The following is a 144,179-nucleotide window of genomic DNA, read 5'->3' on the forward strand; positions in this document are numbered from 1 at the left end:
AATACTTATAAAAACATTTGAATAGTTAAAAAAAAAACCAACTATTTTTATTAAATAAACATCTATTGAAATATTTTTGTTGGCATTCAAGGAATAGGTATCATATAAAATGTTGGCATTCGAGGAAGACACCTTTCATAGACAGTTGTATGAGTCAAAGTGTAATAAAAGGAATGAAAATCATAAATGGAATGTTTATGCTATATCTAAGCTATTTAAATGACTAAGGATTCATTAAAATTTTTCTCATACAACTGTCAAGGTTTAAATTCTAGAGAGAAACGGAGAGATGTGTTCGAATACTTAAAATCAAAGCTCTGTCATATTTACTGTCTGCAAGACACACACTTTACTGAAAAAGATGAATCATTTATTAGAAACCAATGGGGAGGAGAATGCATTTTTAATTCTTTTGCTTCAAATCAAAGAGGAGTTGCCATTTTATTTGCAAATAATCTTGAATATAAAATAAATAAGATAAAGAAAGATGATAGTGGAAATTTCCTTGGTGTAGATATTACAATTGCAGGTAAAAATATAACACTTGTTAATTTATATGGACCAAATAATGACTCACCATCTTTTTATAATAAAGTTAATGAAATAATAGAAAACTTTAATTACCAACAAGTTATTCTGACTGGAGATTTTAACTTAGTTCAAAATCAGGCATTAGATACATACAACTATCTAAATATAAATAATCCACGAGCAAGAGAAAAAATCTTAATCTATAAACCACAGAAGCTCTTGAAGATCTCAACCAAAAGAAATCTGAATTACAAATTTTAAGACAGGAAAAAATGCGTGGTACGTCATTATGTTCGCTCAAAAATGAAATGGGTAGAAGAAGGAGAAAGATCCTCAAAATATTTTCTCAACTTAGAAACTAAGAACTTTGTCAATAAAACAATTCCAAGACTAGTCAATAATGAAGGCTGTTTAATAAACAAACAAGAACATATTCTATTGGAAGCTAAAAACTTCTATAAGAATTTATATTCAAACATTCTATAAGAATTTATATTCAAACAAATAGGGTTGATCTCAATAAGGAAATTCCATTTTTAGACGTTCCCAAGTTAACAAATGAAATAAGGGATACCTTTGAGGGAAAAATCTCCTATTCAGAATTAACAGCTGCTATTAAAAGAATGAAAAGTAACAAAAGCCCAGGATCTGATGGGTACACCAGTGAGTTTTTTAAATTCTTTTGGATAGATTTAGGTAAATTTGTTCTTAGATCAATCAACTATGGGTATAATATGGGTGAAATGTCAGTATCCCAAAAAAGAGGGATAATTATTTGTATACCAAAGGGAGATAAACCAAGACAATATATGAAAATCTGGCGACCAATAAGTCTTTTAAACACAATATATAAACTTGGGTCTAGCTGTATCGCAGAGCGTTTGAAGTCTATTTTATCACTTTTAATAAATAATGATCAAACAGGGTTCATTCCTGGAAGATATATTGGTGAAAATACTAGACTAATTTATGATATTTTATTGTATACAGAAGAACATGATATACCTGGTATTCTCCTCCTTATTGATTTTGAAAAGGCGTTTGATTCAATTTCTTGGAGTTTTATTGAAAGTGTATTAGACTTTTTTAATTTTGGACCTTCTATTAAACATTGAATCACTACTTTTTATACCAAAATTTATTCTGCAGTAACTCAAAATTGCCATCTCTCAGATTTTTTTGAGATTCAGAGGGGCTGCCGACAAGGTGATCCCCTATCACCTTATGTATTTTTACTATGTGCAGAAATACTTGGTATACTTATACGAAATAATGACAAAGTTAAGGGAATCACTATAGATGACTCAGAGTATCTCATCTCACAATATGCAGATGGTACCTCTCTTATACTTGATGGATCACCTGAATCTTTGGATGCATCTCTCCGTACTCTAGATAAATATGCAGATTTATCAGGTCTTAATATAAACTTAGACAAGACCAAGGTTGTTTGGATTGGGAAGAAAAAGTTTAACCAAGAAACTATGTGTGTTAAGTGGGGATTGGAATGGGGTTCCAGCAGATTTACACTTCTTGGGATAAATTTCTCAGTGGATATTAGTGAAATTGAAAATTTAAACTATAACCCCAAGTTGAAAGAAATTGAAAACATTATAAAAACTTGGACTAATCAAATACTCTCACCAATTGGAAAAATAATAGTAATAAAAACACTTATAATATCAAAATTAAACCATCTATTCCTATCCATACCTAGTCCAAATAGCACAAAGCTTAAACATTTTACTGAAAAAATATTTTCCTTTATCTGGGATAACAAACCAGATGAAGTCAATAGAGACACATTATCCAAACTGCACTGTTTAGGAGGACTAAAAATGATAAATATTGAAAACTACATAAAAGGTCTTAAATTAACCTGGATAAGAAGAATTAATAGAAATAATTCAAAACTAGTGAAACTATTCCTCTTTTCGGAAAATTTGAATTTTTTGGAAATGCAATTTTTTGGTCCTTATAAAAAGTTGAATAATCCATTTTGGAAAGAAGTATTTGATGCTTGGCAAGATCTTCAAAATGTACAAAATAACTCTCAAATTAAAACATGCCCTTTATGGAAGAATGATGGAATAAAGATTGGTAACCAGTCAGTATTATATAAAGATTGGACAAAAAAAGGGGTTTGGCTGATCAATGACTTGTTACTGGAAGGTGGACATTTTATGACTTTTGATCACTTTAATAATGTATACAATATTAAAACTAATTTTCTCACATATCAAGGCCTAATTTCGGCAATAAAAAAGTATTTAAAAGAATATCAAATATGTCCAAAGATTTAAAGAGAGAAAACGGTCCAGTTTTGCCCTCAGTGTTAAAGGTTTTTTTTTAAATCCCAGAAAGGTTCAAAAGATATGTATAATATTTTGAATGGTAAAAAGTCAAATCCTAAACAAAAATGTGAACAAAAATGGTCATTAATTCTCAATGCAAACTTCAATTGGAAAAGTATCCATGTATTGCCCTTTTATATTACAAAAAATTCAAAATTGCAGTGGTTTCAATACAGAATAATACATCGAATTTTAGACACGAATGAACTTCTCCTTAAAATAAAAATTAAAGATACAAATATTTGTAGTTTTGGGTGCGGAGGGGTCGAAACAATAGAACATATATTCTGGACGTGTCCATATATATCAAAATTATGGGAAGACCTTAACTCCTGGATATTTGAGAAGACAGAAATAGAGCTAACTTTAAATATTGATTTGGTTTTATTTGGTATTTTAACAAAAACAGATAAAAATGATATAAGAAACTTAATACTTCTGTTAACAAAATTCTACATCTATAGAAGCAAATTATCTATGGAACAAACCAATATAATAGCACTTAAAAAATATTTAAAGGAAAACTTATTAATAGAAAAAAATATATTCTATAAAAATAAATTACTCAGTAGGGCAGAAAACTGCTGGAACCCCTGGACTCCTTTACTATCATAAAAACAAAAAACAAAAAATAAATAGACTCCACATATAATGTATATGTTCCGGACCATATGAGTATTTGGACCATACGCGTATGGTCATGATCATATGGGTATATACTCATATGGTCCAACCATACGCGTATGGTCGGACCATACGCGTATGGTCGGACCATACGCGTATGGTCGGGGTAATTAACACCCTGTTACAGTTTACTTTTAATACTTCTGAACTCTTCATATGGTATGACAGTTCATTCAAAAGACGCTATCATATAGGTAATTTTATCACTATATTATAATACAAAGATAAGATATTAAAATAAAAATAAGAAGTTTCACATAGTTAATTTTACTTAATTGTCAAATTTAAAGTAAACACATTTTATACCGATGGTCATTACCTATGGTCATTACCGATTTGTTATGACGAGTAAATGGCAATGTGTCTACTAAAAAATTAAATTCCAAAAATTTCTAAATGAACTGTTACATAAGAAGTCACTGGAAAGTAGCATACTATTAGTTTATTTAAGTTAGTGTTGTGAAGATGGTGTATTGCAGTCATTTTCCGATATTTGAGATCTAGAGCTTCTTAAAAACACCGTAGACATCAGAATTGCCAAAGACCTCGGTATCACTGTACGCGGCTGCAAAAAAGGCTTGTTTTTCACTCGCAAACAAAATGTGTAAATAAAAGAGATAGTGCACAAATTTCTGGCAAATGCAAAAAATCTATGATACCGTGTGGAAGTGAATGTCATCCAAGCCTACATGCACGAATGTAACTAGCGATGAAAACTAACTATGGCATCAATATTAAATTTTTACGTAGTTTTTTGGATTATGAAATTAAAAAAAATTCATGTTTTAAACCATCACTGTTTTTTTAGATAAAGTTTTTGTATTATTGAAACGTTTATAATGTAATTTGAAAAAATATATATACCTATATGGTCCAAATACTCATATGGTCCGGCCCGTTAATAACCAAACGAGTATTATACTCATATGGTCCGACCATACGCGTACGGTCGGACCATACGCGTATGGTCGGACCATATGAGTATACGCATATGGTCATGACCATACGCGTATGGTCCAAATACTCATATGGTCCGGAACATATATATATTTCATATCCAAACAGCCTCTGTCTTAAAATAATTATCTGCAATGTATCAAACTAAAACAGCTGTGTCTATTAAATATATTATATATCTTCTTTTTAATGTATATAACTATTATGCATACAAATGTGTGTAACTTATTATGTTCATGTGCAAATAAGAAAAAAAGAAATTTAATATAAAAAACAATATATATATATATTTTTTCAAAACCTGTGCATTTGTTATACAGATCATTATGTTTGAAAATCTTAATGGTAAACTTCTTTCTTTTTGAAATTACTGACATGGTATAATTTTTTATTTTTTTTTCAAATATTGAAAATTGAATGTATAATACTAACAAGTACTAACAACTGTATAAATATGTTATTTACTAATGTTAACGAGGCCGGGATAAGGTACCGGTACTTGATGTTTTAAACTAACAAATGTACAGATTTCAATAAAATATGATAAATTAAAAAATAAATAAATATAAGTACTCAAAATTATATCTCTTTTTTATGATATTTTAGTTGCATCTCAAATGTCACCAGAAATGCCAATGGTTGCATCTCAAATGTCACTAGGAATGCCAATGGTTGCATCTCAAATGTCACCAGGAATGCCAATGGTTGCATCTCAAATGTCACAAGGAATGCCAATGGTTGCATCTCAAATGTCACCAGGAATGCCAATGGTTGCATCTCAAATGTCACAAGGAATGCCGATGGGTGCATCTCAAATGTCAACAGTTATGTCATTAATGATGACGCTCATGACGGTGCAGATGATTCTGATGATTGTGATGATGATACAGGAAATAAACTCATCATAGATACCAGGATTTAAATTTTGTACTTACGCTAGACGCGCGTTACGCTAGACGCGCATTTCGTCTAAAAAAGACTCATCAGTGACGCTCGAATCCAAAAAAGTTACAAAGACCAAATAAAGTACGATACTAAACCCATGACTGGAGGGATTGTCCTTGATTTTCATATGCTGTAACATAATCTTTCAATCAGTTTAATTGAGGTCTGGAGCTGACATGTCAGTAACTGATAATAGGCCTTTGTTAATTTATGTATTATTGTCATTTTGCTTAATACTAGTAGTTTCTTTTGTTTCTTATTCTGACATCGGACTCGGACTTCTTTTAAACTGATTTTTACTGTGCGTATTGTTGTGTGTGGTTTTTTCTACATTGGCTAGAGGTAGAGGGGGAGGGTTGAGATCTCACTAAACATGTTTAACCCCGCCGCATTTTTGCGCCTGTCCAAGTCAGGAGCCTCTGCATGGCCTCTGTTAGTCTTGTACGATTTTTAATTTTAAATTAGTTCATTATATGTTTTGTTTAGTATGACGTCTATTTTCACTGAACAAGTACATATTTTTGTTTAGGGGCCACCTGAAGCCAGCCACCGGCTGCGGGATTTTCTCGTTGTGTTGAAGACCCATTAGTGGCCTTCGGTTGTTTTCTGCTCTTTGGTCGGGTTGTTGTCTCTTTGACGAGTTCTCCATTTCAATTCTCTATTCTAAAAATAAGAAGATGTGGTATGATGGTCAAAGAGACAACACTCAACAAGAGACAAAGTGACACAGAATGTAACAACTATAGGTCACCGTCCGTCCTTCAACTATAAGCAAAGCTCATACCGCATAGTCAGCTATAAAAGTCCCCGAAATGACAAATGTAAAACAATTCAAATGAGAAACTAACGGCATAATTTATGTACAAAATAATGAACGAATAACAAATATGTTACACAGCAACAAACGGCAACCTCTGAACTACAGGCTCCTGACTTGGGACAGGCACATACAGAATGTGGCGGGGTTAAACCAGTTTGAAGGTGACAACCCTCCCCAAACCTAGGACAATGGTGTAACAGTACAACATTTTCAGTTCTTACATTACTAATTGATACAAATAACTTGAAAAATAACATACAGCGTTAGGACTCATGTAGAGGTTTAGTTGGTGTTCGAGCTATCAAGATTTATCAATTCAACAGTAGTACGGTTAATAGGCATTTATAGCAGCTGGTATGTTTGAATAGGTTCCAACTCAAAAGTGGCACAGGTTTTTTCCCACTTATTTCAAATTCAGTTGTGAATTCCTTTACGCTTGCAAATGTTTTTAAAACGTGAATCGTGATGATTTCCTGTGCTCGGATATTGTATTTTTTTTTATTAGAGGATGAAAAAGTACTTACCCCCTTTTGGCTTTTGTTTACATATCTTTTGAATATTTCCGGGTCCCTTTCTAGTGTAAATCAACTGTGAAACTGCTTCATAATCTACCAAAACGAAGATCGTTATCTATACTTTTTAGGGATGTCAACGAGTACTTGAGTACTCGAGTATCATTCAGTAGTACCGAGTATCGATTACCAAAATGATACTAAGTCTAGACTAATCGGTTTCCTGTTAGAATGCTGTTGCTTTCTTAAGCTTAAACAAACAAACAAATTTTGAGAGCGCCTCCCGGGAAATTAAATATTAAGGTAATCAAAATCATTAAAATTTAAATACGATTCGAATGTTTGCGTTTAACTGTCATTTGTAAATCCAACGAGTAATCGATAAGTAAATCTTCACCGACATCCGGCTAATATTTTTCGATTTGACCGAAGCTTGGGCTACTGTTATATTGAACTAGTTATGGTAGCCAGGCTGATTAAACCCAAGAATATATTGCGAATTGCAGAAATATAAATTTCTTCTTCAAAGTGTAGACTGTTTACCTTCGGTACATACCCGGATCTAACGTTTATAGGAGGGCGCTTAAGATATTGAATCTTTAAGAGTGGATGTCAAAGTGTAGGCTGTTTACCATCGGTACATACCCGGGTCTAACGTTTATCGGACAGCGATTAAGATATTGCATCCTTTCGGGTTGATGTCAAAGTATAGGCTGTTTACCATCGGTACATACCCGGGTCTAACGTTTATCGGACAGCGATTAAGATATTGCATCCTTTCGGGTGGATGTCAAAGTGTAGGCTGTTTACCATCGGTACATATCCGGGTCTAACGTTTATCGGACAGCGATTAAGATGTTGCATCCTTTCGGGTGGATGTCAAAGTGTAGGCTGTTTACCATCGGTACATACCCGGGTCTAACGTTTATCGGACAGCGATTAAGATATTGCATCCTTTCAGGTGGATGTCAAAGTGTAGGCTGTTTACCATCGGTACATACCTGGGTCTAACGTTTATCGGACAGCGATTAAGATATTGCATCCTTTCGGGTGGATGTCACTAGTTGTACCTGAAAACAATAACAAAAAGAAAAAAAAATAACTTCATTGACTGGTTGGAAAACGTCTCTTTAAGAGTGTCTCGATCTGGATAACAGAATAGCACAGGATTGACCTCAAAATAAAGAAGGAATAAATATTGCATAAAAGTTAAAGGATACAAAAAAGGAAAGCGACACCCCACCCCCACTTAAACTCTCAATCATGAAAAAGATCTCACACAATTCACGGCTTGCCATTGGTTATCGTTCCTGAAAAGTAAACCCAGAAAAGCGCATTTAAATATCAATATTTATTGTGGTAAGTTTGTGTATTAAGAACCAATTATCGCAACCCCAGAGGCGGATTTAGAGGGGGGCCCAGGTTGCTTATATAGGGAATCATTGAAGCGTGACTGGAGCGGGCCCCCTCTTAGGTCAGTCAGTGGGCCCCCACTTATGAAAATTTCTGGATCCGCCACTGAACCCTCGTAGATTACCGTAACCAAAAAGGACGACCAAACATTAAAACAATCAAAAAGTGTTTTTGAGAAGAAAAAACTAATGAAAATATTACAAAACAAAGAAATTCTGCACAATATCGGGCAATCAAGCACATGCCTAAGCACTTTGAAGCCATGAACTTATATCGTTAAACCGGTAAAGATCAGCATGAAATTCTAAACGTCAACAGTCTAAAGGGAAGTGACGATGTTTTGTGATGATATCGAATAAACCCAGGACTTTTTTAACAGAGTTAAGCATGTTAAGCAATAAAACAATATGGGTGTAAATGACAACCGGTGTCTTTTATGAGCGTGTATAAAATGTATGTAAATATATATTTTAATCATATAGACTCTTTTCCGGAGACATTTTTTTCTATTGGGCACGTAATGGGCTCTGTCTAATAATGACATTAAATGACAAAAGTAAGTAGTAACCAAAATTATAAAAGGACATTAGCGATCTTGATAAGAAACAAATTATGGTCGTTAATACGAAAATAATAAGGTTGTCTAGCCTGCAAACAAACCTTACTGGGTGTTTTTTTTTCTAATTGAATGATCATAAGTAAATAGAGGCGTAAGGTACCAGTGGGACATTCAAACTCATACATCGAAAAAAACGGCTTGGCAAAGGCTAAACATGCTCAACAAAAGACAAACAGACAAACCTTAGTACACAAAACACCACATAGAAAAATAAAGACTAAGCAACATGAATCACACCAACAACTCAGATGCTCGGGAAGGGTAAGCAAACCCTGCTCCACATGTGGAACTCGTCGTTTTGGTCATGTAAGCTAGATGACGTTACAATTCTCAGTCGGTTTGATTACACAACACAGTCATTCAGAAGAGAGGCCAAATATACCGTAGATCCTGTTCTACATGTGTCACCCGTCTTGTTTGGTCTTTATCTTAAGAATGAAGAACATCGTATCCTATTTCCGGCTATTTTTATGGCAGATATAGGATATGTGTTCTAGTTTACAGTTCAAATAAATGGTTTTACTGTCATTTACAGCAGGATGTTGTATGTCGTTTCAATTGTCATTATAATAAAATAGACTCTTCAAAAGCTCACATGATTTATCTGTACAACTTTCGGTAACTCCATAATCGGTAGATGGAAATCGAATCAGAACATTACAAAAGAACTTGACGTTCTTATCTAATCCCACATATGTAAGTTTACGTGAGACTCTTCAGTTAGCAATTTAGTTACCACCTATAAACATTATTAAAAACCCAAAGAAAATACGCAATAAAACCAACCAGATGATGATCCGATTCGTACGTCCCATTAAAATTCTAGTCATGACAATTTGAATTAAATAATTATTCACGTCCCTCGTCAACTGAACATATTTTTCTCGTTATTGGCTTAACGTCTTCTTTGTACACAAATGATGATTTTATATATTCATTTTTGACGTAACTATATTGTAAAACATGGAACATGGACGGAGTGTGTATGCTGTTTTATTAACATGAACTTTTCGTCGTTAACTTGTTGATATTTCTTAAGATGACGGATGTGCCATATACATCGTGTTTATATATTCATCCTTCAAAAAGCGAAATTATCGCATAGTCAATGTGGAAGTTGTCCGTTTGTGTCAATGAAAATATCGAAATATGAATTATTATTTCTGTATTATTCTTATTTTTTACTCGTAGTAGTCCTTATTCATGAAAAAAAATAATATAACTGATATTGGGTCGGTGCCAGTCATCGAATTTAACCGATTTCCTCCTCAGAAAACAAGCCAAGCTAAGCACATTTAAAAATATTGTTACTGATAACAAATTAAATCAAGTTTTATCTTTAGTATTTTCACATTTTCTGTTTAGCATGTGTCCCTTATGAAATTCTCTAAGATCAAAGTACTGCTCAGAAGAATATTACATAAGTCCTATATATAAATAAGAAGATGTGGTATGATTGCCAATGAGACAACTCTCCACAAGAGACAAAATGACACAGAAATTTATACAACTATAGGTCACCGTACGGCCTTCAACAATGAGCAAAGCCCATACCGCATAGTCAGCTATAAAAGGCCCCTAAATGACAATGTAAAACAATTTAAACGAGAAAGCAAACGGCCTTATTTATATAATAAAATGAACGAATAACACATATGTAACACATAAACAAACGACAACCACTGAATTACAGGCTCCTGACTTGGGACAGACACATACATTCAAAATGTAGCGGGGTTAAACATGTTAGCAGGATCCCAACCCTCCCCCTAACCTGGGACAGTGGTATAACAGTACAACAGTTTTTTGGTGTATTCGTGTTGATAATTCACACACATTTAACTTCAATTTCGTCATTAAGTAATAAATAACCTTTTGAATCAACGACATCTCTGGCCTTGTCACGTCTGGTCACGTGGCTTAGTTATGCCATTTCATAGATGCCTGACATTGAAATATATGTTGTCCAGAAATTAAAAAAATAAGAAAAGTATCCACGACACTCAGGCAGATCGTGCATTATTTGTTTCTTCTATTTTACTTTCTAAAATGGCAAGATGAATCAAACAAAAATAATGTATTTTTACATAGGGGTTATATTTCAATCCTGTCGTCCTCAATTATACCATCAAAGTACCAGAATCTAAACCTTTTCGTATTGAACTACTGATTTTTGATTTCTTTCTTTGGACCTCAAGTCATTTGTACTGGATTCAAAAAAAGGGAACAAACAGCAACATTGAGCAAAGGACGAAGTTCACTGTAGATCAAATATAATATTGTATTTTAAAACTTTATCCTACAATTTAAAAAAAAAAACAATTTATTCCTTAAATGGTTCTATTTCAAAAGCTTTTCTTCCACCCTTCGTAGATAAATCTATGGAGTTTGAGGTATACTATTACCATACGAGTCTATAACAGTATGGTTTGAGGTATACTATTACCATACAAGTCTATAACAGAAGAGTTTGATGTATACTATTACCATACGAGTCTATAACAGTACAGTTTGAGGTATACTATAATCATACTAGTCTATAACAGTAGAGTTTGAGGTATACTATTACCATACGAGTCTATAACAGTAGAGTTTGAGGTATACTATTACCATACGAGTCTATAACAGTATAGTTTGAGGTATAATATTACCATACAAGTCTATAACAGTTTAGTTTAAACATATTTATTTATAGTGGATTGGGAAACAAGTTTTGCAACTTATATTAATCCCTTTCCACTTTGCGGGTGCGAGTGCTGCCTTGTAGCGGCATTAGCCTGCTCTTTTTCGAAATCTACAAGGGTGTCTTTAACGTGCAAGAGATATGGCTCTCTCTTAACACGGGTCAGCCATTTATCGTCCCCTTCCGACGGACTATCATCGTTTCCTCGAGACCATACTCGTAAATGGTGTCAAGGGAGAGCCGAAAATTCAGTTCCTGAAATTTTCATCCCAGACGGGAATCGAACCAGGAACCTTTATGTTAGTAGTCCGATGCACTAACCACTACACCACGGCTCTCTACACTACAACAGTAGAGTTTGATGTATACTATTACCATACAAGTTTATAACAGTAGAGTTTGATGTATACTATTACCATACGAGTCTATAACAGTAGAGTTTGAGGTATACTATAATCATACTAGTCTATAACAGTAGAGTTTGAGGTATACTATTATCATACGAGTCTATAACTGTAGAGTTTGGGGTATACTATTACCATACAAGTCTATACCAGTAGAGTTTGGGGTATACTATTATCATACAAGTCTATAACAGTAGAGTTTGAGGTATACTATTATCATACGAGTCTATAACAGTAGAGTTTGGGGTATACTATTATCATACGAGTCTATAACAGTAGAGTTTGGGGTATACTATTATCATACGAGTCTATAACAGTAGAGTTTGAGGTATACTATTACCATACCAGTCTATAACAGTAGTTTGAGGTATACTATTACCATACCAGTCTATAACAGTAGAGTTTGAGGTATACTATTACCATACCAGTCTATAACAGTAGAGTTTGAGGTATACTATTACCATACCAGTCTATAACAGTAGAGTTTGAGGTATACTATTACCATACCAGTCTATAACAGTAGAGTTTGAGGTATAATATTACCATACCAGTCTATAACAGTAGAGTTTGAGGTATAATATTACCATACCAGTCTATAACAGTAGAGTTTGAGGTATAATATTACCATACCAGTCTATAACAGTAGAGTTTGAGGTATACTATTATCATACGAGTCTATAACAGTAGAGTTTGGGGTATACTATTACTATACGAGTCTATAACAGTAGAGTTTTAGGTATACTATTACCATACGAGTCTATAACAGTAGAGTTTGAGGTATACTATTACCATACCAGTCTATAACAGTAGAGTTTGAGGTATACTATTACCATACGAGTCTATAACAGTAGAGTTTGGGGTATACTATTACCATACAAGTCTATAAATGTAGAGTTTGAGGTATATTATTACCATACGAGTCTATAACAGTACAGGTTGAGGTATACTATTACCACACGAGTTTATAACAGTAGAGTTTGGGGTATACTATTAGCATTCGAGTCTATAACAGTAGAGTTTGAGGTATAATATTACCATACGAGTCTATAACAGTAGAGTTTGGGGTATACTTTTACCATACGAGTCTATAACAGTAGAGTTTGAGGTATACTATTACCATACGAGTCTATAACAGTAGAGTTTGAGGTATAATATTACCATACCAGTCTATAACAGTAGAGTTTGGGGTATACTTTTACCATACGAGTCTATAACAGTAGAGTTTGAGGTATACTATTACCATACCAGTCTATAACAGTAGAGTTTGAGGTATAATATTACCATACCAGTCTATAACAGTAGAGTTTGAGGTATAATATTACCATACCAGTCTATAACAGTAGAGTTTGAGGTATACTATTACCACACGAGTCTATAACAGTAGAGTTTGAGGTATACTATTACCACTCGAGTCTATAACAGTAGAGTTTGAGGTATACTATTACCACACGAGTCTATAACAGTAGAGTTTGAGGTATACTATTACCATACGAGTCTATAACAGTAGAGTTTGAGGTATACTATTACCATACGAGTTTATAACAGTAGAGTTTGAGGTATAATATTACCATACAAGTCTATAACAGTAGAGTTTGATGTATACTATTACCATACGAGTCTATAACAGTAGAGTTTGAGGTATACTATAATCATACTAGTCTATAACAGTAGAGTTTGAGGTATACTATTATCATACGAGTCTATAACAGTAGAGTTTGGGGTATACTATTACCATACAAGTCTATACCAGTAGAGTTTGGGGTATACTATTATCATACAAGTCTATAACAGTAGAGTTTGGGGTATACTATTATCATACGAGTCATAACAGTAGAGTTTGGGGTATACTATTATCATACGAGTCTATAACAGTAGAGTTTGGGGTATACTATTATCATACGAGTCTATAACAGTAGAGTTTAAGGTATACTATTATCATTCGAGTCTATAACATTATAGTTTGAGGAATACTATTACCAAACGAGTCTATAACAGTAGAGTTTGGGGTATACTATTACCATACCAGTCTATAACAGTAGAGTTTGAGGTATACTATTACCATACGAGTCTATAACAGTATATTTTGGGGTATACTATTACCATACGAGTCTATAAATGTAGAGTTTGAGGTATATTATTACCATACGAGTCTATAACAGTAGAGTTTGAGGTATACTATTACCACACGAGTCTATAACAGTAGAGTTTAAGGTATACTATTACCACTCGAGTCTATAACAGTAGAGTTTGAGGTATACTATTATCATACGAGTCTATAACAGTAGAGTTTGGGGTATACTATTACCATACGAGTCTATAACAGTAGAGTTTGAGGTATACTATTACCATACGAGTCTATAACAGTAGAGTTTAAGGTATACTATTACCATACGAGTCTATAACAGTACAGGTTGAGGTATACTATTACCACACGAGTCTATAACAGTAGAGTTTGAGGTATACTATTACCACACGAGTCTATAACAGTAGAGTTTGGGGTATACTATTAGCATTCGAGTCTATAACAGTAGAGTTTGAGGTATAATATTACCATACGAGTCTATAACAGTAGAGTTTGAGGTATACTTTTACCATACGAGTCTATAACAGTAGAGTTTGAGGTATAATATTACCATACCAGTCTATAACAGTAGAGTTTGAGGTATACTATTACCATACCAGTCTATAACGGTAGAGTTTGGGGTATACTATTATCATACGAGTCTATAACAGTAGAGTTTGGGGTATACTATTATCATACGAGTCTATAACAGTACAGTTTGGGGTATACTATTATCATACGAGTGTATAACAGTAGAGTTTGGGGTATACTATTATCATACGAGTCTATAACAGTAGAGTTTGGGGTATACTATAATCATACTAGTTTATAACAGTAGAGTTTGAGGTATACTATTATCATACGAGTCTATAACAGTAGAGTTTGGGGTATACTATTATCATACGAGTCTATAACAGTAGAGTTTGGGGTATACTATTATCATACGAGTCTATAACAGTAGAGTTTGGGGTATACTATTATCATACGAGTCTATAACAGTCGAGTTTAAGGTATACTATTATCATACGAGTCTATAACAGTTGAGTTTGGGGTATACTATTATCATACGAGTCTATAACAGTAGAGTTTAAGGTATACTATTACCATACAAGTCTATACCAGTAGAGTTTGGGGTATACTATTACCATACGAGTCTATAACAGTAGGGTGTGAGGTATACTATTACCATACGAGTCTATAACAGTAGAGTTTGAGGTATAATATTACCATACCAGTCTATAACAGTAGGGTGTGAGGTATACTATTACCATACGAGTCTATAACAGTAGAGGTTGAGGTATACTATTACCATACGAGTCTATAACAGTAGAGTTTGGGGTATACTATTATCATACGAGTCTATAACAGTAGAGGTTGAGGTATACTATTACCATACGAGTCTATAACAGTAGAGTTTGAGGTATACTATTACCATACGAGTCTATAACAGTAGAGTTTGAGGTATACTATTACCATACCAGTCTATAACAGTAGAGTTTGAGGTATACTATTACCATACCAGTCTATAACAGTAGAGTTTGAGGTATAATATTACCATACCAGTCTATAACAGTAGAGTTTGAGGTATAATATTACCATACCAGTCTATAACAGTAGAGTTTGGGGTATAAAATTATCATACGAGTCTATAACAGTAGAGTTTGGGGTATACTATTATCATACGAGTCTATAACAGTAGAGTTTGGGGTATACTATTATCATACGAGTCTATAACAGTAGAGTTTGGGGTATACTATAATCATACTAGTTTATAACAGTAGAGTTTGAGGTATACTATTATCATACGAGTCTATAACAGTAGAGTTTGGGGTATAAAATTATCATACGAGTCTATAACAGTAGAGTTTGGGGTATACTATTATCATACGAGTCTATAACAGTAGAGTTTGGGGTATACTATTATCATACGAGTCTATAACAGTAGAGTTTAAGGTATACTATTATCATACGAGTCTATAACAGTTGAGTTTGGGGTATACTATTATAATACGAGTCTATAACAGTAGAGTTTAAGGTATACTATTACCATACAAGTCTATACCAGTAGAGTTTGGGGTATACTATTACCATACAAGTCTATAACAGTAGAGTTTAAGGTATACTATTACCATACAAGTTTATACCAGTAGAGTTTGGGGTATACTATTATTATACGAGTCTATAACAGTAGAGTTTGGGGTATACTATTATCATACGAGTCTATAACAGTAGAGTTTAAGGTATACTATTATCATACGAGTCTATAACAGTTGAGTTTGGGGTATACTATTATCATACGAGTCTATAACAGTAGAGTTTGGGGTATACTATTATCATACGAGTCTATAACAGTAGAGTGTAAGGTATACTATTATCATACGAGTCTATAACAGTATAGTGTGAGGAATACAATTACCATACGAGTCTATAACAGTATAGTTTGAGGTATATTATTACCATACGAGTCTATAACAGTAGAGTCTGAGGTATACTATTACCACACGAGTCTATAACAGTAGAGTTTAATGTATGCTATTACCAATCGAGTCTATAACAGTAGAGTTTGAGGTATACTATTATCATACGAGTCTATAACAGTAGAGGTTGGGGTATACTATTACCATACGAGTCTATAACAGTAGAGTTTTAGGTATGCTATTACCATACGAGTCTATAACAGTAGAGTTTGAGGTATACTATTACCATACGAGTCTATAACAGTAGAGGTTGAGTTATACTATTACCACACGAGTTTATAACAGTAGAGTTTGGGGTATACTATTACCATTCGAGTCTATAACAGTAGAGTTTGAGGTATACTATTAACATACGAGTCTATAACAGTAGAATTTAAGTATACTGTTACCATACGAGTCTATAACAGTAGAGTTTGGGGTATACTTTTACCATACGAGTCTATAACAGTAGAGTTTGAGGTATACTATTAACATACGAGTCTATAACAGTATAATTTAAGGTATACTGTTATCATACGAGTCTATAACAGTAGACTTTGGGGTATACTATTACCATACGAGTGTATAACAGTAGAGTTTGGGGTATACTATTATCATACGAGTCTATAACAGTAGAGTTTGGGGTATACTATAATCATACTAGTTGATAACAGTAGAGTTTGAGGTATACTATTATCATACGAGTCTTTAACAGTAGAGTTTGGGGTATACTATTATCATACGAGTCTATAACAGTAGAGTTTGGGGTATACTATTATCATACGACTCTATAACAGTAGAGTTTGGGGTATACTATTATCATACGAGTCTATAACAGTCGAGTTTAAGGTATACTATTATCATACGAGTCTATAACAGTTAAGTTTGGGGTATACTATTATCATACGAGTCTATAACAGTAGAGTTTAAGGTATACTATTACCATACAAGTCTATACCAGTAGAGTTTGGGGTATACTATTACCATACGAGTCTATAACAGTAGGGTGTGAGGTATACTATTACCATACGAGTCTATAACAGTAGAGTTTGAGGTATAATATTACCATCCGAGTCTATAACAGTAGGGTGTGAGGTATACTATTACCATACGAGTCTATAACAGTAGAGTTTGAGGTATAATAGTACAATACCAGTCTATAACAGTAGGGTGTGAGGTATACTATTACCATACGAGTCTATAACAGTAGAGTTTGAGGTATAATATTACCATACGAGTCTATAACAGTAGAGTTTGGGGTATACTTTTACCATACGAGTCTATAACAGTAGAGTTTGAGGTATACTATTACCATACGAGTCTATAACAGTAGAGTTTGAGGTATACTATTACCATACGAGTCTATAACAGTAGAGTTTGGGGTATACTATTATCATACGAGTCTATAACAGTAGAGGTTGAGGTATACTATTACCATACGAGTCTATAACAGTAGAGTTTGAGGTATATTATTACCATACTAGTCTATAACAGTAGAGTATGAGGTATACTATTACCATACCAGTCTATAACAGTAGAGTTTGAGGTATCCTATTACCATACCAGTCTATAACAGTAGAGTTTGAGGTATAATATTAATATACCAGTCTATAACAGTAGAGTTTGAGGTATAATATTACCATACCAGTCTATAACAGTAGAGTTTGGGGTATACAATTATCATACGAGTCTATAACAGTAGAGTTTGGGGTATACTATTATCATACGAGTCTATAACAGTAGAGTTTGGGGTATACTATTATCATACGAGTGTATAACAGTGGAGTTTGGGGTATACTATTATCATACGAGTCTATAACAGTAGAGTTTGGGGTATACTATAATCATACTAGTTTATAACAGTAGAGTTTGAGGTATACTATTATCATACGAGTCTATAACAGTAGAGTTTGGGGTATACTATTATCATACGAGTCTATAACAGTAGAGTTTGGGGTAAACTATTATCATACGAGTCTATAACAGTAGAGTTTGGGGTATACTATTATCATACGAGTCTATAACAGTAGAGTTTAAGGTATACTATTACCATACAAGTCTATACCAGTAGAGTTTGGGGTATACTATTACCATACCAGTCTATACCAGTAGAGTTTGAGGTATACTATTACCATACGAGTCTATACCAGTAGAGTTTGGGGTATACTATTACCATACGAGTCTATAACAGTAGGGTGTGAGGTATACTATTACCATACGAGTCTATAACAGTAGAGTTTGAGGTATACTATTACCATACGAGTCTATAACAGTAGAGTTTGAGGTATAATATTACCATCCGAGTCTATAACAGTAGGGTGTGAGGTATACTATTACCATACGAGTCTATAACAGTAGAGTTTGAGGTATACTATTACCATACGAGTCTATAACAGTAGAGTTTGAGGTATAATATTACCATCCGAGTCTATAACAGTAGGGTGTGAGGTATACTATTACCATACGAGTCTATAACAGTAGAGTTTGAGGTATAATAGTACCATACGAGTCTATAACAGTAGGGTGTGAGGTATACTATTACCATACGAGTCTATAACAGTAGAGTTTGGGGTATACTATTACCATACGAGTCTATAACAGTAGAGTATGAGGTATATTATTACCATACGAGTCTATAACAGTAGAGTATGAGGTATACTATTACCATACCAGTCTATAACAGTAGAGGTTGAGGTATAATATTACCATACCAGTTGATAACAGTAGAGTTTGAGGTATAATATTACCATACCAGTCTATAACAGTAGAGTTTGAGGTATAATATTACCATACCAGTCTATAACAGTAGAGTTTGGGGTATACAATTATCATACGAGTCTATAACAGTAGAGTTTGGGGTATACTATTATCATACGAGTCTATAACAGTAGAGTTTGGGGTATACTATTATCATACGAGTGTATAACAGTAGAGTTTGGGGTATACTATTATCATACGAGTCTATAACAGTAGAGTTTGGGGTATACTATAATCATACTAGTTTATAACAGTAGAGTTTGGGGTATACTATTACCATACGAGTCTATAACAGTAGGGTGTGAGGTATACTATTACCATACGAGTCTATAACAGTAGAGTTTGAGGTATAATATTACCATACGAGTCTATAACAGTAGAGTATGAGGTATAATATTACCATACCAGTCTATAACAGTAGAGTTTGAGGTATACTATTACCATACGAGTCTATAACAGTAGAGTTTGAGGTATACTATTACCATACCAGTCTATAACAGTAGAGTTTGAGGTATAATATTACCATACCAGTCTATAACAGTAGAGTTTGGGGTATACTATTACCATACGAGTCTATAACAGTAGGGTGTGAGGTATACTATTACCATACGAGTCTATAACAGTAGAGTTTGGGGTATACTATTATCATACGAGTCTATAACAGTAGAGGTTGAGGTATACTTTTACCATACGAGTCTATAACAGTAGGATGTGAGGTATACTATTACCATACGAGTCTATAACAGTAGAGTTTGGGGTATACTATTATCATACGAGTCTATAACAGTAGAGGTTGAGGTATACTATTACCATACGAGTCTATAACAGTAGAGTTTGAGGTATACTATTACCATACGAGTCTATAACAGTAGAGTTTGAGGTATACTATTACCATACCAGTCTATAACAGTAGAGTTTGAGGTATAATATTACCATACCAGTCTATAACAGTAGAGTTTGAGGTATAATATTACCATACCAGTCTATAACAGTAGAGTTTGAGGTATACTATTACCATACGAGTCTATAACAGTAGAGTTTGGGGTATAAAATTATCATACGAGTCTATAACAGTAGAGTTTGGGGTATACTATTATCATACGAGTCTATAACAGTAGAGTTTGGGGTATACTATTATCATACGAGTGTATAACAGTAGAGTTTGGGGTATACTATTATCATACGAGTCTATAACAGTAGAGTTTGGGGTATACTATAATCATACTAGTTTATAACAGTAGAGTTTGAGGTATACTATTATCATACGAGTCTATAACAGTAGAGTTTGGGGTATACTATTATCATACGAGTCTATAACAGTAGAGTTTGGGGTATACTATTATCATACGAGTCTATAACAGTAGAGTTTGGGGTATACTATTATCATACGAGTCTATAACAGTAGAGTTTAAGGTATACTATTATCATACAAGTCTATAACAGTTGAGTTTGGGGTATACTATTATCATACGAGTCTATAACAGTAGAGTTTAAGGTATACTGTTACCATACAAGTCTATACCAGTAGAGTTTGGGGTATACTATTACCATACAAGTCTATAACAGTAGAGTTTAAGGTATACTATTACCATACAAGTTTATACCAGTAGAGTTTGGGGAATACTATTATTATACGAGTCTATAACAGTAGAGTTTGGGGTATACTATTATCATACGAGTCTATAACAGTAGAGTTTAAGGTATACTATTATCATACGAGTCTATAACAGTTGAGTTTGGGGTATACTATTATCATACGAGTCTATAACAGTAGAGTTTGGGGTATACTATTATCATACGAGTCTATAACAGTAGAGTGTAAGGTATACTATTATCATACGAGTCTATAACAGTATAGTGTGAGAAATACTATTACCATACGAGTCTATAACAGTATAGTTTGGGGTATACTATTACCATACGAGTCTATAACAGTAGAGTTTGGGGTATACTATTACCATACGAGTCTATAACAGTAGAGGTTGAGGTATACTATTACCATACGAGTCTATAACAGTAGAGTATGAGGTATAATATTACCATACGAGTCTATAACAGTAGAATATGAGGTATAATATTACCATACCAGTCTATAACAGTAGAGTTTGAGGTATACTATTACCATACCAGTCTATAACAGTAGGGTGTGAGGTATACTATTACCATACGAGTCTATAACAGTAGAGGTTGAGGTATACTATTACCATACGAGTCTATAACAGTAGAGTATGAGGTATAATATTACCATACCAGTCTATAACAGTAGAGTTTGAGGTATACTATTACCATACGAGTCTATAACAGTAGAGTTTGAGGTATACTATTACCATACCAGTCTATAACAGTAGAGTTTGAGGTATAATATTACCATACCAGTCTATAACAGTAGAGTTTGGGGTATACTTTTACCATACGAGTCTATAACAGTAGGATGTGAGGTATACTATTACCATACGAGTCTATAACAGTAGAGTTTGGGGTATACTATTATCATACGAGTCTATAACAGTAGAGGTTGAGGTATACTATTACCATACGAGTCTATAACAGTAGAGTTTGAGGTATACTATTACCATACGAGTCTATAACAGTAGAGTTTGAGGTATACTATTACCATACCAGTCTATAACAGTAGAGTTTGAGGTATAATATTACCATACCAGTCTATAACAGTAGAGTTTGAGGTATAATATTACCATACCAGTCTATAACAGTAGAGTTTGAGGTATACTATTACCATACGAGTCTATAACAGTAGAGTTTGGGGTATAAAATTATCATGCGAGTCTATAACAGTAGAGTTTGGGGTATACTATTATCATACGAGTCTATAACAGTAGAGTTTGGGGTATACTATTATCATACGAGTGTATAACAGTAGAGTTTGGGGTATACTATTATCATACGAGTCTATAACAGTAGAGTTTGGGGTATACTATAATCATACTAGTTTATAACAGTAGAGTTTGAGGTATACTATTATCATACGAGTCTATAACAGTAGAGTTTGGGGTATACTATTATCATACGAGTCTATAACAGTAGAGTTTGGGGTATACTATTATCATACGAGTCTATAACAGTAGAGTTTGGGGTATACTATTATCATACGAGTCTATAACAGTAGAGTTTAAGGTATACTATTATCATACAAGTCTATAACAGTTGAGTTTGGGGTATACTATTATCATACGAGTCTATAACAGTAGAGTTTAAGGTATACTGTTACCATACAAGTCTATACCAGTAGAGTTTGGGGTATACTATTACCATACAAGTCTATAACAGTAGAGTTTAAGGTATACTATTACCATACAAGTTTATACCAGTAGAGTTTGGGGAATACTATTATTATACGAGTCTATAACAGTAGAGTTTGGGGTATACTATTATCATACGAGTCTATAACAGTAGAGTTTAAGGTATACTATTATCATACGAGTCTATAACAGTTGAGTTTGGGGTATACTATTATCATACGAGTCTATAACAGTAGAGTTTGGGGTATACTATTATCATACGAGTCTATAACAGTAGAGTGTAAGGTATACTATTATCATACGAGTCTATAACAGTATAGTGTGAGAAATACTATTACCATACGAGTTTATAACAGTATAGTTTGGGGTATACTATTACCATACGAGTCTATAACAGTAGAGTTTGGGGTATACTATTACCATACGAGTCTATAACAGTAGAGTTTGGGGTATACTATTACCATACGAGTCTATAAATGTAGAGTTTGAGGTATATTATTACCATACGAGTCTATAACAGTAGAGTTTTAGGTATACTATTACCACACGAGTCTATAACAGTAGAGTTTAATGTATACTATTACCACTCGAGTCTATAACAGTAGAGTTTGAGGTATACTATTATCATACGAGTCTATAACAGTAGAGTTTGAGGTATACTATTACCATACGAGTCTATAACAGTAGAGTTTTAGGTATGCTATTACCATACGAGTCTATAACAGTAGAGTTTGAGGTATACTATTACCATACGAGTCTATAACAGTAGAGGTTGAGTTATACTATTACCACACGAGTTTATAACAGTAGTGTTTGGGGTATACTATTACCATTCGAGTCTATAACAGTAGAGTTTGAGGTTTACTATTAACATACGAGTCTATAACAGTAGAATTTAAGGTATACTGTTACCATACGAGTCTATAACAGTAGAGTTTGGGGTATACTTTTACCATACGAGTCTATAACAGTAGAGTTTGAGGTATACTATTACCATACGAGTCTATAACAGTATAATTTAAGGTATACTGTTACCATACGAGTCTATAACAGTAGAGTTTGGGGTATACTATTACCATACGAGTCTATAACAGTAGGGTGTGAGGTATACTATTACCATACGAGTCTATAACAGTGGAGTTTGAGGTATAATAGTACCATACGAGTCTATAACAGTAGAGTTTGAGGTATACTTTTACCGTACGAGTCTATAACAGTAGAGTTTGAAGTATACTATTACCATACAATATAAAAAAGAAGATGTGGTATGATTGCCAATGAGACAACTTTCCACAAAAAAACCAAAATGACACAAACATTAACACCTATAGGTCACCGTACGGCCTTCAACTATGAGCAAAGCCCATACCGCATAGTCAAGTCTATAACTGTAGAGTTTGAGGTATACTATTACCATACGAGTCTATAACAGTAGAGTTTGAGGTAGAGTGGGGAGTATACTATTACCATACGAATCTATAACAGTAGAGGTCAGAAATTAGACTGTACAGTACCATTTATTCGACTGAGAGTTGGACTTTAAATTTTCTTGTAGATTACCTTAGCCGTATTGGGCACAATTTTTTGGAATGTTTGGTCCCCAATGCTCTTAAACTTTGTACTTGTTTGGCTTTATAACTATTATGATCTGAGCGTCACTGATGAGTCTTATGTAGACGAAACGCGCGTCTGGCGTATTAAATTATAATCCTGGTACCTTTGATTTCTTTGTCTTTCAAGTCGTTTTATGGTCATTGCACAATTTAACACAAATAACAATGATTTAGGATATGAATGAATATCTGCCTTTACCACATTTGTTCATGCAGATTGAATTGAAGCATTTCTAAGCTTATCTTGAGGAAGAACCGTGGTTAAGTTGTTGGTGCATGGGACCGCTAACACAGAGGTTCCTTGTTTTATTACCGTTCCGGGGCGAAAATTTCATGAACTGAATCTTTGGTTCTCCCTTGACACCATTTGTGATGATGGTCTTGTGAAACGATGATTTTCCGTCGAAAGAGGACGATAAATGCGTGACACGTGTTAAGAGAGAGCCATATCTCTTGCACGTAAAAGACATCCTTGTATATTTCTAAAAAGAACAGTAAATAAAATAACACTCATAAACAAATAAAAGACAGTCAGAAAACATCGTCTAGCAAAGTCTAGCTACATGTACGTAGTCTGCAAAATGAAAAATGTGACAACCATTTTAAGATTACCATGCACTGAAATGGAATATGACAACATCATAATCCTGACTTGAAAAAAATCCCTTAAATGAAGTTTCTGGACTTGGGACACGACAACCACTAATTTACAGGCTTCTGACTTACAAATCTAATTAAATATCGGTTCTGATATGACTCATACTCTAAATTATATCCTTTCTGAATTGGGACACAACACCACTAAATTACAGGCTCACGGCTTGGGACAATCGCTGAATTTTAGGCGCCTGACGTGGAAAAACCACTGAATTATTGGCTCCTAAATTTAGGACAACCATTGAATAACAGGCTCCTTACTTGGGACAATAACTGAATTACCGGCTCCTTATTTGAGACAATGCGTAGATTACAGGTTTCTGAATTGTGACAACCTTTCAAATGCATGCTCCTGACTAGGGACAACCATTGAATTACTGGCTCCTTCCTTGGGACAACTACTCAATAGTTATCAAAGGTACTCTATCCGTTTTAGAACACACCAAATTACTCGTCAGTTATCGTTTTTTCATTCAAGACCAAGACTTTATCACAACATTTCTTAAAATCACGAATTTCTGTAATTTTATAATGTTGGGTAAATTACTATAGTTTCTGGAATTCCTTATCTACTTCGTTATCGGTTTTTGACTGGATATTTTGTCGATTTCCGTGTACTTAATAGTGCTATTATAGTATGATAAATCATATTTAAACGGTTCTATTTCTACCTTTAACTTCAGTGTAGCTTAAATAGATATAAAATCGTCCAAAATTAAGATCAAATCAAACTAAAACATAATTTTGAGTTCTGTCGAATGCACCCTTTTCTAAATAAGGAATCGTATCGGACAATCAGGGTTCTCACTAGGAATCTCATCACTTTTAGAAATGGTGAGTCCCAAAAGATTTTGATGAGTCCAGGATGCATGTATTTTTTTGTGTCATAATATAATAAAATATAACGAAATACAACTTAAACGATGCGTGTTGGGTTGGTAGTTTTTATTAAATCAATAAAAATTATGACCTCTTGATAGTAATTGTTCAAAATATATACACGTAACAGACTTCTTTCTGGGTCTATCATATTCTTGATGTGGGGCCACATTGAAAAAAATTTTGGTTTGCCAAAGTCAGAGTTCCATAAAAAAAGATCAGGGCGATAGGTAGGGTTTTTTTTTTTTTTAATATGAATTGACTTTTTAATAATAAACTCAGTTAAAGAATTTGTCTGGTCATATTTAGTTACCAAAATTTATTGAAATTACAAAAAAAAAATAACTTTACAAATTAACCCCTTCCCCTCTATACCCTTTTCCCAATTAAATTAGTGTAGATTGAATTATATACACCAAGTTTAACTACTTTCATAGCACAACCATATCAGCTGTTTATTTTAAAAGTCTATAAATATCCAGACAGACTTTTCTGTTACTTAAGTGTTTCCCCGAGTATTTTTCCCGCCGAAAATGATCATGTGACATGTTTGTCAACAAAAGAAAACATTTGGTCAAGGAATTCATTTAATTTCTGGATTATTCTGATTTTAATAATTTAGTTTGGATTTATATTCATTTCATTTAAGGTACAGTCAAGCATTTGTATTCAAAAAATAGTTTGCAAACAGTTTTTACTTTTCAATTTGACAAATGTCTCATGATCGCCGTTCATTGGCTTGTTCAACCATGCAGACAATGTAAATGATGTAAATTAAAAATCTATCAGTTGTCAAAAATATTGATCTACGCATCACATCGATGTTTTGACATCGACTTCCGGTTTAGTTTTTTGTCAAAATAACGGCTCAAAACAATGTCATATCATAAATATTCTAGGCAAAACGATGTTTCTGGGACTCAGGGGATACAATCAGGACGCGTCCCAGGGACTCACGGGTTTAAAAAATGACGCAACCAGCTCGATTTCCATGCGTCCAGGACGCGTATACGCGTCTTAACGAGAATCCTGACAATTGTAGAAAATCTTCCGAGTCGTGTCGAGTTTTCACAGTCCAGTTAAAATGAAACACTTCCTATGCTAAAAAGCAAAAATTATCCACAGATGCATAGTCTGTCAGGTATTTACTACATAGAAACTATGTAGTTCAACACTTAAATGAAGATACAGTTGTATTGCCGCAGTGGGAAAACGAAAAGATGAAGTTTACAGAAGACTAGTCGATGAATATGAAAAAATGAAAACATCCTATTTGAAAGTACAAAATAATTATATCATAAGTGTTGCTATAAATATTTCAAAAGTAAGCACAACTTATCGTCATCTGTTTTGTCTGTATAAATACTTTGTACTACAATACCAATTCTACGGAGCCAGTCTCTTTTCATATAACAATTATAAGTCTTATAAAGCATGTAAGCAAGTTACACAACTTCATAAGGTATCCTCTGAGGAGCAAACTCAAAATGTATTGAGTGTTGCTACACATATCTCCTATAATGATATAATTTACAAAATAACTCATGAGAATTGTTATATTAGACCTTTAAACCATCGAGCTTGCATCACTAAATATTTGCTACAAAATTTGAAATCAGAAAGTAAAGAGCTATTTAATTCTGAAGATGAAACAGCTTTTCTTACATTTTGACGATTAAAGTTGACTTGAATGTAGACAAGAAAGTATTCTTGTTAGCAACTTTACTTGATAAGTTAACCGGACTTAATTTCTGCCCGAGGATTGTCGAGAAAGCTAAAGACAGCTTATCAGCTTCAACAAAATCTAAACATATTTTGGTCAATTTATAGTTACGTCTAGACAGTCTCAACAAGGCCAAGGTACGTTCAATTTTGTATACCGAAGTTCTGTAAAATTGTCTGATTTCGTACAGACGGAAAATAACCGTTTAACATGTGATATACAGTCTGTCAAATTTAAAGATCTGAGCAGTGACTGCGAGCAAAACTGGTTGCAAATGCTTCATGCAGCTGCTTGTATTTTACGGAAGCAGATAGGTAAATGTGTAACCCAATCAAATGAATATCAACTATCTAAAGATAAAATGGATCATTCAATTGAAATCATGCCACCTGCTTTCAAAATTTTTCTGTATTGTCTTTTGGATGATGGCGCAGGACAGTTAATAAAGAGTACGATATACCTATTGACAAAGTTCTTAGATGTAGGGCTTTAGCAGAATGTATAGTATATATAAATGTACATTTTTTTACTTCTTTATACATGGATTTAGGTTTATCATTACAACTGCACCGTATATATGGACACACCTTTGATAAGTATTAACAAGTTTGGCTGATCATGAGATTATAAAAATTGAAGATGGGGCATATATTCTACATGGTATTATTTCTATTTCTGCGAGTCAAACTTAATCCATACCATGCCAATGTCGACTTTACTACAAAAACAATAAAAGTTCTTCGTATGACTTTGGTTGGCTAAAAGGCAACAGCAGTCCAATGCAAATTTTATTTACTGGTATGATGTCGTCCGACTTTCTACAAGATTTGATCTGTTCACGCAAAGGTATAGGTATAGGGGGAGGGTTGAGATCTAAAACAAACATGTTTAACCCCGCCGCATTTTTTCCGCCTGTCCCAAGTCAGGAGCCTCTGGCCCTTGTTAGTTATGTATGATTTTTTATTTTAATTTCTTGTGTATATTTCGGAGTTCAGTATGACGTCCATTATCACTACAAACTCGTATACATATTTGTTTAGGGGCCAGCTGAAGAACGCCTCCGGTTGTAGGAGTTTCTCGCTGCATTGATGACACATTTGTGGTTTTCGGTCGTTGTCTGCTTTTTGATCGGGTTGTTGTCTCTTTGACACATTCCTCATGTCCATTCCCAATTTTAAAATCAATCTGTAGTAGATCTTGTTTCCGCTTTGAGCACAATCTCTGCTGTACTGATATATGCCCATGCCAAGGAAGTGGTCTTTGTATGAATATGTTGACCGATAAGAATGATGAGATTACAAGTTAAAATGAAGCTATCATATTCCGATATCGCAATATTCGGACACCTAAATGGTCCGACTTTTCGATCATTTAATTAAAAGATAACGGAATATTAACATAAGAGAGCGAAATAAAAGGTTCACTATTAGGATAATCTTGTCCTTCGTTTGAAGCGGTGAAACAAGTTATGAAAAAAAAGTTTATTAGTGCCAAAAAAAAGTACAAAATACTTTGTCAAGTGTTGTTTGATTAATTAGGTATCTCAAGACACACGGTGGTCGACCAATGTAAAATCAAACACAGTTTGACGTAGAATGAGTGATCATATTTTTCTTGTGATGTTTTATATCAAAAATGTCTATTTGTTGATATAAATATACTAGTAGCACTTTACTCATTTTAGTAATGTTAGTAAGTACTCTTATCATATCTGATTAAGTGATGTAAATGAAATTGCGGTATGATCCAGAATCAACATATTGCACTACTATAATAAAACAAAAATCTGCACTATGGTTGTCTGATCTTGATTCGGTTGGTAGGCTTTCAAACTAACAGGATACCATACGTTTCCTCCATTTTAATTTACAGTTCATCATTGGACTTTTCTATGAAATTAGAAATACGTCATATGTTATATTTTACCATTGCTTCAAATATTTTGTTTCGGATTATTTATATCAAATTTGCAGATATGTGCAATCAGTTGATATGGAGGTATTACAAGATTTGAATAATGCAAGGGCGGCTACAGATACATTTTTGTGACTTCATGGTTAATTTTCAAAGACAACGAGAGAAAGCGTTACGTAACATACGTTACGGTTAAAATCGACCAAAATTAATTAATACTACGATAGAAATATATTTTTCCAACAGTAATACAGTATTCCTATAGTATTGTTTCGTTTTTGCATTTGTTTTAACTCGATTTTTCTAGTGAAAGTATCCGTGAATTGAAATTGCACCCATGACGTTTGACCCAGATTTAAAAACAAATGCATCATAATTTCTGTTGACGACCGGGATATTTAGAAAGTGCACATTCCTAGCTTTCCAGTGATATATAATTTAGCCGTATGTTAGGTTAAAAATGTAAAATTTGCTCTCATAAAACTCGCCTATTAGTCACACAAATAATTCTGTTAAAAAAGTGTTTCAAAAATTCAAATCTGGGCATGGCCAACTATTTTCCTCAGGGTAAGCCAGTACGAGTTATCGCGCATGATTTTGATTTCTTATCCGTCTTATCCGTCTTTTCTGTGTGTGATATCATATAAAGACAACATGCTGAGTTTGTAAAGACAATGTTGACACTCGTATATAATTTGACAACCCAAAGTAAACAATATTATAAATCTACATGACATTGTAGCATACCAGGTTCCGCATGAATACGAGCTGTATAAACTGACTTCATTTCCGAAAGATAAGATTTGGCGAGTTTACTAAAAATCAAACCATACATACCAAATAAAAATTCGAAAAAGGACATATATATATATATATCTTGCGACGTAAACCCAAATATGAGACAACGTAAAATTTGAATACACATGTATACACAAACTCATTGCAACATTCTGATTTTTTAAATTCGGTCTCTGCTTTTACTCTTGTTTTACCAGAATTGTGTGTTTATTAATATTTTCTCTAACTTTTCAGCTTTGATTTCTGAGAGACATTTACAAATCGGTCTTCAATACTATATTAATGCTTATATAGTACTTTTGCCCGCGACGATGCAGTTTGTTCATAAATCACAATGGAAAACACGCTACAGTACATAAATGTATTGTCCTTTAAATAGCTTTAATTTTGCTATGTGAAAAAGGAGAAATGTCGTATTAATAAGGAATAAGTATAAATGTACAGCTTAATTTTCATTTTTTTTTTAAATGTCGTAATTCAGTTAAGACAAAAAGTTAAACGATGTGAAAAGCAGCTTCTTCTATGTAAAATAAATTTGCAGATTTTGGCACTTCTAGCACATTCACTGGCTATCTATAGAACAATAGATATTTTCTCAAATTATATTGGTTTTTTTTAAGTTTGGATGTTCCGAAGAGACAAAGTTTTTCTAAAAAAGATCAGTTTGCAGGTCATCTTATAATGGACACTCTATCAATACATGTTTTTCAATTTCAACAATATCTATACGCGCTTCACATTTTCGTTGATGGAAGGGAACTAGGTCTCTCACTAACAATAATCATATAGTCTTAGATTACTTGTTTGTTTTATAGATATAAGCCAATCGAAGCACATACTAATGAATTTATGGACTAATATTCCCATACTAATCAGCAAATTTTCCCAAAATTTCATTGCTTGCCGACTGAAACCGTAAAGTCCCACAGGAAAAGTGTATACAATAATGTTCCGAGTATAATATAAAAAAGGGGGGATACCCTGCCCGGAAAATAATATTACTGATATGTAAAGAAAAGGTTTTAACCACGGATTTGACTGAACTTGACAGTGTTATCTGAAATTCACAACAGGTGATCAAATACATGATAAAATTTGTGAACTTCACGCGGATATCTTTAGAAAACATGCTAATAGAAACACCTGGGGTCCAATCATCTGTTTTCATACAAATATCATTCTTAATCTTAACGATTCCAATTATCTCATTCATTCGATAAATAGAAAAATATAAAATTCTGCAAATACATGTACAATATAAATGCAAGAAGATTTGGTATGAGTGCCAATGAGACAGCGTTCCGCAAACTTTACATTAACAGAACAATAATTGAAAGAAGTTTCCTTTTTAATACAAATTTTACATTATAAAAAAATAAGATATAGAAAATATGTATCTTTTACTTCTATGTAAATCAGATGAACATCAAGTTAAGTATCAAAATTGTTTAGTTATGGCCGCCAAATATTATATAAAAAAAAAAACTTTTTAAAAGTAAGAAAATTGCAAAAAAAAAAAAATCGTTTTTAGATTGGATTTCAAATTTTTGAATACGCTTCACGAAAAACATCCAAAAGTCTGAGTTAATGTCGTAGTAAAAGATTCTATATTATCAAAAATAAAGAAAACTGACAGCTGAACAAAAAAATAATTTTAAATTAAAAGTTACACTTCTTTTACCTTACTGAATTTTTAAATTCATGATGTAAAACATTTTATTAAATTTATAAATATTTTATGTACAATTAGATTCAACTTTGTTTTGTGACCTGTGAGCGATTTACTTGGTAGGACCATGGTAGTACTATATCAATATAATACTTCCATGGACTTAGAATTTTTCTCGCAATCTTCAAACAATGACAACTCCAGTTTTGGATAAAAAAAAGGCCCCGATTCATTAAATTTTCTAAAATACCAAATATATACTATTGGAAAGATTATAAAGCAAAGAATATATATTTATGCCAATGAATTTATTTCTTAGAATAGTGAAAGATGTATTCATATATGAAAACTCATTTGCACACGTTTTTGGTTTTGAATTGTATGAAGTAATAGGGAATGAACCACTTTAAAAAAAATGAAAATGGGCTTAACTTCTGCAATCCCGATTCAATTATAAAATATGTCATTAGAAAGCTAAGAAAATGTATTTTCTAATGTGATGCCAATGAAAGAAATATGTTATTTTGTTTACTGTCAGCTATCCAAAATTCAATATTTCCTTTAATATTCTATTATAAATTTATCGATATCGACTGCGATCAAATTTAGCGCATGCGCACTGCGGGTGCTGATAATAGTTAATAGCGTATGGTTTTCAAATCTTTCATAATTTCACTTGCTAAATTTTTTCTTTTTTCTTTTTGGCTTTCTTTAGTTGTAGACACAAATTATTTTATAGTAGCAAACATTAATTTTGCATTTGGTAAGCATTTTCAACGGTTTTCTTGGATGTAGTTATCTGCACCTTTCCCTATAAATCTCCAGTGTGGAGGTCTATATATTTAGGAGCGCAAAACACAATCTGCAGAAGACTTGTAAAAATGTATGGTGAACAACTCATCTTTCAAATTTAACCTCATAACCCATTGTGTTATGCCGTATTATCCATGACTGGCTCAATGCATGGACGATGTAAAACTGATTTGTTAGAATGACGACAGCAAACCTAAAAAGATTGTGTGACTTTCAGCAATTTTTGAGTGTGAAAAGAGTAAAGAACGACATATAATTGGATACGGTATTTGATAGTAAGATTACGGAAATTCATTGTTCTTATTCAGGTCCGCTTTCAGACCGTCCGAATGACAATTCAATTGCAACAAGTTTAAACGTGTTGAATGTACAAAACCTTCACCCTTATCTGAAACTTAAGTGTAATAAAATATGTAAAACATAAATTAAAATGACTTAACTCAATCAAAAACATATTAACACAAGTCAACATACACTGAACGAATGCATTTGATCTATGTTACAATGTAAATGCTAGTTCAAAAAAATAATTGACGAATAAATAAACTAACGATATGATACCACTGTGAAATGATATACAGTTTCAGAAGAAAAACAACAATCCGCCATTAAAAAAAAACTGTTATCCTTCTTGTCTCCGTGTAAGCACCCTTTATAATGATCAACACCATGAGTTATGGCGTATAAAGGAAGCATTTGGAGCCTGTATCGGTACAGATTAATGTGAGCATTTGCCTACCCAATTCCCCAGCCAGGCCGTGACGGGTCTTATTACCAGAAAGTTAACCTTCCCTAAACATAATACAATATAACAAAATTAAACATACCAACGCACACACTCACCTGATTCGCTCAGTCCTCAAAGTATAAAAAGTGTATTTTTTTTCTATGTCTCAAGTGTCCTTTTTTTTTTTTTTTAAATATTTGTGTGTTTTAAATGGAAAAGGGTCAACATGGATGCCCCACAAATGCCTTGGCAAACTACGTCTAAGGTAATAACGAGGAATCGGTTAGGACAAAATCTATCAAAACCGACACTACCAAATGCCCTGCTGTATCAATGGTAGAGGAAAGCCGAAAATCCTACTGAAAAGGATCTCGGAAAGAAACTACCGATCCATTAGGAGAACAGCAAGAACTCTCAGACTTCAAATGATAGGTCTGATAGTTTCCAATGGAAACTACTAATGGATCCCATATGGGCAGAGCACATGTCTCAAACATACCTGAAAATATCTGCAGAGGTTTTCCTCAACAAGAAAATAATGTCCGAAATTGAAAGTATATAATCTATGGATGATAAAATGCATCCAAGAAAGCAATTTAGAAGACTAATTTGGATGATGTTGATGGATTCTCTCTGCAAAAATTTCACGTCCGTTCTCATCGACATCCACCGGCGCATTTCCACAGGTAAATGAAATAATTTTGTTGTTAGGTATACAGACTAAATGGAGAAAGGAATTATTCTTTTTAAAATAATTTTGATGTTCATAGTATGAAGGAGTGAAAATTTAAAGATATACCAAACACCAAGGACGTATATTAGATGTTAGTTATACGTCCTTTCAAACACTTAACAAAGCTGATATATAGAACAGATATATCTACAGGTCAAATACGATTCGTGATTACATATATTTATCAAAGGTATAGATCAGATGACGTAGTAACGGGCACGTGGTTGTTTACTATGAAAACGTCTGTGTGTTTACATCAAGCACATGGCGAGTATTTATGTTCAATTTGATTGGATGGCATATATCCGAATTGCCGGTTTGACGGGTATATGTGCTCATGACATTCGTGAACAGTAGGAATAAGTATTACGTAAGGGGTTCGTTTAATAAAATAAATTTATTCGAAGTTTGCCTATAGTTTAAACACCCACCCACCCCTCGTATGAGTTCGGTATGTTTAATAACAATGAATAATGTGGGAATATACAAATGTTAAATTATATTAATATGAAGTTTTCCTTTTTTATAGATAGATTTTGATTGTGTTACTGTATATTCTATCAAATGATTAGATTGGTAATTTGCTTGCCTGAATTTATAGTGACAGATTGAAGTTTGAAGAAGTGTAAATGTAATTAATATTAAATGCTGCTACAGCTGAAGGCACACTTTTCCTTTTTATGTGTTGTTAATGGTTTTTTCTTTAATAAAAAAAATATATTTGTTTGAGCTGGCGAATAAGAATATAATTACAGTTACTGATAACTAGTTAAAAGCCAAAACAATTAACAATAAAAAAGCATGTATCAGAGACTAAATTCCACTAAAACACATCCAAGAGATTTAATATTTTCACTTCATGGACAGTCAAAGCAGACATGAATTGGACAGTGCCAAAAATAAAGACAAAGGATAGTTATTGGTTAACACGTGGGTGTGTCCTCATACATCCAGTTTGAAAAGAATACAAATTTAGTTATGTTTCAATTTGCTAATGACAAAATCAATATTAGTACCAATGTTAACTTTATTCAAAATTCTAATTACAACATTGGTAAAAATAACCTTTTAATAGTAAAAAGTGTGTTTAAAGGTTTTATGAGTTTTATTGTATTATGCTTTTAATACAATTTCTGTAAAATGTAATATGCAAAATACTGTTTTTAATAGGTTTTCCTCAGGTACAGCCAAATTTACTAATCAAATCTTTGTATCTATGAAAGAATTCAGTAAAAGTTGTCAGTCTTACTTTGGTAACCGTTTACATGTATTTGAAGAAAATATAAATATATCACACTTATAACTTTGTGAAACAGACGCGCATTTCGTCTACATAAAAGTCATTAGTGGCCCTAGACTGTATGTAATAGTTTGGCTACTTATCGTGTTAAACGGCATAAAGGGCTTATAATTACACCGGTTGGTAAAATCGCTCTTCGCAATGTACATTCTAACTGTTAAGTTATATTTGTTTGAAACAACTTTTCGTTCAGAAGTTTGTATAGGTTTGCTTCATATCACAACCACGACTTACAACCGTAAGTGTTGTACAAGGAGTTTGAAAGGTTGACAAGATCTATGGACAAGGTACAACACAACTTTTACTTTGTTTATATCTGTCTTTGTTTTTACATCAAGTGAGTCCTTTTGAAGAATTGAAAATAAATCCTACCAATATCAAAACTTAAATCAATAGGAATATATAATATAATCAAATAAACCCATGGTCCGGGATTTATATAATTATTGAACACTTAACAAAATCTGCAGAAACAATACTTAATAGTATAGGAGGAACATCATACAAGTACAGGGTACCTATAAAGTACTTTAAAATGTCATTGAATTATTGAATTTCGTCACGTTGTTTCCTACAACTGGAAATAATTACATGTAATTAGTAAATTTTATTTTCATGTTCTGTAACATATTTGTGAATTATTATGATAATTATTAACTTTCTCTGTCTGCAAAATTTGTTGAAAAAGTACAATGTCTTATGTTTATATGCATTATGAATACGCTGTAGTTTATACTACAGCGTATGAACCTTTACCTTTTATGAATTTTAATATTTGAAGGGTTTTCAATTAGTGTCCTGAAAATGACAACTTATTAATCTTGTCAAGTATCATTGTGAGTGTTGACTTCACTTCAGCTTTAAAATACCTCACACTGACTGTTAATCGTGTCGGTGTCGTTTATTTCCAAACACGCAAAGAACAATATCTACACTTCCAAATGCAAACAATACATGTACATAGCAGCTAAATGCTATTTTATGCATTTTTATTCTTTAGATATAGGTAGAAAATACTCATATGAACTGAAAAATGATAGGACTTGTGATATTAATCACGATCATTGCATAAATACCGGATGGTCAAATCACTTGGAAACTTACAATATAAATAAACGGCACTCGCTGAGGCGAATATCGTTTTTGTTATATGTGTTAGTTATTGAAAATATAGATTAACAGAAAACATTTTGCATTATACCTAATCAGTTATATACATTTATATGTGGTAATCATAAATAATTTGAGAAAAAAAAATGTTCATTATTTATTTTTTGAATTTGAAACGTTTTTTTGTTCTTAAGGTGTTACCTAACACTACAGGGAGATAACTCTGTAAAATCAGCTAAACGTTTTAATTACGTTGTGTTGTTAAGGGGATATTAAGCTTCTCAATGATCAAAATAAGTGTTTGACAAACTGCTATATAACCAGTGTAATTTTTCTGACAAAACGGTTGGTTCAAAATTTTTGAAATTTTTATATTTTCATTAAAGGGTCAAAGTCAATAATTTGACAAAATTTTATGAAAATTAAACGAGCCAAATAAATTTTAGTGAAAGTGTTGTGTACCACCTTAAATTAAAATCTTGTATAGATTTGCTTTATACCACAACCACGACTTACATCCGTACAAGGATTTTCAAAGGTTTAAAAGTTTTATGTACTAGGTATAACATAACTTTTTATTTCGTTTATATCTGTTATTTTTTTTGCATCAAGAGAGTCCATATCAAGAATTTCAAATAAATCCTGTCCATAAAAATACTTTAATAAATAGGAATTTATAATATAATTAAATAAACCAATGGTTCGGCATTTGAATAATTCTTGACCACTTTACAAAATATGCAGAAACAATACTTAATAGTAAAGGAGAAACATCATAAGCGTACATTGTACCTGTAAGGTACTTTTAAATGTCATTGAATTATTGGAATTTTGTCACGTTGTTTTCTACAACTGGTAATAATTACATGTAATTAGTAGAATTTTGTAATGTTCTGTAACATATTTTTGAATAATTATGATAATTATTAACTTTCTTTGTCTGGAAAATTTGTTGAAAAAGTATAATGTCTCATGATTAAATGAATTATGAATAAGATATAGTATACAAATGAACATTTGAGTTTTATAAATTTTGGTATTTGAATGGTGTACTCAGGATGACGACTTATTAACCTTGTCAAGTATAATTGTGAGTGTTCGTCTTTAAGATACATTACACTGACTGGTAATCGTGTCTATGTCTCTGTTTTCCTTACACGCAAAGAACAATATCTACAATTTCAAATGAAAACAATACATGTATATAGCAGCTCAAAGCTAATTTATACATTTTTGTTCTTTAAATTAGGCTAGAAAAAAACCTAATATGTACTAAAAATTAAAGGACTTCTGAGTTTTAGCTCGATCATTGCATGAATACTTGTTGTATACCAAGAGAACCATACAATGGCCGCAACAACAAATGAGTGGTACTGATATAACTGATAATTTTTTATGCAATCCCATGTTCAACACATGTTTTAGGTTATCTACTTCATATTCTAAATGGAAAAATTGATTTAATACTAGACAGAAGATTCCATAACACATTAGAATGTTAATATCCGGTAAATAAATGTTGTATTTCCACCTGCATGAAATGTAACTATCAATTAAAAATCAAATTTAAAACGAATGCACAAAATCTTAAGTTGTGTGTTGGAACTTATTGGTCCATTCCCAATATCTTTATTAATATTCGTCCGATATTTAAACGTATAAGCATGTTGAAGTCCTATTACAACAAATAGTGATGTAATAATAATAAATATTTATCATATATAATCTTCGTTTCATATATAAGCTAGATTTGTTCTACATGATCTCGATGAATTTTAAATGTTTGAAACCGATGATTCTTTTATTGTCCGTTTGTGTTTCTGAAAATAATGTAGAGTGTTTCAATTTGAACTAATTAAGTCTGTTACTTTTACCATCTAGTATAAATTAATTAAATTCACGTTGATTTGCATTTCGTTTACAGTATGACACAGCCTTGCACTATGAAGGATGCACATTAAGATATGAATCTACGCAATATTGTATCAAGCATAAAATAATGAAGTAGATCGTAAAATTTAATAGGATTACTGATTTAAAGTTACTGTTTAAAAAACATGTTGTTTACCAAAATCTTGTCCCGAGCTGATAGAAAAATTGTCTAATCCAAATTAATGTAATGATTTTTGGATTAAAAAGCAATCAACATACTGGACAATTGATCTGTCAAATTAATTACCACGACGATAATTTTTTAATAAAACAAAATTATTTGGTGAATTGAATGAATTCATTACAAATTTATCATAAGTGAAAAAAGTGCGGTATTCGATTAGCTTTTTTGGTATTCGATATTCGGTCTTTCTGACGATTAACGGAATTTATTGAAAGAAAATAGGGACGAAAGAAACCAGAGGAATAGCAGTGGCGTAGCTAGGCAATTTTTAAGTGTACGCCCCAACCTCAGCGAGGGGTTTAACTCTAAGAGCCCCAATCGGATCCAGATGATAACACGGCCGGTTCGAGGAGGGGGCGGCCCATTTCTGTCATTAAAAACGTATCAATACATGTAGCGAGTTGAACATACTTTAGAGACTATTTTTTCAATCTTTTATGTTTAATGTATTCATTGTGTTGTTTTGGAATCTATTGGTCATTGGTGTTAGAGAAAATATTCAAACCAGTTACTAGTACTTTGAAATATGTTTAAAGGGAACCGTGTGGTAACGCAATAACTCGACTGAAACCCCTTTTTATGCAAATTTCGTTAATGGATATGAAATGATAAATTTGCATAGCTGTTTAGGTGCATTATAAAAACTCGAAAAGGGTTCTGTAAATTGCTAAAATATAAGTCCGTATGTCAATTGAAAAATGAATAAAAAATACTCTCAAACCAAAATGTTGCTTTAGACATAAATCACAAAAAAGCTTTTGCCAATGTTTCATAAAATTTGATGGATGTTTGATAAAGTAACAAACTTTAACCACAGACTTTATATCTACTTGTTAACTGCAAACAGAAATTCCTTTTTAGTTAAATACGGGGAAATTAAGAATATGAACTCTTCATTATGCTCTGGGTACTCTTTTGAGAATAAAAAAACTTCTGCCAACTTTCGTAAAATCATAAGTTCATGAAGGTTTGACAAAATTGTTGATATTAAAAACAATTTAACCACACACTGAACCTAAACGTTGACGCCGCCGACAAAATATAGATTTACTATTTCTTTTCTACGCGTCATAAATGCCACAGACTCGGCTTGAATTCAAAGCACATATCGAATCTCAGCTGATTATGAAATGCTTTAAACAAAAGAAAAGTAAGAAGAATTCCCAGTAGATTCAGACTTTGACTGACAGAAAATGAAGAAATATATAATAGGATTCCATTTGATAAAAAGTAAATTTCGTCACTTTTATTCGCAATTGCAAGCTATCGAAGAAAGATTTACAAGACTGATGTGCTTTGAAATCAGATCTTTTTAATTTATTGAGATTAAAATATTTTTTTTACCAAAATTCAAGTGTACGCCCAGGCGTTTTGACGTAAACGAAGCTACGCGCCTGAATAGTCAAACTTATATGACGTCATACTTAACTCCAAAACATATAAATGAGATAAAATTAGAAAATAAACATACAACTCTCACAAAAGCCAGAAACTCCTGACTTAAGAATGTCTTTATAAGATAAAACAAGATGTGGTATGGGTACCAATGAGACATTTTTGCATCAATGTCACAATCTGTGAAAGAAATCCATTATGGTCAATGTGCTGTCTTCAACACGGAGCCTGTGCTCATATCGAACAGAAAGTTATTAAGGTCTCCAAAAATTACTAGTGGGAAACCATTCAAACAGAAAACCCAACGGTCTAATCTATTTAAAAAAAATGAGAAACGAGAAACATGTATGAACCACATTTATAAACTTGTAATAAGCAGACCTTTTCACAGGTTTAGTCATATGCAGCTAAGTCTACTACTCCACAGGTCTATGCACTCGCAGACAAGTCATCAGGTATGTTTGGGGTAGACCTTTCATCAAGAGTGGTCTAAAGCTTATACGTACCTGTACTGGTCCGGAAATTTTAAGAGGTCAAGTTCTATCTGATGAATAGTCTTCGCAATTCCATTATTAAAATAATCATCGACTGAACCAAAACGTCAAGTTGTTTAAAATGTGCCAAAACACCATAAACAAATGTATTTATTGTCTTTTTATTTTTATTTTGTAGAAGGATTTAATGTTTTATATGTGTGCATACATTGAGTACTCATGGAGAGATATTGATAAGTTGTTGGTGACTGAAACGTCCATTGGGAAATATTACATGCATGTTCAGGAGTATGGAGAGGAAGTGCCAACTTGCCAATGTTGTCTGGATATTAATCAATTGTTAATCAATGTCTCTGTTTGGTTTGCGCCTTTTTGTATTATAACTAATTTCCCCCGTCCGGCATCAACAACACATATACACTGATAGATTTTTAAGGGTTAAGAGGTTCTTTTTTTTCAAATGGTATTAAAGGGGTTTACACAGTGATGACTGCTGTGACCATATTTTGAATATTTTACCGATTATGTCTGTTTTGTGTACGCATCGACCTACCAAGTTAGACTATTTACCGGCTTTGTTATAACACGAGCAGCACGACAGGTGCTACATGTGAAGTAGGATTTGCCTACCTTTCCGGGGCACCTGAAATCACCCTAAGGGGTTTGTGTTGTTCTTGTACGCCTATTTGTGACATTTTGTTCACACGTCATTGTCAACATAATTTGATGCGACTGAAAAACTGATATACGAGAACAAAAAAACGAAATTTGTTTTAAAGCATTCGAAAACTCGACCTGACAAACGTTGATAATGACCTAACTAACATTGCCAATGACCGGAATAGATAAAACATCACCAGACAAAAATAGAGTGCCTACTGTGTCTTGGTCGTTGTACGGATACGGGTAAACTGTTAAATGTCATTATGTTATAGTTCTATTATAAATTAGAAAATACCTTGGACGACAAACGACAAAATTAGTTTAATCGAGTAATGGTGTTAACCATTTTGAATTCTTAGAAATTCTACAGAACGTCTGGACAATTTTAAACCTCGATCTATTTCTGAAATTAATTCTAACATACTTTTGATTTTTTAACCCTGTATGCCAAAATTTCCCTTGAGAAATTATAAAATTGTTTTGTGTAAACATTGAAAAACAAAATTTCTTCCTATGTGACATATTAATTCTCTGACGTCAGACACACGAAGCAATGAATGTGTATTTAATTTGATAGATGCTTGTGTGCTTTTTTGTAAAATTGTTTGTTTTAAGCTTGTAACACAGTGATGACTGCTGTACCCATATTTTGACTATTTTATTTGTTATGTCTGTTTTGTTCTCGCCTCGTTTTATATACAACGAAATTTGATGATACTGTTGTAGAAGTGAGAGGTTTAGAACTATAAAATAAGGTTCAATCGACCATTTTCTACGTTTGAAAATGCCTGTAACTAGTCAGGGATATGACAGTTGTTGTCCATTTGTTTGATGTGTTTTATCCTTTGATTAGGGACTTTCCGTTTTGAATTTTCCTCTGAGTTCAGTATTTTTGTGATTTTACTTTTTACCATGAGGTGTATATGATATAATTCAAACATTATATTTGATATGATCAACGTATATACCATTTATTAGATATATACATGATATAACTTGTTCCGAATCTCATCTGATTAGACTAGTCTATCAAACCTTATTATCTGAGCTACACATATCATATACCCTTTTCATAAAACTTTAGATTTGCATGACGTGTGGTGAGCCCGTCAAATGAAATATTTATTGTTGCCAAACTTGTTTGAACCTGTATAACTGTAACTATATATATCGAATGTGTCTTTATACACACGAAATTTTGGACACTGGTAAATGGACGTGGATGGCCGAATAACGTAAAAACATTAATATACGGCATTCGCTGAGGCGAATATCGTTTTATAGCCATAACTGTTATATGTGTGAGTTATTTAAAATTTAGATGAATAGATACATTTTGAATTATACTAAATCATTTATATACATTGCTATACATTTATACGTCGTAGTCATTAAAAATGTGAGAAAAAAAGCTCGTTTATTATTTGTTTTTTTAATTTTGAAACAACTTTTCGTTCACAAGTTAAAATCTTGTATAGATTTGCTTTACACCACAGTAGTTATCAAATGTACCAGGATTGTAATTTAGTACGCCAGACGCGCGTTTCGTCTACATAAGACTCATCAGAGACGCTCATATCAAAATATTTATAAAGCCAAACAAGTACAAAGTTCAAGAGCATTGAGGATCAAAAATGCCAAAAAGTTCTGCCAAATACGGCTAAGATAATCTATGCCTGGGATAAGAAAATCCTTAGTTTTTCGAAAAATTCAACCACGACTTACACCCGTAGGTGTTGTACAAGGATTTTCAAAGCTTTCAAAGATCTATGAACGAGGTATAACGTAACTTTTCATTTCGTGTATATCTGTCATTGTTTTTGCATCAAGAGAGTCCTTTTCAAGAATTTCAAATACATCCTGCCCATAACAATTCTTAAATAAATAGGAATATATGATATTATCACATAAATCAACGGTCCAGGATTTGAATAATTGTTGATCACTTTATAAAATCTGCAAAAACAAAACTTAAAAGTAAAGGTAGTATATCATACAAGTACAGGGTACCTATAAAGTACTTTAAAATGTCGTTGAATTATTGGAAATTTGTCACGTTGTACAACAGAAAAAAAATACGTGTAATTAGTAGTAGTTTAAATGTTCTGAACATATTTGTGAATAATTATGATAATTATTAACTTTCTGTGTCTGCAAAATTTGTTGAAAAAGTACAAAGTATTATGTTTATATAAATTATGAATATGTTGTCGTATACAAATGAACATATAACTTTCATATATTTTGTTATTTGAATACTTTTTTAACCGTGTACTCAAGATGACGATTTAGTAACCTTGTCAAGTATAATTGTTAGTGTTGACTCCACATCAGCTTTCAGATACCTTACACTGACTGGTAATCGTGTCTGTGTATTTGTTCTCCATACACGCAAAGAACAATATCTACAATTCGAAATACATTTTAATTCTTTAGAAATTACTAGAAAATAAAACTCAAATGTACTGAAAAAAAAGGACTTCTAATTTTTAGCTCGATCATTGCATTAACACTTGTTGTATACCAAGCGAACCATGCAATGGCCGCAACAACAAATGAGTGGTACTGATATTACTGATTTTTTTTTATTCAATCCCATGTTCAACACATGCTATAGGTTATCTTCTTCATATTCTAAATGGACAAATCGATTTAATACTAAACAGAAGATTTCAGAACACATAAGCATGTTATTACCAGGTATATGAATGTTGGATTTCCATCCGGATGAAAAGCAAATCTCAATATGTTGAAAAAAATACACACAATCTATAGGTTGTGTGTGTTATTTGAACGCATCGACCCATTCCCAATATCTTGATTAATATTTGTCAGAGATTTAAACGTAAATCTATGTTGAAGTCCTAATACAATGACTTGTGATATGATAATGATAAGTATTCATCGTATATAATCTTTGTTTCATGTATAAGGTAGATTTGTTGTATATGCAAATCAAAAACATTCAATTGAATGCGCTTGTTAACTTATTATTTGTTACAAAGTGTTGAAAATAACAAAATGGTAACCTTAATTATAGAGCATTCACTGCTTCTGGTGTGGCTGGTATCCTAATGCGTTTAAAAGTGTTATAAACATCAAGTGTTGTGTTGATGGACAAGGCCTGACATCATGGTAACAGACACTGAATAAACACCTTTAATACCTTTACCAATAGTAAACATACTCAACCCGCTATTATAATCATGATCTGTTAAAACAAGTATTGTCAAATCGTTCAGATTTGCCTAACCGCTCGGCAGATTATTCGGTTAATCGGTAATTAAAGTTGATGTTTGAATACCGTCTCTATAGTAGTCTACAAATGAACGTATTTATAATACATGAATTGAAGTTTGTCCTGTGGCATTATCAAGCTTGTCTGTGAGGGATCCTGGCGACGATTTATTTTTAATAATCCAATACACTGTATTTACTATGGTGTTTGTAATGACGTCAGATTAAAAAAAGTAAAAAAAAATCTTGATTTCGTTGAATTGTAAATTTCTAAAACCGATGATTCATTCTTTTATTTTCTGTTCGTCTCTAAAAATATGGTAGAGTGTTTCAATTTGAACTGATTAAGCCTTTACTCGTACCATCTACATTAATTACATTCATGTTGATTTGCATTTGGTTTACGTTATGACAAAGCCTTGCACAATGGAGATTGCACATTCAGATGTTGATCTACGCAATATTATATCAAACATAAAATCATCAAGTAAATCGTAAAATTGAATAGGATTACTGATTTAAAGTTACTGTTTAAAAAACTTGTATTCTAATGATGTTAATCAAGATCTTGTCCCGAGCTGAAAGAAAAATTGTCGAAGTCCCAATTAATTTTTGGATTTTTGGATTAAAAAGCAATGAACATACTGGACAATTGATCTGTCAAAATGATTATGGAATTTGATGAATGCTTGAGTCTACTCGAAAAGATTCATTTTTCCAATTACCGCTGTAATGTACTTTGGACTTTAATTGCAACAAACAATTCCTGTCATACTATGGTTATTTATATCTTAAGGATAAGTTAATGCAGAATTTAATTGCTCTTTTTTATGTATTTGTTTTAAACGAAAGAAATCTCTGTATTCCTGATAATTATTATTTCAATGAAAAATAATTAAATTACCTTAAAAACAAGACATTTTAACATTTTGTATCACACGAGGCCTATCATAAGTGTAATAAATATGGATGTGCTATGACAATGTAAATGTTAGTTTTCATTTAATTTATGAAATGAAGAAAGACACCATTAATGTGAATTATATCTTCACACAGTCTAAGATGTATATTAATGTTCTATACTAGAAAAAGAACAAGGCAATAAATTATTTTATTGATAAATGCTCAGATCTAATATAAAAATACATTTGAGAATGGAAATGGGTAATAGGTCAAAGAGACAACAACCCGACCAAAAAGAAAACAGCAGTCGAAGTCCATCAATGAGTCTTCATTGCATCCAAATCCTGCACATGGAGGTGGTTCTCTGCTAGCCCTAAAAAATGTGTACTAGTTTTGTGGAAATTGACGTCATACATAACTCCAAAACATATAAATGAGCTAAAATTTGAAAAAAAACATACAAGACTTACAAAGGCCAGATGCTCCTGACTTTAGACAAATCTTTATTAGATATAACAAGATGTGGTATAGGTACCAATGCAAAATGTCTCTATCAATATTAAAATCTGTAAAAGTAAACTTTTATTGTCAATGTACGGTCATCAACACGGAGCTTGTGTTCACATCGAACAAAAAGGTATAAAGGGCTCCATACAATGACTAGTGTGAAACCATTCAAACAGAAAAACCAACGGTTTTATCTATATTAAAAAATATAGGCCTATACCAGCCATCAGGTCTGGTCTGAGGTAGACCTATATGTCTGACTGGTCTTTAGATTACATCCCTTCGTAAATTTTCAGGACGCCATCACGAGTTGGTCGACCGTTATGGAATAACCGTTTCACAGATGATATCGGATATGTTCCTTATGTCGTAACTACAATCCTCTTCCCTTTTCACGAATGTGACCTACCGAATTAGACTAGTCACCGGATTTCAAGTAACATAAACAACACTTCGGGTACCTGGATCTACTTACTCTTCTTGAGCACATGATCAGGAGTTCGTGTTGCTTAGTCTTTAGTTTTCTATTTTGTGTCTTCTGTACTATTATTGTCTGTTTATCTTTTTCATTTTTAGCCATGGCGTTGTCAGTTTATTTTCTATCTATGAGTTTGACTGTCCCTTTTGGAATCTTTCGCCCCCCCCTTTTTTTAAAAATATATACATGATTTTGTTAGAACAAAAAATGCAATGAGAAAAAGAAAATATTGTAGGTTTGATAAGTTATCTAAAAGAAAATGTATTCATTGATTATGTTTTTAATTTTATACAAGTAAAGCATTGCAAAAATTTCACTCCCACGGGAACCCCTGATTGTACATACAAGTATATTTTTAAGAAATACCCAAATCCTCCCATTATAAACTGCCTGTTTTGGAAAAAAATAAAAATATGAAAATAATTTTTCATGCATACACAAAATCTGAAAAAATCTGAATATTTTTTAAATTAAAATCAGACAATGTGATAAAACTATGAACACAAGAGCTGACAAATTAATAAAATACTAGTGATTTCAATATGTTTACTTTTTAGATATTTTAGGTAAAACAAGCAGTTGAAACTAAAAAAAGGTCAAGTTCTATCTGATGAATAGTCTTCGAAATTCCATCCTAAAAATTGTCATCGACTGAACCTAAACGTTCATTTGTTTTTGAATAAAAGACGAAAATAAAAAATATGTTTTATTATGCATTATTTGCTATTATAATCTAAACTGTATTCAGTAAAACTCACGATATCTTACAGAATGTAAAAGATGCGGTTTTTGAGTATGATATTGACAATACAGGTAGTGAACTAAAAACTATTAAAACCTATCAAAAGTTATCAAAGGTACAAGGATTATAATTTAATACGCCAGACTCGCGCGTATCAACTAAATAAGACTCATCACTGACGCTCAAATCGAAAAAGTTATAAAGCCAAACAAGTACAAAGTTTAAAGAGCATTGAGTACCCACAATTTAAAAAGTTGTGCCAAAGACGGCTAAGGTAATCTGTTCATGGGATGAGAAAATCCTAAGTTATTCGAAAAATTCAATGTTTTGTAACAATTTATAAAAATGATCATATTTTACACTAGTAATGTTCGGGCCCTTTATATCTTGTTATTCGGTGTGAGCCAAGGCTCCGTGTTGAAGGCCGTACATTGACCTATAATGGTTTTCTTTTTAAAACTGTATTTTTGGTGGAGAGTTGTCTCTTTGGCACTCATATCACATATTCCTATATCTATATGATTGATATTTATGTCAACACTGAAGTGCTGACTACGGATCTGGTTATACCCTGGGGGACGAAACGTCATGTAAATAGTTATCAAAGGTACCAGGTTTATAATTTTAAACACCAGACGCGCGTCTATATAAGACTTAAAAGTGACGCTCTGATCAAAAAAGTTATGAAGCAAAACATGTTCACAGCTGAAGAGCATTGAGGACCCAAAATTCCAAAATATGTTTTAAAAAGACAGCTATTTTTATCCGCGATTTTAACCAACTCTATAATCAGTGTTTCGGAAGTGGCTTGATTCATAACAAACTTTTCTGACATTTTCCTCTAATAATTTTAATCGCACATCGCAATGTGCATTTTAGTTGTTATATTTGTTTGATTCTTTTTATCTTTCAATTCAAAATAATATCTCGAGTACAGTTTAACTTACTTATTATACAATCTCGATCGATGTTAAATGGTTCTTAAAATGTTAATCAATTTTGTTTTTTAATTGAAAGTTCATTTTTACATACATGTACATTTTGTGGTCGTTGCAAATGTTGCTTACATATTTCTATTGATTTTATGTTTGATTTTTTTTGTAATAAATTGTGCGTCTACGTGTACTTCTTAACAAGCAATTGGAATCAAAGCGCAATAGCATCAATCTTGTTTAGCCAAATGGAATCAAAGCACTATTACATCATTTTACTCCATTCTCATATAAATCTATGAAGTATCTACATGCGAAAGTGTAGGACATTTATAACATTTGCTAAGTTTGCATCATCCACTTTTTGGACAGTTTTAAATGTAAGTATATATGTTGTTGTCTTAATAAATGCTCAATTATGGAAATTTGTTAATGCAATACTTTTATTGAAATTATGAATTGTACCAATATCCAGCTTTATTTTTACGAATGTTTACATACATTTTATTTGCGTTATAATGTAAATACTATACTGCAAGTGATATTAATAGTATAAATATTATTCATGTTATATGTCATTTTTTTTTATGTTAAATGAATACTTTAAATATTATGCTCAATGTTAAATGAAAATTTTAAATGTTATACTTCATCTTAAATGAATACTTTAAATATTATGCTCAATGTTAAATGAATACTTTAAATGTTAAACTTCATCTAAAATGAATACTTTAAATATTATGCTCAATGTTAAATAAATACTTTAAATGTTAAACTTCATCTTAAATGAATATTTTAAACATGGTAAATGTTATACTCCATAATAAATAAATACTTCAAGGGAGTTCGCTTCTCAGTTTCAAAATAATTAGCTTTTCAAAACACTAGTTTATATTGAGAGGGGATAAATAAGGGAATCAAAAGAGCAAAAAACATGTATATATATGTAGGTAATTGTACTTGTTTTCGAGATATTAACCATTATAATTTTCGCGGGAAAATATTCTCTCTTTACCTTCATAGCTTTATCATTGACAAGTTTTTGTCTAATGCTTAGTTCGTTTCGGTGTGTGTTACATTTTAGTGTTATGTCGTCATTTTCCTGTATTTAATGCGTTTCCCTCGGTTTTGGTTTATGACCCGGGTTTGTTTTTGTTAATCGATTTATGAGTTTTGAACATCGGTATACTACTGTTGCCTTTATTTAAGTTCCCAAAAACTATTGAAAAATAATCAAAATTGTATATGACTATTACAGATTGTTTATCATTATACGTGTAGAAGATGTATAAAAGGGAAAATGGGGGTCAACGGGTAAATTTTTGTCAGGCATTCAAATGGATAAAACCAGAGGATTCCGAAAATCTGACAGAAATCTCAAAATATGAAAAGCGAACTTCCTTACATGTTATACTTCATGTTAAATGAATATTTAAAAATGTTATTCTACATGTTAAATGAATACTTTAAGTGTTATATTTCATCTTAAATGAATACCTTATATGTTATACTTCATCTTAGATACATTCTTTAAATATTATACTGAATGAAATATGAATAATGCAAATATTATAAAAATTTCATGAAATATGAATAATGCAAATATTATATAAATTTTATAAAATATGAAAAATGCAAATATTATACTTGTACATAAATGTTTTAGCAACATGTTTAACTGTTGGTACGTCATTGTTATTGCACTCAGCATATGTCATGAGGTGAATACAGAAGAAAGTAAGTTTTATATAAATGGATAAACTGTAATCAAGGATCAACATTAACATTGATAAATATAAATAACCAACATATATTGATATTGTGCGTTATTGATTGAGGGGAATATATCGCATAAACACAATTCATAAGGTTAAAGTTCATTTACAAAGATGAATGCAAAGAATTTCGTTCAAAAATGTGTCAAACTAAATGTATTGATTTAATGTAATGAGTTATATCATTTTGATCTAATCAATATAGTGCATTAACCATATCGAATTTGCCTGAAATAACAATTATTTTTTTCATTTCTTTTGACTTCAAAAAATCAATTTTAATTTCAGAACCAATTTTTGAAACAATTGTGTTTATCCTCTTTTTTGGATATATCACATGATGTAGAGTCATTTTAAAATATAATATCTTAATTTTTAAGAGTTCACCCGCGCATGTACGGCCTCACAGGGAAGGTGCGCTAAAACAAAAGATTCCAATTGTGAAAGTAGTTTTGGTTCTGGATGGACAGAAAAAGGCAGGTGTTGTCGAAAGAGACCGTGTTGCGTGTGTTAGTATACTATTATACAAGTAGTCGTAAACTAAATTTTTTTGGCAGTACATCACGTATATATTAGCTAGAATATTTATATAGTGACTTAGCTACCTTAGCTTCAATTAGCAGAAGAATGTTTTCCTTCAATGTTTCATCGAGTGCATTGATTTAACTTATTTTATGAAGATGATATATATATATCATATATGGTGGGTTTAATAACCTTTAATTCCTCTGACTATTGATGTGTTCGATTACCTTTAATTCCTCTGACTATTGATGTGTTCGATTACCTTAAATTCCTTTGACTGTTGGTGTGTTTAATACGTGAAGAAACTATATTTATTATTCAGATCGCAGAAAGGGTATATGTTGTGACATTCCCGGCTTAAATTTTATATACCCTGTCAAGGAATTGAATTAAACTTGTAATACGGATTACCATTTTCTAATAAATTGTATAATTGTATGATACTAAACTTCTAACGGGAGGGATTATGCTGGATATTCATATGATGAAGACAAAATCTTTCAATCAGTTGAATTGATGTCTTTAGCCGGCATGCAAGTGACAGGTAGTCCTTTGTTAATATATGTATCGTTGTCATTTTCTAAGTTTCTTTTGCTCATTTTTCTGGACTATCGAACTCGAACTTCTTTTTAACTGAATGTTATTGCGCGTATTGTTGTGTGTTTGCTCTTCTTCATTGGCTAGAGCAATGAGTATGAGGTTGAGATTTCCCAAAACATGTTTAACACCGCTGCATGTTTGCGCCTGTCCAAAGTCAGGATATTCTGGCCTTTGTTAGTCTCGTATGTTTTTAACTTAAGTTATTTATGTAGTGCGGAGTTAAGTATGACATTAATTATCACTGCACTAGTACAAAATTTTGTTGAGGGTCCCGCTGAAGCACGCCTCCGGCTGTATACGAAATACATTGGTAGTCTCCGGCTGTTGTCTGCTCTTTGGTCGGGTTGTTATCTCTTCAACACATTCCAGTCTCAATTTTATTTCATAATCTTGAGAAACATTTTAAGTTCAGTGTAAAAATATTCAATCTCTATCTAATGTTATCGTAGACACATTCCGAATTTTATTTTATAATCTTGAGATCTTTGCTTTTAGTTCAGTATGAAGATATTCGATCTATTCAACGTTAAATGAATGCTGGTATCACTGTTAAAATGAAAGCAATTTCTAACAAGAACCCTACAAAACTATGAAAGAGCATTTTTTTTTATGTTTAACACATCTTTTGGTCAATTGATCGAAAACAAATGTTACGATAAAAAAACTTTCGGGAAATTATCAAATAATATTTTTACGCAAACCAAAAGTTTTTTTGTCCTTATCTTAGTTTTTCATGAAAGTAATGAATTCATTTTCCACTATAACAGATCATTAAGCGATGCAAGTTAAAATATTACAATTATAGTCTTCATTCAGAAAACGTAGCACTGATTGTCTTTCGTGGATTTGTCTCTCAACATTTGTTAAAAAAAGGAACTAATCCGTCTGATGAGTTAAGCATTTCTCAACTGATTTTTATAGTTCGTTCTTATGTTGTACTGTTATACCACTGTCCGAGGTTAGATGGAGGGTTTGGATCCCACTATCATATTTAGCCCCGCCATATTATGAATGTATGTGCCTGTCCCAAGTCAGGAGCGTATAATTCAGTGGTTGTCGTTTGTTTATGTGTTACATATTTAGTTTTCGTTCATTTTTTTGATGTAAATAAGGTCGTTAGTTTTTTCGTTTGAATTGTTTTACACTGTCATTTTGGGGCCTTTTATAGCTGACTATGCGGTATGTGCTTTGCACATTGTTGAAGGCCGTACGCGGTGACCTATAGTTGTTAATTTCTGTGTCATTTTGGTCTCTTGTGGAGAGTTGTCTCATTGGCAATCATACCACATCTTTTTTTTTTATATAAACAGTTAAGTTGTATTATTTGTTCTTTTGTTTGTTGGTAATAACTTGTAAACTGCAGATATTCTTGTAGTTCAGTGTGAAGATATTCCACCCAACAATCTAATAAATGGTGCTGTCACTGTAACGGAAAGAACTATTGGCTCAACGGCAAATTTTACCTGTGATGCAGGACATTCACTTGTTGGAAACGAAACTATAACATGTTCATCCTCAGGATGGAATGGGGATATACCACAATGTCGCTGTAAGTACAAACACTTTTTTGAACTTTGAATGTTAATGCTCTTAAACTTTGTACGTGTTTGGCATTATATCTATTTTGATATGAGCGTCACTGATGAGTCTTATTTAGACGAACATCGCATCTGGCGTAATAAATTATAATCTTGGTACCTTTGATAACTATTTAGTTCAGTGTGAAGATATTCAATCTACCCAACGTTAAATGAATCATGGAATCACTGTCAAAATGAAAGCAATTCCTAACAAGAACCCTACAAAGCTCTGAAAGAGCATTCTTTTATGCTTGACACATCTTTTGTTCAATTGATCGAAAACAAATGTTACGATAAAAAAACTTTCGGGAAATTAACAAATACATTTTTATTCAAATCAAATCAAATATTTGTCCTTATCTTAATGTTTCAGGAAAGTAATGAATTCTTTTTCCACTATAACAGATCATTAAGCGATGCAAGTTAAAATATTACAATTATAGTTTTCAATCAACTAACGTAGCGCTGATTGTCTCTCGTGGATTTGTCTCTAAACATTTGTTAAACAAGGAACTAGTCCATCTGATGAGTTAAGTATTTTTAAACTGATTTTGATAGCTCGTTCTTATGTTGTACTTTTATACCACTTTCCCAGGTTAAATGGAGGGTTGGGATCCAACTAACATATTTAGCCCCGCCATATTATGAATGTATGTGCCTGTCCCAAACCAGGAGCGTATAATTCAGTCGTTTCTGATGAATTTAAATCCAGAAAAGCGTTTCGGACGCAAGAAATTATTAAACGTGCTGTTTTCAATTTTTTTTATGTTATCTAATATTTATTATTGATAATTTCCTGTCAAAACTTTCGGGAAATTGACAAATAATTATTTTTATTCAAATCAAATAAAATACTTGTCCTTTTCTAAGTGTTCAAGGATAGTAATGAATTCCTTTTCCACTATAACATACCTTAGAGCATTGTAAAATCTTACAATACTCGTCTTCAAACAACAGACGTAGCGCACATATGTCTCTCGTAGATTTTTCTTTTAATATTTGTTAAAAATGAACTAAACAGTATCTATATATCATTAGAATTGAGAATGAAAACAGAAATTGGGAATATGTCAAAGAGACAACAACCTCATAAAAACACATCAAAACAGACGACGGCCAACAATGGAGAAATTTCCACACCCACATGTTGTCTAACAAAACGTGTAGTAGTTCAATTAAATTGAACGTCACACTAAATTCCAAAACATATACAATGTATACGAGAATTGTTTGTTCTTTTGTTTGTTGGTTATAACTTGAAAACTGCAGATATTCTTGTAGTTCAGTGTGAAGATATTCCAACCGACAGGTTTGCAAATGGGACTGTCATTGTAGCGGAAAGAAATGTTGGATCAACGGCAAAGTTTACCTGTGACGCAGGACTTTTCCTGGTTGGAAGAGAAAATATAACGTGCACAACATCAGGCTGGGATGGGAATATTCCACAATGTGGTAAGAACACTAACCTCTTTTTCCTTTGATTGTTCGTTATATATGTAACAATAATGTACAATGTTTAACTATCTATACAACACATTTTAATTTAATCTTATAGTTATTATCATAACATATCATATTTTGACTTAAGTGAAGAGATACTCTTTTTCAGTTGAATAGGATAATCACTAAAACAAGAATAGAGACACGTTGCCGATGATGGCATCGAATAAAGGTTAACAAAGCTTACCAATCAGTCACTACTAGATTTTATATACCCTGTCAAAGAATTGAATTAAACTTTTAATACGGATTACCATTTTCTAATAAATTGTATAATTGTATGATACTAAACTTCTAACGGGAGGGATTATGCTGGATATTCATATGATGAAGACAAAATCTTTCAATCAGTTGAATTGATGTCTTTAGCCGGCATGCAAGTGACAGCTAGTAGTCCTTTGTTAATATATATGTAACGTTGTCATTTTCTAAGTTTCTTTTGTTCATTTTTCTGGACTATCGAACTCGAACTTCTTTTTAACTGAATGTTATTGCGCGTATTGTTGTGTGTTTGCTCTTCTTCATTGGCTAGAGCAATGAGTATAAGGTTGAGATTTCACAAAACATGTTTAACACCGCTGCATGTTTGCGCCTGTCCAAAGTCAGGATATTCTGGCCTTTGTTAGTCTCGTATGTTTTTAACTTAAGTTATTTATGTAGTTCGGAGTTAAGTATGACATTAATTATCACTGCACTAGTACACAGTTTAGTTTTTTTCCGGCTGCGGAATTGATTGTCTAGCTGTATACGAAATACATTGGTAGTCTCCGGTTGTTGTCTGCTCTTTGGTCGGGTTGTTATCTCTTCAGCACATTCCAGTCTCAATTTTATTTCATAATCTTGAGAAACATTTTAAGTTCAGTGTAAAAATATTCAATCTCTATCTATTGTTATCGTAGACACATTCCGAATTTTATTTTATAATCTTGAGATCTTTGCTTTTAGTACAGTATGAAGATATTCGATCTATTCAACGTTAAATGAATGCTGGTATCACTGTAAAAATGAAAGCACTTTCTAACAAGAACCCTACACAACTATGAAAGAGCATTTTTTTTATGCTTAACACATCTTTTGGTCAATTGATCGAAAACAAATGTTACGATAAAAAAACTTTCGGGAAATTATCAAATAATATTTTTATTCAAACCAAAAGTATTTTTGTCCTTATCTTAGTTTTTCATAAAAGTAATGAATTCATTTTCCACTATAACAGATCATTAAGCGATGCAAGTTAAACTATTACAATTATAGTCTTCATTCAGAAAACGTAGCACTGATTGTCTCTCGTGGATTTGTCTCTCAACATTTGTTAAAAAAAGGAACTAATCCGTCTGATGAGTTAAGCATTTCTCAACTGATTTTTATAGTTCGTTCTTATGTTGTACTGTTATACCACTGTCCGAGGTTAGATGGAGGGTTGGGATCCCGCTAACATATTTAGCCCCGCCATATTATGAATGTATGTGCCTGTCCCAAATCAGGAGCGTATAATTCTGTCGTTTCTGATGAATTTAAATCCAGAAAAGCGCTTCGGACGAAAGAAACTATTAAACGTGTTGTTTTCAATTTTTTTTTATCTTATCTAATATTTATTATTGATAATTTCCTCTCAAAACTTTCGGGAAATTGACAAATAATTTTTTTATTCAAATGAAATAAAATACTTGTCCTTATCTAAGTGTTCAAGGATAGTAATGAATTCCTTTTCCACTATAACATACCTTAGAGTATGTTAAAATCTTACAATACTCGTCTTCAAACAACAGACGTAGCGCACATATGTCTCTCGTAGATTTTTCTTTTAACATTTGTTAAAAAGGAACTAAACAGTATTTATATATCATTAGAATTGAGAATGAAAACAGAAATGGGGAATGTGTCAAAGAGACAACAACCTCATAAAACCACATAAAAACAGACGACGGCCAACAATGGAGAAATTTCCACGACCACATGTTGTCTAACAAAACGTGTAGTAGTTCAATTAAATTGAACGTCACACTAAATTCCAAAACATATACAATGTATACGAGAATTGTTTGTTCTTTTGTTTGTTGGTTATAACTTGAAAACTGCAGATATTCTTTTAGTTCAGTGTGAAGATATTCCAACCAACAGGTTTGCAAATGGGACTGTCATTGTAGCGGAAAGAAATGTTGGATCAACGGCAAAGTTTACCTGTGACGCAGGACTTTTCCTGGTTGGAAGAGAAAATATAACGTGCACAACATCAGGCTGGGATGGGAATATTCCACAATGTGGTAAGAACACTAACTTCTTTTTCCTTTGATTGTTCGTTATATATGTAACAATAATGTACAATGTTTAACTATCTAAACAACACATTTTAATTTAATCTTATAGTTATTATCATAACATATCATATTTTGACTTAAGTGAAGAGATACTCTTCTTGAGATGAATAGGATGATCACTAAAACAAGAATAGAGACACGTTGCCGATGATGGCATCGAATAAAGGTTAAAAAAGCTAACCAATCAGTCACTACCGTTTGCAAATAATCACGATGAGATGATATATTTGAACGTTGGCAATGATCAATACACATAAAGGTATCAGTACTATTCTGCTGTTCAAAAGTCGATAAATCGGTTCAAAGAAAACAAATTAACAAAAACAAACCACAATGCAACATATATAGAAACGAACTATTATATAACAACTATAATATTCCAAAACACTTTTTTGACTTAATGTTGGCATCGTATCTAAAATAGCCGACACAATATCAAGAGCAGCAAATACTATCTAACTAAAGTTAATGAATCCTGGCATCACTGTCAAAATAAAAGAAATGCTAACACGAAACCTACAAGACGCTGAACAAAGGATAATTCTGATATGCTTCATTTTCAGGGTTTTTTTTTACGAGGAACACACCGAGGGGTCTTAGGATTGATCAAATGAAAAACCAACCGTAGGGATGTCTTTTTTGGGGCAATTCTGACACCCCGAGCTGTGTTCTACGACAATATAAACATTTAAATATGCATTATCTAACTTATATACCGTAAAGAAATAAAAATATAAAGATTTGCAAAGTTAAGCATTCTATTTTACCGACCACATATTCCTTTCTAATGCGTTCAGGTTTCAATACGCCCTTCGGCTCATTTAGAATGTGAAATCAAACTTATTAATTAATCTAGATATAAACCTTAGATATCATTATCTATACCTATTAAAAATGCTACTGTAACTGCACAAAGTAAGACACATTTGAATTGTTACCATCCGTTAACATTTGATAAAAATTTCAAAAAAAGAAAAGGGTGACGGGCTATTTTTATTTCTCTTTGTAATGACATTTCTGTCGTGGAAAAGTGAATATTGTTCAGCAATTTTAATTTTAAATTAATTTTTATCAGATAATCAGGATTAAATTCTATACTATCCCCACTCCCCACCCGACCCCATTGTGAAGTACGTGGATGTTATTCAATAGAATATATGTTGTATTAGTTGACCATTTGATAGAGTAAAAGGTATACATAAATGTTAAAAAGTTAAAAACTGTCACAAAGAACACGAAATCATAACACATCTAACACGAAAACGAATATCAATACATGTAGGTCACAGTATTATTTTCTATTCAGTGTGAATCAATAAGATTTTCAAAATCTTACACACGAATATGTTAAAGTCTGGTTTTTTCCCAAATGTAATGAAAGTTTTACATTAAAATTCTTCTCACGTATTTAATAAATAAATAAATTTGGTGTATTTACTGTCTTCTGATTGGTTAAAATTATTAGTTTTATTTTCAATGTTGTCAATTTTTATGGCGACACGCTCACTCTGACGTTGTGTATTCATACGCCAACATGTGTGTACGTTGTTATTGTTAATATAAATAATATAAAAAGTTCTTTGAGCCTTATTTTTGGTGAAAATTTATTTATAATGAATGGCAATAATTTATTTTGATTTTATTGAACCATAAAACTAATTTTTGACTCTTCACATTTTACATTATCCGCTTCGCGGATTATTCAATGTGAAGAGTCAAAAATTAGTTTTATGGTTCAATAAATTCAAAATAAATAATAGCCATTCATTAAATAAATGTCTCTGTATTATAGCAACAAATTCACAAAACTTCACATTAATTTATTTGTTTCTAAAATTAAAATGCGGGCAGTGAGGATTATTTTACATCTTTAAAATCTGTAAAAAATAAATTTCCCAATTTGCAACAAAAGAGATGAATATGATTTTGAAGTAATTTAAAGTTTTCTTTTTTATCAAGAAAAATAATCAGTTCACATAGGTCATTATTTTATGCATTGGAACATATTTCATTGAAACATGGTATCGTCCGGGTAGCTTCGTCGAAAGAATGTCATATCGTTCGGAGAGAAGATAACTCTATAAAATTATATAAATATCTTTTAGCATATGAATCGAATTTTAATTTTTTTGGAGTAGGGCACTTTCAGGACATTAAAATAAACAAAACTTGTATTCTAATATCTCGAAAATGGTAGATTTAGGTAACAAAAATCCAATAAAACACTTAAAATAGTAATGAATTATTTTCCACTATAAAAACTCACAGAGCAATGCGTATTAAAAATTGTCGTTGATCAACAGATTGAAAAGTATGTAGTAGCTTCAAAACAAAAATACTATTAGCTCCTGTAACACTATATACAGCTATCGAGATGTACAAGTTAAAATATGATAAGTAAAACCAATGGCTATTTTAGATTTGTTAATGACTTGTGTCCATGTTGACATTTGTTTGCTTTACATTTAGTATGGTGTATAATACAAATATTATAAACTGTAATAACCGAAAAAATGTGTCTGCTTGTCCCAATTAAAATCTATCAGTTTTTCTTCGGAAAATACAAATATGACAGAAGAAAATAAACTTTAAACTCGAACAACTTTTAAAACACTGTAATGGATGACAGTTAACAGAAAAAAGTTTATTGAAACATTTAATACTGTTTTGATAATTTTAGCAAAAATATTATGTCCTGAGACGGTAGCCTTCTTTCGTGGTTCAAAGTACATATTCACATGTAACTTGGCAACTTGGTCTAATTCTAAGGTATGGAATATAATATTCTGATTTACAAGTGGATTTTTTTTGCCTCAAAATTATGCTTTTTTCTACATTATAACTGTTTTTTTTTACTCTTTATCAGAGGTGTATGTACAGTACTGTCTTTCTGGCATAAAAGTAATGACAAAAATACTTTAGCTGTAAATGGCAAGACCTAACTGAATTTTTGATTCCGAAATGCACTTCGGTTTCGTACCTAATTTTCGATTCATTAACGAGTCTTTTTGGACATATGCTCGTCCTGTTTAAACAATGATGAACATGGTATGTTTGATGAATCTTTTAACAGATTTTCATTCTTGTAGGCTAACTGCAATGTCCATGGTGGACATTTGACTTCTGTTGAAACTGGTGACGAAAACGCTTTTTTAGTAGATGTTGTTGCATTGATGCATAAACACATACAGCAAATATTGTATGGTAGGAAAATTAGCAATTGTTTCAAGTTTGTCGATTTATTTCCCATCAATTAATAAGGTTCCACAGATAACAGAGAAATTAACCGATTTTTACAATATAACGTTCTATACATATTTAAAAAAAAAACTAAGACTATTATTCTATATGGTTATATGGGCGCCGATCGTGCGCGCATTTGTATATTCGAACAATGTGAAATGGAGTTAATGGCTCACAACAATAGATCATATGTGGGATAAATTCTTTTATCACATCCCCCTTTCCCTTTTTCCAAAACTGATCTCAATTCAAATTTCTAATGGAGTTTGCAACAATAACTACTCATTTAAATACATCATAAAATATTAAAATGTAAAATAAAGTGCTTGTTATCACTGAATGGTAAAGATCGTTTTAATTTATCAGTTGGTAGTAAAAGTGAATATACATTGTATATTGTATAAAACAATGATTTAAGTTGATTCAAATACTATTCTGGACAAAGAAAGATAACTCCAATTGAAAATTTCTTGTTATTGCACAATATTGTGCAATAAGTTATTTCTTGCTATTGCGCAATACTGCAATTGAAAATATTTGCTATTGCACAATACTGTGCAATTGAAGATTTCTTGCTATTGCGCAATACTGTGCAATTGAAAATTTCTTGCTATTGCACAATACTGTGCAATTGAAGATTTTTTGCTATTGCTGAATACTGTGCAATTGAAAATTTCTTGCTATTGCACAATACTTAATATAATAATTTTGGATCCTGATTTGAACCAACTTGAAAACTGGGTCCATGATAAAAAATCTAAGTACATGTTTAGATTCAGAATATCAAAAAAGCCCAAGAATTCAATTTTTGTTAAAATCAAACTTAGTTTAATTTTGGACCCTTTGGACTTTAATGTAGACCAATATCAAAAGGGGACCAACAATTAGGAATCTACATACACAGTTAGATTAGGCATATCAAAGAACCCCAATTATTCAATTTTGGATGATATCAAACAAAGTTTAATTTTTGACCCCGATTTGGACCAACTTGAAAACTGGGCCAATAATCAAAAATCTAAGTACATTTTTAGATTCAGCATATCAAAGAACCCCAATTATTCAATTTTTGATGAAATCAAACAAGTTAAATTTTGGACCCTTTGGGCCCCTTATAGCTAAACTGTTGGGACCAAAACTCCCAAACTCAAACCCAACCTTCCTTTTATGGTCATAAACCTTGTGTTTAAATTTCATAGATGTCTATTTACTTATACTAAAGTTATGGTGCGAAAACCAAGAATAATGCTTTTTGGGCCCCTTTTTGGCCCCTAATTCCTAAACTGTTGGGACCTCAACTCCCAAAATCAATCCCAACCTTCGTTTAGTGGTCATAAACCTTGTGTTTAAATTTCATTGATTTCTATTTACTTATACTTAAGTTATTGTGCGAAAACCAAGAATAATGCTTATTTGGGCCCTTTTTTGGCCCCTAATTCCTAAACTGTTGGAACCAAAACTCACAAAATCAATCCAAACCTTCCTTTTGTGGTCATAAACCTTGTGTTTAAATTTCATAGATTTCTATTCACTTTAACTAAAGTTATAGTGCGAAAATCAAGAATAATGCTTATTTGGGCCTTTTTTGGCCCCTAATTCCTAAAATGTTGGGACCCAAACTCCCAAAATCAATCCCATCCTTCCTTTTGTGGTCATAAACCTTGTGTTAAAATTACATAGATTTCTATTTTCTTTTACTAAAGTTAGAGTGCGAAAACTAAAAGTATTCGGACGACGACGACGACGACGACGACGACGACGACGACGCAGACGACGACGCCAACGTGATACCAATATACGACCAAATATTTTCAATTTTTGCGGTCGTATAAAAATCAAAAGTTCAAACACATCAAACAAATGGATAACAACTGTGGATAAAGGATAAAGGATAAAGGATGGCTTTTATGTTAACTTACTTTCTTAAAGTTATTCATTCTGGGATATCAAATGGTAGAATGCATTTTTTCCCATCTCCATTCCCATGCATTTTCTAGCCAGGATGTTGTCAATAATTCTTATTATTCCTAGTTCTCTTTTTTTCCTTTTGCACTCTGATTTATTTTGTCTTCTGTAGTACTCAAATACCTGACCTATAAATTTATATTAAAATGTAAAATTGTATATTAAAAAGAAAAGCTACTTCAAGTAATTCAGACACTAATTAATAGTCTTTTTCTTTTATAAATATCCGTCTGTGTGGTATAGTTTTTTTACCGCACCTCCCCAAACCCCCGCACGCCCTATTTTTTTTTATTTCAAGCGTTAGCTTCTTGTGACTGATATTTACTCCTACAAACTATTCAAATATCGGTTTTGTTTTGCAAAAGTTTTGCCGAGGACAAAAAAACTAAATTCAGCCGAGTCCGTATAATTATATACAAATAACAACATATTCTGCAATGAATTTAGATAAGATTTTTAAATAAGATTAAGAAATAAATACTCTATTTGATATATAATACACTGTTACACATGCAAGTGTAACATAAGGTACATCTTAAGACATATTTTTTCCATTAACTTCAGTAATGGTCATAAATGTTATCGTTATAGATTTTAGAAAAAACTATTAAAATATTGGTAATTTACAATTTGTTTGAAGATACTAATGTTCATTGGCAAATATTTCATTATGATTCATAGGATTGAAATGATTTAACATCTAGAAAATATTTCTCCCGAAACGTATAAACTTCAAGATCAACATTATAAAATGATAGAAATTAATATATGTTTTAATTTTTAACAACATCCCTCAGATTAAAAATTCATATTGTATTTGTCATTCTTAATCGTATATATATATCAGATTTTTTAAAGTTACAACTTACATGTTACTTTCTTTCTCTTTGAACCTCAGATGATATGTTTTTCTCTTTTGTTTTCTTCGTTTTACTGCTTTCTTACAAATACACAACAGGAAATAATCACAAAAGTGACCATCCCATTACATTCAGATTTCTTATAAACTTAATTACCATAGCAACTATCTTTGAAATTTGTCGAACATATGGTCAACCTTATCAGAATGTGCTTGATTCACAGACTGGCTGTATCAAATATCACTCTGCATATAATTGCTAAATTATTATGTTTCACAAAGTTTAATGAATAAAGTTATTATAAATAATGATTGCAATAAATTTAAACTTTTAACCAGGCAATCTATGTTTACGATATACATGATATACATTTTTTTTTTATTACAGTAATGATATTCCAGTATAAATTTTACCTGGCTTATATAAATATAGAGTATAATATATGATCAACGTTGGTCCAGCATTGGCCTAACATAGAGTTGTAAATGTAATTTCAATTGATAAACACTTTCGGTATAACATTAACTTTTCATAAAACATGCAGCAATCGAAATTATCCGCCTCCCGAGAGAAATAAAGCGTAAAATATTTCATAATCTATTTTTATTAACAAAATTTCATATCGGCCCTATGTTGCTACTAACATAATGCCAACATTTACCCGATTTTTACCAGCATGCATGAGATAATAATATGGATTTACAACAACAGACCAACGTTGGGCCAATGTTGTATAGCCAACAACAACGTGCGACCAACGTACCGACAATTTGCCTATGTACTGTTATAAATTTTGATGAAAAGTGTCAATTTTTTACTGTCTGTTAAAGGGTAGTATTAACATGTCGATTTTTTGTAAGATATTTGAATTTTTCAATTTGTACTTAAGTTGCTTTCATATCGAATATATACCTAACACATTTGCTTCATTATGACATGTATAGCATTTAACAAACCCCGACTTTAATGATAGTATTTGACTCTGTCTTTTAAGGTCTATTTAAAATATAGATATCATCTAAGAAAGTTCGGGTTTGAAACAAATCTTTAAATTTAATTTGATTTAATGCAAACATTTATTGAGTTTATTTACAACCACTGGGTCAATGTTATTACTGGTGGAGTTTTTATTACCGAGAGTATCACCAGCTCAGTAGTCAGCACTTCCGTGTTGATATGGTATATTATTGATATAGTAAACGTGTTTAACTCCGTAATATTCTATACGTGCCTGTCCCAAGTTAGGACCTTATAGTTCAGTGGTAGTCATATGTGATTTTCGTAAATTGTTTTGTTATAAACTAGGCCATTAATTTGTATCATGCAATTGATTTGTCCCCATATTTTTCATGTCGGGTCACTTTCTTACCTACTATACGGTATTGGGGTTTTCTCATTGTTGAAGTTCAATACGGTTGCCTATAATTGCTAACATCAACTTCATTTTAACCTTTGTAGATAGTTGTTTTATTGCAATCATTCTATATCTCCTTATGAAGGGGTACACAGTTATAAAAGGTACCAGGATTATAATTTAATACGTCAGACGCGCGTTTTGTCTGCATCAGATTCATCAGTGGCGCTCAGATTAAAATAGTTTTAGGTGTAATACCACCAAATCATGATACGTCACATCCGGTTGTATACGAAAGTAGGTCTAGAGAAATATTCCCTTGAATTTGACAGTTGTAGGTAATTAATCCTACATTTTATTGCAGTAAAAACATTTCTGTGTTAGAAACTTATGTCGTGGGTATTTCAAAACACCATTATTTTTTATTTAAGATTTCTATAGAAAATTTTGTAATCTTGAGGTTTTATGGTGACTAAACCTTGTACACAGATAAATTAAAGGGAGAAATTTGATTGGTTAACTGCCAATGATGGTTATTTTCTTATATGCAATGAAATGTTATGTGAAATTTTTTCTATAGTACTTGACAGGGTAAAACTTTACTCATGCCAAGGATTTCTTTATTTGAAACAAAAATAAATTCTGCACATTTTTTTTGAAAAGTGCAAATTTAACAAAGACTAATAGGGGAAAATCAATGGTGGTATTACACCTATATAGCCAAACAAGAACTATGTTGACGGGCATTGAGGACGCCAAATTCAAAAAAAATGTGACAAATACAGCTAAGATAATCTATTCCTGGGATTAGAAAATCCTTATTTTTTCGAACAATTCTTTGTAACAGGAAATTTATAAAATTGACCATATAATTTTAAAATATTCATGTCAATACCGAAGTGCTGACTACTGGGCTGGTGATACCCTCGGGAATTAAACGTCTACCAGCAGTGACACCGACCCAGTGGTGTAAATAGTTATCAAAGGTACCAGGATTATAATTTAATACGTCAGACGCTCGTTTTGTCTACATTTGAATCATCAGTGACGTTCAGATCAAAATAGTTATAACGCCAAACAAGTACAAAGTTGAAGAGAAATGAGGATCCAAAATTCGAAAAAGATGTGCCAAATACAGCTAAGGTAATCTATTCCTGGGATAAAAAAATCCTTAGTTTTTCGAAAAATTCAAAGTTTTGTAACAGGAAATTTATAAAAATGACCATATAATTGATATTCATTTCAACACAGAAGAACTGACTACTAGACTGGTGAGAGATGATTATGTGTTTGCATTCATAACACATGCTATATTCTTGATGCAGTTTGAAACTGTAATTTTCAGTCCTTTTTTATTTTGCATTTCAAGAGAACAATCTTACTTATTATGTTTATATCATTATTTTAAGCATTTTTTTGGATTGGCCTAACAGACAATAACGATGAAATGTCATATAAATGGTTGTCTGGGGAACCACTTAACTACAGTGACTGGTACCAAGGATCGCCACAGCAACCAGATAATAAAAATATGCAAAATAAGCAAGGCGCACACTGTGCTATGATACATCCGTTTTATTCTTTAAAATGGGGTGACGAATTTTGTAGTGTACTAGCATATTCCGTTTGTGAAATTCGGTAAGTAGAATTGAACCCTCATTTACTTTGGTTGAAAAAGGAAAATTAAATTATGGAAATCGTAGAATACAACTATTTCCTTTAGACAATAAAAGGGGAAAGGTAAATAAGAAAATTTCAATTGTTTGACCAAATCAGGAATATGACAGTTGCTGTTCATTCGTTTGATATGTTTTATCATTTGATTTTGTCATTTGATAAGGGACTTTCCGTTTTGCATTTTCCTCGGAGCTCAATATATTGTTATTTTACTTTTTTGTGTAAAGTATCGAATGGTGAAATATTTTAACGTTTTGGTGGAATCATATAGATTAAATAAACTCATTATAGATACTAGGATTGAAATTTTGTATTTGCGCTTAGTGTGCTTTGTCTGTATGACATTTGTGTTTTAGTTTGTTTTTATAATGGGATTGTTAGACAATGTTGACTGCTTTACCATTATTTTTGAAAGTTGTTCCTGTTGTGTCTGTTTGTTTATGGTGAAATTTCGAGCGACTGTCATGTGAGTGAGAGGTTTGCTAGCTATAACCAGGTTTAATTACCTTTTTTACATAAGAAAATGCATATACCGAGTCAGGAATACGACAGTTGTTATCTTTTCGTTTTTTTGTGTTAGAGTTTTTGATATTGCCATTTGATGAGGGACTTCCTGATTTGAAATTTCCTCCGAGTCGAGTATTTTTCGGATTTTAATTTTTTTTACCCTGTTGACAGATATATTACCAATCTCTTTGCACCTTAATTTAGCATGTTAACCACAAAATATAAAGAAGATTTGGTTTTATTGCCAATGAGACAACTCTCCACAAGAGAACAACAGATATATATAAACAACTATAGGTCACTGTCTTCAACAATAAGCGAATCCTATACCGCACACTTAGCTATAACAGGCCCAGAAATGTCAAATTTAAAACAATTCAAAAGAGAAACTAAATATCTAATTAATGTACAACAAATAAACGAAAAACAAATATGTGACACATACACAAACGATAACTACTGAATTACAGTCTCCTGACATGGGACATGCAAATACATACAGAGTGAGGCGGGGTTAAACATGTAAGTGGGATCGAAACGACCCTTTATTGATCAATTTATTTATTCATCTCTATCTATATATGTTACAGTGAATAGGTGAAATTAGGAATCACATTTCGTTACTAAAATTTAGGAATTACATGTAATTCCTGATGCACTTAGTAAATACAAGTAATTCCTAAAACGGCCCAGTAATTACCAGTAATTACTAATTTTAAAATGAATTTTTACACCTATTCACTAACTGTTAATTCAATGTTGTAATATGAACAACTGATCAAAAGTTATGACAATACTAACTAAAAAATCAGTGAGTACTCTTAAATAAAGGCAACAGTAGTGTACCGCTGTTCAAAACTCATAAATCCATGGAAAAAAAACAAAATCGGGGTAACAAACTAAAACCGAAGGAAACGCATTAAATATAAGAGGAGAACAACGACACAACACTAAAATGTAACACACACAGAAGCGGACCAAGCATCAGACAAAATCCCACGAGAATAACAAATATAACATTAAAACCAAATACATGAATTTGGGATAGACAAGTACCGTGACACGACTTATCGCAATGTGAAATTACACTCAAAAATAAGAGAAAACAAACGACACCACGTTAAAATGTAACACACACAGAAACGAACAATAATATAACAATGGCCATATTCCTGACTTGGTACAGGACATTTTTAAAGAGTGTTTTAAAAAGTTTTTAAAAAGTGATCAGCCTAAAATATACCTTTTTGCTATAGGTGCATTAGCTACGAGATTTAAAAATAATATATGATTTTGTTGTTGTTCAATCATGAATGAAGTTAATAATTGGACCTAATTGAATACATATTCATTTAACCTTCAATTCAGCTTTTAGATGGAGATGGGTTGCCAATGTATTCAGCTATCAAAATTGTAAGGGTTTCGCAGAATCCAGTGTCTCGCCTTCTTAACAAGCTTCTGTTAAAGTTTGGTAGAAATCTTGGATAATTTAAGAAAGTTATCAAAATAAAAAAAATAAAATAACCAAAGAGTGAATTTTTGTGGACGCCGATGATGATAGAATTAATGTTGGTTCGTTATGTCTGGCTTTTGTAACAAAAGTCGCAGGTTCGACGAAAAAGAAAAGAAGGCCAATATTGAAAGTTAAAGAAAAGAGATGGACCATTTAGTTGACTTATTCAATCACAAAAAGACAGGTAGAAAGAATGATAAAATTTTGTTGCAGGTATATAGGCTTCAGTTTGGAGGTCTTGAAAAACTCATAAAAAACGAGAAACACAAAACACAGAAATATGAAAATGTGACTCTTAACGCTATCAATTTAAATATATTTGTTTTTGACAAATGTCAGCTCCATCGTAAATGTCTGACAAAAGAAGTTGTAGTTAAACATATTTTGTAAAATAAAATGCATTGGCCAAAATTAAAGGTTAAACCCTAAACAGCTGGGGCAAATTTGGCACAATATTGAAGCTTGATACTGTCTGAATTTGGGTTGTGATCAAGTTTTTGACATAGTATAGGTTTCTGACACAAAATAAATGTCAAGATCTTACAAATCTATTGTATAATACTGTGCAATAAAGTATTCTTCTTTAAATTTTTCAAAAATTTGAAATTTGAAAAAAAAAAAAAAAATTTGAACCCCTTAAAACAATAGGAACCCTCCAAACGTTTTGACCCCCCCCCTTTTGAGCAATTACCCCCACACACACTCAAATAAAATTGAGAATGGAAATGGGGAATGTGTCAAAGAGACAACAACCCGACCAAATAAAAAACAACAGCAGAGGGTCACCAACAGGTCTTCAATGTAGCGAGAAATTCCCGCACCCGGAGGCGTCCTTCAGCTGGCCCCTAAACAAATATATACTAGTCCAGTGATAATGAACGCCAAACTAATTTCCAAATTGTACACAAGAAACTAAAATTAAAATAATACAAGACTAACAAAGGCCAGAGGCCCTGACTTGGGACAGGCGCAAAAATGCGGCGGGGTTAAACATGTTTGTGAGATCTCAACCCTCCCCCTATACCTCTAACCAATGTAGAAAATTAAACGCATAACAATACGCACATTAAAATTCAGTTCAAGAGAAGTCCGAGTCTGATGTCAGAAGATGTAACCAAAGAAAATAAACAAAATGACAATAATACATAAATAACAACAGACTACTAGCAGTTAACTGACATGCCAGCTCCAGACTTCAATTAAACTGACTGAAAGATTATGATTTCATCATATGAACATCAGGCACAATCCTTCCCGTTAGGGGTTTAGTATCATACCATCATAACATATATGAGAAGAACATAACCCGTGTCATGCCAACAACTGTTTTTAGAATAAATGTGTTTAGTTCAGATGCAAAGACCTTATCAGTGACTCAATATTAACGCCAAAATATGCAATTTGTAATGACCTGACAACAGTATCGTAATTATATCCCTTCTTAATAAGTCTATTCAAAGGTTTTGTAAGTTTCTGAGGTGAATACTGACACCTTTGTGCTTTATAAAGAATATTTCCATAAAAAATTGCATGTGAAATACCTGAACGTATTAGAAGTCTGCATGTTGAGCTATATTTACGAATGATGTCTTTATACCGATGATAACATTTAGTAAATGTTTTGACTAGTTTGTGATATCGAAAACCCTGGTGTAATAATTTTTCAGTAATACATAAATTTCTCTCGTTAAAATCTCAAACATTGTTACATACACAAGCGAATCGTACAAGTTGAGATATATAAACACCGTAAGATGGTGACTAGGGAACGTCACCATCTAAAAACGGATAATTAACGATAGGAAATGAAAAATCCTCCCTTTTATCATAAATTTTAGTATTCAGCTTTCCATTAGTGATATAGATATCAAGATCGAGAAAAGGGCAGTGGTCATTGCTAGTATTAGCTTTATTTAAAGTAAGTTCAACAGGATAAATTTCATTAATATACATACTGAAGTCGTCATAGCCTTTTCTTTGTAGTATGGGTAGTACAATTTCGGAGAGATCCATACTCTTAAACACAAGTTATTGTCTGAAAAATAGAAACATGCTTGTTTTTGACACTTTATTCTTACATGAATTTGGCAATCACCCCACAATCTTCTTTTTGTGATATGAAACCTTGAAGAACAATGTCAGAGAGATCCATACACCTACACACAAGTTATAGGCCATAAACTACAAAAAATACTTAATTCCTAAACTGGCCACTAAAATGAATTCAAGCCTTCTACTTGTGGTATTAAACATTGTGGTATAATTTCAGAGCTATTGAAATACTCATACACAGTTATTATCCTGAAAGTAGAAAAATGCTTATTTTGGGCCCCTTATTCCTAAAAGGTTGGAACCATAATCCTAAAATTCAATCAAAACCTTTCTTTTGTGGTATTTAACCATCTTATTAAATTTCATAGGGATCCATTCACTTAAACTAGAGTTTTTTTCCGGAAACCAAATGTGTCTTCGGACGACGCAGACGACGACACAAACGACGACGATATCATACCATTATACGATCCAAAAAAAGGTTTGAGGTCGTATAAAAACAGGTTGCTAAGTTGCCTATAAACTTCTTAAATATACATTTCTAAGTTTTGGATTAATATCATTGACTTGCATGCCGAAAATGATTTTTAGGGAGTTTCAAAACTTATTAAACAACCATTTTACAGTTTCAATTCACAAACACTAAAAGTATGCACTTTTAATGTGCCTTATAATCCTTAATCCTTAAGTATAAAGCCCTAAAATTCCCTACCCCTGTACTTTCATATTCAATATCTTGAATTCGGTCTTATATTTTTAAACAAAAATACCAAGTTAGTAAATAACTGTAAAAATGTCAAAAAAAATCAGTGAATAGCAGTAATCACTGAAACAGTCAGTAAATACATGTAATTACAAAATTAAAATTGACTAGTAAATACAGGTATTTACTGAAATGTTGAGTAATTACGTGTAATTCCTAATTTCACTTATTTACTGTAACATATACATGATATAGTATAAATATTATTATTATTAGTATTGTTATAATAATCTTTTTTTTCAACATTTTTAGGATAATCGTATGATAATAGCTATATCTTATTTTTTTTTATTTGATATTAAGACAAATGGTGTATTATATTAAAGAATAAATATCACACGTATTTCACCATTTTAAAAAAGCAAGTAATTGCTTAACAACCATATATTTGTATATTTAAAAAAAAAAGTTGGCTGCCTTAAAACAAATTATTATGTCATATCTGGTTTTTATTATTCTCCCTTTTGTAGATTGACATAATATATATCTATCAGTTTGAGAGAGCCATATGCATTATCTGAGGACAACACGCTATTTGCCAATTTGGAAGCGAGATATGAACTATATGAGGACGATATGTTATTTGCATTTCTAATAAAATATTGAGAGACTAAATACGAAGTGTTCTTTGTTTCATAGTTCCAGATGTCATTTATAAAATACTTTCTATTGAGAATAGAATAGTCAGGGACGAATGACACGAATAGAGAAATATGACAATAGTGACCCTAAAGAGACATAGATAATCTTAATTTCTGATCTGTTTAATCACCTGGCAATAATACAGAAATAAGTAATTGTTCTTATGCTGTGTTGTTTCACCATTGTCCCATGGTACCCGCAAACATGTTTAAAACAACTGCTTATATATATTCAAGAACCAAGTCATGAACCTTTCAAATCAGTTGTTGCCGTTTGTTGCTTTATATTAAATTTGTACTTCTTTCTTTGTTATGAAAATCTGCCGAGTCGTTACTTTCCTTGTTTGAATTGTTGTATATAAGTTATTTCGAGCATATAGTAAACTTCTATTCAATATATTTTTTTTGTGTCATGTGTCATGTGTGTAGTGATGTGTCATTGGCAATTATTCCACATCTTTTCATTTTATATTTCCCATGCCAGTACCAAATTTGGACAACTGATAGGATGATACATACGGGAGCAGCAGGGGTAACTAAAAAAATACTCATCAATTAAAATAATACCTTTATTATAATAATATCCCGTTCCATAGGGCGTTTCTACATTAACCTCCATTAGCAACTTTTAATTCAAATTTTTCAAAAACTAGGGATGTATAAATTCATCTCTATGAAAGAAACTATAAATCCATAAAGAAATACAAAGTTGCCAAATATTGCGAACCACATATGTTTATATTGGATTATGTCGAATCGCGTCGGGCTTTCAAAATGGTAATCCTGGTATCTATGATAACGTAAAAAGCTAACATTGACAATCGTAGTATATGTTTAAGCTAGTGAATTTCTCATTTCATATTTAGCCTTTAAACAACCATTTTGTCGGTAATCATGGTTAACTTCTGATACTTCATTTTAAACTTCAGTCATCAAAACAAGTTCATACTCTTTACACGTCTTTATAATTATTATACATGCCGTATTAAACTAAGTTGGTTAGCAGTATTCAGCCTCAACATGATTAAGTAGCTCAACAATGTCTACAGTTATAGGTGAAATTTTTAATTACTTTTATTGTGTACCAACTAATACTTTATTGGGAAAAAATACAAATATCAAATAGTACAACATGTAGAACGTGTATTTTTTTGTGATTCTCAAAGAGAAATCGTAAAACTGTCAAAGGACATCAGCATGCCTATAAAAATGAAGCTGTGGAATGATTGCCATTGAGACAACTCTTCATAAGAGATCAAAATGACACATGAATCAATAACTACAGGTCACCATAAGACCTTCATCAATGACCTTCATCAATGAGCAAAGCCCATATCGTAAGGTATAAAATGTATCGAAATGACAAATGTAATACAACTCATTGTTACCCTAAAATAAAAACCCTATTCGATGTTCAATTTAGAATTGTGTTCATCGCATAACATTCTCATTTCTTTAACACTAATGTTAACTTTAAACTTCTTGTTCGAATTCCAATTGATAATTTTAGGACTTTAAGTATTCGAAGGCGAATAAGCAAGATTGTCAAATATTGAATCAAAATACGGAGAATTGTTTTGATGCCTTCGTTGATTTAAATCATTTCCTTCATCATTGGATGTCTTCCGCTTAGACATTGGATCGTTTCTTTCTCGTTGTTGTTTTGTTTGATTGTCCTGGAATGAAAAAGAAAAATAGACATGTTGATATGTTATAATGTTATATCGTATTTTAGATTATCTATTCCTTGAAAATGACCTCAATGAATGAAACTCATTACCAAATATTCATTCTTCATATTACCTACAAGTTCGCTAGTTGGTGAGTAAAACATTCCCATGTTTAGGTGAGGTTTGTGTTCACGTTATCTGTTTTTTTAGTCTTGACTTTAATTATTGCCATCAAGGTACAATTTCTAATGTCCTTTTGGTATCTTTTGGCAAGAGAGAGCAAACCGGTTTAGATATGTATATGAAGTTGTTTAAAAAAACAGAATTTAAACTATTTTGGTATTTGTTTTAGTCAAGAAGATGCATATATGATGAATAAAAGTCGAATCAACGATTCTTCTGTTATCTTATACTACCTGACTTTGCTACCAATCATTAACCATAACTTCTGAGCATCAACAATAAAAATAGAAATTGAAGATAACGTTCTAATGTCATAGGAAAAAACAGAGAAGCTATCGACTCGGAGAATCTCGTGATCACAAGAAAATTTTGAGAACATTCTTTTCAAAAGTATCCCATAATTTTCATTACAGAATTTTAATATCGAAATATCCAATTACAATATTTTTGCAGAGCGTGTAATACATCTAAGTGTTAATCAATGTGAATAATAATATTGGTTAGCTTGTGAACAGATAAATGAAAATAAAAAAATACAAATCTGCTAACAAAGGTACTAGATTGTGTGAATGATTTCGAATCCATTCGACTTGCTCTTCGCCGTCTTTGATAATGCTGGTATCCTTGCTTGACCTATAATAGATAATGCAAATACTCATATTGGAGCTAGAGTATTTAAAAAAATATTTGCAATTCAATAATACATTTGCGTGAACACATCTCCTAAAAATTCAGATCGAATAATATCGGAATAACCTATATATACATATCATAATATTTAAATTCGACAGATCACGAAAATAGTTCATGTTGTAATATATCAAAGGGATCTTTAAATTCATGAGTCGTCATGGCACAACAAGAAAAAAAAAACCAGCAGAAAAAAAGCAAAGCATAGACAATCAACACGAACCCCCAAAAATCCATGGTTGATATCATCAGATCCAAAAGTAAAACATATAATCAGCTCCGTAGTCATTGCATGGTAAAAGGTATGACTTATAATCTATAATTGATTTTTTGATAAGTTGGTACCCCTCATTTCGTACCCTGTCAAAAACCATTTTATACCTTGACCGTTTTGTGCCTCGACCATTTCGTACCTCATGGAATATTAACATCTATTCCATTTCTTCGAAGGATTGTACGTATTATAATATTTCGTATGGAAAATTTGTATATATTGTATTGTATATTTTTATCCATGGACTTCTTTTTATGTAAATATATCAGCTTACATAAACAGCTGTTAATAACTATTAAACAGTTGCAGATTATAACGTTTTTGTTGGTTGATTAACCTTATATTTTTAAAGTTGAACAATAGATAACGGAGAAATCCTGCACACAAACAACATGCAGTTTATTTGTATATTTAAAAAAAAACAAAACAACCTCAAAATGTTTTACATATACATGTATCTTAAAAAAATATAACTTCTACAAATAAATAATCCGAAAAATTAAACATCCATGTTGTCCATGAGATACAAAATGGTAGATGAATTTGACCTATAGGTTACGAAATGGTTTGTATAGTGGGAAGGAAATGGCAAAGTTTGGGATACGAAATGCTAATTTTGGGTACGAAATGGCAGAGGTGCAAAATGACAGAGGTACGAAATTGCCAAGTTACAAAATGGCTTAATAGCATAAATTTGACCATTCCTTTTTAAACACTTTTTGGTTATACTTCGTCTTACATTTCTGCGTATTTCTATATTCATGGTTCTCAAATGTTTAAGTTTGAGCGTTTCTAATAAAGATTAATTCAGGAAAAAAACGCGTTGAACAAGAATTTCATGAAATGGGAATTTCTATCACTAAAAGACAGGTGGGGTCATGAAATAAAAGTAACGAAAAGTAGTTACTGCTATATTAGTCATTTATACAGCATGCTCTAAATTGGACCTACATTGCCAAATTGCTCAATAAAACTCAAAAATGTGTCTTTATGACTTCTTTAGATATTTGAAGATACAAGAAAACTAATCAGTATTGTTGACAAGATAAGAAATAGAAATAAAAAATACAGCGAATAGATGTCGATTGGAGAGATTTAACAAAGTTAATTGTAGCGTTTTAGCAGTAATTGTTCATTATTTCAGCAGAAATGCGAAGAAACCATTATTTGGAATAAGTTTTAAAACAGAAATGTTAACATTAAATAAAAAAAATGCAAATTAGATTAATAAAACAGTCTTGAAAAAAGGCAGTGTATGATCCTTCTCATCATATGGGAAAATAGGTAGTTATTACAAAAGAAATTTGCACTTATTTTGACCAGCTATGTGGTTATTAGTCACAAACTGTGACAAAGACCATCATGAACATACACCTACCTGTTTATTCAGAAAGCAATGGAACAAACACACGAAGAAACCCTGAAAATAAAAATGTTCTATAAAACATATGCTGAATTGAAATTATTAAAATCACACAAGGATACTGTCAAAAACCTGAGATCAGTGTGATTTCGACATAGCAACAATCAGTAGAGCTCACACAAAATAGTCGAAATCATTATCAAACTTTAACACTTTGGATATAAAATACATTCGGGTTTCGAGTTTTCTAAACGTTTTTATTAAAGTTAAGTCTACAAACATAATTAAATATAATATCAATGATCCAATATGTTAGAAAAAGCGTACTGACTACTGAAATGGTAACACTCTTGCAAGTCAAATAACAAACTAGTTCATGTAGTAGTAATAGTGACCCAGTAATTATATGAGATGATTTTTCATTTCCTATCGTTAATTATCCATTTTTAGATGGTGAAGTTCCCTTGTCACCATCTTATGGTGTTTATATATTTCAACTTGTACTATTCGCTCGTGTTTGTAATAACGTATTATATTTTAGCGAGAGATATTTATGTATTACTGAAAAATTATTACACCAGGGTTTTCGATATCACAAACTAGTCAAAACATTTTCTAAATTTTATCATCGGTTTAAGGAAATAATTCGTAAATATAACTCAACATGCAGACATCATATACGTTCAAGTATTTCACATCCAATCTTTTATGGTAATATTCTTTACAAAGCACAAAAATGCCAGTATTCACCCCAAAAGCTTACAAAACCTTTAAACAGACTTATCAAGAAGGGATATAGTTACAATACTGATGTCAGGTCATTAAAGATTGCATATTTTTGCTCTAATATTGATTCACTTATAGGGTCTTTGCATCGGAACTAAATACATTTATTTAAAAAAAAAACAGTGGTTGGCATGACACGGGTTATGTTCTTCTCATATATTCTATGATAGTATGATACTCAACCCCTTACGGGAGGGATTCTGCCTGGTATTCATATGATGAAGACATAATCTTTCAATCAGTTTAATTGAGGTTCCGGAGCTGGCATGTCAGCTAACTGCTAGTAGTCTGTTGTTATATATGTATTATTGTCATGTTGTTAGTTTCTTCTGTTACATCTTCTGACATCAGACTCAGACTTCTCTTGAACTGCATTTTAATGTGTGTGTTGTTATGCGTTCACTTTTCTACATTGGCTAGAGGTATAGGGGAGGGTTGAGATCTCATAAACCTGTTTAACCCCACCGAAATTTTGCGCCTGTCCCAAGTCAGGAGCCTCTGGCCTTTGTTATTGTTTGTATGATTTTTAATTTTAGTTTCTTGTGTATAATTCGGAGTTTAGTATGACGTCCATTATCACTGAACTAGTATACATATTTTTTAAGGGGCCAGCTGGAGGACACCTCCGGGTGCGGGAATTTCTCGCTACATTGAAGACCCATTGGTGCATTGGTGGCCTTCGGCTGTTGCCTGCTCTATGGTCGGGTTGTTGTCGCTTTGACACATTCCCCATTTCCTTTCCCAATTTTATATATTAACTGACTTTGAATAAAAGTGCTTTATATTTCCTTAAGTAATCCCAGTAAATCAAACATTAATGGCACTATTCAATTCTGCTTCATTTTATTTATATTTACACAAGGTACGGCTTCAAACTACAATCTATCACAAATCTGATTATTTCAGCTCCCCAAAGATAAATCAATTGCGCAATTCCCATCGTATAACTATATCAACTGATACATCACGATCGTGCATATACTTTAACAATTTCGGACCTATCATTAACAGGGTTGTAGTCCTGAAACAAAAACAGTCCAATAGTAATCAGCGCTACATAATAAATCAGTCGCCATCAAGAATTGTTTGACCGATTTAAAGGAACTGTTTTAAGCTAACTTGCGAAAATTGTTTACCGCTTTAGGTATTTGAAATTATACGTTTTTATTGTGGTACAATTTTCTTGTAGTGAAATTTAAAATGCTGATATTCAAATATCACTATCACTACTGAAAAAAGCTGAAAGATAAAAAGGAAAATGTGCTTGACTTTTAATGTTAATATTCCCATCTTTTTCCGTGAATACATTTATAGTAATAATACATTTTGTTTTGTACTTCATTTATTTTCCCAATGACATACATACCTGTAATGAGTTAAGTATAGCAAAAAGGTATTGGAAAACAACTAAATCTTCGTTCACAGAGAATACACCAAGGACCCATGTTACACCAAACAGTGGTAATATAACGCAGATACTTTTTATTCCTGCCCTGCAAAATATAAAAAAAATATGTAACAATGTAAATGCATGATACAGGTTCTTTGATTTGATTAAAGATCCTAAGATTAAAATTTTTTAGGCTGCATGCGTGATTCGTGATCATTAGACTCGTCAGTAGAGCTCCAATCTAGACTAAGAAGGACATACCAAAAACGAAGTTGGAGGGCAACGACTAACAAAAGTGTTTTAAAATGTTGTATCAAGCACAGATAAAATAATCTGTTTTGGTGATAGAAACATCTAGCTTTGTAAATCGATTTTAAATCTATCAACAAAACATTTATAGAACATAAACATATAATTGATTGTTCATGTCACAAAAAACACATGACTATATAACATCATTGTTGTTTAAAAACAAATTGACATTCTAAAGGTCAAACAATAAAGTATATGGTACTCTATATGCATAACTTATACACTTTTGGTGAAATTTCTTAAGTATTCGTCTTTAATAAAAGGGGACATCGGTGCCTAATTGGTTCTAGTTTTAGAACTACTGTATCACTAGCCAGTCAACAACGAGGAAGTTAGTTTGACTCTCGCATGGAGTAAGTGCACTCGGTTCCAATCTTTATTGATTAGGATTATAAGTTTTCCTGCTAGGTCGGCAGTTCAGTCCGGCACTCCGACTTTCTCCACAAGTACGAGGTATATATCATTTGTCTAAAATGTTTAATTCGAGAAACAGGCATACAAAAATTACAACAAATTAATACCGTTGTATGCCTGTATCATTGCAATGTTACGTTGATTTTTTTCTAAATCGTTTAGTTCCGTATAACGCTTTATATTTCTTGTTTTCTCTCAATCGATTTATGACTTTTGAACAGCAGTATTCTACTGTTGCCTTTATTTTTTTTTATCTTTTTGACACATTCCTCGATTCCGTTCTATTTCGGGTATATCCATAAATAAGAAGATATTTATAAAACTAATTCAAACAAAAGCTAGAAGGTTAAAGCTGTTTTCAATTTGCCTCTTTAAAATCTAAAAGGCTATGGGTAATATAAATATCCGTACACTACCAAAAAGAAAATAACATAACGTCATTAATTAAATTTCAATTGTTTAGTACATTAATAACAAATCCCAATATTTAGGTGTATGCTTTTGAATATATCACCAATAATGCTTTAAATTCTGAAACGGCGAATTGTCATAATTTTATGATTGAAATAAGATACAAAGCAGAAGACTTACTTCGATTTTTCTTTCAATGTTTTGGCCGGCAGACCCCTTACTGTCAATATTCTATGTAGCATGATGACTAGTATAACAAAGTTAGCCTACATATTAGAAAATTATTTCAAATTATACATATAAATGTAAAAGAGAGACGAAAGATAAAAGAAGGACATTCAAACTCGTAATTCGAAAATAAATTGACAATTAAATTCAGAAATTTAACAAAATAATACTAAAACCATGTCAGTACTGACGCTCTGACTACTCAGGTGATGATCAAAAACTTGTTTTCAGGCAACAGTATAGAAACATTGCTTGTAAACAGGAATAAACACTCAATAGAATTGGTGCGTCCCAAATGATTGACTGAATTATCGGAATCGCTGAAACCACAAAATTTGGAATTCGGTTAAATACATAAACATACAAAATGACCAAACCAGAATACATACGCAGAGTAAACGTATCATATGATAAGTGTTTGTTTAATAAAGTGTTTTCTCTAATTCTGTAGCAATTAAACCCTTTTCCGGACCTATTGTAAAATAAAATTCAATCAACATGTGGTTACGGATTATTTGATAAGATGATTGGATGAGTTTACGGGTGGTCAAAACCTAATTGGCTCACTAAATGATTCTAAATGTTCTGTATTAATGACATTGACTAGCTCAAAAAGGGATTTTTATTTCATAATCATTAGAACAGATCATCTTGATTGGCTAAATCTGATAATTCAATGGTATCAATGTAAGAATCAATATGTAAACAAAGATGGTATACGCATTTTGTCCAATCACATAGAAGTAAGTATGCTCAAGGTGAAATAATATACAGCAGCGAGAATGACCAGATATATCGCTTTACCGAGGAGCGCATCGGTGGCCGAGTGGTCTATGTATTTTATTATTTCTTAATAAAAGTTGTTGGAAAATCACCTATATCAGAATCTGATTGGATTGAAAAGTATCCGAAAGTAGAACTTTCAAAGTGTTATATTTTTTTCAAATTAACATATCTTATTTGGTGAATGCAGGGAACTTAATTTGCAAGTACTTCACAGAACTTTGTTTACTAAGGTTATTTTTTAAAAATGTACCATGTCTGATAACACTTGTCAAGTGTGTGCACAATCTAGAAAAGATTTAAAACATATTTTTTCAATTGTGCCAATCATTCAAAATTAACTGAATTTTTTGATAAATGTTATGTGCACTGTTGATAATACCTTTGTAAATACGATTGATTTTGACCAAACGATGCTTATGGGTTTTATGAAGATAAGTTACGATTTTAGTTTTTAATTCGCTAATTTAATTAAGAGTATAGCCAGATTTAGTATCAATAAAAGTAAAAATAAAATCGTGTTGTTGAATCCTCAAGCTGAACTCAATTTAGTAGACTAATTTAAAACATTGTAAGAAAAGTACATAATATCATGTCACTATTTTTATCGTTTAAATCAGAGAAAATGACATTTCTTATTAGAAAAATATTTTATATCGGACAATCTCGTTATTTAAGTAACAGATAACCATTCAGAAATATCGTATTAATTTTTAACTAAACTAGTTGATATGTAACATAATATATAAACCATACTATTGCATTTCTGTTATTTTAACCGAATACACGTAACCGTCTGTTTGTGACACCAGGAATGTATATACTGTCTGGTGAATTTTTATTTTAAGTATTTGAATAAATTTTCATCAAGAAGAAAAAAGTAGTTACTACTGTATTCAAGAGCCAGTCAACACTGAGGTTGTGAGTTGGAACCCCGTTCATGCGGGTGCACTCGACTCGGATTGTCAGTTTTCCTTTCGAAGGGCGGTGGTTTTCTACGGGCACTCCGGCTTCCTCCGCCAATTAAAAACTGGACACTACGAAATAGTCCAAAAGCGGTGCTAAAAAGTGACGTTAAAACACGACATAAAATCGATTTGCCGAACAGTATATCGGAATTTTGGCAATAACATGTAAAAACGGACATTTTTTTAGTTCATTTTGAATGCATGCGTAGATATGATGTCTATTCTGACATTGAGTACACTTGTGTTTCGTTTAAGGTTTTCAAATATTTTGTAAAAGACCGTCAATGAAGAGTCAAAAGTTATCGAAGGTACCAGAATTATAATATAGTACGCCAGACGCGCGTTTCGTCTACAATAAGACTCATCAGTGACGCTCATATCAAAATATTCATAAAGCCAAACATTTGATAAGATGATTGGATGAGTTTACGGGTGGTCAAAACCTAATTGGCTCACTAAATGATTCTAAATGTTCTGTATTAATGACATTGACTAGCTCAAAAAGGGATTTTTATTTCATAATCATTAGAACAGATCATCTTGATTGGCTAAATCTGATAATTCAATGGTATCAATGTAAGAATCAATATGTAAACAAAGATGGTATACGCATTTTGTCCAATCACATAGAAGTAAGTATGCTCAAGGTGAAATAATATACAGCAGCGAGAATGACCAGATATATCGCTTTACCGAGGAGCGCATCGGTGGCCGAGTGGTCTATGTATTTTATTATTTCTTAATAAAAGTTGTTGGAAAATCACCTGTATCAGAATCTGATTGGATTGAAAAGTATCCGAAAGTAGAACTTTCAAAGTGTTATATTTTTTTTCAAATTAACATATCTTGTTTGGTGAATGCAGGGAACTTAATTTGCAAGTACTTCACAGAACTTTGTTTACTAAGGTTATTTTTTAAAAATGTACCATGTCTGATAACACTTGTCAAGTGTGTGCACAATCTAGAAAAGATTTAAAACATATTTTTTCAATTGTGCCAATCATTCAAAATTAACTGAATTTTTTGATAAATGTTATGTGCACTGTTGATAATACCTTTGTAAATACGATTGATTTTGACCAAACGATGCTTATGGGTTTTATGAAGATAAGTTACGATTTTAGTTTTTAATTCGCTAATTTAATTAAGAGTATAGCCAGATTTAGTATCAATAAAAGTAAAAATAAAATCGTGTTGTTGAATCCTCAAGCTGAACTCAATTTAGTAGACTAATTTAAAACATTGTAAGAAAAGTACATAATATCATGTCACTATTTTTATCGTTTAAATCAGAGAAAATAACATTTCTTATTAGAAAAATATTTTATATCGGACAATCTCGTTATTTAAGTAACAGATAACCATTCAGAAATATCGTATTAATTTTTAACTAAACTAGTTGATATGTAACATAATATATAAACTATACTATTGCATTTCTGTTATTTTAACCGAATACACGTAACCGTCTGTTTGTGACACCAGGAATGTATATACTGTCTGGTGAATTTTTATTTTAAGTATTTGAATAAATTTTCATCAAGAAGAAAAAAGTAGTTACTACTGTATTCAAGAGCCAGTCAACACTGAGGTTGTGAGTTGGAACCCCGTTCATGCGGGTGCACTCGACTCGGATTGTCAGTTTTCCTTTCGAAGGGCGGTGGTTTTCTACGGGCACTCCGGCTTCCTCCGCCAATAAAAAACTGGCCACTACGAAATAGTCCAAAAGCGGTGCTAAAAAGTGACGTTAAAACACGACATAAAATCGATTTGCCGAACAGTATATCGGAATTTTGGCAATAACATGTAAAAACGGACATTTTTTTAGTTCATTTTGAATGCATGCGTAGATATGATGTCTATTCTGACATTGAGTACACTTGTGTTTCGTTTAAGGTTTTCAAATATTTTGTAAAAGACCGTCAATGAAGAGTCAAAAGTTATCGAAGGTACCAGAATTATAATATAGTACGCCAGACGCGCGTTTCGTCTACAATAAGACTCATCAGTGACGCTCATATCAAAATATTCATAAAGCCAAACAAGTGCAAAGTTGTAGAGCATTGAGGATTCAAAATTCCAAAAAAGTTGAGCCAAATACGGCTAAGATAATCTATGCCTTGGATATGAAAATCCTTAGTTTTTCGAAAAATTCAAAGTTTTGTAAACAGGAAATTTATAAAAATGACCAAACTATTGCTATTCATGTCAACACCGAAGTGTTGACTACTAGGCTGGTGATACCCCCGGGGACTAAACGTCCACCAGCAGTGGCATCGACCAAAAACTGACGAAATACTCCTCCGATAAAGCAAGCGGTACACTACCTATGTGACAAAAGAAAAGAAAAAATGATTCTTTTTCCCCCCATTTTTTAGAATTATCACGAATTATTTTGTATTGTAAAGAAACTCATCTTTAGATTTATGTTGAATGTAGACCTCTTCACATCGGTTTGTTAATTGTAATTTGATTGTTTGGTTACTTTCGCCTTTACTTTTATTCGAAGTGTTTCTGAAATCACTATTCGAAAGCAACGCTGTTTTGTGTTACCTCCGATTTTTGCAATCGGAAATCACTAACATACACATAGTATAAAATAAAAGCCATATATTGATACAAACTGAAAGGATATACACTTGTAAGAAGATAACAAATGTATAGGACCTTTAAGGATGTTTTACTGTCACACAAGTGAGAGGTTTAGCGCTATGAAACGATTTTCTTCAATTAAAAATGCCTGTACGAAGTCAGGAATATGACCGTTGTTGTCCATTCCTTTGATGTGTTTTATTATTTGATGTTGCCATTTGATTAGGGACTTTCCGTCTTGGATTATCCTCGGAGTTCAGTATTATTGAGATTTTAATTTAAAATATCTATTGTATATGAGATGTCTGTGGAAAAATCGTATTAATCTTTTATCACAATAATAATCAATTTCACAGAACTTACCACAACTACCGATATAGCAGGTCCTATAAAAGCCCAGATGAGTTTGGATTCTAGGGAAAGCCAACAGCTAAAAACAGACTTACTTAATATATTAAACAGTTAACTTATCCTAATATTTGAAAATTTATTGGAATTGTGTTTCAATGATATTTTTCAAGTCACTAAAATTTCCATATGATAAGGAAAATACAGTTACCTTACCATCTAGAACGCCTGACTTTATCCGTGTGATGATATAGCTTAAGGCTTATTTTCGAATTTATGTTGTCCTTTCTATATGTTTTACATTTTTGTATTTCTAGTGTTTATGTAACGTTTGTTTTATATATTCTGATATGATTTGTTAAAATCTTTTTCACGTACATCTTTTACATTATCTTCAAAATCCCTGTGCCATTTCAGATATATGATAGTTGTGTGTACCATTCGATAGTTCGGTATTTTTTTCTTGTCTTATTAGATAAGAACATTGTGGTATGATCTTGTTTACAATTTGCCATAGATTCACTAGATAAAGAATTTTATGAAAAATAAATTTTTGGAATTGATTTATATGGAATATATTCAGAATACTAAGAGTACCTAATAAAATCATAAAGTTAATCAAAGTTCATGTTTGTTTGCCTACTACAAAATTACAAAAACTGATTAGTCTTTTTTTATTTTATTTAGAAAAAATATTTTTTCTGTAGTAAATTGATATTTTCTTTGGCTTTTAGAAATTTGATTTTAGTTTCGGATTAATTACAAATCTGTACGCATACTTACTATCTGTCATTGCCATATCCTTCTAACTTGGTTACCCCTGCAGAAATGCTTACGATCACAGCGGGAATAACTGAAATTGACGATTTTATAAATAGTACATGAGTTATCAAATTAAGATACTTTAAGAAATGTAGGTTGTAAGTGAAATGATCTATTATTTCATGAATGTAATTCAGCAGATAAAATACTAGCATGTGTTATGTTTATGTATCGTTTATAAATTATAATTTAACAAAAAATGATTTCAGACGATAAAACAAAAGCGTCTATTTATTATTTCCATATAAAAAGTTAATATGTTTTCAAATATCATGTCATGACAATAAAGTAAAATCGTATGTATTACAAAAACTTAACAAATTGTATGCAGTAATTTTGTTTACTGTCCTCGGCCTTGAACACAGTTCGTTTCAAATCGACAATGTTTGTCACATTAAATTCAAGGTTAAAAAATCTGTGTTGCAAATTTGAACAACGACTATAAAAGATTTTCAATCAAAGAAAGGACAATGTTTTGTACAAATATAATAGATAATGCTTACTCCAACATGAAGGAATCAACCACTGAATTATTGATTTTGTACGAAAAATAATAACAACCATTATTGCTACTTGAATTCCTTCCCCTAACATCAAGGCAAAATCTACCAAAAATATGTAGTGTAGTCCAACCGCGATTCCTGTACAAACATCCTGCAAAATATATAAATAATAATGCGTCTGTCTATTGTTTGCAGCTTTTGGTTTATAAAATATCAAATATTAAATAGTTCGTTTCTATGTATGTTGGCGTTTGTTTTTGTCACACTTTAGTTTGAAACCCGGATTTGTATTCTCTCAATCGATTTATGACTTTTGAACAGTGGTATTTTAACTTCATGATATCTCAAATTTCTGCAATATTTTACAAAGACAATGCCAAATTATTTATGGGCTTTATTTCCGTATTTCAAATTATTTGCGCTATTTTGTTTACTCTCTATTTGGATACCACGTTAATCAATCAATCGAGTTATTCTTCATATTCTATCTACTCTTCATTTGGACGCCATTTTGACCAATCGATCGATTTATTCTTCATATTCTGTCCCAGTGACGTGATATTTTATATTTAAGCATAAATACATATTTGCTATTCAAATTTTTACCCATTTTTCTCTATTCCGTAAACCCTACCTAGCCACTCATTTATTGGAATGTTTGACTTACAGTATACTGCATTCTCTATAAACAATTTAAAATTGTGCATTCATAGTGTTTTACTTACTTCAATGTGAATCTTTGAGAATGTAACCCTAGCATTAATTAGAACAATACGCCAGATTTATTTAAATAAGAAATTTTCCATTAACGATCTGTTTTTTTTTTGTGACATAGTATTGTACTATTTTTCTCAGGCTAAAACAGACGTGAATTGTCTTGGCTATTATGTGTACCACCATTTTTGTCTAGCTTTTTTATTTTTTATATTTTGTTTTAAATCGAGTTACAAGGAGTACTAAATTAGTCATTATTCCTCTATGTCGATATATATGCCATTCGTTAAGATTTCATTTAGAAGTCTTGTTAGATACAGACAATCATTGATATTATAACCGTCGGACACACATGACCAATGTAATGACAAGGATATATGCGTCAACCGTGCAAATAAAATTCCATATCATATTTGTCAAACAAAACAACATACAGGTTAGAATTCCTTGTATCATCATAGATATTGTACAGTAAGACACCTTAATTCTCATCTATAGGATTCCAATCTCAATGTATATGATAATTTAGACCATGAAAGTTATAAAATAATGTTACTGTGTAAAGTAATTTGGATTTTGACATAATTAACAGACACTTGTATGATGTTAAAGAAGAGGTGTTGAAATCTTTATGTCTTTTTGTTATTTGTGTTATTGTATTGACTGACATATACTAGTACTTATTGTATAATACAATTTGTTACTAGTACTTATATTTCCCTTTATCCATACATATATATTAAATATATGCATTACATTTATATTATCATTACCTTATTCCCAGTTCTTGTAACACCAGCTAAGAACAGGCCATACGACAAAATCAAAGCCACACACAAGTTCATTAGTATTTTTGCTCTATCACTTCTTACGTGTCTACAAAAATAACAAATAGTACTGCCTTTTTAAAACAAAGTCATCTAAATAAGTACCATCATTTTAGTGCATACTATGAGTACAGTATTACAAAAGACATCGAGCAAAAAATTAAAGTTTACATCATAATGGATACTACTTTTATTTCCCAAATAAAAGACCTGATCAAGATTTCTTGTATACTTTTTTTCTGCCTTTTCATAAATGTAAGAGTAAACATATTTTAATTGACAAAGTTTGTCAAATCTTTTATAAGAGTATAAACAATGCCTCTGGGGACTGAAATACAATGGCTTTCGTTTTTTGTTGTTTATCATATAAGTTTTTCGTTTGAAATATTTTCACTTGTCATCATCGGGCCTTTAATAGCTTGCGACATATATATATATCAATATAATGTCATACGCTGATATTTAGCTGCTTATAACTCTATTTTGATTGTATTTCTAGTTCCACATTAGGTAGGTAATCGAAGTTTTCATATAACGTAGACTCTGTTACTAATGAAGGAAAATGTAGATGTGACAAAATCTAATTCTAACAGTATTTGTGGCAAAATTAGGCATTGGGTTATGCAAATTTGAAATGAAAGTTTTACATTACCTGTCAAGTCGCCCCACTGGCCAATCGGCCCAAACTAGATCGTCACTTTATACAAAAAAATCGACCCACTCTTGTTTACAGACTCGCCCCACTTTTTAAAAAGTGTAAAAATCAAATTGAACAATCAGTCTGACAACTTACTTATAAACGAAAAGAGTTTTAACCCCATTGCATAAAGGCCTACCAACTCGCCCCACTTATAAAAATATGCTGTGTCCTTTAAGTATGTTTAATTACTGATAGTTTGTATCCAGTCGTCCTGGTGTAGTGGTATGTGTCGTTGTCAGAAAGATAAAAAAAAAATGTGTCGTGATCTGATATGCTAAAGGTCTAGAGTTCGAATCCCAGCATACGCACTAGATTTTTTCTACGTCAATTTTGATAGATAGTCTTGTCTGTATAATTAATTATAAGTTTTATAGTGGATTAGAAATTCCCACAAAAATGTTGCAGAACAAAGGAAAGCATGCAAAACAAAGAAACTCAAGCTGGGGTGGTCTGGTAGGGATGATTCGACTCAGATCACCCCTGTTAGAAAAAAGGAGCTGGGATGTAAGTTTTGTGAATGTTTTGAAATCATTTACATTTTTACCGTTTTCACTGGGCTCATCAAAATAGCAAAGTTTGTAGTATGGTTATATTGGCAGATTGTATAACTATTGGTTGATTCAATAACTGTAGATCCTTCTGTAGACCATGCTCCATTCGGAGTGTCTCTGTAGTATGAAATTATAATGATAATGATATTAACGTCATAATTACATAAATCATAAATACATGATACTAAGAATATTTAACTAATTATGATAAATATAAACATTGTAATACCTGTCCATGTCTACTCTGTGTGTTTAGATTGATGTATTTCTATCTGTATTTATCTGATGAGTTACGTGTTGTTTATTCTTTACTTTTCTATGTTATGTCATGCATACTATTGTTTGTCTTTTTTCCTTTTGATTTTTAGCCATGGCGTTGTCAATTTATTATCGATTTATGAGTTTGTCTGTCCCTCTGGTATCTTTCGTCCATCTTTTAAGCCTTTTCGACTGCTTTTTATAGTTTGTTTGTAAGTTATATTGTTACACATCTGTCAGTGGGAGGTTTAGGGGCCTGCTAAAATGTAGATGGGTTTGTTGCTTCGCATCACGGTACGGAGCTATTAGTTTCAGTCGACATCTTGAATTAATTACTTCTCACGTATCTGATTTTTTGGCATTGTGATGCGGCTGAGATATAGCAACAGCTATTGGCTTAAATTATAAAAACAAATACAGAGTTTTCTCGACCAGGATAAGACATCAAATGCCGGAAAATTAACTATGTGTATTTCAGTTCCGATCAACTGTAATACATTCATGTTCGTTTTATTATGCAAATATTTCGCAAATAATTTCAATATGTAAAAGTCAGTTATTAATACATTTTTATTTTGTTTTGTTACTCTGCAATTTGCACGATTTACTTTGCTTAACAATGTTCCTATGTATTCAATGTTTACCAAAATGCATTTTCTGTATTCTATAACTTCTGACAATCAAGGCAATACTCCAGAGAGGCACACATCAATAGTCGTGTCTATTTATAATTGTTTTACTTTTCAACAAGTTATTTTTTTAAGGCAGAGTGTATAATGCACACTCCTAAAATATATCCATTTTATTTCAATCAATATTTAAAAGTACCACATTTTCAATAATAATTCAACAACCACATGCACACATACTACCTCAAATAAGGATAGAGCTAAGCAGTACACAGCTTATCAGAAAGCTCAAAATTGTAGTAAAATTACATTCGTATGTTTTGTCCTGTACATATTTTATTGTCTTGTGTAAAACATATTAGAAAACAAAACAAATACTATTTGTTAATTGTCAATTGGTATATATCAATGTTGAGGAGACCCAAACTTAGCCTCTGTTTGTTGGCAATCCTCTTTAGATAAATGAAGAACTTAAATAATGTAACCCGTTTAAATTCTGTATATGCCTGTTAGAAGCCACTAATTTAGTTGTTTTCTTTTTTTTTTGTACATAAATGTTTGTTTTTCAGTTTGAATTGTTTGACTATACCATATAGGCTTTACGCATTGGATCCCTCGCGAAGAGTTGTATTATTATCAATCAAACGACATCTTTTTGGATAAACGCATCCGATGTATATCTACATAAAAAAGGCCTGTACAAAGTCAGGAATAAGAATAAGACTACGAATAGGAATATTTATTAAATCCACTCCGAGCATATACATCATTTCAAAATGTGTAACGTGTTTATAGTCTTTGTATGTAGAAGCATGTAAAACTTACGGTATATCAAAATCCCAGAATCCGCAGAATGGTTTTGAGTAGCCTGCCTGTGAAAAAAAATAAAATAAAATGTTTTGAATTGGAGAGAACAAATATTTTGTCAATATGTAGTCGTTTCATATGATACTATGCATCTTAGTATACACAAGTATCTTTAATGAAGAGATAGGGAAAAGGGTTAATCGGTAGCCTTTTTCATGATAAGGTAAGACATGTTAAGGGTATTATTTGGTTTGTATTTACGTCAACAGAAACATACAATACACCATTTACTTCATAAAAGACGGTTTAAGAGGTATGTATACTTAGGTAACCTTTAGTTAAGTGTAACAAATATATAAAGCTCAAAATCGCTCAAAGTATACAGAAAAAGATTAGTCTCAATACAAACTGAGCTTTCAAAAATCAGGTAAAAATACTACATGACTTGTCTATGATGATCGAATAACGAATTAAGTTAGGATTCCCATTTTTCAGTAGTGGTAAACCGTAAGCCTCATCGTATTTTGTTTGCACATACACATTGATACTTTCTTGTGGTCGTGTTTCATAATAAGTACCTTATTTAGAGATGTGATGTTCACCAATATACTGTTTTAGCCGGAATATGAGTAAAGTATTGACATATAAGATATTTCCTTGGCCAAGTTCATGCGAACATGATTTTGTGATATAAGATCCTTAAGATTTTTTTATCCTATACATTCGTTTTATCAGAGAAAATTTGTAGATTACTAGTAAGTACAAATACACATCATGACAATTTTACTGGATCTCTTCGCGAGTAATCCATGTATTAGAAACGCTTATCCCGGCTTCTCACCCGTTCTCACTTCGTTTAAAACTCATAACATTTTCCGAGTTTTGTAGATCTATACTTGTATATTCAAAGTGAATTCGCGTGGTTAATAATTATGTGCATACTTCTCATTAACGTACGCTTCAAATTAAATCATTTCTATAACCATGTGTTCACCTATAGCTAATACAATATCACTTGCCGATATGTGCTGAAATTTTATAATCAAAGGATAATCTAAACGTTCTGGTGTTGGCTCAATAGAAAAGTCCGCAACGAATGAATTCACACCATAGCTATTGTTTGTTAGACTCAGTTCTCTGTAAAAACATAACCAAAAGGGTAGGGTTATTTTATGGCACATAACTCCAAATAGCATTGTTTGTGTCAAGCATTTTATCAATATATTCTAAGCTTGTAACTAAAAACAACTGTATTATTGATTAAGAGAGTTGTCTACCTTATCCAGAGAACACTTCGTACATTTATATTATAATTCCCTCAAATTCTCCAAATAGTTTTGTGCTACCTTAAATATCAATTTCAAAAGAAAACACTTTCTGTTTTATCAAATACTATTTATGTTTTGATGGAGACTTATAATCGCAAACTCTCAACTTTTGATGAAGCAAATATTATAAAAGCAATAATATTTTACGATGTCGAATGTTTTCCTGAATATATAAAACACATGTATCATTTAAAAATCTTGCAGTCGAAAGGGAACTATGGATTCTAATTATATGGAAATAATAAAATATGTACAAACCCATTTTGTTGAAAATAGTCGGGAAATATCTTCGAAATATTTCTGTAGAACACAGTACTATATCCAGTTATATTCAGTTCTAAAAATATATAAACGAAATTTCGTCGTTCAGATGATCAAAAATGTAGGTTGCAACGTACTTATTTACCAGTTACTAGTATTTATTAGTTATACAGTGTGCTAGTGACCTTATACGATGTATATCTGGTGTAAATTCCATATGGGGTGAGATCGAAGCTCGAATCCTCATATCGAAGGTATGGACCCCATATATATTGTATTATGTCACTAGCACACTGTGTAAAGATTTTTTCTTACAAACTATCTTAACATGTGGTTTTTAGACTTGTGGCCTATCAAAGTTATCAAGTCTTCAATACTTAGCATTAAGAACCTACTTTCATTTGTATTTACAATAACACATGCCAACAATAACAACGTGTTAGCTTTAAATGTGTTAAATGAATTTATTTCAATCGATTATCATCTATTTCTTCGTCTGTTGAAACCTTTCAGATTTTTTCTGAACCCCCGTTTTTTTTTTAAAAGGAACGTAACATCACTACTAACCGTGAATTGAAATAAACCCTGCCTACTAACCTAATATGAAATAAACACGGTCTCCACTCGATCGCATTTAACTGAACATGAAATGTATAAAAGTTAGGATAAAATATAATCCTAGTTAATATATAAGCAGATGGACCAAAATTGCCATAATTTTCAATAGGCTATACTAGTAAACGTGTCATAAATCTCGTAAAAAGTTTTCTTATCAAAATATCAGTATGAAATATATGACAGTGTTGGAACATGTACTGTGTTGGAGTTTTCTGTTTCAAATCAAAGGCAGATCCAGGAGTGGGCCTTTTTGGATAAGTTTGGTTAATTATATAGGGTATACCTAAAGCATGACTGGAGCGGCCCCTTAGGTCAGTCAGTGGGTACCTCCCCCTACAACAAGTTCTGGCTTCGCTTCGTTTAGAAACGTTATGTATTGGTATCATGGATCAAACTATAAATCATCCATTGTCTATACTGATGTAATTAAATATTAGAAAGCCTATCATGTTATCTCACGAAATAATTCAACATTTGGTGACTATGTTGAACGCATCTATCAAATCGAACAAGAGATAAAGGATATAACAGACACTGTTAAGTCGGCCTCACTTACATCTAGAAATTGACAATGAGAATCGGTTGAAAACAAAAGTTAACGACAAAAGAGGTTATTTCAGCTTTCCAATTGTGAAATTTTCATTTCTTAGAAGCAACATTTTAGCAGCACCTGCATACGGGGTATATATCTTCCAATTGATACGATATGCCCGTGCTTGTATTTCCTATTATGATTTTCTTGATTGAGAGTTGCTGCTCACAAGGAAGCTATTAAACCAAGAGTTCCAAATGGTGAAGTTCGAATCATCCCTTCGTAAATTTTACGGACGCCATCACGAGTTGATTGACCGTTATGGAATAACCGTTTCACAGATGATATCGGATTTTTTACTTACGTCGTAACTAAAATCCCTTCCCTTTCATGAATGTGACATACCGAATAAGACTATTTACCGGATTTGTTATAACATGAGCAACACGACGGGTGTCATATGTGGAGCAAGGTCTGCTTACCCTTCGGAGCACTTGATATCATCCTAGTTTTGTGGGGATGGTGTTGATTATTCTTTAGTTTTCTATATTGTGGCATGTGTACTATTGTTTGTCTGTTTGTCTTTTTCATTTTTATCTTGACTGTACCTCTTATATCTTTCGTCCATCTTCTATAGATAGGAGATCTGCCATTAACACAATGCATAATCTTGCAATGGTCTCGCAATATTTATACTTTTTCTACGACATATAAACTTGAGAAAATGAAAAAAAAATATGATACATACCATCAAAGTTTTTCTTATCCAGGGTTATTTCAGTCTGAGAATCAGCAATCCACGATTCTGATATCTTTGATTTGACAGGGACGGTTAGATCTTCAGCTCGAATCTTTCCTACCTCAATCACTAAAACAAAAGCAATCCACATTTATCAAATTTTAGCGACAAACATTATCGTGGTCTTGTGAATAAGATCATGTATTTCTGATAAATTTCTGTCAAAACTTAACTTCTTAATTTCACCTCTTCTGGTTAAATGGAACATGAAGTGTAAACACAATTTCTTCTGATTACATTTTGGATTCTTATTTTGGCCACTGTTATACAATAAACACACAACAGACGCCACAAAGGGGTATACTAATATTGTAAAACTTTTAATAACAAGTGTGTATAGTGGAACTTACCTATATTCTTATTCTCAACGACGTTATATTCCTGTTCAATAACATTAGTATAGCTCTTTGTGTATAAAGTAACAGATTTTACCAATCCTGTTATACTGCTAGGTCCCTTAAAGTAGAAATGTTTATAATAAACACAATATATCAATGTCAACAAATTAACCATATATATTGTCTTATAAACATGTTATATCTGGTAGGAATCCAAATTCATGTCAAGTTAATCTAAGGTAAATTGTTGGAACAAAAACTAACTTACTGTTGTTATTGTGAAATCAAATTAGATGGATAACAAAACAAAAGTTCTTCGGTTTCTGGTTATCAATAAAGGAGATTGAAACACTGGAACATCTCCGACTGCCTATATTGTTTGTTCTGCGTATTGTTGTCGATCATTGATAGAGGTACCAACTTTATAACTCCGCGCTGAACCCCCCCCCCCCCCGCCCCCCTAAAAAAACAATTTCTATTAGCCTATTTTAGTAGTAAAGAAGCATTAACACAATATCAAACTCATTATAAAGAATTCAAAGGGGAAGTTAATGCTGTGAAAAAATCAATTTCGCACTCTTATATAAAAATTGAAATAGTTTTTATCTATATCTTTTATGTTATTGTGTCATGTCTTACAGAGTATAAGGTTTAGCAACAATTTTAACAACTTTATTAACTTTTCAGATAGAAATTCTTGTTCGTGCTTTATCTTGTAAATTATAAAATTGGACTACCTTCAATTTCAACTCATTCCAGTTGTTGCTGTTTTTATCATCCAGTAGACTGTTACAAAGGGAACCAAATATCTAAAATATTGAAGTGTACCTTTAATTCTATTTCAAGCCAAATTGATGAAATCTCTTCCTGGTAACATGACCTATTACAAATTCAGCATATTCAATTACGTTACGTTTTGAGTATAAGTGACGATGTATATGAAGTCACATCTTCTTAACAATTCCAAATTCAAAGCTTTAATATACTTAAACGTTTCGGACAATCTCCTTTGAATTGTTTATCATCTATCATAGTGGATGGAATATCGTAATGTAGATTATTTTTTGTTAAAACTACTTCAAATAAAGAACAAACATTATTTTATAAGTTTTCTTTACAATCTTGCCAAAATATTTTTTAAGCTTATGCTCTGGTGGTGCAATATATATAAAATGATATGTCGAGTTTCCTGTAAGTTAAAATGTTTAAAAGAATAAGATTAACCTGTAGTTTTCCTATTTCCTATTCAATACTTGAAAAAAGCTTAAAGCATTTTTTTCAATCAAGTATTTTATATTTTTAAATCGATTGCATCTGAAAAAGCAAAAGACACACCTTGATCATGTTGATCGTCTTTAATACTATGATTTGCTTAAGTTGTGTTGTCTTACTCCAACATTGTTGTCAATATTTTAAATTTTTGTTGTAAATTTTGTGCGAATACCAAACAAGTTAGATTTTTTAATCTACAAATCTACAAAACCAGGTGAAATCTATCATATTTTACACAATGGAATGCCTGTAACAAATCAGTTTGCTGCGTTTTAGCTTTTGAAATAGCTATTTTATAAAGGACGTTCCGTTATTAGTTTTGCTAGGAGTTTTGTTATTTTACATTTTTGTACATAATCGTTAGAATATGTTATTTCTAATTTCATAAACACTCATCTTTGATTGAATATGACAAAAACCTCAAGTGAGTTCGATGATTTTGTTATTTCACTCTTTTGTATATGATTTATAATGTTAAGCCTGATTTCAAAAACGCTTATCCTTGATTCAATTAGACACAAACCTCAAGTTGATTGTCTGAAACTGCTGCTGTGTTTCTGGCTACATGCTCTGAAATGTCTTTCAATATTGCTGTTGATGTTGCCATGTCACCGCTTCTAAGATCATCAGCCTCGCTTGTCAGATTATTTAGCTCGTTCAGAATATCATTTACTATTGAAGCAGTATTATCGCTATTTTGGAGCATACTTGCCTTAAATGCAAATAAGTGGATCTATCAAACTTTAGAAGTATTTAAATCAGCGTTGCTCAAGAATTTTACTAGTTTCAGAAGCTTTCATATTCATTCATCAATGTGAAGTTCACAATCAGAAAATATTTCCATTTTTTTATGTTGTATTGGCTTTAATCTTTAAGATTATCAATTCATAATTGTAGCAAATAGTTTATTTATTGATTTTATCTTGATTTCAATTTTTCAGTGTTTTAGAAAAAAGAAAAAAAAGTTTGCCCATCATTCATTGAACGTGTGCCTCTGCATTTTGTTGATATCTAGACAACACATTATTTTGGATTTGAATTACTAGTAATCAACACGGCTTTTCGTGGTTTTTGACATTTTGAAAATGTCAAGTAAATCCTGAAGTAATAATGTATTTCATTTGCTTTCAAACGTTGACTTTTGAGCGTTTTTAGCGACGGAAAATCTTCCAAAAACCAATATGAGCATCATTCTGAATAATATAAATCAAGCACTGGTAGTTGAAAAGAACCCACTAATGAACTAAGTCGATGGAAGATCGAAGTTAACCATACAGCATTGCCACCAATAACGTATCAAAAATCTTGAATAAACCTGAATATTTGTAAAAGTCAGGTAAAAATGATCCTTTTCCAGGTTTAAAAGCTTTTTTTAATACGACTTTTAAATTTTCAATCGATTTTTTAAAGACTACATTTGAATAACAGTACAGGACGGAACATAGTATGTACAATAAAATGGTAGTGAAAAATAATTTCTTAATGCTTTTATTTGCAATTGGTGATACTAATTGGTTAAAGTTATTATTCGAGAGATATTAAGAATTGATGAACATTAGATTTACCTGTTTTTGTAAATTTTGAATGGCCACACTTGTACATTGGCTGTTATCCGGTTCTTTCCATTGACCTCCTGTGCCACACAATCGGGAGACAGTACCAGTATAATTTCCAGTACACGCCATTTCAATTACAGTACCCACTTTAGTTTGGTCCCATTTTGTGTTGAATCTGTCGACATTCGTGAGACAAAATTCTGATGATTCTGCAATAACATTGATAAATAGTATACATAGATGCATAGAGATCGTCTGATACCCCTTTATTGTGCATATTGACATTGTTTAAAGAATGAAATTGTTTTTCTAAAAAGCGCTTCGCCATAAGATAATTAGCTGCCTCTCAATGACACAGAAAGTACATAATAATGAAATGTTGCTATGCATACCAACTTCCCAAAGGATGTTCGAGGTAGCACCAAAAAAGTAATAATTATTCGTGTACCCATGTGCTGACATTTTAAAATTCACTGCGTGTTAAACATATCAAATCACCGACAAATTTTTTATCTAGCCACAGTGTCAGATTGCACTTATAAGATTTGGCATGACTTTTAATAACATTTGTAACATGTGTAATGATAAGTGATCTATAATCTTCAGTTTGGTTGTCCTTTTAACAGTTTTGAATTTTTGGGACGATTTGGAATATATCAAAGTCGTTTATAAAAAAGTTGAATAAAGAGATCGGATGAAATGGTTGATAAGTTCAAAAAGTGTAGACACCTTTCTAATGGGGAGTTTTCACTCTCAGTTATTACAAGAATAAAGAGATTTGATACCGAACAGTTTATTCTTTGTCATATCTTGACTAACATCTAGATAAATAAAGGTCTGTAAAGTACACATCAACTTAAGTTTTCCAAGTGTAAACTTTCTATGTCAATGAAGCAATATTCTAGCAGCGTCTTGATATGTAGTATACATCTCTCTGCTAATACGCTATTTCAGGGCTTGTGTTTCTTATCGTGATGTCGTAATTTCACTCCAGGTAATAGTGGAGGTTGTGTTGTTTCTTATTTATTATTTATAACTGTTGATGCAAATGTCCTTTGGTTTGGTGAGTCTTTGTTTACTCCTTCGATTTGATTGTTACACACTATCATTGGATTTGTTTGTAACTATATGACCACACGACGGATGTCACATGTGGAGCTGGATCTCCTTACCCTCCCGATGCACCTGAGATCGCCCCGGTCTTTAAGTGGGATTTGTTTTGTTCAGTCTGTAGTTTTCTATGTTTTGTTTTGAATACGTGTGTTTGCCTTGACGTTACTGATTAATCTCGACTATGAATAAGCCGTTTCAGAATCTAATGCATCCTGGATAATATTTTCAAAAGCGTACACCAAAGCGTTTTGATTGGTTTAAAACGTTATAAACAATGGAAATTCAACCAATGACGTAACGTTATTTTCACTTTGGAGTACGAACAATGAAATTACCCATGATGCTTTAGATACTGAAACGGCCAATTGGCATTCGTATCATTCGTCTCTGTTTCGGTAAGAAAAAGACAATAATCGACAAATAAATGCCGAAATGGTGAAAAATCTCAATTTTAATTACACAATGCTGCTGGAATAAGATCTTCAAAACTTATTATAACAAAGCTTATGAATATGCTTTCATTACAACACTGAATACTTTAAATGAGACCTTTGAAAATTATTTTTTTTGAAGCTATATCTATTTGTAGGATAAGCAGTCTGCAAAAACAATGCAGATTACCTTTAATAAAGCGTCGTAACTGGAGTGACGCTCTTGATATACATACAATATGATAACCGACATTTAAAATCTGTCGATGTTATCATTCACGATCTAATTCATGTATAGTTCAATGAGAAAGATATAATAATACATAATTATATATCAGTTTTACAAACCATTGATTTAAATACCTCTTTAAGATTTTTAATGTTAAAATACAAAGTATGCACATATTTTATATATAAGTGTTTAGTAGATCATTTAACAATAGATTACTTCAAACATAATTATGTGGATTTATGGACCAGGTGTAAATAAAAGATATGTCCTCTTTGTTTCAGCGTTAAAAAACAAACAGCTGGCTTATATTTTATAGGAACTTAACCAAAGAAGTTTGATAGATATGCCTCAAACAAATCAAAGGCATTTTATAACTTTTGATGTTACTTGCTGTTCCCCGTCAAGCATAAAACCACACCACTCTATGGTTGTATTGATACCCTGTTTCTTCTTTATTTTTGTTTTCTTAAGCATGAATTGATCATGATTTCACAGCATACATTTATAAAGTATAGAAAACATTTTCTTTAGTAAGTCACTTATTAAAAAACCAAATAAGACTTTTCATTTTTATGTTCAATAGTGCGAGCTATTTGAGATATTTACATTATATGGACTAAGATTACTACAACAATGCATTTACAAATTTGTTTGTGGTGCACTTTTGTTCAAATTCAATTGCATGGCCATGAAATCTTTAGAAATTTTTTTTTCTTATGTAAATATAAATTTTTATTCTGTAACTATCTATAATACTAAAATTACGAGGTCCAATTTGTCAGCCGTCATCACGTAAAAACGACGAATCAAAGAATTCAACTTTATATATAACTAATATAGTACAAAGGTGTAGATTAAAAATTACACCACTCCAGGCCCTTTTGTTTTCCACGTAATTAATATTGCCAATAATTAAGAAGTTCCGGGTTTAGTCCGATACCGATACCAATAGTATATTCACCTGTTACCTATTACCTTATTTGTACGTTCCGCATCTGACAGGCGCACCACCAAACGGTGTATTCAGGATTAATATGCTATATACACGGGTCATATTCACAGGGTTGACACTACTAGATTGTCAAAATTGTTACCTATTGTAGCATTTTAATCAGTAAAACTTTCTAAGATAACAATACGAATACTAAAAATCTGGACTAAAATAAGGCGTATAGGTACAGTTTTCAATTTGTTAGCGGGCATGACGTAAAACAGCGAATCAAAGAATTCAACTTTATAACTAATATAGGACAATGCTGTTGATTAAAAAATATTACATTCCAGGACCTTTTGTTTTCCAACTAATTAATACTACCAATATTTGATAAGTTCCAGTTCGACGGATTCAAACAGAAAGATTTGAAAGCAGAGAAAACTGCGTATCTTATAATCGGCATGACATTATCAGATGACAATCCTAATATTAAAATAAGGCTTGCGCATAGTTATATACTTTAATTCAGTCACGGACCCGCGAGATCACGGGTGTGTTCTAGTATGTTTAAAAAATTAATCAATATAATAAACACCGGGTATTTTACAAAAGTTGAAATCCCTACAACATGGTTTTGAATAAAAGAAACTTAATTGTTTTAATAGTTATCAAAGGTAAGACGCGCGTTTCTTTTACATAAAACTCGTCAATGACGCTCAGAGCAAGATAGTTAAAGCTAAACAAGTACAAAGTTGACGAGCAATGAGGACCCAAAATTCCAGAAATACTAAAATAGTCAATTGTAGAAACAGTAATGTGTTCATAGTACACGGATGCCCCATCTATCATATCTATGTTAAGTGGACCGTGAAAATGAGTGAAAATCTCTTATTTGGCATTTAAATTAGAAAGATCATGTCACAGGGAACATGTGTACTAAGTTTCAAGTTGTTCGGACTTGAACTTCAGCAAAAACTATACCTCGCCGAAAAACTTAAACCTGAAGCGGGACAGACGAACGAACGAACGGACGAACAAACGACGGACGGACGAACGGACGCACAGACCAGAAAACATAATGCCCATAAATGGGGCATAAAAAACAAATTACTACATTACCTGTTTGTGATGCAATAATTTTGAATGACAATGTTTCGCATTTAGAATCTAAGCATCCTTTTACTGAAACAACTTTGAATGACATATCGTCGATATTCCCATTCAGACTATCTTGTTGCACACTATTCCTTAATTCGTCTACCACTGCATCAAGATCGACTGATTGTGTGATATTAACTGCATTTAAGTCATACGTTTTCCTATTTGCAAGAAATAATTCAATATAGATTTCTGTAGAAAGATTATCACTCGAGTTAAAGTTTAGTTGAGAAAACCAGAGCACCCCCTTTTCTTGCCATTTAAGTTTAGTAGCTAGGTTTTCCACAATTTCAAGAGAGGTCGTCGTCTCATCATCGAGCACTGAGCGACGACGCCGGACTAAAGCAGCTTTATTGTAACTTATTGTAAAATCAAACTTTCGTAAGTCTTCGCCAAATATTACATTTTGGTAAAAAGATGCACTACAGTTTTTCAAAGTATTAAACATAGTTTCAATAAATACATTTGTAGAATGATAAGACTGTTCCAGGATTGATCTGATTGTCCAAAATACATGGAAATAGTCTGTTGCAGTGAGTTTACAGATGGAAACATCCAATAACTTCGTGTGCGGCTGAATATAACACGGACTATATGAATCAGTTACTACTTTTTCAACTACAGTGCATGATAGAGAACGCCATGGACGGAGAGTTGAGAGGATGGAATATTGTAGACATTTCCTCACTTCTTCAATCCATTGTTGACCATGATTTGACAAACTGTCATTTAGGGAATACATATTGCAGAACGCTGTATCAAATTTAAGTGCATACTCTATGTGGGTATCATTGCAACTGAATTTCTTTTTAAAGCAGTCGTTATACCAAGAGCAATCTGTTCCTGATGGAATGTAACACTGAGATGGTAGTGATAGTTCCGTGCTGTTATATTCCTCGCCAGATGAACATACACAATCGTCATACACGACACCAGTAGATATACTGTAGACCTCTATCATACATTGGTAGTAGCAATACGTGGCAGTGCTGTCTGAACAACTGAGTCTTCCATGAGATATTGTTTTGATATATTCATTCAAAAGACAGGTTCCCCATTGATATTTAGAATACGAACTCGTACTTTCGTAACATTCCATTTTTCCATGCGGTCCTGTGTATATAGAACAAATTCCACCAAGCACAACTGGAAGAAAAATAACTATAAAAGTATTCCCATACATAATTAAACAATTATGTATGCTAACACGAAACGAAATCTTACATATATAACAAAAAACAACCTAAACGCGGAAGTTTATTCCTTGAATATAGTCGGAGGTATTAACACTCTGACACTAACTCACATTTTTAAATATTCCAATAGCATAAGTTATTCAAGTAGAACAAAATATGCAATTGATTAAAAAATATTTAGACGATTTAATAAATGTTTTAATATTTCAGGGTAAGACAGTTCCATTTTAAATATTTATCAATTAAAAGTAGAATAACACTATTTTGATGAATGATGATTGACCTGAAATCTAAATTGTGCATGTTGATAGATCTAGAAAAAGGTCGGTAGAAACTGTAATTATGTTTTTTTCTGTTTTTAAGGGGAATTATCATAAAGTACACAAACATACAGCTTTCCAATTACATGCCTGATGTTCTCCAGATAAAACATACGATCGGACGGACGGGTGGACGGACAGACAGACAGAGGAAAAAAAGTGTATCCCCCTTTTTCAAAGCGGGGGTATAATAATCAAAGATACCACATTTATAATTTGTTAAGCCAGATGCGCGATTCGTCTGCAACTGACCCATCAGTGACCTTACAAAAGACCAAATAAATTACGAATTTGAAAAGCAGGAAAACAAAACATTCTGCAGTTATACAAGATATAGCTTATATATTCTAAGTCTGGGGTAGAACGTCCTAAAAAAGCTGTCTATTACATGTCAAAACAAGTTAGGGGTAATTTTTACTCTGATTCTCTGCCTGCAGTAGTATCACAACAAGCCCTTAAATAATTTGATATGGTGTTATATTTTATTTTATTACAACACAAACTAATATTAATTGCAGGCGAGATAAAAAAAAAAACAAAAACAAACAGATATAAAAAGATAATGATTTCATATTTACCATTATTCCAAAGATACCACAGTATTTTTGAAATATAAAAAAGAACTGTAAGAAATATTCAAATTGTGTAAAAATCAAAAATAAAATTAATTTTAAAGTGTGCATTGATCAATGGGGTTGAGGTTTGAGAGGGAAACGGACCCTCTCCATATTTACTTTTTACTTTTCAAAGTTTCGAAACAATTTGGCTGACACCTTCTCAGTTTGATTTCCTTTGAACATCTTCTTGTAACATGTCAGGATTCCTGTTGAACACAATTATGATAAAGATACAATTGTGGTCCTGATGAAGGTAAATCCAGAAAAGCGCTTCGGACGCAAGATATTATTAAACGTGTTATTTCAATCTTTTACATCGCAGGTTCGATACCTCTGCTGGTGGACTAGCATTCCCCGAGGGTATCATCAGCTCAGTAGTCAGTACTTCGGTACTGACATGATTTAACAAACTTTACTAAAATTGTCCGTTTATAAATTTTGAAATTATTAAGGTTTCAACTCCCTCAGGCAAAGTTGGATTGGTTTAGTTATTTATTTTAGGTATGTTTGACATGTAGCTCTTCAACGGTTTCGGTACTTCTACATCCTCGGATTTCAAATGTTTGGCTTTCAGCGTTCCTGATGAAAGTAAATCCAGAAAAGCGCTTCGAACGCAAGAAATTATTAAACGTGTTGTTTTCAATTTATTTCATCACTGGGTGTATACCTCTGCTGGTGGACGATCAGTCCCCGAGGGTGCCATCAGCTTAGTAGTCAATACTTCACTTTTGATTTAACAAGTTTAACTCAAAGAGTCCGTTTATAAATTTATAAATAAGGTATCTTTGACATATAGCTCTTCAACGGTTTCGGTACTTATGCATCCTCAAATTTCAAATTTTTGGCTTTGTCGTTCCTTGTGAATGTAAATCCAGAAAAGCGCTTCAGACGCAAAGAATTACTAAATTTATAAATATAGAAAAGAAATATACACATTTCTAACGTCAACAGACATTTACATCTTATTCTTTTGTTTTCTAAACATTTTTTTTAGTATTCATTGCAGAAATGAATTTATAAAGGATTGTTATTTTGCACTAAGAAATGTTCGCGTACTTATACGATCGGTTACGAAAACGAAAGTCAAATCTCTATGGCAACAATACATCGGAATGCCCTCACGGTCATCGCGATGTAAAAGAACGTCCACGCAGCGAGCTGATTATGTTCATAGAGATATCAATTTACCAACGGGAAAAGTCTTTGAAATAAAAAAAGAACTGTTTTCCTTCTCAATATTATTTTTCTCTATGTTTATAATAAATACATTTTCTGTTTTCAAAATTTTTGATTTTTGTTGTATCTGAAGTTCTTCAATTTATAGTCTGAGGCTACTCAGTTGGTATCTTCAAAGTTCGGGACAGCAGCATTTGTACATTTTAATTCGTTTGGAATATTTATTTTACCCTTTGAATATTTATTGTAATTTGGAGCTGTATTGAATTGGATTGTTTAAATGAATGGTTTTTTTTTAAGTAATGATATTTTTTGTCTATTTCGATATTGCCCAGGTGGATAGGCTATATCAGTGTGACCTCAAGGGCGGATCCAGTCGTTTTCAAAAGGGGGTTCCAAACCATGAGTCTTCGTGAGTTTGAAAACCCTTAAACTAATTGACCACTTTAGAGTTATGTCCGTCGCCGGAAAATTCCGTCAATTATGCGCATCTGTAAGATGTAATTTTTGTTTCACTGATTTATTTTTACCTTTGTGTCTTTTTTTTTGTTCACACATCGTTTTGAGTATAATGGACTTTTATGCAAATGTCATATAAGTATTACGTTTACCTAGCGATTAGCCCCAGTTCAATTTACCATTTTCTACACAAGAAAAAGGCTGTACCATGTCAAGAATATGACAGTTGTAAGCCATTCAGTTGAAGTGTTTGAGCATTTATTATTACAACACATTTCATTAACCTCAATAATATTTCATCATTTGTTTTGATTGTTCATTCGTGTTTGCGTGCTTTGATCTTTTTGATACAGTCAATGACTAGATTTTATAATTACTTAATACCTTTTAAACACATATATTAGTATGTAGTCAATAAACATATAAATGTATTTATAGTTTAAACTCAGAAGCAATAGAAAATGATTCTTGATAGTAGAGAATAAAAAAAGAGTGACGAAAGTTACCAGAAGGACAGACAAACCCATAAACTGACAACACCATGGTTAAAAATAAAAAGGCAAACAGACAAATAATAGCATAGTGGGAGATAGTATAGACATAATTGTGCAAATCGTGATACAAGCATGAAATTTGGTATAAAGGTTGACTAAATGATACTTAAAAAAAATCCGCTGCTAGCCAGAAAAAAATATCATTTTTTCAAAATGCCACCACACATTTCGGAAATGGCGTCATTACAAATTGGCAATGATTCATTAATCCTTTGAAAGGTGTGTTATATGTAAAATCCAATTTAAGATTTGATAAAAAGTTCATTAATTACGACTAGACAATACTTTCAAGCAACTTCACAAGGGATGTAAATCCTTGAAAGATGTGTGATAGGTATAATCCAATGTAAGTTATGAAGTTATGATTAAATGTTAAAAACAGTTCCTTAGTACGACAAAACAACACATAAATGAACAAAAATTGTGAGTTCCGGTTAAAAAATGGCAGCAAATACGTAGAAAATATTTTTATTATTTCCATCAACACTCTTTGTTGATTTTAATTGCCTAGTTTGGTTAGAAAGACAAGTTGCTTATCTTTTAATTATCTGATAGTTGCCTATACAACAACCCGTACAAGGCAGGCCAGAACGGTACCATCTACAGTTACCAACACAGCTGTATTTTCGCCTCCGCATTTCAAAATTTCCTGACACGAGGATGCAACGGCAGTCAAATAAGTCCATTTTGGTGTCCAATTGTCATTCCTTCTTTCATCCAACCCCAGTGCTCATGACTTGGTACATGTAACTGTAGAATACATGAATCAGGCTGAGCCCTAACAACTCCTCCTTGATATACTTATCTTTTGATGTGCTCTTTAAAAGAACCTCTTGTAGCAGGAATTGCATCACAATGCCGCTGCTTCCTGGCAAACAATTCACATCGTGCCTCGCTTCATACTTCAGCCCAAAAAAAAACGTCCTTTACATCTGGAAAACCTTCCATTGTTAGCCAAGCTGACATCTTCCCTTTCTCACGAAAATTCGAAAAAGTGCCACATCCACTGAATGCATGAACGAAAGTAAGAGCAGCTACACAAGGACCAAACGCATTTGGTATGTCACGTACAGGAAGCCACCAAAAGGCGTTATTCCTTCCATAATCTATCCACAATTTGTTCTATCTAACTTTGCAATTGCTGCAATACCTGAAACTTTTACATCTGTGTCAGTACTACATAAAATGAAATTTTACAACACTTTTCATAATCATGCCGAACATGGACAAACATTTGTGTATCTGCTTCTTCATGATTACAAAGGGGTAGATAGGAAGTATCTTTATTGAAATTGCAAAGAATACTTTCACCATGAGTAACATACACATTTTTATTAGTCTCTTGAGAAGCAATTTTGTCAGCAAGAAACTTGAACAATTTCGTTTCGTTGTCATCTTCACAGAGAAAACTACTACAAACCCTTGGTGTTCAGAACCAACACCTTTCCATCTGGCACAAGAACCTTGACTTTGTCTTGTCACAGCCTTTAAATTATTCATTTAGTAAACATCAAATACAGTGTCTACTTTTGAATACTTATCGATGCAAGATTTTATATAAGGCAGTATGACATCATTAGCATAATCATCAAATATTTGTGCCCAACTTTGTGCCCTGGAATTAACCATTGCTGCCTCACCAACGATAAATGCGTCCAAATTTGGATCAGCAAATCGCAGACTGTTTCAAGTAAACCCATTTGCAGCGATTTAATACCACTATTTCGAGTGACATCCTGAGATAAAGACGGAGGAGCAGTTTAGTTTTTATGGATAAAGAAATATTCCAAGTAAACCTAGTAAAAAGTCTACTGTGACAAGAAATGAAAAGTCTAGAAAAGATATCGAAATCACTTTTAATGTTATCTAGCTTTGTTTTTTACAAAGACATTTCCAGTTTAATTTTGTGCCAAAATATTAAGTTGTTCTTTTTTATTTGGTTAAAAAAAGCAGGTACTCCTTAGTTTTTCATTTGCTTCAAAAGATCTTCGTTTTGTTTGGACCAATATCTTGAAGTTTATTTACATATCTTACCTGTTCCCGAATCAACAATTTCCTAAATGGAGTATTTTGTTTTAAAATCTGACGACTCTTCTAGAAATGAATTTCCAAACTCGTCATCACTTTACAATGCCTTTAAAGCTGTTTACAGAAATCTTTTTTGTGTTTTCGTAAAGTCTTCATTATGTCGTTCGTCTGTTGTAGAATGACCCAAACAACTAGATCTTTCAAATTCATCTTCTAGCATACTGACTCCTGGTCCAGGTACCATCCATTTGTCTAAAAGGGATCTTCGGTTAATCCTATGGCACCAACATCGCCCTTCACAATTATATTATTCTGTTTTTGTGCCTGATCAATTGTGTTATAAGAAGGCCATTTGCTGGTCTTACGGACAGTGAAATTTTCATTTTCAAATTCCATTGCCACCTGTGAATGATGTTCGGTAAGGGAAGTCATATCTCGGAGACGGTCGGTAATGATCTAGCATAATTTACACGATCAAGACCTAAAACAATACGCTTTCGTGCTTTATATGGATTTTTTGAAAAGTACGAATTCTCACTCATGAAATGAGCATAATACCAAAATCATAAGAAGTTCTTAATTCATAATTGAACGCCAGGAATTAAACTGTGGTTGTGATGACTATATTTCCTTACACCAGTCTTTTATATCATTGAACGCCACAGAGTCATGACATAATTATATATTCGGAGTTGAGCTTTCATAATCCGATATTAACAATTCAAGCAAAATACATGCGGTTGTCTAAAATGCCTGTGTAGTTCTAGGTACATTTGAAAATACATAAAAAGAATCTGCTGTTATTGGTGTTGCAATATTGGCTTCAGTAAGACGAAATGTCCATCCCCTATCACGCAATATATCACCCAGAGTTGTACAACAAGTCATTTCAATGTGCAATCCACCAAACACGACGATACACTTATCTTTTCCTTACAAATCAGGCCATTCCCACTGAATTTGATTTAGGCATTTCCAGAAGTGGCTGATCTGCAGTTACAATTGATGTTTCTCCGGGATTAACCACATTTTCGCCTTAATCATCGAATACCTGAGAATGCTTGGTAGTGCATACAAACGCTCTTGATGTCTATAAATAGTTTGCACATGTGCAAAAGTGTTAAACACATGTGTATCATAACCTTGAAAAATGTTATTAAACCAATTCATCATTAGAAATCTAAAAACACTAAATATATGTTAAATAGTTCAAATGTTTTTGAAAGAATTTTGTTACATTTTCGCGCATGCTCAAATAACGGATATGTCAAATATAAATTTTTAATAAATATGTGATGTAAGGAATGTATCCACCTAACCATGTAATTTCTTTTTACTAAAAAAAGTTCAAATAAAAGTTTTCCAGAAAAATCAGTATTTTCAAACCAAAGAAAACAGCCATTTAAGAAAATCTTGAAAAAAATATTTTTTTAATGGCCAGCAGTTATTTCTTAAAAAGTATATAATAATGATGCTTTGTGGTAATTTTCATGCTTGTATCATCATTTGCATTTTTCCCTCGATTTTGCTTGATAATATCTTCCACTAGCACACAAGACACAACATTGTACACTAAAGACTAAGAAACACAAACCCACCAAAAAAACATGGGGGTTATCTCAGGTGCTCCGGAAGGGTAAGCAGATCTTGCTCCACGTGTGGCACCCGTTGTGTTGCTTATGTTTTTCAAATCCGGTAAATAGTCCCATTCGGTAGATCACATTCATGACAAGGGAAGGGTATTGAAGTTATGACATAATGAACATATCCGATATCAACTGTGAAATGGTTATTCCGGTGGCGTCAGTAAAATTTACGAAGCGATGCAAGTGGATAGCCAGGATAGATTTAACAATGAAATCTTTAGGAGGATCGAAATCCTGACATCAAGTGTTCACTTGAGAGAGCCCTTTTAGGCCAACAGGTACAAGATGGCTCAAAAACACAAACACAGAATTTAATGTAATTTTAAAAAGAATATTTGTTTAACAATCATGTTTCAATGCAGCATTTGTTGTGTCTGAAGTCCCAGTGAGTGATACGAATGTAAGAGAGATAGTGCGTAAGATACCACTGAGCGGATGGCACGATTTTATGAATTGTCACTATAAGAAAGGCATTTGTAAGTCTGGTAGGTGTAAACGTAGAAGGAATGAATGTTTTGTGTAACTCTAGGTGTCACAGGTGTCACTCTGTTTCAAAAATGTATGAAAGTGTAGTATTGTATGCATGTTAAAAATGATTTTTTTGATGTGTTGGAGCATTTGATTTTGCCATTTAATAAAGGACTTTTCGCTTTGAATTTCCCTTGAAATTCGTTATGTTTGCTTTTTTACGTTTGGTAATTGGTCCTTATTATTTAATACATTTCAAATGTTCATCCTGTTGACAACATGCTGTATAAGGAAGACACAACTGGCGGTACCAAATTGAATTGCGATTTGAATTTTTAGTTACCGTGCGCCATCTTCTTCGCCACCTACTGTTCTACCAGATTTCAATAAAACTCTGGAACAGATTTATAGGTTAAAACTTCAGTTGTAAAGAAAACGGCATTTCAGTAACTCTCAGTATGACGAGAGTGTAGGTAACAGTCGATGCGTTCCAATAATTGAATTTAGTAGAGGGACAATGATATCTGCGTCATCTGTATGTGCTTTAGGACACGTTAACAAGTGGAAATCGCAAAACTGTCATGAAAGACTACCATGGGAAAATCTTTTTCTTGCCAGTGTCATTATGTTTAGCGGAAATAACCGCAAACAGCATACACATCATGTGCATTATTTATAAATTCGACTCCCAGCAAGCGGACCTGCCAACTTCCATGTAATGTGTGTATATTGCTTCATAGTTACTCATATTGTTACTTCGTCCCTTTAATTTCCATGAATATATGTTTATTCCTATCCATATTTTTCTCCCACTCTCATCTTAGGTATTTTGTAACATTTTATGTTTTCTGTACGAAATAATTTCATCGTTTATCATATAAATAAAAATGTTATAATCTTGATGTATTACACTCTTTGATACAGACTAACCAGTCCAGTTAGAAAAGTTTCAATGCCTTGCATCCACTAGATATATAAAAGTTAAATGCATTTTGTGTTTCAGAAAGATTTTGATGGGTATTTTTTCGTTTCTGCAGAAGGTGTGAAAATAAACTATATGCTGGGATACAACTGGGAAATGTTCCCTCTCACTTAACAATAATATTGTATCGAGTGTCCTTGGTTCACATGGACAACAGACAGACAATAGATATCAACACAACTATAGGTAAGTCAAAGGAAGTAACTGAGTGGACAGTATCAAATGCAACTCAGGTGTTTGTTTATATTTTTTCACCATCAGCAGGAACAAAAAAGAAAAAGCACATCAAATTCCCCAAAAAAAGATTTTAACTTTCTTTAACGCAAAATGCATTTAACTTTAATATATTTAGTGGATATCAGGCCTCAAAACTTTTCCATCTACACAGGTTAGTAGTTTTTGAGGTGTAAAACAGCCATTTTTGTCGATTTGTTATGATGAACCTTAATAATATACACGTAGCTAGCAGATTTGTCTTGTTTCTTATTACATAAAAATGATCAACTCGGCAGGTTTCAAAATTGTGAATAGTTTTAGCAAAATATTTCTAAAATTGCTAAATAGATATAAGAAGCTGTGGTATGAGTGCCAATGAGACAACTCTCCAACCAAGCTTAATTAAATCATTGATAATTCGATTTCATACAATATCTGTGAATAAGCTTAAGTCAAATAACACAAACATTTAACATATTTAATATATGTATTAAGATTATATGTCCCCAGTCAGTAATAAAGGCGTTGCTTCGCGTCATTAAGATATCCTTGACCATAAGTTCAGACCTTGTAAATATAACAGTCATTATGAAAAACAAACATTAATTAATACTGTAAGATCAACATGAAAGAAGTATATGGACCGAATACGAAGTATGAGGTCAATATACTGTTTTAGGTTGATATATTCTTGTACCGACCTCAAACAGAGGCTAAAGCTGGCATATTATATTGTCAGTATGCGTGAAATAGAGAAAACTAAAGGCTCTAAATGAATAAGGTAAAGAGTCTATTGCTCACCTTTGTATATGTGTATATTCAAACTAGTGTCGCTCACCTTGGTCTATGCACATATAATAAATGAAGGACATAGATGGATTCATGACAAAATTGTGTTTTGGGAATGGTAATGTGTTTGTAGATCTTACCTTACTGAACATTCTTGCTGCTTACAATAATCTCTATCTAATGAACCTTTTGTAACAATTTACAAAATTTATGAAAATTGTTAAAAATTGACTATAAAGGGCAATAACTACTTAAGAGATCAATTGACCATTTTGATTATGTTGATTTATTTGTAGGTTTTACTTTGCTGTACATTATTGCTGTTTACGGTTATCTCTATCTATAATAATATTCAAGATAATAACCAAAAGCTGCAAATTTTTTCTTAAAATTACGAATTCAGGGGCAGCAACTCAGAAACGGGTTGCCTGATTGGTCTTCAAATTTCAGGGAAGATAGAATTTGACCTTGCAAACATATTTGTCCTGTCAGATTTGCTTTAAATGCTTTGGTTTTTGAGATTTTAGTCAAAAACTGCATTTTACCCTATGTACTAATTTTAGCCATGTCGGCCATCTTTGTTCGCAAGTCGGGTCATCGGACACATTTTTAAACTAGATACCCTAATGATGATTGAGAACAAGTTTGATGAAAGTTTAAGTAGTTTCAGAAAAGATTTTTGTAAAAGATTACAAAGTTTTTCGAAAAATTGACAAAAATTGACTATAAAAGCCAATGTCTTGTAAAGGGGTCAACTGACCAATTTGGTCATGCTGACTTTTTTTGTAGATCTTACTTTGCTGAACATTATTGCTGTTTACAGTTTATCTTTATCTATCATAATATTCAAGATAATAACCAAAAATGGCAAAGAAACCTTTAAATTACAAATTCAGGGGCAGTAACTCAACAACGGGTCGTCCGATTCATCTTAAAATTTCGGGGTAGATTGATCTTTATCTGATAAACAATTTAACCCCATTTCAGATTTGCTGTATTTGCTTTGGTTTTTGAGATATAAGCCAAAATCTGCATTTTACCCGTATGTACTATGTTTAGCCATGGCTGCCATCTTGGTTGGTTTGCCGGTTCACCGGACACATTTTAAAACTATATACAACAATGATGATTGTGGCCAAGTATGGTTAAATCTGGCCCAGTAGTTTCAGGGTAGAAGATTTTTGTAAACCATTACAAAAATTTACGAAAAATTTACAATACAGTTGACTATAAGGGGCAATAACTCGTTAAGGGTTCAACTGACCATTTTGGTCATGATTTTTTTTTGTAGATCTTACTTTACTGAACGTTATTGCTCTATTTAGTTTATCTCTATCTATAATAATATTCAAGATAATGACGAAAAACGACAAACTTCCTTAAAATTACCAATTAAGGGGCAGCAACCAACCATAGGGTTCTCTGATTCATCTTTACCTCATTAACAATTTATCCCATGTCAGATTTGCTCTAAATGCTTTGGTTTCAGAGATATAAGCCTAAATCTATATTTTCCCCTATGTTCTATTTCTAGCCATGGCGGCCATCTTGGTTGGTTGGCCGGTTCACCGAACACATTTTTTAAACTAGATACCCAAATGATGACTGTGGCCAAACGGGTTTAATTTGGACCGGTAGTTTCAGAGGAGAAGATTTTTGTACAAGTCAACGACGACGACGACGGACGACGGACGCAAAGTGATGAGAAAGCTCACTTGTCTCTTTGAGCCAGGTGAGCTTAAAAGGAGACTCTCCAACATTGTCGAGGAGAAAATAATTCATGACAAAAATTTGTTTTGTTGATCTTGTCATGGAAGTATTATATTGACAGGAACTCGGTCCATATTTAACAGAATGACAAAAGAAAGATAACTATATTTGGAAAGAAGGTAAGTTTATTTGTAGTTTTGTCTAATATGTTTTTATCACTAGAACTAGGAAATCGGGAAATATCCGTTTATGCAGATTTCATGACTATGAAGTAGAGCGTTTGCAGAAAATAATGTGATGTTCGTGTAGTGTGCCTGATAGGGCCTGATAACTCAAATTTTAAGTTTAAGATTGTACACTTTAATCGAGTGAAACACAAATAGTAATGGTTTTCTCGATCGTAAAATGTAACTTAACATATTTATAGAAATTGTTTTAAACACTATAAGAGGTTGATAATCATGCGCCCGTGATTGTCTCTCCATATAGCACGTATCAAGTTATAAAACAGATTACATGTACACCTTCGTTTTTTTAAACTTTAACCTTGTCTGAGATTGCTCTGACATCTGACGGATTTGTTTTGGGTAATAATGACTTAACTTTAAATATTTCGATGCATTTAAAGAACTAGTACCAAAATGCTGGGTCATCAGCAGTATATCCTTAAAATTCATTAGAATTAAATGTAAACCTATTTGTAAATACTGAACAGCTCTAAAACAATTTGCAGCGTTTGTTTAGTTTGTTTTTGTTGAAATGAATGAAACATTTGACACCGGACTTTCAGTAAACAATTCAACAAGTGATTTGTTAGCAGTAAACCTCAATTATACATGCAGATTACAACTATTTGTTTCCTTACACAAGCAATTTATTATTATTCAATATAAAAATTAGAAGATATGATTGCCAATGAGACTACTCTCCACCAGAGACCAAATGAAACAGAAGATTTCAACTATAGGTCACCTTACAGCCTTCAACATGTTTTAGCAAATCCATTTCATATATATATATTATATATATATGAAAAAAAAACTATTGGCCTTTCTATGCACAAAACAAATAACAGAGAAACAAATTAGCGAATATAAATAATAAATAGATATTTGCGATTGAAAATGATGTCCGTCCAAACGATTATGTTTTGATTGTTTTTTATTTATTTTTTGGGAGGGGGGCTTCTGTTTGAAATTAATCAGTTAGTTGTCAGTAATGATTTTTTTTTACATCGGTAGCGCAAAAGGGGGATGGTTAAATTTTTACTACAACTGAATCAAATGAAGAATAGCATTACTTTTTTTCATTAAACTGATATGGCGTTTATGTAGTTCTACTATTCCACACACTAAGATTCATTTGCCATATGATACATCAAGGTTTTCAAGGGATATAAAACTTGCCTTAAAAGTTGATATAGAACAAGACACAACTAGTCACCCACAGTATATTTGTAAGTCATGCAGAATGAAATTAAGGCGCTGGACAAAGTACTTAGATAATCGGAAAGTAAAGCCGATTAATTTCAATGTAAACTATCAAATATCTAACACTGCTGACATTAATTGGGAACAAATTCAGCAACACGCAGTTAACCTTGGATTCACTCTTTGTAATAAAAGCAGTCGTAGATATTTTATGAAAATTAATGATGGAGAAGTGCAGTTTCACTTCAGTTTGAAAACAACGGAGAACACACTTTGAAGGTTTGTGTCATGTTGTGAATGACCTATCTCTGTACAGTTTTCCACTGACCTCAACAAAGCATATAACAAATGGGCTTGCGATATTAGGTTCCAAAAAGTATGCATGGGAAATGATGATTTTGAAGACATCTGCAGAAACCGGAATGCAGAAAATCTAGTCACTTTTGTCAATGCCAAAGGAGAAATAATTGCATCAGAAGAGCTCTACAAAAATAGAAATCTAGTAAGAACTGTTAACTGTTTACGACTTTGTGCTGCAAGTGAAGACAGATGTAATGTTTGTCAAATGCATGTATAGAACATTTCTATATACATGTATGTGTAGAACCCAGCTGCGTTCCGTCATGTCAAAACCCAAATTGACACATAGACTAGATTACATGAATCCTAACATGTTAAGAGAAAGATGCCTCAATTAACGTGATGAAATTAGAGGCCTAAAGAGAAGGATTAATGTTCTGGTTCAGCAAATACATACTGACTGTACTAAAAATGGCATTGAACTGGAAAATGGACTTTTATCATCATTTGTTAAGATAATGCAGGACAACAAAATCCTGCGCTACAAAACTTCTATAGAAGGGTACCATACAACATCTTCAGCAGCAGCTTGAAGCAGCAACACAAATAGACTCGAGGCAAATGAGATGGCATCCCATACTTTTACGATGGTGCATCGCACTTCATGCAAAGTCACCTTCAGCATATACAATGATGAAGTTGATGAAAACGCTTTGAAAAGTGAAGTGAGCTTGCTCTTTGATGAAGTTAGAATAAAATCAGGACTGGTCTATTGTACTGAAACCGGGAAATTAATAGGATTTTGTGACTTAGGAACAGAGAATAACGAACTCTATGCATACAATGCCAAGAAAAAAGAGTACAAGAACTAGCAACACATATTTTAGCGTTCATGAAAAGAAGACTATTTAGCTGTATAGAATGTGTAGTAGCCCACTCTTAATTAAATCATTTTCTTTTTAGTGAAAAAAATTAATCAAGATCCCCTTGAGCAATACTTCAGCAAACAACGAGATTTGGGAGGATTTTGTGACAACCCGACTGTACGCCAAGTTCAACACAATGCCTTTCGACTTCAGGTCTCTTGTGCTCCAAGCGTGCTTGCTGCTAGAAGGGGAAACTGCCAAGTTTTTCATAATGGACAATTTAATGCATCAACATCGCAAAGGTGCAATGGCGGAAACATAATAGACAATATTTTAAACACAAGAATGCCAAATGTTGCAGTGTATTTCTCTATAGACTATAATAGTACACTTTGAAATTGATTTCATTACAGCAATACAAGTAAATATTTGTTTATGGCATTTAGTTTCCCTTAATAAGCTCTCGTCGCATACTTAATTCGCTTTTCTCAGATTTTTGGACAGTTTTGAGTCCTCTTGCTTCAGAACAAACATTAATAATCAAGCACGGTAGAGTATATCAAAGTTATAATTATTCAGAAATAGCCTTTTAAAAGGAATCAATTTAATTGGAAACTATGTTTGAGGCAGAATAATATAACAACTTACTATTTTTAATGGGAGCAGTTTCAATTTTCTCAGACTTTTTCAATTTGTTTCTACCTGTCAAATTATAAAACACAAATATTCTTGCATAGCAAAGAAATCTATCTCATAATACAAGATTCGGATAGAGATACCGAGATACCGCAATTTTAAAAACTGGTTACCAACCCCCATTACACCATGACACCTAAATATAATAAAAAAAAAATGATAGTCGAAAAAATGGGTTAGGCTAGCTCCGCTAAGGTAGATTAAATAAATATCTTCAAATTAAAATTCTTATAATTATAAGTAATGAAACTGGATTATTTGCTTGTATTATTTTATAGCACACAGTGTGCACGTAGGCGTATATAAATATATTTACTGGGTTTGCACTTATTTAAATTAAAGATACAACGTAATTTTCAGGATAATCTTAAGTTTGAGAGAGAAAAATAATATTTAAATGTGAAAATCTAGCAAATAATGTTCACATGGCAATTCAGCCTTCCAAGTTCAAAATGAATATATGAATATGAGCAGATTTGAACAGGCATGTATTTATAAAATTAGAAAACAATAGTTCGTATATAGACAATGTAAATTCTATTATAGTAAATTAAGTAAAACCTACCAGTGTTTAAATGTGGAGGTTTAATACTGTGACTGCCTAGACACAGCCCAGCTAAACGTATGTGCTAAATCGTTAGGAACTAACAAATCAAAGTCTATACTGTGAGATAAGTATTTATTCCGTTGCACATCTATATGGTGAAAAGCTACAATGAAACAAAGACAATCGATATAAAAACAGCTAATGTAACATTTCAGACAAATCAACAAAAATAGCATCAAATAATAGAAAATATTATGTACCTCTACTGGAAACAATTCAAAATACGAATTCAGTATACAAACTTCATATATTCAAAGTGTCAACTTATTCGTGTTTATATTGATGAATTATATATATATATATATATATCAGATTTGGATTCTTTTGGTCACAAAACATTTTGGATGGTAGGTGACGGCCAAATCTTTATTCCTAAAGGCTTAATTTCGGGAATGAAAATTGCCCCAAATCATCATATTTTGACAAAATTTGGAACATAAAATGTACTTTTATGAAAAGAACTGATTTACTGAGCGTTAAGACTTTTGAAATAGACCCATTTACGAAACCAAATTGTGAACTTTTTGGAGCTTTATGTTAAAGTTTATATTTTAGGCCAATTTGATCAATAAGTGAAACCTTGTCCTTTGAATCAGTTGTTTCACAATAACCATACTAAATACTAAGTATCTGTTAGAAGATAGCTCTTTCACAGTACATTAATATTGTTAAACTTAAAGATAAATATATACCAACAATGACCAATATTAATGATGGAATGAGATTATACATGTATTTATACTGTTTTATATTGTTACAATTCATGTACAGTACATACATGACATACATAAATGAAAATTAACACCAAACTGTTGTCATTATTCATAAAAAAAAAGAAACGAAAAGGGAGGTATGATTGGTAATCAGACACCAGCTCTATACAAAATGATGAAAAAGAAATAAAGCTTACCATACAACACTTTTACAATCAGAAAAAAACTATACATGTACATACATCTAGGTGTTAAACAATATATACAAGAAAACTAATGGCCACATCAATGTACAAACGGAAAATCAAGATATACACCAAAAAATTACAAGCCCTGTTTTACATGCTTCTTACTAAGGACTGACACATTCATATGGTAGTTGTGTTCTATATGTATGGTGCAAAATTTTCTCTTTTTTTTTCAACTTCAGATACTTTATTTCACTATAATAGTTGTTAACAAATCCCCTTAATGTTACAACAATGGCACTAAGGTTCTGCCCTGTATGGTTAATTACCAATAAAACCAGGGGATTTCATTGGCAAACTTTTTATAATTCTACATAGTATTGCGTGTTAGATACAATTTACAGAGTAATAGCTGTCTACAACATGTGTGCATTACTTTACTTAACAATGAAAATGAAAACGGAACTTTGATCTTTTTTTGTTTAGCTTTTAGTTTCTGATTAATCGAAAGTGAGAGAGCATGGTTTCGATCAGATCAAGAGGTCAGTATAATCGAATTATGATTGTTTTTTAGATAGTATCTTAGCATTCAAATACACTTAACATTGAATAATATAATATATCTGATATTCAAACAAAAAATTAAAGAGCAATTTTATTTAGAAATTTTTCTTCTTTTTATTTCAATGAAATTTTTGTGATTCTCAAAGATATAGGGCAATCAAATGTAAACAAGACAGACAGAGAATCAAATTTCTAAAATTTTTCTTTGAAATTTTCTCAATAAGGAATTTTCCGGATGATATAAAATTTGTGTATCAATTTCGTTTTTTAGGACTGACATCATATTCACATATTTGGTTCTCTTTTCTGATAAATAAAAGCATTTATAAATCACAAAGCAAACAATTGTTATAATATGATTAAGTACATAATATTCCACATCTTCAATTTTGTACCCTGTTACAAGATTTTTCAGACAAAAAACATGTTGACCAATATTAAGATACATAAATATTTGGTGTAATAATTTCCAATATTTTTTTACCCATGTGCATTCAAAGAAAAAATGGTTATAGCTATCAGATTTGAAACATAGCTCACAGTTTTCACTATTAATTACCTTCCAGCGATACAGATTATGGTTAATAGCTAAAATATTATGCAGTAGTTTCCATCTAAACATTTTTAATCTATTATCTTTTAAGAAAAGAAAGGTAAAAGATAGATTTTTCTTAGTGAAATATATGACATTTTCGGCTGATAGTTGTTTTTTTTCCATGAGCAAAAACCTACTGGGAGCTCTTTATTTGACCTGATTATAATATTATAAATTTCTTTAAACTTAATTTTGTCTAGATTGTAATACAATCCATTACAAAACATTTTAATGTCTTGTGTTATGTTGATTTTAGTAGGTTTTGATATATTGCTCTTTAATTTTTGGATCCAAATTTTGGGTAAAACTTTTCGAAGAGAAATTAATTCAGCGATCCAATTTTGTTTCTTTTTAAGTTTATCTAATATTTTATGAGAAATTTCTCCTTTATCATCATTAACAAAAATTATGTTTTCCTTTACCCACTGACTATAATATAAACTTTTGCCACATGTTTTTATATATTGGTTTCCCCAAATAACTTGCTTTCTTATTTCCCTATAATTATCAGGTATTTTTGTCTTCCCTCCTCCATTTTTAATCCAACATTTCAAAATTTCAAAGTAAAATGTAGGTAAGTTTTTAAGGTTTTCTAGTGACTTAATTAAGATTCATTTTAAATATTAAATTATTTTCCCGAAACTCTGTAAGATAAAAAAAAGTAGGTATGGTTTTCCAGTTAGCGCAAGTTTCATCAGTTAATCTTTAACCCAATTAATTTTAATAGCCTCAATGTATGCATCAATATCTGTCATTTTTAATCTCCCTTCAATATAATCTTTTCTTAACACTGAGCGCTTAACTTTCTCGCAACCTCCCTCCCATAAAAAATTAAATAAGATTTTTTTAAATTGACTTATAATTTCACTGCTTAGATTTATCAATGAAGCAACATATGTTATATTGGGAATAACTAGTGTTTTAATTATAGTTATTTTTCCTATCATACTCAATTTTCTTTTCTTCCAATCATTTAGTATCTTTTCTGATTTTTTTAAACTGTCTATCTATATTAAGTGTTTCACATTCTTTTTTGCTAAGGCCAAAATAAATGCCAAGACTTTTCACCTTATCTTTCCAATTTATACTTTCAAATTTGTCTTTGCAGTGTTTTAGTTTGCCTAACCATATACCTTCTGTTTTGTTTCTATTGAGTTTAAGTCCCGAAAAAGATCCAAAAGTTTCTATTAAATTAAGTGCATGTTTTATTTCATTTTTAGATCTTAAAAAGAGAGTTGTATCATCTGCTAGCTGTGAGATTTTTAGGCTATGAGTTTTTTTTTATCAATTTTTATTTGTATCCCTTTCAGATCATTATTATCTCTTATTCTACAAGCCAGTATTTCAACAGATAAAACAAACAATAACGCGCTTAAAGCGCATCCTTGTCGAATTCCCCGTTGAATCCAGAAGGTTTCAGAAATCCACCCGTTATTTAAAATACTAGTACATCCTTTTATATCACAATAAAGTGTTTTGACCCACTTTTGAAAAGACTTGTTTAATCCAATTTTTTTTAATGATTCCAGCATGAAGTCCCATTCGAGTGAATCGAAGGCTTTAGAAAAGTCAATAAATAGTATAGCTCCATCAATATTAAAGTTTTCAGCATAATCTATAATATCTTAAATTTGGCGTACGTTGAATCCTATATATCGATTTTTAACGTAACCATTTTGATTTCTATGTATAATTAGGGGTAAGATTTTTTTTAGTCTTTGAGCTTAGGTATATGTAATAAGTTTTACATCAGTATTCAACAAAGTAATTGGACGGTAATTATCTAAGGACAAATGGTCTTTTTTTTTGAAAATCAATGATATTATCCCAATCTTTTGGGTCTCAGATAAAGTTTCATTATCATAACATGTGTTAGAAACATTCAATACAATATGCTTTAAATTTGGCCAAAATTGTCGATAAAACTCATTTGTTAAGCCATCTTTGCCTAGAGTATTATTTAGTTTCATATTATAAATAGAAGATGTTAGCTCTTCTAAGGTTAATTTACCATCCACTTGTTTGCTTTCACAAGGATTGAAAGAATGATCAATTGGGGTATTTTCTATGTATGTCTTTAAAATTTCAGTTTCGGGACATGTACTTTTGTACAGAGATTTATAATACTCTTTACTTACATCTAATATTTCACTTTGATCAACAGTAACCTCACCGGTTTTGGTCATTAATTTATTAATAGATTTTTTAGCCTGTCTATTCTTTTCTAGGGATAAAAAAAAAAGTATTTAGTATTTTTTCCCCTTCCTCTACCCATTTTATTCTTGATCTAACTTGGGCTCCTTTGGCTTTAAAAGAGTAAATCTCTTCTAAATCTTTTTCTAAATTTTTTATTTGATTAAAAAGTTCATTATTTTTCCTAATTTGTCTACTCTTTCATTTAAAAGATTTAGTTTGTTTTCCATTATTAAAATATTATTTTTCCTTTCTTTGGCTTTTGATTTACAGTATTGGATAGTAGACTCTCTTATGTCAGTTTTGAGCAGGTCCCACTGATTTAGGACATTTGTAAGATTAAAATTTTGCTCATACTTTTCAATTAATTTATTTATTAGTTTACAAGATTGATCGTTTATATAAATATACAGTGTTAATTTCCCAAGCGTACATTTTAGATAAATAAATTGAATGAAAACTACGGTTCCTAATTTGTGCATTAGAATTAAAAATTCGATATGCATCATTACTTTCTTTTGTTTACAACTCTGTCTTGTATTCTGGTCGTACTATTTCAAATGTTCAATTTCATGACTTTATCATGTGTATCCATAAGTTTATAATAGTACTATCATATGGTTGGGTTAAAAATTAATGGTAAACCCTTAGGCTAGTTTTTACTGTTTTAATGTTTAATCTTACCGTTTTAATTTCTTGACATAACTGCACGACTCGATTCTCAATTATATGTGTTAAGATAATCGTTGCAAAGAATGCTGCTCAAAATTTAGTGAAAGACGGGGTTAATCTTGCTTTGTTGCGAGAGTTTATATTCTTTGTTGAAGGCAATTTTAGTGACCTGCAATACAAGTCCCATTCAATTGAGTTTAGTTATATGTCTTGTGTTTCTGTCTCTGCCCTAGGTTTTCTATATTTTGCATGTTTAGTGCATCATGACATAAGACATTGCTACGTGTACCATGATGAGCTTTCGTGCAAGACTGCTACATGTGTATTTTTTACATGGAACATTTGATCAGACTTTGACTTTTTGACTCCTGACCTACATGGATGCACGATGGGTGTGTTATCATGTTGCATTGTGTTCTTCGGTATATTACCTTGACCTCAAAATATAATTTTCAATTGACCTTGCTTCTGAATTTGTGGCATGTAGATGTATTGTCATACAGACTTGGGGTCAATTACATTGGAATGTAATTAATTAAATTACACATTACATTGCAAAAATGATCAATTACACTAATTACACATTACACAGTTTTGGAAATGTAATTAATTAAATTACAATTACATTACTAAAGTAATTAATTAAATTACACATTACATTTCATCATTATATTTTTTAACAATATATATATCATACATATATATAAATGCATGTGTAAAATATTCATATAACCATAGTTTAAGCGTTGCATTTGATAATCATTAGTTATTTTAATGTTATGTCATTTAGTCTGAATCTCTCTGGTCTGAACACTTTGATAGCAATTCTAAATAGTCTTTCTAGCTAATGTGGCAGATGTTGCTTGATCAGAACATAGAAGTTCCATGATCAAAAGATCATCATATTGATAGGAGAGGGAATTGGTTCTATTAACTTGTCAATACATCAAGGGGTATTTTGAAATCTCGAAAATGAAGTCATTTAAAGTAAACATAATATAATGAAAGAAATTATAAATAAAATTAAAAAAAGTTTACTTTAAAAATATTAATAAGTGTGCTTGTCACAATATTGAAAATAATTTTTAGTACAAACAATGTATATTATGTCTAAATATTAGCAATATTTTGCTAATTAGATAAAATATAAAATACATGTAATAGTGGCATTGCCCCTGGACATTTTATTCTGATTAATTGCTGTTTGTTTTTACAGCTGTTAATTATTATTTCTATAATCGTTTTGTGTATACTAATTTAACAAAATTATTTTGTGTGCAGTGATTTTAAATTCTAAATGAACTGTCAAAGAAAGATTTTTCACAATGACACATTTTTTTGTTTGTGTGTAAAGGTGATTAATTACTTATCAATCTATTTACTTAAAAGGTCTCTTTCTTAAAAACTGAACAACCCTAATATATGATCCTCACATTTTTTTTTAAAAATTATACATGTTATAAGACTATTGAAAAAAAATCTGTAGGTCAAATAAATAATATAAAAACTTCAGAATAAATTACAGACTTTATATATATTAAAAAAAAGTTTGTGAGATCAATATTTGAAAAATAAATATAATTGTACAATTTATATTATAGAACACACATCCTTATCTTTTTACACCATAGAAATACATGTAATTGAAATGTAATTCAAAAGTAATTGAGCATTACATGCCTTTTTCAATGTAATTAATTAAATTACCATTACATGTAATTCAAAAAATGCTCAATTACACATTACATTCAATTACATGGAAAATTGTAATGCATTACACTTAATTACCATTACATTTTCAATTACCCCATCCCTGTTGTCATAAGATGATGAGTCTATTGGCACAAGAAACTTCATGTGAGCTTGACCTTTGCCCTCAATGTAAAACTTGTATATTTTGTTTGAATTAAATGGAGAATTAACTGTATGATTGGCATTCGTACCAAATCTTCTAAGATATATTAGATACATAAGATATATAATATATAATTGTTAGTTTTGTGTACCACAATGACCCTTTTATCAAAATCCCTTTCTATTCACAAGAATCTCTTGACCAGACTATGACTTTTTGACTCTTGACCTTTGCATATTGGATGTGTCTCTTGGTATGATTACCTTGACGTCAAGTCAGGAGTCTCTGGTTTTTGTTAGTCTTGTATGTTTTTAGTTGTAAGTTTACTTTATAATTTGATGTTTGAACTGGTACACATTTTGTTAAGGGCCATCTGAAGCCCGCCTCTGGGCGAGGGATTTTCTCGCTTTGTTGAAGATATAAAAAAGAAGATGTGGTATGGTTGCCAATGAGACAACTATCCACAAAAGAACAAAATGACACAGACTTTAACAACTATAGGTCACCGTACGGCCTTCAACAATGAGCAAAGCCCATACCGCATAGTCAGCTATGAGGACTCATAAATGGCCTTTGACTGCTTTCTGCTCTTTTGACATTGTTACTGTCTCTTTTACACATTCCATATTTCCATTCTCAGTTTTTAAGAATGTTTGGTTCAGATGAAACTAAATCGTTTAATTTCCGTGAATATCAAGTAAGAAAATTTACTGCTTCAGTAGCATCATGTGCTGCCAGTTGTGATAGATAATGCAAAATGTTTCAATCATTTTACCTTAGATTTCATTTCATGGACATGTCGGTATGGATAGTCTGCTTTTACATCATAAAAATTCACACAGAAGGTATACGCATATCAATAAACTGAACTCAATGCTAAGAACCATTAAAGTACACTTAGACAGAGAGCTCAATCTAGTGAAACACTTTGTTAAGTTGGTCACATTTAACTTGATATCACTGTCTGTTACCAAACTGCACCGAGATCCTGAAAAAAAATTGTGCAAGTTCAGTTTATTTAAAAAAGAATTCAATGGAAGCAAATAAGCTGATTACTGAAATAAATGTAGAATATGTCTATTAATCACAGATGCCCCTGCTTGTGAAAAAAATGAGTAAACTTCCACATATAGATGCAGGATTCGCGTAATTTTGACCGTTTTGTGACCATAAGCATTGTGAATAAGTTTCAAAACATTTGACTGAGGCAAATTAAAGTTAAAGAACGGAAACAATAGATTTAGCAGTTTTCCTATCTCAAGGCTCCGGGTTGACATTTGTATCATCGGTACTCGTACCACAACTTTTTACATCTAAAAAAACATGAACAGGGACGCCATCGGGACCCAATATTGAGCTTCACAGATCTGTGTTATGGGGTAATGTGAATCGCGTAAAAGGTTCCTAACATTTGATTGAGTCAGACTTATTTAAGACAAAGGAAACGAAAGAGTCAGCACTTCTTATATTTTTTAAAGGGACATGATAACTCTTGAACGATAAAAGTGACACTTAAAAATTTCAAATTTGATTTTGTGTTGAGGTGGGATCCCGCTTACATGTTCAACCCCGCCTTATTCGGTATGTATGTGCTTGTGGTAAGTCAGGAGCCTGTAATTCAATGAATGTCGTTTTTTATGTGTTACATACTTGTTTTTCGTTCATTTTTCGTACATAAATTTGTTCGTTTATTTTCTCGTTTGAATATTGTTTTACAATGTCATTTCAGTGCCTTTTATTGCTGACTATATGCGGTATTGACTATGCTCATTGTTGAAAGCTGCATATGACCCATAGTTGTTAGTGTTTGTGTGATCTGGTCTTTTGTGGAGAGTTCTTATTGGCACTCATGCCACATACGAGGGAGGGTTGGGATACGGCTAACATTTTTAACCCCCTTATTTTATATGCACGTGCCTATCTTGTTTTTCGTTTATTTTTTGTACATAAATTAGACCGTTTTTTTTTTCTCGTTTGAATTGTTTTACATTGTCATGTCGACGCCTTTAATAGCTGACTTTGTTGTATGAACCTTGCTCATTGTTGAAGACCGTGTGGTGACCTAGGCTACATTGTATAATTGTTAATTTCTGTGTCATTTAGTCTCTTGTGGAGAGTTCTCATTGGCACTCATGCATCAGCTTCTTTTATATATTGTGTATAAGTTTTGATTGAGGCAAACTAAAGTAAGAAGAGCAGAACCCGTTTTTATGGGACATTCGGGACAGACGGACTAGTGTAACTCTTTATGTTCCTAAATCATGGCGCCAACACAGAAGTTCTTACTATTGTGCTGGTGATACACATCCCACTAGCACTGTCATTAACACATGTACACTTAATTTTATTATAAAAATATTCAATCTTAATCTTGATTTCTTTGTTTTTGGCCGAATGATTATATGCATGCCCTTCACAACGACTGAATGAGTATCAAATTTGACAAATTTATTGTACATAATTATACATTTTATTATATTTTATAACTTTTCAGTTTCCAACTAATTAAAGCTTACCAACTTATTGATCATAACTTTCCTTTATATGTCTTTTAACATTCTGTTTTGAACAAAAAGATTTCTAACATATACTTCACATGTATTTCTTTCAAATCTGACATTATCAAAAATCCATTCAATAAAATTCAGTCGAACTTGATAATAAATGTGCAATCAAATATATATGCAAGTCGTCAACTGGTCAAGTGGCTAGATGCACATATCGTTAGCCATATAAACAACATGTCCTAATTGGGTGGTTTTAAAATTTCTAGCATAGGTGGATCCAGGGGGCGCCCCCAAACCCTTTGTGGGGGAAATTTGGATGATTATATAGGGAATCATTGAAGCATGAATGGAGCCCATTAGGAAAAGTTCTGGATTTGCCACTGTCTAGACATATTTACGTAAATAATGAAAATAATTAAAAGAGCTTCCTTTACCGCCGATGCTGAAATGTTTAATGTTATAAAAAAAAATTAGCGTCTTTGACCTACTTTACCTTTTTATTCGGAGACTTGCGGTTATCTTCTGTTATGTTCAACGGGAACATTAGAATGTGCTAGAATAGAACCCAGATGGAACCAAGAAGTTGGGTTACCTTAACCAAACAACCCGGATGTTGAACCAGTTACCATGCATGGTTTCGAACCAAAGAACCAAGGTTCAGAATCAGAAAACCCAGATGGAACCAAGGTTTAGAACCAGAGTGCCCGGATGTAACCTAATTGCATTCGGAATTCTCATGACTTTTTATACCTTCAATGTATTTTCCAAATCATTTATTTATTTAGTATATTTATATATAATATAATTATACTGAGTATCAGTCAATATACTATTATTCATTTTAAAATATCCTTTACCCCGATTGTTTGCATAAATGTCTAATTCAATTGAAATAGCCAGGTGATCTGTGAATGACATTTGTGCAGGCCTGATATCAGCAGATACAGTGTTTATGCGTGCTTGTGTGCATATTATAAAAAAGTCTATTCTACTAGCTTCATTTGTAGAATTTTTCCTTTTCCATGTGTGATGTTTTTTATCTTTATTTAATTGCCTCCAAATGTCTATCAACTTATGTGTTTTAATTAATTGTTTTAAACCATTGACTGGCTTTTTAAACTGTTTATGTAGTTTATTATTCTTTGTATCTAAAGTTGAGAGTAGATCATTCATATCTCCCCCTACAATTAGAGCACCAAGAGTGTGTTCTTCAATTAATTAATTTTTTACTTACTTTTTTTTTTTTATAAATTTGGTTTCTTGCATGAACTTCATTAGGTGCATACAAGTTTACTAAGGTGAAAATCTTATCTTGAATTTCTATATTGATTATAATAATTCTCCCTTCTTTATCACAAAATTCATTAATTAAATTAAAGTCAAGTGATTTATTAATAAAGTAAGACACTCCCCTTGAATTTGTTGTGCCTAGGCTATGAAGATGTTTGCCGTGGAATTCATTGTTAATTTGATTTATCATATCTTTTGACAAGTGAGTTTCTTGTGCCATTAAAATGTCGCATTTTGTTGTTGAAACCAAAAGAATAATCTAAAACGTTTTTCCTTTCTCGCTAAACCTTGACAATTAAGTGAGCAAATGTGAAAGTTTTTTGTTTTCATTATAGTATTAAAGAAGTCCAATTGTTAATCTCTTAAACAATTTATTTAAATCTATCAATTTATATAAACTTGTTCTATATTTATCATGACCCAGATAAACACCAAGTTATTTTTAGACCTATAAATAGCACAGGTAAAGTTAATTTCTATTTTTAATTTCATTACTGACTTTCCGAAAACGTCTTGTATTTTGTAAACATTAACGGTATCACATACTGTAATTTTGATAGCGCGAGTGGTTCTTGTGTATTTACAACTTTTATTTTCTTTTACAGATATGGAATTAATCGTACCACTGAATGTTGTTAGCCAAATGACTTTACTTGAAGTGCTAAATTCTTGAAATATGTGCACACCGAAAAAGTGTGTGATATTTAAGTTCAAGAACAGGAGGATATTTTTATCTGTGTGTCTGATGTTTAGCAAAATTAACTGTAGAAATATGTTCGTATCTTGAAGAAAGGAACATCTGAAGATTGTCATTTACCGAAACTGTACTCTTATAATTAAAAAAGACTGGCTTTTTTAATATACGACCGCAAAATTTTTTAATTTTTCGTCGTATATTGCTATCACGTTGGCGTCGTCGTCGTCCTGCGTCGTCCGGCGTCCGAATACTTTTAGTTTTCGCACTCTAACTTTAGTAAAACTGAATAGAAATCTATGAAATTTTAACACAAGGTTTATGACCACAAAAGGAAGGTTGGGATTGGTTTTGGGAGTTTTTGATCCCAACATTTTAGGAATTAGGGGCCAAAAAGGGCCCAAATAAGCATTTTCTTGGTTTTCTCACTATAACTTTAGTTTAAGTAAATAGAAATTTATGACATTTTGACACAAGGTTTATGACCACAAAAGGAAGGATTGGATTGATTTTGGGGGTTGAGGTCCGAAAAGTTTAGGAATTAGGGGCCAAAAAGGGGCCCAAATAAGCATTTTTCTTGGTTTTTGCACCATAACTTTAGTATAAGTAAATAGAAATCTATGAAATTTAAACACAAGGTTTATGACCATAAAATTTTTGGTCCAGTTTTCAAATTGGTCTACATTAAGGTCCAAAGGATCCAAAATTAAACTTTGTTTGATTTTGACAAAAATTGAATCCTTGGGGTTCTTTGATATGCTGAATCTAAAAATGTACTTAGATTTTTGATTATTGGCCCAGTTTGCAAGTTGATCCAAATCGGGGTCCAAAATTAAACTTTGTTTGATTTCATCAAAAATTGAATAATTGGAGTTCTTTGATATGCCGATTCTAACTGTGTATGTAGATTCCTAATGTTTGGTCTCGTTTTCAAATTCAGTGGTCAACATAAAGGTCCAAAGGGTCCAAAATTATACTTAGCTTGATTTTGACAAAAATTGAATTCTTGGGCTTCTTTGATATGCTGAATCTAAACATGTACATAGATTTTTCATTATGGTCCCAGTTTTCAAGTTGGTCCAAATCAGGATCCAAAATTATTATATTAGGTATTGTGCAATAGCAAGAAATTTTCAATTGCAGAGTATTCAGCAATAGCAAGAAATCTTCAATTGCACAGTATTGTGCAAAAGCAAGAAATTTTCAATTACACAGTATTGAGCAATTATAGCAAGAAATCTTCAATTGCACAGTATTGTGCAATAGCAAATATTTTCAATTTCACAGTATTGCGCAATAGCAAGATATATCTAATTGCACAATATTGTGCAATAGCAAGAAATTTTCAATTGCTTGGAGTTATCTTTCTTTGTCCAGAATAGTAGTTGAATCAACTTAAATCATTTTTTTATACAAGATACAATGTATATTCACTTTTACTACCAACTGATAAATTAAAACAATCTTTACCATTCAGTGATAACAAGCACTTTTTTTTTTACATTTTAATATTTTATGATGTACTTAAATGAGTAGTTATTGCTATTTCTTAGTTTTTTTTGAGAGGATTAATATTCAACAGCATAGTGAATTGCTCAGGTTTACTCCTGGTTTGCCCACTTTTAATTCTACCAATTATCTATAAGTAAAGAAAACAAAAAAGACAAAAGGTTTAATGAGCATACAATTGTATAGTCTGTTCCAACTTAGGTATATTGATTGTAAGTGTTTTCTATATATTCAGGTTGTTTTTTGTTTAGAAAAATTCTTTAAAGAATCAAATATTGTTTCTCAATAATTTAATATAATTCATTCCATTTATTCAACATACATACATGTACACAACAAATAGCAAACAAATGATATTTAGTTACAAAAACATCTTTATAGTTCTAAATGATTTTCATGATATAAAGACATTAATACAAGATCTCTTTTATTGCAAACATAATTTAATAAAGTAATTAATTTTATAAATGTATTGCATAAGGAAATATGTAGAACGAGGAGAAATACAATCTTTTATATATACATCAAAAGTCACAATTTACAATAGTTCACTTCATTGTTGTTCAGTTCAAATGAAGAAGATGGGATGCTGCGTCAGATAAATCTACCACGTTGATGAGTCCTTGTTGGCATCGGTCTTTCAGTAGTTGGAGTCTGGTGTCTATTACTCTGTATCGTCTTTTTGGTGGGCGGGCTCCTGCTGCATACTGGATAATGTTGCATTCTGTTAGTGCCTGTGTCTTGCTTCAGTAGCTCAATGATCTCGTAGATGATTGGGTGTGCATGTTTGAGTCTCTTCTTAAGTTTGTTGTGCCATCCTTCCAGGTGATTTGTGGTGCGGGGTCCTTCTGTGTAATAGTGATTCCAAAGAAAGCGGTAGCTTTCAATCCAGAACTATGTCATGTATTCTGTAAATGAAGTTGTAGCGGGTATGTTTTCAGCTTCTCCAATGTCTTCTTTTAAAGTGTTTAGCCAAACATCCTCAACAAGGTGGGGTAGAACAAGATGTAGTACTGTGGCCCCTCGTATCAATTGAGTAATGTCTTCATTTTATTTATAGTAGGACTGTAGTCCATATTTCTGTGCCTATTGCCAAATACACTGGGTGAAGTGGAGAAGCAGCCTTTCACATTTACCCCTGGACACACTGTTCGTGCTGCGTTGTTGGTTGCTGTCTCAGAGTTAATAAATAGTCGTCATGGTTGAAATTCTAACTGGTGTTGTAAGCAATCATGATTATTAATTTAAAGATATTTAATTGTTTTTTTTTAGTTTTTTTTTAAGGAAAATGCCATCTTGGTTGCAGATTACTGTTCAAATTGTGTCATATTTATAGCTTGGCTACTGAACAGTTGCATTTATATTCTAGTTGTTAGAATTAATTTGATATTTTTTATATTAAATTTCAGAACAGTGTATTTTATTAAGATTTAAAAAAAAAATAAGTTGATTAACATCAAAGATATTTAAATGAGATTTATTCTTATAAATCCATAATTTCATTCTTTTATTTTTTACGTTTTTTAAGAATGTACCAATGATTAAAACTATTTGTTGGTAAAATGGAATAATAATTCATTTTCAGTGCACATTTTTCCTATTCATTTTATAAATAAAAATACATTTTCCTGCTAAAGATATATAAATTATAGACAAGTTTTGCACATTTTCTTTAATTTAATAGCAGAATATAATATTCTTTTAAAAATTTACAGGTAAAATAAAAGGTAAAAATCATGACTATCATTCAGAAATGAACTATAATTGTTAAAACAACAATTCCCACTATGTTTACATATACATGTAATTAAAAGTGGGCAAACCAGGATGACACCATTGCTCAAAGGCAAAACAAACATTTTAAGTTCATTAGACCACATTCATTCTGTGTCAGAAACCTATGCTGTGTCAACTATTTAATCACAGTCCAAATTTAGAGCTGAATCCAGCTTGAAAGTTGTGTCCATACTTGCCCCAACCGTTCAGGGTTCAACCTCTGCGGTCGTATAAAGCTGCGCCCTGCATCTGGTTTTTACTTGATTTGAAGAATATCTTTTGACAAAGGATTAATGTGTGCCTATGAACAAATTCTAGATGACTATGTGAAGTAAATGTGATTTTTTTCCCCATGGTGATCCTGCATTTCATTAATTTAGTGCTCCAACCAATGAAGCATTTTTCATTTGTTTAAGATGTGCGTGGGACGAATTTTTTTATCCAAGCAGATTTACCAACTTTAAATTCATAGTCTATACATATTTCATTTACAAATAATTTCATATGTGCTGTATTTACTACATTTTTAAATAAACAACTCTCTTTTGAATGTATGCTATCTACAATATAGACATTACATTCACAAATTACAATTTTGTTCACTTGATAAACACAGTCTATGTTTATGATACAAAGTAAACAAAGATATATATATATACAATATATACAATATTAAAAACATGAAGATTTGTAAAATTTTCTCATTGCTTAAACCAGTGGTATCCAAAGTATTAAATCCAGAACAAAGTAAAAAAAGACTAACAGACTTTGAAAAACTATCCAGATGTTGTGAAATCAATTAACAAAAATACCATCATTAGCGAAAGGCTATCTACATATAATACATTGTAATATTTACAATGAACCATTTAATAATTAGAAAACAGAACCTACAATGTACATGTACACATTTTGTAGCTGGTGATTTTTTTCTTTTTCTTAATATAATGGATAAATGATTGACTGTGTTGCAATAAAACCAAGATAACTCAGTGAAGCTGTTTATGAACATTTAAAACTTTTTTGTTGACTGCAACAAAAATCTAGAATAAGGGATAGTAACATTGCTGTGTTAACATCCACTTGATTAGCGATTGATCCAAAAGCTAAATGTTTCAGAAAGTAGAAGACCTGGATACTGCATGAACAAACATTGTTAATAAATTTCATTTGTAGAGCAGGATCTGCTTACCCATCCAGAGCACCTGAGATCACCCTCAGTTTCTGTGGCTCACATAAACTTGATCTGCTTACCTTTCCAGAGAACCTGAGATCACTCACGGTTTTTGGTGGGGTTCTTGTTGCTCAGTCTTTAGTTTTCTATGTTGTTTCTAGTGTATTCCTATTTGTCTGTTTGTCTTTTTTAGTTTTAGTCATGGAATTGTAAGTTTATTTTCGATTTATGAGCTTGCTGTTCATCTGGTATCTTTAGCTCCAATATTACAGTTAATCTGTTTTAATATGATTGTCTTGAACCTCTTTATCATAGTTCAGTGAGTGACTATATAGCTACTCGAAGAATTGTTTGCTATGTTGATTCTCTATTATAAGTTATATGCTAACTATTTTTGTATGTGTGCAACTATATGGTCATAATACCAATCTAACAGTTCTCATTTGTTCACATAATCATTGATAATTCACAACTTTAGTTAAATTTCCTAGTTCAAGTCAGTATCTCAGATATGATATATATATATATAGCAAATTATATTATTTGTACTATATTGTTAGGTGAACATATCTGTCCGGCAGGTATAATGTAAACACCTATCATTTATCAATAAATCAACATAACTTGAGGTCCTCTGATGTTCAGTACTTCAGTACTTTGATTAATAACTGATTTTCCTCCCAAAAAGAATAAGGTAAAATGTATGATACATATCTATACTATTAAACGAGAAGACCTCATTTTGGGTGTCGCTTCTCTTCTTTCTACAATGAATTAATCAACACGCCTCTGTGTCCTATAGGTACAGTGCATAGTCGCATTTGTCATCCAGTCATATGATTATTCAGATTGAGTTATTTTGGGAGAAAAACGAGAAAAAAGGCATCCGGATAATGTCCCGTCATTGGACGAAATTTTAAGTCAGATTAGACTTCCGGTTTGCGTTTTTCTGTATACTTTGAACAAACATATACAAAGAATAAAGTGTATTTTCAGAATTCTATCTGCTATCATTTTCAAGTTTACTATCTACGGCGGTCACAGAGTTTATTAAATAGAGAGAGTCTGTATACCATATCAATGACCACCATGGATCGATTAGTAAACTTAGAATTTACTATCTACGGCGGTCACAGAGTTTATTAAATAGAGAGAGTCTGTATACTCACGTGTGTATACTATACCAATGACCACCATGAATCGATTAGTAAACTTAGAATTGAAAGTAAATACACTATATTTATATAGTTACTGTAATGAATGTTCATAATATACAGATAAGCGCTAAAAATATTCATGTGAACTTTTGATACCTTTTCTAAAATTCTCCAGTCATTAAATCTTTTACAAAATTCATTGATTACAAAAGGAAAAAAAGATGTGGTATGATTGCCATGTTGAGACAACTCTAGATAGGCGCTAAAAATATTCATGTGAACTTTTGATACTTTTTCTAAAATTCTCCAGTCATTAAATCTTTTCATTGAGTCCAAAAAAAAAGAAGATGTGGTATGATTGCCATGTTGAGACAACTCTCTACAAGAGACCAATATGACACAGAAATTAACAACTATAGGTCACCGTACGACCATCAACAACGAGCAAAGCCGATACCCCATACTCAGCTTTAAAAGGCCCCGAACGGACAATGTAATACAATTCAAACCAGAAAACTAGCGGCCTTATTTATGCACAAAAAATGAACGAAAAACGAATATGTAACACATAAACAAACGACAACCACTGAATTACAGGCTCCTTACTTAAATGTTCATAACATACTAAATGTATGTTCATATTGAAATTGATAGAAAACCAAAAATTGGGAATTTTGGAAATAATGACCTATGACTTATCGATACTTTTGCTGAAATTCTCCACTCATTCAATATTTTAAAAAATTCTTCCAAAAACACTTTATACATACTTTAAACTACGCTCTGAATGACCACGATTTCGCGGGTGTGTTCTAGTATTGTATAATACCTGTAAAACATGAAACCAGCAAAGTAAAACAGAGCTGTTTGGGAATACTTCATTAATTGCGCTGATGTCTTTGGTATCTCTGTCTACCATAAAAGATCTAGTAAACAAAATGTAACACTGCAGTATCAACAATTTGTATCTTTATTTCATATTGGTTTTATTCTATAATACTATTTGGTAATTTGTAAATAATTATGTAAATTCTTATTTTTTTTATATCAATTAGATTCTCAATTTGTGATTGAAAAGTTTGGAAACAAGCCCAACAAAGCTTTAATTATTATGTTATATGTAAACCTGACTATGAATTAATCTTACATGCTTTGGTTTTATGGAAATTGATGTTCTTGTAAGTTTCATTAGTCCATGAGATAAATATTATTATGCAAAATTATTTATCTAATATTCTTTGCCAAAATTCAACTGAAATTGTTGTTGACCTTAATTGTATTAATTTTGATATGCAGGAAAAAATGTTTCTTTAGATGAATCTTTCATAGCATTGTCTATTGGTCAATTGTCAAATAACTATCACTGCAAGAAAAGAGGGACGAAAGATAGCAAAAGGACAGTCAAACTCATAAATCTAAAACAAACTGACAACGCCATGGCTAAAAATGAAAAAGACAAACAGAAAAACAATAGTACATATGACACAATATAGAAAACTAAAGAATAAACAACACGAACCCCACCAAAAACTAGGGGTGATCTCAGGTGCTCCGGAAGGGTAAGCAGATCCTGCTCCACATGTGTCACCCGTCGTGTTGCTTATGTGATTACAAATCCGGTAAATAGTCTAATTCGATAGGTCACATTCATGAAAGGGAAGGGGATTGTAGTTACGACGTAAGGAACATATCCGATATCATTTGTGAAACGTTTATTCCATAACGGTAAACCAACTCGTGATGGCGTCCGTAAGAATATGTGAATAATTTCATAGTTTAACCTGTAATTTTTACAGACAAATTAATTAAAAGATATAATTGAATGGCATTTATTCATCTTTTATATCCATATCAGATTCGTAGTTGACTCCGAATAATGTAACTAATTGTACACAAATAATAAGACGAAAATGAAAAGTGTTAATAAGCAATGATATTGAATTCGAAATATTGTCAACTTTGATACCCACAAACATTGGACAGAAATCGAATCCATGATTTTTAGCCGTAGTCTTCAGAGATTTCAGAAATATTTTGACAACTTAACCAGTATCATCTGACGAGATACAGTACGAAAGAGGAGTGCCCCGGCCTTGCTGTTTATCTCTTGCAACAATAGCATAGAATGAATAACCATAGGCAGTTAATCCTTAAACAAACAAAAAATATGTTGTAAGTTTATTGTCACACAGTTCAAATTTTTAAAACGTATCAATACCAATGACAACACAACCAGAAATTACCATATTCAATATAAATGTTGCGGGAAGTGTTAACCAAATTTAACATCTGTATAGTGTGATACGAGATAACCGATACCAATAAAGATTCATTAATTATGCATAGTTACCAGAGGTTACCAAAGTCAATATTTTTGAACGGTGACCGGAGTTTACTAAAATTAATATATGTGTATGGTGACCAAAGGTAACCACATTCCAAATCTGTAAAGGGTGACCAGAGGTAACTTAAGTTAATATATGTATACGATGACCGGAGGTAATCTCATTCAATAATATGAAAGGGTTACCCAGTTCGAAATCTGTGTAGGGGGACCAGAGGTAAACATATTTAATATCTGTGTAGGGTTACCAGAGGTAACCACATTCAATATCTTTTAAGTTGACCAAAGATATTCATTATTTATGAATTGTAACCATAGGCAACATAAGCCAATTTATTGTAGGGTGACCAAAGGTAACCATTTTCAATATATGTGTAGGATGACCAGAGGTAACCATAGCCAATATCTGTGTTGGTGACCAGAGGTTACCATGTTTAAAATATATGTGTGGGTGACCAGAGGTAACCATATTCAATATATTTTAAGGTGACCAAAGATAACCATATGCAATATCTTTGTAAGGTGACCAGAGGTAACCTTATTCAATATCTGTGTAAGGTGACCAGAGGTAACCTTATTCAATATCTGTGTAGGGTGACCAGAGGTAACCATATTCACAATTTTGGTAGGGTGACCAGAGGTTACCATGTTCAATATCTTTGTAGGGTGACCAGAGGTAACAATAATCAATATCTTGGTAGTGTGACCAGAGATTATCAAATTGAACATCTAAGTAGGGTTAATAAAGGTACCGAAACTCAATACTTATGCATGGTGTCTAAAGATAAATAATTTTATATCTGTGTATGGTGACCCGAGGTGACCACATTCAAAAAGAGTCAATTGCTATATATATTTATTGACAATGGCAACATAATTCAATATATGTGTACAGCGACCAGAAGTTACTATTTTAATTATCAAAGAAGCGCAAAAAGTGTGATCCGATATAACCGATGCTAACCAAATTCATTATTTATGATAGCATAAGCCAATTTATTGTAAGTTGACCGGAGGTAACCATTTTCAATATCTATGTAGGATGACCAGATGTATCTATAGCCAATATCTGTGCAGGTGATCAGAGGTAACCATGTTCAAAATATGTGTAGGGTGACCAGAGGTAACCATAGTCAATATATGTGTAGGGTGACCAAAGGTTACCACATTCAATATCTTTCTAGGTGACAAAAGATAACCATATTCAATATCTTTGTAAGATGGCCAGTAGTAACCTTATTCAATATCTGTGTAGGGTGACCAGAGGTAACCATATTTAAAATTTTGGTTGGGTGACCAGAGGTTACCATATTCAATATCTTTGTAGGATGACCAGAGGTAACCATATTCAATATCTTTGGAGGGTGACCAGAGGTAACCATATTCAACATCTTGGTAGTGTGACCAGAGATTACCAAAATAAACATCTAAGTAGGTTGAATAAAGGTACCTACATTCAATATTTATGCATGGTTAGATTGGGTATCTAAAGATAAATAATTTCATATCTGTGTAGTCTGACACGAGGTAACCACATTCAAAAAAGGCAATTGCTATATATATTAGTTGACAATGGCAACATAATTCAATATATGTGTACAGCGACCAGAAGTTACTATATAATTTATAAAAGTAACGCTAAAGTGTGAACCGAGATAACCGATGCTAACCAAATTCATTATTTATGAATTGTAACCGTAGGCTACATACATGTAAGCTAATTTATTGTAGGGTGACCAAAGGAAACCATTTTCAATATCTGTGTAGGATGACTAGAGGTACATATGTAACCATAGCCAATATCTGTGTGGGTGACCAGAGGTTACCATGTTCAAAATATGTGTAGGGTGACCAGAGGTAACCATAGTCAATATATATGTACAGCTACCAGAAGTTACTATATTAATTATAAAAGAAGCGCAAAAAGTGTAAACCGAGATGACCGATGCTTACCAAATTCATAATTTATGAACTGTAACCATAGGTAACATAAGCCAATTTAGAGGTAATCATGTTCAAAATCTGTGTAGGGTGACCAAAGGTAACCATAGTCAATATCTGTTTAGGATGACCAGAGGTAAGCACATTCGATATCTGTAATGGTTTACCAGAGGTTACCTTTTTTCAATATTTGTGTAGGTTGATCAGAGGTTACCACGTTCAATATATGAGTAGGGTGACCGACGTTTACAAAATTTAATATTTAAGTAGGCTAAATATAGGTAACCAAATTCAATATTTTAGTAATACATGTATAATTAATTATATAAAAACTCTTCCACAGTCATCAGTACACTTTCATTATTACCGGTCTTAAGAAAGAACTCACACGATGGGAGCGTTCACGGCATCTAACCTCACTCACATAAGCCATGTCACTCGCTTTAAGATGTCAATAGAGTAAAGGGTGAATCTTCTATGCATTTTCAATTGGTTTTTTTAGTGAATCATTATGATTATCGATTATTTGTGTATTACTTTTTTACTGTTTGAATCTCTCTCAACGAATTTTGGGTCCTCAATGGCTTTTTAACTATTTTTATTTTAGCGTCACTGATGAGTCTTATGTAGACGAAACGCGCGTCTGGCGTATAAAATTATAATCCTGGTACTTTTGATAACTATTTACACCACTGGGTCGATGCCACTGCTGGTGGACGTTTCGTCCCAGAGGGTATCACCAGCCCAGTAGTCAGCACTTCGGTGTTGACATGAATATCAATTATATGGTCATTTTTATAAATTTTTTGTCTACAAAAATTTAGAATTTTTCGAAAAACTAAGGATTTTCTTACCCCAGGAGTAGATTACCATAACCGTATTTGGCACAACTTTTGGGAATTTTGGGTCCTCAATGCTCTTCAACTTTGTATTTGTTTGGCTTTTTAACTATTTTAATCTGAGCGTCACTGATGAGTCTTATGAAGACGAAACGCGCGTCTGGCGTATAAAATTATAATCCTGGTACTTTTGATAACTATTTACACCACTGGGTCAATGCCACTGCTGATGGACGTTTCGTCCCCGAGGGTATCACCAGCCCAGTAGTCAGCACGTCGGTGTTGACATGAATATCAATTATATGGTCATTTTTATAAATTTTCTGTTTACAAAAATTTTGAATTTTTCGAAAAAACTAAGGATTTTCTTACCCCCGGAGTAGATTACCTTAGCCGTATTTAGCACAACTTTTGGGAATTTGGGGTCCTCAATGCTTTTCAACTTTGTATTTGTTTGGCTTTTTAACTATTTTGATCTAAGCGTCACTGATGAGTCTTATGTAGACGAAACGCGCGTCTGTCGTATAAAATTATAATCCTGGTACTTTTGATAACTATTTACACCACTGGATCGATGACACTGCTGGTGGACGTTTTGTCCCCGAGGGTATCACCAGCCCAGTAGTCAGCACTTCGGTGTTGACATGAATATCAATTATATGGTCATTTTTATAAATTTTCTGTTAACAAAACTTTTGAATTTTTCGAAAAACTAAGGATTTTCTTAACCCAAGAGTAGATTACCTTAGCCGTATTTGGCACAACTTTTGGGAATTTGGGGTCCTCAATGCTCTTCAACTTTGTATTTGTTTGGCTTTTTAACTATTTTGATCTGAGTGTCACTGATGAGTCTTATGTAGACGAAACGCGCGTCTTGCGTATAAAATTATAATCCTGGTACTTTTGATAACTATTTACACCACTGGGTCGATGCCACTGCTGGTGGACGTTTCGTACCCGAGGGTATCACCAGCCCAGTAGTCAGTACTTCGGTGTTGACATGAATATCAATTATATGGTCATTTTTATAAATTTTCTGTTTACAAAACGTTTGAATTTTTCGAAAAACTAAGGATTTTCTTACCCCAGGAGTAGATTATCTTAGCCGTATTTGGCACAACTTTTGGGAATTTGGGGTCCTCAATGCTCTTCAACTTTGTATTTGTTTGGCTTTTTAACTATTTTGATCTGAGCGTCACTGATGAGTCTTATGTAGACGAAACGCGCGTCTGGCGTATAAAATTATAATCCTGGTACTTTTGATAACTATTTACACCACTGGGTCAATGCCACTGCTGATGGACGTTTCGTCCCCGAGGGTATCACCAGCCCAGTAGTCAGCACGTCGGTGTTGACATGAATATCAATTATATGGTCATTTTTATAAATTTTCTGTTTACAAAAATTTTGAATTTTTCGAAAAAACTAAGGATTTTCTTACCCAAGGAGTAGATTACCTTAGCCGTATTTGGCACAACTTTTGGGAATTTGGGGTCCTCAATGCTTTTCAACTTTGTATTTGTTTGGCTTTTTAACTATTTTGATCTGAGCGTCACTAATGAGTCTTATGTAGACGAAACGCGCGTCTGGCGTATAAAATTATAATCCTGGTACTTTTGATAACTATTTACACCACTGGGTCAATGCCACTGCTGATGGACGTTTCGTCCCAGAGGGTATCACCAGCCCAGTAGTCAGCACTTCGGTGTTGACATGAATATCAATTATATGGTCATTTTTATAAATTTTCTGTTTACAAAACTTTTGAATTTTTCGAAAAACTAAGGATTTTCTTACCCCAAGAGTAGATTATCTTAGCCGTATTTGGCACAACTTTTGGGAATTTGGGGTCCTCAATGCTCTTCAACTTTGTATTTGTTTGGCTTTTTAACTATTTTGATCTGAGCGTCACTGATGAGTCTTATGTAGACGAAACGCGCGTCTGGCGTATAAAATTATAATCCTGGTACTTTTGATAACTATTTACACCACTGGGTCAATGCCACTGCTGATGTACGTTTCGTCCCCGAGGGTATTACCAGCCCAGTAGTCAGCACGTCGGTGTTGACATGAATATCAATTATATGGTCATTTTTATAAATTTTCTGTTTACAAAAATTTTGAATTTTTCCAAAAAACTAAGGATTTTCTTACCCAAGGAGTAGATTACCTTAGCCGTATTTGGCACAACTTTTGGGAATTTTGGGTCCTCAATGCTTTTCAACTTTGTATTTGTTTGGCTTTTTAACTATTTTGATCTGAGCGTCACTAATGAGTCTTATGTAGACGAAACGCGCGTCTGGCGTATAAAATTATAATCCTGGTACTTTTGATAACTATTTACACCACTGGGTCAATGCCACTGCTGATGGACGTTTCGTCCCAGAAACGTCCCAGAGGGTATCACCAGCCCAGTAGTCAGCACTTCGGTGTTGACATGAATATCAATTATATGGTCATTTTTATAAATTTTCTGTTTACAAAACTTTTGAATTTTTCGAAAAACTAAGGATTTTCTTACCCCAGGAGTAGATTATCTTAGCCGTATTTGGCACAACTTTTGGGAATTTGGGGTCCTCAATGCTCTTCAACTTTGTATTTGTTTGGCTTTTTAACTATTTTGATCTGAGCGTCACTGATGAGTCTTATGTAGACGAAACGCGCGTCTGGCGTATAAAATTATAATCCTGGTACTTTTGATAACTATTTACACCACTGGGTCAATGCCACTGCTGATGGACGTTTCGTCCCCGAGGGTATTACCAGCCCAGTAGTCAGCACTTCGGTGTTGACATGAATATCAATTATATGGTCATTTTTATAAATTTTCTGTTTACAAAAATTTTGAATTTTTCGAAAAAACTAAGGATTTTCTTACCCAAGGAGTAGATTACCTTAGCCGTATTTGGCACAACTTTTGGGAATTTGGGGTCCTCAATGCTTTTCAACTTTGTATTTGTTTGGCTTTTTAACTATTTTGATCTGAGCGTCACTAATGAGTCTTATGTAGACGAAACGCGCGTCTGGCGTATAAAATTATAATCCTGGTACTTTTGATAACTATTTACACCACTGGGTCAATGCCACTGCTGATGGACGTTTCGTCCCAGAGGGTATCACCAGCCCAGTAGTCAGCACTTCGGTGTTGACATGAATATCAATTATATGGTCATTTTTATAAATTTTCTGTTTACAAAACTTTTGAATTTTTCGAAAAACTAAGGATTATCTTAGCCGTATTTGGCACAACTTTTGGGAATTTGGGGTCTTCAATGCTCTTCAACTTTGTATTTGTTTGGCTTTTTAACTATTTTGATCTGAGCGTCACTGATGAGTCTTATGTAGACGAAACGCGCGTCTGGCGTATAAAATTATAATCCTGGTACTTTTGATAACTATTTACACCACTGGGTCAATGCCACTGCTGATGGACGTTTCGTCCCAGAGGGTATCACCAGCCCAGTAGTCAGCACTTCGGTGTTGACATGAATATCAATTATATGGTCATTTTTATAAATTTTCTGTTTACAAAACTTTTGAATTTTTCGAAAAACTAAGGATTTTCTTACCCCAGGAGTAGATTATCTTAGCCGTATTTGGCACAACTTTTGGGAATTTGGGGTCCTCAATGCTCTTCAACTTTGTATTTGTTTGGCTTTTTAACTATTTTGATCTGAGCGTCACTGATGAGTCTTATGTAGACGAAACGCGCGTCTGGCGTATAAAATTATAATCCTGGTACTTTTGATAACTATTTACACCACTGGGTCAATGCCACTGCTGATGGACGTTTCGTCCTTGAGGGTATTACCAGCCCAGTAGTCAGCACGTCGGTGTTGACATGAATATCAATTATATGGTCATTTTTATAAATTTTCTGTTTACAAAAATTTTGAATTTTTCGAAAAACTAAGGATTTTCTTACCCCAGGAGTAGATTATCTTAGCCGTATTTGGCACAACTTTTGGGAATTTGGGGTCCTCAATGCTCTTCAACTTTGTATTTGTTTGGCTTTTTAACTATTTTGATCTGAGCGTCACTGATGAGTCTTATGTAGACGAAACGCGCGTCTGGCGTATAAAATTATAATCCTGGTACTTTTGATAACTATTTACACCACTGGGTCAATGCCACTGCTGATGGACGTTTCGTCCCCGAGGGTATTACCAGCCCAGTAGTCAGCACGTCGGTGTTGACATGAATATCAATTATATGGTCATTTTTATAAATTTTCTGTTTACAAAACTTTTGAATTTTTCGAAAAACTAAGGATTTTCTTACCCCAGGAGTAGATTACCTAAGCCGTCTTTGGCACAACTTTTGGGAATTTTGGGTCCTAAATATGGAACGCCGGAACTGTCTTATAGTGTAAATATTTAATGTGTTCTGTCGCTTTGTCTTTACGTCCTGTCGTTTCTTCTTTATGTTATGTGCAAATGTCTGTATTTCATGACACGGCATCTCTGTGTTATGTCAAATTAGTTATTTGTTTGGTCAAACAGTAGTATGATTTGTCATTGCTAATGTTTGTTATGTACAATAGGCATTACATCATGCTTTTGCTACTATATATTATGTGAATACTTCGAAACTTTATGATCAACCACCTTTACATTCTCTCATATTTTATCTATGTTCTGTCTATTCTTCTTTTACGTAAGTCAGTTCAAAATTGCGTCCTGTCTCAAATGTTATTGTTATGCCGAATGTTCTAAAGGTTTTGTTTTGATGCACCTTTGTTCTATGTAAACCTCATGATATTATAGTCTTTTGGCGTTATGTTGTTTTAATACATATGTATCTCCAGTGAAAAACACAACACATCATGGTATAGTTCATATGCGTTTTGCCAAACAATTGATACTCTCTGTGAGCATTCATTACGCCATGTGCAAATGCCTTTTACATTATGTGCAAACAGCTTATACGTTTTGTGCTAACCTCGTTTACCTTATGTGCAAACATTGTTCCCCCTATGTACAAACATCGTTTACCCTATGTGCAAACACAGTTTACCTTATGTGCAAACACTTATTGCGTTATTTGCAAATACCTATTAAGTTATGTATAACAACTACATCATTATGTGCAAACACTATTACTTTATGTGCAAATACCGCTTACATTATGTGCAAACACCGATAACGTTTTGTGCAAATGCCTATTATATTATGTCCAAACATCTATTACGTTATGTGCAAACACCTATTACGTTTTGTCCAAACACCAATTACGTTATGTGCAAACACCTATTACGTTCTTGTAAACGCTTTTTTGACACAGATTAAAACAAAACGCATCAGTGATATACACTTTGAAAATTAAGAAAATTATAAGGTTTAGCGTTCTAAAAAGCTCTGAACTACTTCGCTGTATTCTTTTTCAAGGTAATATCCACTAGATGCTGAATTTGAACTGAAGGTAATATATGTGCATCGGGTTGTTGATTTAGTATGGGAAATGTAATATTTTTATATATTGATTGATATAAAAATGTTACATAAAGATTAAGTTTTTTGTTCTACTTAAATAGTGTGCGATATACATTCATTCTTTTTATATTTTGTTCACTTTACTTGTTGACAATTAAAATATTTACAAATATATAGACACGATTCTCGAGGTGTGACTCTTTGGAGGTGTGCCTAGATTGACAAAAGTCATAAAATACATTTAACGCATTTTAGAAAACATTGTACAGGAACATTTTTTAGTAAACAAATCGTGCATATTGCAGATAAGCAATGCAAATAAAGACGTATTAATGATTGATATTTCAATTTTCAATTTCAGTGTGTAATATATGCATAATAAAACGACCATGAGTTAATAACATTTGATCTGAAATGTAATACACATAGTTAATTTTCCGGTATTTGATGGCTTGATATCCTCAGAAGAAAACAGTCTGTAATTGTTTATCTCATTTAAGCCAATAGTTGTTGCTGAATATCAGCCACATCATGAAGCAAACAAACAGAATTTATATTTGACAAGTAATTATTTCAAGATGGCGTGTATATCGACTGAAACTAAAAGCTCTGCCCTGTTATTCGAAGCAAAAAGAAAGCTACTAGTAAAAAACAAAATGCAACCTCATTACTTTACTGAAAATAAGTTGATATAAAGAAGAAGACGTGGTATTATTGCCAATGAGACAACTCTCCACAAGAGACCATAATGACACAGAAATTAACAACTTCAGGTCACCGTACGGCCTTCAACAATGAGCAAAGCCAATACTGCATAGTCAACAATAAACGGCTCCGAAAAGATTAAGTAAAACAATTCAAACGAGAGCACTAACGGCCTTATTTATGTAATGTTCTCTTTCATCTACACCAAGCGGGTCATTTCATAGGTCGCCATATCTTGCATACATAATCATAACATATAATTTGAAAGGTGCCGAATTACATTTATGAATTATAGACTTTTGACAAGGTCAACACATTATATATGCGTCTATTCAGATTATATTGACCGTGGACGAAGATAGTCTCCCGCCACCTCTTATCTTGTATTTGTTTTTTTGAATTAGCAGGGAGTTGGCAAAACTGAGTCCAGAGACCCCTCTTAA

General features: G+C 32.2%; 4 protein-coding genes across 4 annotated transcripts in view; 2 read left to right on the forward strand and 2 right to left on the reverse strand.

The window, feature by feature from the left end:
- The window catches only part of LOC143059645 (uncharacterized), a 12,206-nt gene extending 6,771 nt beyond the window's left edge, over positions 1–5,435 (forward strand). The window contains exon 3 of the mRNA XM_076233167.1: positions 5,133–5,435. Coding sequence (XP_076089282.1) covers positions 5,133–5,434 — 302 coding nt within the window. The 3' untranslated portion in view covers position 5,435. The remainder of the gene's footprint in view (positions 1–5,132) is intronic.
- Positions 5,436–49,530: 44,095 nt separating this feature from the next.
- On the forward strand, positions 49,531–70,707 carry LOC143059515 (C-type lectin domain family 4 member C-like). The gene is made up of 7 exons (XM_076233026.1): positions 49,531–49,597; positions 50,016–50,144; positions 55,934–56,104; positions 58,839–58,927; positions 59,248–59,362; positions 64,990–65,218; positions 70,563–70,707. The coding sequence occupies exons 1-7, from the start codon at positions 49,531–49,533 to the stop codon at positions 70,570–70,572; spliced, it is 810 nt and encodes a 269-aa protein (XP_076089141.1). The 3' UTR covers positions 70,573–70,707.
- A 581-nt stretch (positions 70,708–71,288) lies between these two features.
- On the reverse strand, positions 71,289–86,063 carry LOC143058531 (adhesion G protein-coupled receptor B1-like). Its single transcript, XM_076232035.1, has 9 exons — positions 85,958–86,063; positions 84,471–84,621; positions 83,929–83,998; positions 83,161–83,227; positions 78,407–78,492; positions 77,066–77,192; positions 74,929–74,970; positions 73,136–73,219; positions 71,289–72,409 (listed from the first exon to the last, which is right to left on the reverse strand). Exons 1-9 carry the CDS (start codon positions 86,027–86,029, stop codon positions 72,248–72,250), a joined length of 861 nt encoding a protein of 286 aa, XP_076088150.1. The 5' UTR covers positions 86,030–86,063; the 3' UTR covers positions 71,289–72,247.
- Positions 86,064–87,243: 1,180 nt separating this feature from the next.
- Positions 87,244–100,775, reverse strand: LOC143059366 (uncharacterized). The gene is made up of 10 exons (XM_076232851.1): positions 99,490–100,775; positions 95,670–95,869; positions 94,628–94,816; positions 93,570–93,641; positions 92,845–92,950; positions 92,444–92,563; positions 90,543–90,621; positions 89,972–90,093; positions 88,975–89,017; positions 87,244–87,379 (listed from the first exon to the last, which is right to left on the reverse strand). Exons 1-10 carry the CDS (start codon positions 100,709–100,711, stop codon positions 87,244–87,246), a joined length of 2,289 nt encoding a protein of 762 aa, XP_076088966.1. The 5' UTR covers positions 100,712–100,775.
- Between the last annotated feature and the right edge of the window lie 43,404 nt (positions 100,776–144,179).

Source organism: Mytilus galloprovincialis, chromosome 14 (assembly GCF_965363235.1).
Source record: "Mytilus galloprovincialis chromosome 14, xbMytGall1.hap1.1, whole genome shotgun sequence".
Lineage (NCBI taxonomy): Eukaryota > Metazoa > Mollusca > Bivalvia > Mytilida > Mytilidae > Mytilus > Mytilus galloprovincialis.

Coding starts and splice junctions, on each gene's coding strand:
- LOC143058531 (XM_076232035.1), bottom strand. CDS start 86,029: ATGAACTTGTGTGTGGCTTTGATTTTGTCGTATGGCCTGTTCTTAGCT. Junction 83,999..84,470: donor GTTGATTCCTTCATGTTGGA/GTAAGCATTATC, acceptor CGTCAATTTCAG/TTATTCCCGCTGTGATCGTA. Junction 77,193..78,406: donor ACATTGAAAGAAAAATCGAA/GTAAGTCTTCTG, acceptor TATATTTTGCAG/GGCAGGAATAAAAAGTATCT.
- LOC143059366 (XM_076232851.1), bottom strand. CDS start 100,711: ATGTATGGGAATACTTTTATAGTTATTTTTCTTCCAGTTGTGCTTGGT. Junction 94,817..95,669: donor TTCAAAATTTACAAAAACAG/GTAAATCTAATG, acceptor TTTGCATTTAAG/GCAAGTATGCTCCAAAATAG. Junction 87,380..88,974: donor TTCTGGGATTTTGATATACC/GTAAGTTTTACA, acceptor TTCATACTACAG/AGACACTCCGAATGGAGCAT.
- LOC143059515 (XM_076233026.1), top strand. CDS start 49,531: ATGTTTAACTGTTGGTACGTCATTGTTATTGCACTCAGCATATGTCAT. Junction 58,928..59,247: donor CAACTTGGTCTAATTCTAAG/GTATGGAATATA, acceptor TCATTCTTGTAG/GCTAACTGCAATGTCCATGG. Junction 59,363..64,989: donor CATACAGCAAATATTGTATG/GTAGGAAAATTA, acceptor CATTATTTTAAG/CATTTTTTTGGATTGGCCTA.